Source organism: Pipistrellus kuhlii, unplaced genomic scaffold (assembly GCF_014108245.1).
Source record: "Pipistrellus kuhlii isolate mPipKuh1 unplaced genomic scaffold, mPipKuh1.p scaffold_m20_p_7, whole genome shotgun sequence".
NCBI lineage: Eukaryota > Metazoa > Chordata > Mammalia > Chiroptera > Vespertilionidae > Pipistrellus > Pipistrellus kuhlii.
Genome location: NW_023425573.1, coordinates 17,075,187 through 17,186,016, shown reverse-complemented (window position 1 = coordinate 17,186,016; position 110,830 = coordinate 17,075,187). Strand labels below are relative to the sequence as shown.

General features: G+C 49.9%; 4 protein-coding genes and 1 long non-coding RNA gene across 5 annotated transcripts; 4 read left to right on the top strand and 1 right to left on the bottom strand.

Moving 5' to 3' along the window:
* Nucleotides 1-2,093: 2,093 nt before the first annotated feature.
* On the top strand, nt 2,094-8,906 carry IHH (Indian hedgehog signaling molecule). Its single transcript, XM_036421814.2, has 3 exons — nt 2,094-3,120; nt 5,549-5,810; nt 7,472-8,906. The coding sequence occupies exons 1-3, from the start codon at nt 2,806-2,808 to the stop codon at nt 8,128-8,130; spliced, it is 1,236 nt and encodes a 411-aa protein (XP_036277707.1). The 5' UTR covers nt 2,094-2,805; the 3' UTR covers nt 8,131-8,906.
* Nucleotides 8,907-11,609: 2,703 nt separating this feature from the next.
* On the top strand, nt 11,610-12,744 carry LOC123651632. The gene is made up of 2 exons (XR_006740476.1): nt 11,610-12,211; nt 12,525-12,744. It is a non-coding gene; the product is annotated as an uncharacterized LOC123651632 (long non-coding RNA).
* An 8,545-nt stretch (nt 12,745-21,289) lies between these two features.
* CFAP65 (cilia and flagella associated protein 65) lies at nt 21,290-50,611 on the top strand. Its single transcript, XM_036421162.2, has 32 exons — nt 21,290-21,320; nt 21,646-21,807; nt 24,735-24,915; nt 25,381-25,483; nt 25,945-26,111; nt 26,296-26,495; nt 26,793-26,932; nt 27,439-27,661; nt 28,035-28,300; nt 28,711-28,911; nt 29,120-29,479; nt 30,981-31,118; nt 31,843-32,088; nt 32,591-32,815; nt 33,670-33,828; nt 34,024-34,174; nt 34,639-34,767; nt 36,056-36,269; nt 36,554-36,682; nt 40,846-41,022; nt 41,322-41,388; nt 41,533-41,643; nt 43,877-44,068; nt 44,169-44,327; nt 45,435-45,578; nt 45,801-45,914; nt 46,068-46,175; nt 47,448-47,492; nt 47,706-47,908; nt 48,338-48,466; nt 49,002-49,511; nt 50,177-50,611. Exons 1-32 carry the CDS (start codon nt 21,290-21,292, stop codon nt 50,355-50,357), a joined length of 5,565 nt encoding a protein of 1,854 aa, XP_036277055.1. The 3' UTR covers nt 50,358-50,611.
* A 16,049-nt stretch (nt 50,612-66,660) lies between these two features.
* FEV (FEV transcription factor, ETS family member) lies at nt 66,661-70,385 on the top strand. Its single transcript, XM_036421836.2, has 3 exons — nt 66,661-67,046; nt 67,799-67,873; nt 69,770-70,385. The coding sequence occupies exons 1-3, from the start codon at nt 66,995-66,997 to the stop codon at nt 70,354-70,356; spliced, it is 714 nt and encodes a 237-aa protein (XP_036277729.1). The 5' UTR covers nt 66,661-66,994; the 3' UTR covers nt 70,357-70,385.
* A 13,689-nt stretch (nt 70,386-84,074) lies between these two features.
* CDK5R2 (cyclin dependent kinase 5 regulatory subunit 2) lies at nt 84,075-86,564 on the bottom strand. The gene has a single exon (XM_036422031.2). It carries the CDS (start codon nt 86,351-86,353, stop codon nt 85,238-85,240), a length of 1,116 nt encoding a protein of 371 aa, XP_036277924.1. The 5' UTR covers nt 86,354-86,564; the 3' UTR covers nt 84,075-85,237.
* Nucleotides 86,565-110,830: the final 24,266 nt, after the last annotated feature.

Genomic DNA, 110,830 nt, shown 5'->3' with positions numbered 1-110,830 from the left:
CTCCAGAGTTGTAGATCTGTAAAATGAGAATAATAATTACTGGGTACAGAGAGTTATTGTGAAGATTTACTAAGTGTTTAAAAGCATCTATAATAGAAAAGATTTGGTCAATGTTAGCTCCATTTGCTTCTCCCAGTACACACCCTTATCACTGCTCCAAAGACCGTCAGATCGAAGAAGTTCTAAGTTTAGTGCAGTACAATCTAAGCCAAGGTCACGCAGCTGCAGAAGCACCCTCATCCAAACGACATCAGCACTACATAAGTAATTCTTATTTGACACTGATCCAATCTTTACCAGAGATTTGTATTCAAGAAGACCGCAGTTTAAGAGGAGAAATAAAGAGCAACAAAGGCAAAATTAATAAATCATTATAAAGGAGAACTTCTGAGAGGATCTTAAAGAAATAGTCTTTCACTTGGAGAAAAGAAGATTGAAGGTGAATCTAACAACCCTTCAAGTCCATGGGTAGGAGAGAACAAACAGGATAATAGCCCTAGTTGCTAAGGCCAGAAAAAGAAGAAAAGAGATGAATTTGCATTAGAGAGAGAGGAAGAAGGAAAGATTGAACTTGAGGCAAAAGTTGTATAGAAGATGATTATAAAAGACTGGGGTAGGTGACCTTGCAATTCTGCAGGATTTTCTCCTTTGGAACTCCATCAAAATAGGGAGCTCCTGTCTGTATGGACTGGAAGAGGTACTGAGCTGGCTGCATGGTCTGTCCCAGAAATCGGAGGGGAGGGGGGATATTGTAGGGTTCATTCTTAAACCTTGGAAAACATAAAACACTCTGAAAGCTTTCAAGGAAAAGAAACAACATTAGCGTGATCTGTGAGTCAGAGACTTAGAATCTGCATGCTAATGCGAGAATGAATGAGGCGTGGGGAGGAAGTATGGGCAAAAGGGGAGGAAACAATCCATTTTGTTTCCCAAAGACAATGCCACTCCACTCCTGGTGGAGCCATCCTAAACTCCCTGCTGTAAGCCTCAGTCCTTTTCTGTAATATGAAGTGCTTGGGCTAAACCTTATCTTGAGTGAGTCCCTCCCCTTTCTGAATCTGTGTTCACAAAATTGATCTAGAGAAAATGTGAGTACATCTGCGAAAAGCCATCTTAGCCCCAAACCCGAGCTGTACTGAATGAGTAGGTGCTGCACAGAGAGAGGGCCAATATATCTGCTCTGAGGACCCTCCCCAACCCCCAGTGGAATCCCCCCGGGGCAGGTTGCTTATCCTCTCTGAAGTTCAAAATCTTCACTTATAACATGGGGATATTAGCTCATTTGGGGTTGTGAGTTTAAATTAAATATTGCAAGTAATATAATAATATCTAATAGTTTCCATGTACCTGTTGTATCATATTCTTGGAATGAGAATTTTTAAACCTTTTAATTGCTCAGCCTTTTATTCCTATTGCTATTGACTTTGTAGAATATACACAACTAAATCATATATGTAATTTGGGGGGGTGTATGTGTGTGTGTTTTACATACTTGCCTTTTCTTGTTTTTGCAGAATGAAACCTAATTCATTCAGCTTTCCTGAATGGCATATTAAAATAAACACACAACCCATGTTTACTTCTCCAGCTGCCTCTACATAGTCTCTGTACTTGTTAATTTGCAAAGTAGAAGGAAGAGAGTAATTATTTAGTGTATGCCACTGGCTTTTTTTCATTTCATTCTTAGCAAGCCCCCTGTGTTGCCCCCTCTTTATGGTGGCCAGTGGGGGTTTCTCTGGTATTCTGTAGATGGCACTATGTTGGCTGCACTTCTCTACACCTTGGCGTATGTCTCCCTTTGCAATTTCATCTTGCTTCTTTTAACAGCATTCCCAGCCTCACACAGGGCGGCTGAGAGGACGCGCCTCCTGCGCCAGGGTGGGGCACCAGGTTACCGGCGGCCTCCTGCCTTTTGGGTTTACTTCCCCGCAGGGGACACCGTAGGCGGCTGTGCGGTCCGGCCACTGCCCCCCACCCCTCGCGTCCGGCCGCGCCGTGGGTTGCGGTCGCCGTGGGGGTGGCAACTCCTGTCCGGGAGGTTTGCGCCTGGCGGGGCACCCCGGAGCCGCGGGGAGCCCAGAGGCGAGGCCAAGGCGGGGTGGGGCGCGCCCGGGCGGGGAGGGCAAACTCAGGCAGCTCAGGGGGCGCTGAGGGCAGCGGGCGGGCTGGTGGACTCGCGGTGGCGGAGCGAGCAGGACGAGGGCTGGCTGGTGCCGGGGGCCGCCCGCCGGAGGGGGAGGAGGCTGCGCTGCCCTTGTTGCAGGTTCGCTGTCGAGCACACAGGAGGCAGGGACATGGGCAGGGTGCGGTCTGCGCGGGGCCCGCGCCCGGATCTCTTCCATTTCCCCTCTCACTCGGCCCCGGGCTGCGCCGCAGACAGCAGCAGCTCCCGCTCCGCCCGAGCCGCCTGACCGCCGGGCCCGGGTGCTAACCGCGGGGCCCGCCAACCCGCCGGCCCGGCCAACCCAGCCCAGCCCGGCGGCCCGCAGCCCCGCCGTCCGCCGCCCCCCGCCGCCGCCGCGTTGCCAAAACAAACGGGCCGGCCTATTTATTGGCGGCGGGCGAGCCGGGCAGCTCAGAGTCGAGGCGCCGAGGGGGACAGCGCGCCGCCACCAGCCAGGGCCCCGGGCCCCCGCCCCGCACCTGAGTCCCGCCGGCCCCGCGCCGCGCTGCGCAGCCCATGGCGCCCCCACCCGGAGCCCCCCGAAGCCACCCCGACGCCTGAGCCCCCTAGGGCCCGGGTCGACTAGCCCACCCATCAGCCCACCAAGCGCCCTCGCCCGCCGCTCTCCCGGGCTCCCGGCCATGTCTCCCGCCCGGCTCCGGCCCCGACTGCGGTTCTGCCTGCTGCTGCTGCTACTGCTGGTGGTGCCAGCGGCGCGGGGCTGCGGGCCGGGCCGGGTGGTGGGCAGTCGCAGGCGGCCGCCGCGCAAGCTCGTGCCGCTCGCCTATAAGCAGTTCAGCCCCAACGTGCCCGAAAAGACCCTGGGCGCCAGCGGGCGCTATGAAGGCAAGATCGCGCGCAGCTCGGAGCGCTTCAAGGAGCTCACCCCCAATTACAATCCCGACATCATCTTCAAGGACGAGGAGAACACGGGCGCCGACCGCCTCATGACCCAGGTGAGCGCGACCCGCCCTCCCAGGGCGCCACTGCCCAAGCACCGCCACCTGCCCGGCCCTACCCGCCCTCCCTGGCACTTTTGCTCCAGTGGCTGGCACGCCCCCTGGCACCTGCCCCTCTCACCAAACCCAGCTGCTTCTTGCCCACACGGGACAGCCAGGGGTCCCGGCAGGCGTGTCGGCATTCCCGATCGATCGATCGTGCCGGTGGCTACGAGAAGAGGCCCCTGCTGCCGAGCGCCACAGCCCAGCCGGCTGGCCACGGCCCCTCTGCCCGGCGCGGCGCGCTGGCAGCTCGGGTCATACGCGGCATCCGGCACCCGGAGGCACCTCGATCTGGCTGCCTCCTGCGCCACCGGGATCCACGCGGTACTTCCTGGCCTAACCCTCCGCACGGCTGCGCCTCTTTCATTTTAGAAGCCATTCGGCACCCCGAGGCGAAGCAGCTCCTTTCCTCCCCTCGCAGTCGCTGTGGAGGTGGCAGCTCCTGTCCGGGAGGTTTGCGCCTGGCGGGTTAGATGCGCTGCCCCCGCTGGGGACTGGGGTTAAGGAACAGCGAGGAAGGTGAAGGTGGGAAAGAGAACTTGCCGGGCGAGCCCACGTGTCTGTGCAGAGAGCTGAGAGGCTCCCCTGCGGTTGAAGGGTGGGGGATGGGGCTTTGGGGCGCTGGGGCCCTAACTTGGGGGACTCCTGGGCTTGACGGTGGGGACGGGTTGGGTTAGAAGGGAGGGGTTTGGGTGGCGAGGAGGCAGGGAGTAGAGCTAAAGTCAGTCTCTGCATGCTGGGACCAGCGCTGGGGCAGTGGAGGGCCTGGGGGGGGGGGATTGAGGGGAGTCGCAAGCTTTCTTCATTGCAACTAGGTCCTCAGGGGAAGAGACCTACGTCCCCTTCCTCAGCGCTCCCCCTTCGCCCCCCTCCCACTCCTCCTCAGGAAGGCAGCCCACGTTCTAAGTGCTTTAGGAAAAGCAGCTAGACCACGGCCCTCGGCATGCGCCCTGGGCGCCGGGGCCTGCCGGCCAGTGTCGGGGCGAAGGTTGGCTGGTGGCCGGGCCGGGCTGGGCGCATAGGAATGCAGATAAGGATCCGGGCCACGGGCTGGGCAATCATTGACAGCGCGCGCCCCGGCTCTGGACCCGAAGGGACAGGGGGAGGTGGTGGCGGGAGAGAGAGGCGGAGAGCAGGGGCCGCCAGAGAACATAGGTGGGAGGCTGGAAGCCTGGAGGCAATAAAGAGCACACGGAGCTCCCCCTGAGGCAGTGAGCGCCCCAACTAGCTTTGCCCGCCGCCGAGGAGGACTACGGGCCTTTGGCTGTAAACGTTGTTGGCTCCTGGGAGACGGAGTCCAAGGGTCTGTGGGGCCCTGCTCTGCGGGGTGGGGGGAGGTTGAGACAGGGGCTACCCACGCCTGGCAGCACCTCGAGCTTCAGAGTCAAGGACTATGGAAGGGCCCCCTCTCTTGCCGGCCCCTCCCCCCAGTCCACTGCAGGGTCCCTTGGGCTGCAGGCACGCGAGGAGTCGGCACAGACAGGTGATCTCTCCCGTCCTTCCCGCGGGCGGGCGCGGCTCTACTCCCACCCCGTGTGAGGCGGAGCGTGGAGGCGGCTCCCTGAGATTAGGAGTTCGATTTCTGGAGTCCCTTCCCAGACTGGAGCAGCGCCGGGGCGCGGGGGACTCTGAGTTCGGGGGACGTTAGCTAAGATTATCAATCCTTCGGAGACCCTTGTAGCGGGAGACACTCCGCGTCGCTCTCAACAGGGCCAGGCCGGGCACTAGTCCTACCAACTTCTGGTTACAGGGCTGCGCTACTTGGGCAGGGGTGCGGACAAATTTTGGACGTAAAAGAGCCCCATCAGGAATGTTTTGTGGCGCCCGAGGGTTCCAGGTTATGCCCCGGGATTTCCTTCCAACACACCCCCATGCTGTTGGGTCTCCGCACCTGCCGCGCCTCGGGGCTGGTGTCCCCGGGCCTCAGCCCTGAGGCTACGGTGACACCTACTGGGCATCCCTGGCCTTGCACGCCCAGCAGGCCCGCCGCAGGCCGCTTGCTTCCCCGCCTCCAGGTAGCAGGCCGTCCCTGGTCTCCGGTACTTCCCGTGAAACAGGGGGGACGGAAAGGTGTAGGCTGTGGAAGGAATTGGTACCCAGCGGGGCACAGAAGAGAAGGGCCCCTTATCCGAGAAAGGAGCCCTCAGGGTATAGGGCTTGCCACGCCCTTCAGCTCTGCGGCGTCACTGTGCGGTCCAGGTTCGCGGGGCAACCGATGCTCTCAGGGAAGTAAGCGAGGGCTCTGAGTTCCAAAGAGAGAGGAAGAGAGCCCCCTTCCCGGTTTCCCACCTCCAGCGGGGTCGCGCTGGGAGAGCGAGGCCACAACTCCTCCACCTGCAAGCGGGCCAGCTCCTCCCCCTAACCCCGCGCCTTCCTCTCGCAGCGCTGCAAGGACCGCCTGAACTCCCTGGCCATCTCGGTGATGAACCAGTGGCCCGGCGTGAAGCTGCGGGTGACGGAGGGCTGGGACGAAGACGGGCACCATTCGGAGGAGTCGCTGCACTACGAAGGCCGCGCGGTGGACATCACCACGTCGGACCGCGACCGCAACAAATACGGGCTGCTGGCGCGGTTGGCAGTGGAGGCCGGCTTCGACTGGGTGTATTATGAGTCCAAGGCCCACGTGCATTGCTCCGTCAAGTCCGGTGAGCCGCTGCCGGGGGACTGGGCCCGGGGCCGGGGCCGCAGGGCGTGGGCAGGCGGCGCGGGGCCCGCTGGGGCCCAGAAGAAGAGACCCTCCCGGGGATGGAGGCGGGAACCCCGGGAAAGAGGATCTCGGCGGCGCTCCCCGCTTCCGCTTGTGATCTCTTGCTCCTCCCGTGCCTGGTAGTGTCTATGTTGGGAGCCTAGTGAGACAGGGCCCTGTCCTGGTGCTGCTGGGTGCTGACCTTGAGGTCCACAGTCCAGAGTCTGCAGCAGGAGGTTCAAGACAGCGAGCTGAGCGGATGTGGAACCCAGGCTGTGACAGAGACAGCCTCCCCACCCAGCCTGGTGCAGAATGAGACGGGTGTGGTGAAGGGGCAGGGGCCAGGGCTGCCCAGACATCAGCAAGTCTGACCAGGAACCAGGAACCCAGAGGTTCAGAACCTACAACGGGGCTGCAGGCCAGGCTCCTCCCAGGGGGTGCAGGCATCCCCACCTCTCCCTCAGGGCCCCGAAACTGGGCATTTGGGGGCAAAGCCAACCATGAGGGCCAGAATAAACAGAGTGGACTCAATAAAGTGTATTTTCCCAGATTTGCCGCCTTGTTGATCCGAATTGGCAGGCACTGGGGCCTTGCCCCTCTCTCAAATCTTGTCAGTATCCCCGTCACCACACTGAATCCAGTCATGGATGCTTCAAATGTTTCCTGGCCCCAGGGCTGTAGGCTCAGCCCTCTATGCTGGTACCAGGCATAGTCACATGCACAGACCCTGCACACGGAGACCAGGCCCCTTTTTACTATTCCTGATCCCACCTGGGCCCAGAGGGGTGACAACCCCCCCCCCCCCCCCCCCCACACACACACTGCCCTTCTCCTCAGCACTTTCTTGCCCGTGGTATCTGTTTCAAGTCACAACCACCCTTCACCTGCAAATACTGGCCCGGTGCCAGCTCCCAGAGGGGCCACTTTTATTCCTTATTCCTGACCCCCAAACACTGTTCTCCATCCCACCCACTGATGCCACGGTGTCCTGTTCCTGCATAAGTACCCAGCACATGAATTGAGACAGTGATTTTACCCTTGCCACCGAGCCAGGCTTCCCTGGAATCTATATTCACCCCACTGATGGTCTTCCTTTCACTTCCATATATTAATAGACTCCAAGGGCCAGCTCTGGCACAGAACTTGGCATGTCAGTCTGAGAGGGCACCATTGGGGGAGTGAGAAATAACGGCACATTTAGACCCCAGAGGAGCTAAGTGACTCACCTTCTCCACGAGGCTGCAGCTTTCTGGGTGTCAGTCACAGTTGGCCATTGCCTGGCTCAGCTGACCTCTGACCTCTCTGACGGCTGCACAACATTGTCAGGATTGAAAACAGATGGGGGCTTCATCTGGGCTTCGGGATGGCCTTTTCCTTCTCACTCACTGGAGCTACAATATGCTCCTCTCACTGGCAAAGGATTAGACTCGGGGGAAGAGCAGAGATCACATTGTGGGTTGGAATGGGTTCAAGGCTGCGTGGAAAGTGGGGATAGGAGCCAAGATATGGTGATGGGGACTCTCTGGGAGCAAGAGGAGCACTGGCTGGGCTTGGGAAGGGTGCTATGACTGGGAATTGAGCTCCACAGTAGTAACACCTTCATGTCCCTTCTTCCCACAGAGCACTCAGCTGCAGCCAAGACAGGTGGCTGCTTCCCTGCGGGAGCCCAGGTGCGCCTGGAGAGCGGGGCACGTGTGGCTTTGTCAGCTGTGAGGCCAGGAGACCGGGTGCTGGCCATGGGGGAGGATGGGAACCCCACCTTCAGCGATGTGCTCATTTTCCTGGATCGTGAGCCAGATAAGCTGAGGGCCTTCCAGGTCATCGAGACCCATGACCCCCCGAGACGCCTGGCACTCACACCTGCCCATCTGCTCTTCACTGCCAACAATCACACAGAACCAGCGGCCCACTTCCAGGCCACGTTCGCCAGTCAAGTGCAGCCTGGCCAGTATGTGCTGGTGGCTGGGGTGCCAGGCCTGCAGCCTGCCCGAGTGGCAGCTGTCTCCACACATATTGCCCTTGGGGCCTATGCCCCACTAACGAGGCACGGGACGCTGGTGGTAGAGGATGTGGTGGCCTCCTGCTTCGCGGCCGTGGCTGACCACCGCCTGGCTCACTTGGCCTTCTGGCCATTTCGACTGTTTCACAGCTTGACGTGGGGCAGCTGGACCCCGGGGGAGGGTGTGCACTGGTACCCCCAGCTGCTCTACCGCCTGGGACAGCTCTTGTTGGAAGAGAGCAGCTTTCACTCACTGGGCATGGCCGGGCCAGGGACCTGAAAAGATCCCTCCACTGTCCTCCTGGAACTGCCCAACTGGATCCAAAGGCCTCCCTACCTGGAGGGCACTGGCCCTGTAAGAGACCTGAGTGGAGGTAATGGATCCCACCATTGCCTCCCCTACAGAGATATACCATTGAGACTCTGCTGGGCAATGCCAGAGTCCTCCACCACCATCTTGGTGTAGTGACAGAGCTGCAAGCTGAGCTGGCAAGAGGATGGTCTGTCCTTCTAACTATAGACCTCTAGACTTGCACAGTGGGTCCCAACCCAGCCAGCTCTCACTACGATTGTTCATATCTGCCTCCCTCAATGCGGAGAGCCCATTCCATCTGTCTTAGGCCCCCCTTTGGTGGGCTTGCACCTCAGTTGATGCTGCTAGATTCCCTGGGAGCCAGCAGGGAGCTGGCTAGACTCAATGCTGCCTGGAACTGAGAAGGCTGCAGGGTTGGGCAGCCATCCTGGCCATCCTGAGACATGTTCTTCCTCCCTGGCCACACTCCTTGGGACACATCCAGAGACTATTGCTGTCAGTGGGCAGAGTTCTGTGTTCCAGCCAATGTGACCGTAGTGCCCGGGTCAGGGGAGTGGGCTGGATGTCCTTCCCACCCCTGCCCAGGCTAAGCTCCCTCTTCTGCTGAACCATGACTCCCCCTCCTCTGGTCAGTCTCCCCCACCTTATTTATTGGCGCCAAGGGGGAAGCCATGGGAGAATTTGAGGGATGTTTTGGTCTTTTCTTCCTTTTGTAATAAAAATTATTTAAGTTGTTAGAGCCATAGAGTCCAGAATGCTGACTGGGTTCAATACTTGCATAGTCTGGAGTCAGGGTGGTCCTGTCCAGAGATATGCTCACCTTCCCCTAGGGACAAAACATCCAGTGTTCCACCCCCTCTGCAGGTCCATTCTCATCAAAGCTCTGCAAAGTCTCAAAAGAAAGCTGTGTTCATGCCAGGACATGCCTTAGCATGCTGACTCCAAGGTTGGACCAGAGAGAGAGAGGTGAGGTAACTAGTTCATGGTCACTTTGCTCACCTAGACCACCACCTCTAGTCACAGTGCTCAAGTCTTTCTTGAGGCCTGGGTTTCTGACTCTTCACTGTGATCATGGACCATGGCATGAAATTATTCTGGAGACATCACAACTGCCTTCAGACTTCTTGGATAAATCATGAGTCCCTAACCTGGAAGTTTCCAAAACTTTAGAATCACCTGGGCAGCTTGTTAAAACTTATTCTTGGCCCTCTTTCCAAGATTTTGCTTTATTAGATCCAGAGTGATGGCCCAGGAGCTTACTTTTACAAACACTCCAAACATGGCAGATGGCCCATGGCCCAGTTTATTGCCAAAATAGGATGATACTTTTGCCAGCCCTGCCCAAAAGACCAATCTTGGGGTCAAGACAGGGTCCTATGCTCACTACAGGTTAGCCGATTCCCAGGCTCAGAGGTACAATTGTTAAATTTTCAGGAACTTCATGAGCCAATTGATATAGGCCATGGTGGGACTATTTATACCATGGAAATTGGTGTATGCTACAAATTAGGGTTCCTCACACTGTGGTGAGCTGGTTGTTGGAGCATACCACTGCCAAGGTTCTCACCTCCTACAGAGATGACTGTGCTGGGGTGACTGCTCAGATTCTTATCTTACCAATCCCCATCTCCATAGAGGAAAACTCCAGAGAAAACTTCATTTCCCCGGGAACTGTGTCATCTGGGGAATAGGCCCCCACAAGGCTATGATGAATAAAAGCTGTTATCATTTAATGAAGATTCCCCATTGCCAGGCTTTGTAAAGTGCTTCACATGAAGCGCCCACTTAATTTTCATAACAGCCCACTGTGGTATATACTATAATATTACCATTTTCCGAACGAGAACACAGAAGCACAGGGAGGTTAGTAACTTGCTCAAGATGATACAACAAGTGATAAGTAGGATTTGAATCTATGTGAGTTGGAGTGAAAGTGGAGACCTGCAACTTTCCTGGGAATCCTGGCCTCAGGTGTGAGGAAACTATGTGAGCAGCGAGACCAGGAGAAACAACCTAAAAAGTCACCCTCCACCTCTGTGGTGTGATGGCCCCAATCCCTCCCTCCAGAACCCAACTTGCCCAATCTTTGTACGATGCCAAGGCCCAGTGGAAGGTCAATCATAGAGCCTAGGCCCAGGCAGCTACTGATCCAAAGCATGGCTCATGCTCAGCCTTTAGCCAAGGCTGCTGCATCCACAGTTGTGACCTTCATTCACAGTTGTAGCCTTTAGTCATTGTTTACTGGACACCATGTGTCAGGCGCTGTGCCAGAGTGAGGGAAAGAGGCAGTCCTTGTTCTCAATAAACTGGATGGCAGGGAGCAGCACAGGGCGAGGGATGTCCATGCCATGTGTTGAGTGCTGTGCCTGACATCCTTACAGGGGCTATTGGAGTGCCACAGAGAGGCTGGAGCTAGGAAAAGGTCCTGGAGATGAGGACTATTCATGGAGGGCAAGGAGGGGTTTGCATGGCAGGCAAGTAAAGAAGGGATCTAGGCTGAGGACACAGCAAGTGCAAAGGCTTTCAGGCTTGAGTGAGGCTGGGGGGTTGAAGGAACCACCACCAGGTCAGCATCGCAAAGCTGTTCAGTGCAAGTGGGTTTGGCAAAGCTGAGGTAGATAGGTGGGTGGCAGTTAGGTTACACAGAGTCTTGTGTTCCATGCATTTGGACTTTATCCTGAGGGATTGGTGAACACCTGTAGGGGTTGAAGCTGGGAGAACTTGCAACTAGATTGTTTCAGAAAGCTCACCCAGCTCAGTGTGGAGGACAGACCAGAGAAGGCAGCTATGGAAGCAGGAATCTATATACTGGGTAAAAAAGTTCACTAACTTCTGGACTGAAGAGGTGGTCATGGGGTCAGAAAAAGGCAACGGATTGTAGACATTTTGGCAGGAAAATGGCCAGGACTTGAAGCCCATTTGGATGAGCAGTAAGAGTGAGGAAAGGGCCCAAGTTAATTTCATGTTTTTAAGCCTGAGATTCCACCTTGGCTGTGAGGCCTCTGGAGCAGCCTGGGCAGACTACCTCCACATAGAGGCCGCTGTACCCTGTGCAGAGACATCTCCTCAGATCCCCATCCCCAAGTTGTCCTTGCATGCTCCTCTGTTGTGTTTGGAAAGACTCAATCACCTTGGCCATGGCTCTTCTGAGGCCATGTGGGCCTGCACTCCCCCCTTTCCCCAACACAGCCTGAAGGTGCTGCCTCCCGCACATGGCATCTGACAGTAAGTGGTGCTGTTCTGGGAAAGGATGAGCCCAATGCACCAATCCTTTAGGCAACCAGGCCTGCTGCTAACACAGCAGCTCAGGTGTGGGAACTAGAAATAGGCACCTCTCCATACCCATGTTCCGTGCACAAGGGTCCCTGGGTGCCAGGCCAAATGAGTTGCCTTTTCTAGTTAGATCTCCTCAGGGGACATTTTTAAATGAAGAGGTGCCTATTTCATGGTGGCACCTAACCCTGCTCTGCCCTCTGGGTGGGATGCACCTCCTGGGGCTTGGCCCCACATCCCATACCCCAGCTTGGTTCTCAAAGTCTCTTTGTTCTACTGGGATGAGCTGTGGCCAGCCCAGACCTGATAAGGCTGAGTTAGGCCAATAGTAGCCCCAAACCACACCCAGGCTGCCTTACATCCATAATGAACTCCCCTCAGATTGGCTTAAATGCAGGATGCTTCCTGCTCAGGTTTGGGTCTGAAAGACTTAACCTCTGGGATGACCCTCCCTTTGTTCATTTAAGACCTCTCATCTGGATGGGGAAGCAGGCTAAGGGGATTATCCCCCTTTTAGAGATAAATGAACTAAGTCTCCTAGAGGAAAAATGACTCACCCATAGTTATTTACTCCACAATCAGGAGCATCAATTGTGCTAGGTTTGCTATTTACAGTATCTTTTTAAATCCTAGCAGTCTGCAAAGTGAGAGAGTTCCTAATTCCTACTTTGCAGAAAGGTGAAGTCCAGAAGCCCAGAGAGGTGAAGTCACTTTCCCATGGTGGCACAGTAGTTGAAACCAGAACTCAAGTCCTCTGCAGCAGTAACTGAAGGAGGTAGGAACTGACGAGTCATCATCCCAGAAAGATGGGAGGAAGTCACCCCCAGCATCAGCCTAAAAGATCTGATGAGGCTGGGGGTGGCCAAGAACCTGTGAGGGAAAGTGGTCTTGGAGGATTAAGGTTCTAGACACTATGAGAAAATCTAATTTTGGTGGGAGTGACACTTATTAAAATAGGTTCTCAATTATTTGACTCTCCTCTCCCCTTGAATCTGGGATGAGGCTAGAAAAGGCCATGTAGCTTCTTCCTGGTTCTACCCTGAGATTGTCAAGCTGAAGCAACTATAGATTGGTGTTCCCATTCACAGCCTAGTGAGTGCCCAGCTGATGGCCGGCACAAATTTAGAGCCATGAAGGTCACCATCTTGGATGACCAGCCTCATGGAGCCTTTAGATGGCTGCAGCCTGGCCAACTTCTGAATGCAACTGCATGAGAGACTCCCATTGAGAGCTGCAGGGCTACACCCTTTCTGAATTCCTGACCCACAAATGCATAAGCAAAATAAAACGATTATTTAGAACCTTGAAGTTTGGAATAATTAAAAAAATATATATTTTATTGATTTTTTACAGAGAGGAAGAGAGAGGGATAGAGAGTTAGAAACATTGATGAGAGAGAATCATCAATCAGCTGCCTCTTGCACAACCCTTACTGGGGATGTGCCCGCAACCAAAATACATGCCCTTGACCGGAATTGAACCTGGACCTTCCAGTCCACAGGCTGACACTCTATCCACTGAGCCAAACAAGTTTCGGCTGGAATAATTTCTTATACAGCAATAATAAACAGAACAAAGAGCAAAGAAGGAATGGGAACTGATGAAGGCATCTTCTAATGCTTTCCAGGGCCTTTAAAACACTTTTACACAAAAGCTTTTTAAATGGAACCTGCATGAGGTTGGAGGAGGTATAATGCCTCTTCATCTTCTAAAGGGGCAGCATGAGAAGGCACACTGACTAAGCTTGAGCCAGATAGAAATAGAGACAAAGGGAAGAGTTGATAAACACATCTCTTCACATTCAACTTATTGAAAAAATGTTATTCATGTATCTGTTCTGGTGGCAGGATCTCTCATGACAGCAAACTTTTGAAGGAATAAAGAACTTTCTGGAAGAAAAGAAGCTCATGTATTTGGGCCAGTGGCCAGCAAGAAGTTATACATGGCCAAGTACGAGGAAATGCTATTCAAGGTTTTAAAAAACCCAGTGTAGAAGTTAAAGAAAGTGCTCAGAGATCAAGGACAGACTGGAAAATAGTTTGACATTCCTGTGGACAGTTGTTGGCTACATTTTTCCAGAGTGCCCCTGCAAGCAGAAACTTGCAGGGCCTGGACAAAAATGTCCATGAAAACAAACTAGAAGCATCCTGCTGCCTTACTAAACTTCAAGTGTATTTGCATCTGGCTCTGCACACACCTCCAAATGCCCAACTTAAGTAAATTCAAAGGAAAGTGATCAGACATATAATGGGACATGGGTGTGGCTCTGGGAGTGATTGGGAGTGTAGGGGTGGAATGGTTAGTTAAAGGACAGATTTCTTGGCTTTGAATTCATAATCCTGAAAAATCACAAAATGGAAATGATCAAAATCTAATAAAGATGGGGAAATAGCACATTTACAGTAGAGAATTCTGGCAGACACCACTTTAGCCAAGTGATCAAAGTTAACATAACCAATAAAACATATTGACATCATGTACCCTCTGATACAATGCACTGAGAAGGGCATATCACCTCTCTGATATGTTTCTCCATAATGGACACCTCACTGAATTATAAGAAATAAACCCAAATTGAGGAAAATTTTACAAATAATGGACAGTATTGGTCAAAAAAGTCAAGGTCATGAAAGACTACGAAAACTCAGAAAAGGCATAGGTGGGATCCCAGATTAGATGTTGAAATAGGAAAAGAACATTAGTGTACAAACTTGTGAAATCTAATACATTTTATACTTTCATTAACAGTATTTATTGTAGTAAGGTTAACTTCTTAGTTTTGAGAATTTATCTATGATCATGTAAGATGTTAACCTCAGGGAAAGTTGGGTGAAGGGTTTATAAGACTCCCTATACTATTTTTGTAAGTCTTATTTATATTTAAAATTAACTCACAATTTTTAAAACATCTAAAAGATAGAATCTCATAGACTAGTCAAAGATGGTCTCTTTTAGCATACATGAAGTTCAAGCAAACTTCCATATTCAAAGGAAGCCAGTGGTCATGACTCCTTTACTTGAGAGAAGACCCTGGTCAGAAATGGATTAGAAAAGGGTTTGAGGAATTAGATAGAATTGTAAAGTAACAGAATAATTCATTCAGAGCCTGTAATGAGCCAGGCCCTGTACTAAGTTCTTTGAATATTTGATTCCACTTAAATTTCACAACCTTTGAGCTGTTAAAGTTTACCCTGCTTATGGAAAGAACAAGATCATAGCTGAAAGCCGGTGCAGTTGGGATTCAAATCCAATCTGCTTGTTCGCAATCACTCCATTGCACTGTCTTCTCAGGGGTGTCCCTCATTTAGTTCGTACCTGAAGGTTTCTGCACTGTGGGTGGGGAAAGAAGACATAGAAGGCAGGAGGAAGTGGATGGCTTAGGATGGGCTGGTCATCAGGAGCTGTCCATGGTGCTGGTCAGAAAGACTTGGAACTAGAGGGCCAGCAGGAGACGGTGTAGGGGAAGGCGGCTGGGAGGTCTCACACAGAGAAGGAGCACTGCTCAGAGTAGAAGGAAAGAGCGGCTAGATGTGGTAACAGGTCCTTCACCAATGAGGAGGAATTAGAGGGAGAAAGAAGCCAGTGAGGTAGGATTTGCCACTAATAGTATTCAGGATAGCTATACTGATTATTGAAATCTGGAAATACTTTGGTACTAGCTGGTAAATAGTCACTGACTTAGTCCTCCACTGCTGTGGTGGCTGCTTTTTCAGTCCCTCCCTGCACTCCCAGATTCCTCCATGACCCAGCAACTAAAGGGCTAAGGCCTGGCACAATGTGGGCTCCCAGAACTCTGCTCTGGTTCCAAGGCCCCTTCTCAGAGGTCATGCCCATACCTTATCAATTGTTAAATATTTTACCTCTGTTTATCCCCATTTTACAGATGTGGAAAGTGAGGTTCTAGAATGTTGAACAATTTGCTTGAAATTGCTCAGCTACTAAATGTTAGAATCAGAACTTGAACTCAAGTCTTCTGGATCGAACCTCAGGTTCTTTTTCTTTCATCTCCCTATGATTGGCCTGCATGCCTATCTACTTTTTGTGGGGATGAAGAATAGTAAGAGAAGTTATCTAGGGGGCTTGTGTTGGCACAGGAGACTCAGAAAACCCTTTGGAAGTCCCAGGCAGAATAAAACACTTTTCTTTGAATTCTCTTGCCATATGGCAGCCTACCCCAAACTCCTGCTAGTTTTGTGCCATGGTAACTGTTTCAAGCTGGAGGTGCCATCGGATCTCAGATCTCTTAATGCTCTCCCCATCCCCTGCTGCTCCAGGGGAACATGACACTCTAATGCAGAGAGTGCTCCATGCCTGCTCCTTGATCCAGTCCTGAACCAATCCAATGGCCCTTTTGGCTGCAGTCTTCTCTCACTCTCCACCCCTTGGTCTGGGCTTAGAATATTTATTCCACTAACTTCACCTCTTATCTCCTTCCTGTAAATTAAATATGCCTTGGATGAAGACCTGATTTCTGAACCAGCACTCCAAATGGAGTCAGTTACAGGGAGAGAAAGGTGGGAGAGAGTTTTGTAAGTGTTAGAGCTGGGTGGCCTTGCCATCTGGATTGTAGATTACTCTGGCATCTCCTTTTGTCTTTCTCCACCCTGCAGCAGAAAGGCAGCCTCCTTCTTGGAGAAACAAGAGGAGGATGTGGAGAGGAGAAAAACTTCTCACCTCTCCAGGGTGCAGCAGAGAGGTTGGCAGGTGGTAAGAGAGGAGGGTGCACAGGCCAAGTGGTTTATTTATAGGGACCTTCCATTCAATCAGTGGCTGTGTGTGTGTGTGTGTGTGCACGTGTGCGTGCGCGTGTGTCTAATTTTGTTGTCTAGCATGTGTCAAGTACTTTACACATTCATGATTACTCAGTCCTTACACCAGCTTTTTGATAATTATCACCAGCCTTTTGATAATTAACAGATGAGAAAAGTGATGCTCAGAGAGGTCATGTGACTTATCAAAAGCCACAGCCAGTAAGAGGCAGAGTCAGGATTAATATTAGATCTGCCTGATTTCTCAAACCAGAGTCATCTCTATTCCATAGTCATGGGAATTGGGGGTAGTAAGTGATGGGTGGTGTGGATGTGTGGAAAAAACACTTAGAAAAGACACTTTTGTGTGTGTGCACTGAAGCCCAAATCACTGAGTGTGCTTTACCTTTATTACCCTTATGCCCAGCTTCCTACTGGAAGGATTTGAGACCATCTCCTACTCATCCTTCTTCCTCCCATTCTCCTACATCCTGGCCTTTGTCAATTTCCTGAATTTTTAGTCACCTTTGTTTATAACCTTGAACCAAATAACACCACCCCCATTGTCTTTTTTAGATCCATGAAGGATATAGACACTAGGATCCAGCACCCATTATCTCCTACTAGAGACCTGGTGCACAGATTCATGCACCGATGGGGTACCTCAGCCTGGCCTGCACCCTCTTGCAATTTGGGACCCCTCATGGGATGTTGGACTGCTGGTTTTGGTCTGATTTCCACAGACTAGGCTGAGGAACCCCACTGGTGCATGCACCGGGCCTCTAGTACGCATATAATACCTTTGGTTAATTTCTTCCCTCCCCCCTCCCTCCCCCTTCTTTCTGAGATTCATAAGTCTGTTCCATGTTTCCATGCCTGTGCACCGAGCGTCTGCCCCTTGATGGTCAGTGTGCATCATAGCTACTGGCCAAATGGTCAAACGATTGAATGGTCACTTAGACTTTTCTATATATATAAATAGGTTCTGGAGTTCTGAAAAGAGAGGCTTCTAAAGCAAACCTCAGTTAAAATCATGATTGCGGGGACGTCCTCTCCCATCCTCAGGCTCAACTCCTTGCCATGCTCTTTTCCATGCTGTTCACCTCCTGGGGCAAAGTCCAGGTTGGGTCTCTTTTTGCATCTAAGATATACCTTTGAAATGTCAGAATAATCTCTCCTTTCCCAGACCTCTGAAGGCACAATCCCCATACCAGAGCACGAGGCCACAGACCCCCTCATTGTTATCTTGTTCCCCCAATACCATCTCTATGTGCTGTAATTGTTAATTACTAACTATGTTGCACCCACCAATGCAAAAGAAGTAAGCATCTCTCTGTTTTACTTTTTATTCAGTCCTAGAGATTTCCTTACTTTGCTTTCTCCTGCTCCCTTAATCTACCATCTATGTATTTTATGTAACCCTCCTTATGTCTCCTCCTTTAATTCTAATGTATAAAATAAGCTGCTAAACTGCCATTCTGCAGTTTTTTCTCAGTTCATTGAGATTTTGCTTTCTGCCAGTTTGGCTCAGATAAATTCATAAAAACATTTGAATGTTTCTTATGTCAATGCTACTAAGAATTCCCAAGTCAAGAATCCATCAAGGTTTGGGAAGATCCCAGTGAAGAGACACAAGGATGTGTGGGCTCCTGCATGAGCTTTTCATCTTACTTAAAAAAAAAAAAAATGATTTCAGAGAGAAAAGGGAGTAAGAAAGAGATAGAAACATCAATGAGAGAGAATTCATCAATTGGCTGTCTCTGCATGCCCCTTACTAGGGATCTAGCCCGCAACTCCAGCTTGCAACCTTGGGATTGTGCCCTTGACTGGAATCGAACTGGGGATCCTTTAGTCTGCAGGCTGACGTTCTATCCACTGAGCCAAACTGGCTAGGGCTCTGCTTGTGGTTTTGACTCTGAGATTCTTGAGGCCACCACCAAGCCTTGCCCCAGAGTCACTGATCCCTATTTCTTTTTTACCTAAAAATGAAAAAACAGGTCCCATTGTTCCAGCTGAGTCAGATCATTTCAAAAGAGCATAGGGGAAAACAAAAATGAAGTCATTATAGAAACTATAAACAGCATAAAATTTATCATGCCCAAATATCAGGTCTCAGATTCTGAGAATAACATTAAAACCAGTTCAAAGCTCGGAGTTCTACATTCCTTAATCCCAAGTAAACTCCTAACTGTGCTTTCATAACTTAACAGGCCTTTGGCCTGTTCCTTTCCTCCAGTCCAGTCAGCATCTGGCCATGTGATCTCCCAGGCCAACTCAGTTCACTTTGTCAACAAAGTCTATCTTTTACCTTCCCAACTTTCCCAAAATGAGAATTTATTTTTTGGATTTACCCCTAGACTCATTAAGGTTTCTCCCCTTAACACCAGTCCCCATTACTGTCCTGGGTAGTAAAACATCTTTGATTGTCCAAGAATTAACTTGGAGACTTTTGGCTTCAACTGTCAAAGGCATCTTCACCAAATGAGATCCTCCCCCACAGTTCATCCAGACTAATGAACAAAGGGTCCGGAAATCCATAATATGTATAACAGAGCTTTCTTCATACATTAATCTTCAGATCTCTTCAAAGAGTTAACTTTGTGCTGGTCAGGACATAAGGACACATTTTCATCAACCAGCAAAAGGAAGCCATTTGCAAAGCAATGTGCAAATGAGAAATGCTGTGGGCTACTTTTAAATTAACAATTGCAATTACAGAATGAAGTTCCGCTTGAGATTCTGACTCAGTGTCACCAACTAATGTCAGGAAAGAACAGGAACGACTCCCACAGTCATGTAATAGCTTCCTATGAATTTGGTCGTCAATTAAAGCCGCGATTGCGAGGATGTCGCGATAAATAAGGGACTATACTATACATACCATGTTGCAACTGGTAGAAGCCCAGTACTATTTGCAAGGGAAGTCGTAAAATTAACAATTAATAGTTGGGCAGCGCTTTCGCCTTCTCTGAGTCATGACTCATTTGGGCTGCCGTAGTTGCCCTAGGATACCAGGAATCCGCGCCCTGGCGTCCTGTATCTATGGAGACGACAACAAGGCGGCAGTGTGAGTTTTGAGCGTTGATCTCAGGGATTCAGGAGTTGCGTGAGTGGCCAGGGAAGATTATCTGCCCAGGAGATCGCCTCCTCAGTGAAGTGGCCCGGAGTCCCATCCTTGCCCTTCAGAGTCCCGTGGAACTGAGACTTGGACGAGATCAATCAGACTAGGATCCCGAAGAGAAAGGAGGAACAGCTGCAAGTAAATTTTGTCCCTTCATTTTACCTATTTCTTCCTCCCCCAACTCTACGCAACGACCTGCCACTTTTCCTACTGGTCATTTAGGAATTTTTAGATTGGAAATTAGAAAATAAAACAAACTGACAATATATTTTTTAAAGTCCTTGAAATTAGAAAATTTGATTGAAAAACACCACAGCCTTGCATAAAGACTGCAGATGTGTGTCTTTTGGAAGAGTAGTGCGGGCCAATATGGAGGTTATGGTTGTTAATTATAGTAACATAAGTTTATCTATGTTTACAAATCCTTTATTTCATTTGAGCTTGGCGTTAACTTTGTGAAATAGTTAGCATAACCCTCATTTTACAGGTTAGGAGACTGAGGCTTGGGGATTTGGAGAAACTTTCCCATCTCAAATGAATCTAAGCAGATACCAGAACCCAGTTTTTCTTTTCCAGGACCAGTGCTCACTCTTCTTAGCCCTAAACACTGACCTGGGCCAGCTTTCTACCTCATCCTCTCTCATTTCTTCTATACTCAACTGGCATGTTCCATGTGCTGCTGACTGGAGACTTTTTCAGAGCCCTGAATTCACAGGCATTAATGAATCATTAATGAAACTACAAAACCATCTAGTAGCAAAAAGTAAGGGGACCCTCTTTTCTGTTTCCTCAGCTTGCATATCTTTAATTCCATTTGAATGTACACGCCACAATTGAAGGTAGGGGCCTTACCTTTCTTGTCCAGTGACTAACAGGCATTTAGTAAATGCTTTGTGAAGGAAGGAAGAAGGAAGGAAGGAGGGAAGGAAGGAAGGAAGGGAGGAAAAGAGGAAGGGAGGAAAGGAGGAAGGGAGGAAGGGAGGAAGGGAGGAAGGGAGGAAGGGAGGAAGGGAGGAATAAATCTAAGACAGAATGAATCTAATCAGAGTTTTTGGAGATGTTGCCAATTAGGAAATGAACAGATTTTGAATGAACAGAATCTTTTGCTCTGGGTGAGTGGTGGGGAGGGGATGGGAGAGTGTCTGATGGAAGTATGAAAATTTCTAAAGGGTGACCATAACATGGTCTACTAAAGTATAATATAATAAAGAGCTGACCCCCAAACCTAAAAAGAGATAATTTTAGGCCAAATAAAAGACAAGCCAGATCTACTCATAAACTGTTTTAAGGATTAAAGTACATGCGAAGGCCTTACAACACTGCCTGGCCCATGGTAAGTGCTCAGTAAATGTCAATAGAAGTTTTTATTTTACTATTAATTTTGTTATTGTTATTCAAAGAGTTGGGGGAGAATACTGAGTTGTCTGCAAAATATACATATGTTCAAAAAAGATATTAGATTTATGTTAGCCATACATGGATGTGTGTGCTGAAGGAAGTTTGCTAAAGGAAGAGAGTATTTGAGGAGATGGAGCCACAGCCATTTGGGACCCTTGTCTGTTCCCTTGGAGGAGGGCCAAGCATCATTTTGAGTATTTGGTGAAACCTGTGGACGCTCTCCCTGGAAAAGGTCACATTCCCATACACATGATATTTTGCATATACTTTGCCTATACATTTGCATATAAATTATAGCTCTAGTCCACCCATAGATTCCTTTGCTTTAAAAGTTGGTTCATTTATCCTTGGAAGGAGTCATTATTTCAGTGAGTGCTTACTTTAAAACAGGGCTACAGGTAGCATACTGATAGAGAAAACCCAGAAGACTGAGCACCCTCCAGTCTCATTAGCTTCTTTGCTCCTTATTCTTCTCCTCCCAGGATCAAGACACCTTCGGGGGAAAGACAGAGAGAGTAAAAGCCAGACAAAGGTAATGCATATGCTTCAGTAAGTGTCACTGGGGGCTTTCTAGGATATGCCAAGGATGGCCATGGAGGGCAGCGCTCCTCTTCCAGGTGCCTTGCTGAACGATGATTCTCTGGGCTCCCAGGGAAAGCCCTGGATCTCATTCAGACTCATTCCTCATGCAGCCATCTCACATCTATTGCCAGAGCTGGGAACCAGGCACTCTTCACTCCCCATGATGGCCATGGGGAGTCTACTCCATTGGCCTCCCTTTTTCATGTTCCTCCTGTCTCTCCTCTGGTTTCTTCCCAGCTCCAGACTGGCAGGAACAACTGGCTTAGCCAGGAACTCTCTTTTCCCTCAGAAGTCTTTTCTTGTCGCAACCCCTAGGACTTTGTGCTTCATCAATATGTAGATGTTGATTACATTTTATAGCCCCAAGCCCCATCACAAGGACGAGGAACAACAGGGATTATATCATGGCCTCCACATCATACCTGAGTACCAGCACAATGGCCATTCCTACGGTCACTGGCAGCAGTATTCCCACGAGTGCCTGCAGCAGCAGTAGCAATATCAGTGCCTATGCAAGCCCACATCCAGGGCAGGTGAGGCAGGGTACAACAGGGTGAGGGCTGATGGAAGGGTGGCATGGGAGGGGTGGGTAGGAATCTGAAAGGACCTGACTCTCCTGTCTAAACACAGATCTAGACCCTGTACAGATAAAACACCAAGTTTGCTGGCATGGTGGTAGCAGTGAGTGACTGTAGTGGGAGGGCTCTAGGGTGATGTGAGTTGGAGGCTGATAGAGTAGCCAGGAGCTCTCTTTTCCTTCAAAAGGCTCTTCTTGCCATGACCCCTAGGACTTTGTTTTTGACCAATACATAGATGTTGATTACTTTTGCAGCTTGTAGGGTTCTCTCTATGTGACAGAGCATGAGTGGGGAGTGGTGGTCTAACGGTGGGAGTACAGGGTATGGCTTTGTCTTTGAGGCAGCATGTGCCTGTGTTTGTGACTCCTTAGATATGGTGGTGGTTGCACTTGCCTCTCTGTAGTCAGGGTCATTTCACCCCTCCATCTGTGCCATTCCAGGCCTATTTGCCTGAAGATTCACTTACTACCCTTCCCTGTTCTACTCTGAGCTGGCAGGAGATTGGAAGGTGGGAGAAGGGGAGAAGCCAGAGTATTTCTCTTCTGCCCTCTCCATCCTCTCCATCTCCAATAGCAGTTGCATCTCCCTGTGACTCCAATGTATTCTGGATGGGCCTGTGGTCTCAGAGAATCCCACCACCTCATCTAACCTTGGAGTAGTTGCAGCTTCTTTATATATATACTAGAGGCCCTGTACATGAAAATTCAGGGGCAGGAGGTGACTCAGTGATCAGGGAAAGGTGATGCCCGCATCATACCTCTGCTGCTGCCACTGCCGGCAGTGCAAGCCTCAGCTGGCCCTGGTTAACTGAGCTTCGGCAACCCTGGACAGCTGGGCAGCTGAGACTTGCCTGCACATTGGGCTGGCCCTGGGCAGCTGGGGGGCTGAGGAGACTGGGGGACTCTGGAGGCAGGCGCATGCAGTGGTGGGGCCTGCCAGCCAGGCCTGGCCTTGCTGCATGCCTGACACCCCAGAGGAGCTGAGGGGACTGGGCGTGTCATCATGTGGCTATAGGCACCACCATCTTTGAGGGGGTGACAGTAGATTAGCATATTCTCTCCTTATTGGCTGTGAGTGCTTCCATCTTTGAGGGTGGGGCAGTCAATTAGCATATTCCCTCTTTATTAGACAGGATATACTAGAGGCCCGGCACATAAAATTCATGTGTGGGTACAGTCCCTAGGCCTGGCCTGTGATCAGGGCCATCTTCCCCAGCTACCACAGCTGACCCTGACTCCCACCACTACCCACTGCTGGTTCCCCATTTGCCATCTGGTGATTGGTGCCTGACGGCCAGGGGAAGGGACCAAGAGGTGGTCAGTGTGCCCCAGAGTGACTGGTCCAGTGGTTATTCTGGAGACTCTGCTGTTAGGATAATTTGCATATTACCCTTTTATTATATAGAATTTTTTTTATTGATTTCAGAGAGGAAGAGATAGAGAGAGAGAGATAGAAACATCAATTTCCTGCATGCCCCCCTACTGTGGGATCGAGCCCACAACTCAGGCATGTGCACTTGATTGGAATCAAACCAGGGATCCTTTAGTCCCCAGGCTGATGCTCTATCCACTGAGCCAAACCAGCTAGGTCTGGTTGCAGTTTCTTGATGTTTCTAACTTTGGATTACTTTATTACCTTCTGGTTGTACATCTAATTTTTATTTTAAATATCCAGAGTGGCTTCTGTTTTCCTGGTTGATTGATGCACCAACTGATATTTATAATATATTACCCTCACTCACCCATGTCACCTTTTCTCCATGGAAAAATTAGGAAAGAAAATATTATGTTGGCCAGCTGACACTCTGCAAATATTGACATTGAGAGTATAACCTCCAAGAGAGGAGGATTTTGCCAGTAGTGTTCACTATAATATTATTGTCCTGGCTCCTAGCTTAGTGTCTGGCTCATAATAGGTAGTCAACAAATATTTGTTGAACAGATGAATATTCCATATGCTATATAATAAAAGTGTAGTTTGCAAATTACACCCTTGACCAGGAGTTGAATGGGAGTTTGACCAGGAGGCAGGGCTGGCCAGGGGAAGGGAGGGAATCCCTCGGCCAGTGGCAGCAGTAGTAGAAGGCATCTGGGGGAAGGGAGGGAGTTCCTGGCCAACAGCTGGCAGCTGCTAAGGATCCTACCAGTGCACAAATTTCATACACTTGGCCTCTAGTAACAATATAAAAGTGATCCTTGGTCAAAGGTAAAATGGCAATGAGTTGAACCTTCATAGCAATGACTGTGGCAGGAAGAGGCATCTGGTTCATCCTCCTTCCACTTGCCCCCCCAGGGGCTTGCTCATCCCCCTCACTCCTCAAATATATAAGGATTAGAGACGGGAAGCATTGGCACATGGCACCTCTAGTGTCATCAGGAGTAGTGCTTGGAGTGGCCCCAAAGTCAGGGCGTGGGGTGGTGGTTGGTTGCAGGCAAATTGGCTCCTTCCTCTATTCCACCAGCCAGTTGAGGGAGGAGAGGGAATGGTGGAGTATCACTGTGGTCTGGAAAGTGCCTGGGATATACCACTCCAGCTGGCAGAGGCTTCTGGGAGGAAGGAGAAGGAGGCAGCAACTGAGAGGAGTGGTTTCTAAGGGTGCATTGAGGCACACAAAAGGCTAGCTAAGACCGCTAGGAGTGCTGATGGAAGGGCCAGATAAGAAGGGCCCAGGGAAGGCTTTAGGGGCAGGAATCTAGTTGGAAAACCATTCGGGTGATCTTGGTAGAGATAATATCTGTTTCCAGGGTCTGCCTGCCCCCTCGGGGCTGGGGTGTGATTTATTACTTTCTGGAGGTGGACAGATCTTTGCCTGTTCTCAGGATCTTTGAATCCTGCTCCAATAATTCGTCCTTCTGTCTCTGGCAACTGAACAGTCAACCAGGGACACTGAGGTGTGCTTCCTAAAGAGGCAGGACAAAATGAAGAAGAAGGTCGTCTGGGGCATTGAGGTGGCTGAGGAGCTGCTGTGGAAAGGCTGGGACCTAGGAAAGGAGATCACCAAGAAGCTGGCTCTGAAAAATCTATCATTGAAAATCCAAAAGATGAAGTTCAGGTATGGGTATGAGTGGTCAGGGACCCAGCCCCTGATCTCTCAAGCCCCCAAAGCAGGCACTCTTTAAAAAAAAAAAAAAACACCTCAAAAAAACAAAACAAAACAAAACAAAAACAAACCCCCCCCCCACCCAAACTTTTACCAGTAAAATGTTAGGTGAATTAAGAAGAGTATAAAACATATACTCTTGAAGAATTATTGAAAGTAGAACCCTTGGGGCCAGATTAAATAATGGAAAAACAGTGTCCAAAGCTCCTTCTATTGTGTCCCTCCCCATCAGAACACTAGCCCTACCTATAAAGGTCTGTAAGAATAGTAAAACAAGGGAGCAGGTCCTCCTGTGACAGAGCCCTGGGTTTTCCCCTTTACGGTCTCAAGGATTCAAACTCTCTCAGCTTTCCACGGTCTTTCCTTATCAGGGTCTTGCCCGACCCTGAAGTGCTTGTCTTCTGGTTCTCTCCTCAGGTCTCCCAAGACCAAGTTCTTCTTCACGGCCATCCCTCAGACCATCTTCCTGAGCCCGGGCATAACCTTCACACTCCCCATCATCTTCCGGCCTTTGGAGGAGGTAAGGCTCACCGTGGTGAGCAGAGGGCAATGACGGAAGGAGCCCCTTCTCCCGCACCATGCACACCCCTGCCAACTGCAGCAAAACTCCAGCTGGGAAGCCTTGGACAGGCTTAGACCCTAAACTCATTAGAGCCTAAGCTCATTCCAGTTGGATGCAGGCTGCACTATTATACTGGTCATCAGAAAGCCCCAGGTTCCTTGGCCTCTTCCTGCTCTCAGATGGTCCCCCAAACTACATTGTTCCCCACAAAAGAAGCCCCATATCTCTGAGACTAAGACAGTGGTAGAGCACAGACAACCAAATCTCTCCTCAGAGACTGAGATGGAGAGCCATAGCCTAGCCCACCCCTCAGTGGTTTGGGGGAATGACCATGGGTTGGGAAGGAATGTAAGGTCCCTGAGTATCACCCAGGTACGACTGATCAAGGACTGCCTCTGCCCCCCTCCCCCACACTGCAGAAGGAGTATGTGGACCAGCTGTGGTTTGAGAAAGAAGAGGGGGAATTCTTTGTGAACCTGAGGGCCACCCTGCCTTGCCACAATCTGATCTGCCCACCGTCCCTGCAGTTGCCCATGTGTGCCATGGGGGACACGACTGAGGCCTGGTTCTGCCTGGACAATGTAGGGTGAGGAGAGTGGCTGAGGCTCAGAGGTGGGGAGAGCAAGAGGGTACCTGGGAGAAGAGCGACTGGCCCAATGGTGGGGAAAAGGGTAGGGGGAGTAAAGAGTGCTGCGCAGCACCTCTGCCTTTCTAAAGCAGGGGCAGTGAGCATAAGGAGCCCAGTGGCTCTGACTTGCCCCACCCTCCAGGGACCTGCCTACCATCTTCACCTGGGAGTTCTCAAGCCCATTCCAGATGCTGCCCAGCACAGGCCTCCTGCAGCCAGGTCAGGGCTGCCAGATCAAGGTGACCTTTCAGCCTCTTATGGCTATCATCTATGAAGTCCAGGCCACGTGCTGGTATGGGGAGGGCAGCAAGCAAAAGACCAGCATCCAGCTGCAGGCTGCAGGTGAGGCTCAGCTCTCACCTGTCCCCATAGCCCCCCTGCTGCACTTCCCTGGGTCTTAAAGCCTCCACGTGCCCCCCTTTACCCCACCTTCTGCGCTGGCCTGGCCCCCATGGGACCTCCACCAGCTTCCTGCCCACCCCCAGCCTTTCAGGCTTTGCCTTTTCTTTGCCTTCCTTGATGTCATAGATCAGTGCTTCTCTGGGTTCACCTACCTTCTTCAGGGGGCTGTTCAGCTGGGGCCACAAAGACCCTGGTCAGTTTTTCCCCAAGAGCCCCTCTCCCCCCACTCTGCCTCAGGCAAATGTGCCCAGCTGCTTGTGAGCATAAAGGGACCAGAGGAGAAGGACGTCAAGGGTTTCCAGAAAGTGCTGCACTTCGGCTCTGTGGCTGTGGGCTGCACCACCGAGAGGCAAATCAAGCTGTATAACCCATCAGTGGTATACATCCTGTGCAGGGGGGTGGGAATGGGGGCAGGACTCAGGACCACAGGGCTGGGTGCTCCTGACATCCACCCCTATACAGAATCTCCCCCTTTCCACACCTTTGGTTCCAAGCCTCATGTCACCCATGTCTATTGATACACATACAGTATGTGTCAACCTATGTCCTCCTCTCCTCTCAGCTGGGGGACTGGGCTTCGGTATTCCCTGAGCCTCCAGATCAATCCCCAGATCAACCCCAGAACCACAGCTAGCCTTTATGGTACCTTTGGCCGGAGGAGGCACCCCTCTGGTCAGTCCTAGTACAGAGCAACAGGGAGCCTCCCCCACCTTACTGAAGGGCCCCTTTCTTACTCCTGGTGGAGGTAGGGTCATCATCCCAAAGTTGACAGTGAGGCACAGGCTGGGTGCCAGCTGCCCTGATCCCCTTGGCTAGGCACCTTGGTAATGACAGACTGCCCCACCCCGTGACCTGACTACTCTTGCTCAAACCTGACCCACAGGTGTGTGCCCCCTTCAGAATTGAATTGGCCCAAGACATACTGCCCAAAGACCAGGCCTTCTCATGTCCCACGTCCTATGGCATCGTGCACCCAGGAAAGAAGAAATACGTGTCATTGTTTTACCACCCCAAGACCTTGGACGTCAGAACTATAGACTACGTGACTGTTATGCCCTCTGGTTGTGCCTCCCAAACCCTGCTCAAAGTCGTTGGTTCCTGTAGAGGTACTGGCAATCCCTGTATGCTGCAATTCTCTGGGGACAGGAGCAGCCCATGCTTAGGATTGGGAAATGCTCCTTGCCTGCTAAGAGCCAGCTACCTCCTTGCCCATCAGCCTCTGTGTCTGCTGCCCCCTGGTGGACTCAATGAGGAATCAATTGAGGACACCTGAAGATCATGTGCCTGCCCTCACTCCTGGGGATCTGGAGGTCTGCTCAGGCTTCTGGGCTCCCAGCCTTACCAGCCTGGCCTTCTGTCTCCAGGCACCACCACCTCCCATCAGTGGGACCCTTTCTGAGACACCCTTGGGGAGGCTGATAGTCCAGCTCCACCCAGGCGGCAGGGCCCACTCACAGGGACCCCATCTCCTATGCTCAGGTCCCGATGTGTCCCTGCAGCACTACTGCATCGATTTCAGCTGGCTCCACCTCGGAGAGCGCTCAGAGCAGCCCCTGTGGATTGAGAACAAATCGGACTGCACGGCCCACTTCCAGTTTGCCATTGACTGCCAGGAGAGTGTCTTCAGCATCAGGCCCACCTTCGGGACCCTGGTGGGCAAGACACGCATGCCCCTGCTCTGTGTCTTCCAGCCCACTCACCCCATCATCTACTTTCGGCGAGTGGCCTGTCTCATCCACCACCAGGTGAGTGAGGAGGGAGGGGACAAGGAGGGGCTTCCCGGGGAGCTGGAGGGACCAATCTGAGGTCCCATCATAAAGACAACGCTTGGTGCTCACCTCTGCTGTCTTGAACTTCTGAGGCTGTCTGCCTGGATCATCTCCTCCAGAGCCACAGCATGGCCAGAGGCACCCGAAGTTTACTAAGTCATGTGGGTGTGCCCACTTTGCTCTGACTGCTCCAGGCCAGGGACTTTTCTGATGCTGTTGCTAGGGAGAGGGGGGTTGGACCTTACCCCACATTGCACGTGCAGGGCCAATAACCTTGAAGTAAACATCCCAACCCACACCTCTGGGCAAGCTCATTCAAACTGTGCCCTGACCAGCGGGTGGTAAGTGGGGGCTGAAATCCAGCTTCACATGGACAAATGCCACAGGACCCCCTGTTCCTGGACCTGATCGGGACCTGCCACTCAGACAGCACCAAGCCGGCCATCCTGAAGCCTCAACACCTCATTTGGTACCGCACACACCTGGCTCGAGGCCTGACATGCTACCCCCCTGACATCCTGGGCCAGATGCTGAGCGAGAAGAAGCTGGAACAGGATAAGAATGGGGCCCTCATGATTCCCATGGAGGTTCGATGCACTTCACTGGGCCCTGGGGGCAGGCTACTGCCCAGATTCATGCCTCCTTCTCTAGCAATTCTTGGGCAGCTCTGTGCCCCATAGTGTGGTGGAGGTGACCTGTGCAGAGTTCTGGCAGCTTTTTCCAGAAAGAACCATACAGTTGAGGGGCATGCAAGAGGAATGTACTGGGCCTTCACCTGCTTGTCTCTCCCACCAGGACCTGGAGGACGTGCCACCGCTGCAGTATCCCGTCATCCCTCCCATGACTGAGTACTTCTTCGATGGCACCAAGGACTTGACCATCTTCCCTCCACCCGTGACCCTGGAGCCGGTCGAGGTGGATTTTGGTGCCTGCACCGGACCTGAGGATCCCAACCCCGTCCCACTGTGCCTGGTGAACCACACCAGGGGCAAGGTCACTGTGGTCTGGACACACAGGCCTAACTGCCCCTTCTGGGTGACCCCAGAAACCTGCGATGTGCCCCCGCTCAAGTCCACAGCCATGCGCCTACACTTCCACCCGCCTCACCCAAACTCTCTCTGTGTCGCGGAGCTCGAAGCCTTCGCCATCTATAAGGTGTGTGCAGGCACACAGGATGGGGAAGGTGGGTTCTCTGGCCCAGAGTGAGTGGCAGGGAAGGGTCTGAGGGGGTAACAGGGAGTCCTATGGGATTTATACTCTTGTCTCCTTGCCAGGATCTTCTCCTTGGCTTCTTGGCTGGAAAGTAGCCTTACTGGGTTGTTTTCTCCCAGGCTCAGGGCCTGCCTTGGCTGAGGGCCTTCTTGTCTCATGTGATTATGTCTCAGTCATGTGTGGCCTCCCACCCCCTCCAGAGGGAGAGCTCAACTGGGTCCAGCCCAGGGGACATTCTGGTGTAGGAGGAGTTGCTCCTGGCTTCTCTTCTAGTCCTTGAAGTAGAAAGAAGTCCCTCTAACAGAGCTGGGGACAGGAACCAGGGTCTGGGGACAGGGTGCCAGGTAATTAGGTGTGTGTGGGGGGAGGGGCTGCTAGTACAGCACAGCTTCCCTTGGCCAGGAAACTCCGTGCATAAGCTGACCTCAGCCCAGCCTCAGTCCCAGGCACCCATGACTCCCTCCTCATCTCCAGTCAGTCCTGCCCTTTCTCTCCCTTACCCTCTCAGCTCTGCCCACCGCACTGTCTTTCCCAGTGGCCTGGGTGGTGGGGCCCAGAGAAGACTTGAGCAGTGCAGTCAACATTAGAGTCCTTTCCCAGCCATGTGACCCTGGGCAAGTCCCTTGATGTCTCTGAGCCCTGGTCTTTCCATCTATAAACGAAGTCATATCCAAACTTCCGAGAAGTCCTTCTAAAATTGAGTCTTTAATTATCTCCATTCTAATAACTTGGCAGTGGAATGTGGAAGTCTATAGGAATGAGGCTGTAGAACGTGGACACCTGCCTTGGCCAAGGCTGAGCCTGTCAGATTTTTTTTTTTCCTTTATTGATTTTTAGAGAGAGAGGAAGGGAGAGAGATAGAAACAGCAATGATGAGAGGAAATCATTGATTGGTTGCCTTCTGCATCCCCTCTACTGGGGATTGAACCTGCAAGCCAGGCATGTGCCCTGACTGAGAATCAAACCAGTAACCTCTTGGTTCCTGGGTTGATGCTCAACTGCTGAGCCACACCAGCCGGACAGCACATCAGATTTTAAGTTGCATGCCTAGCCCTGTGCTGCCCGACACGGCAGCCAGAAGCCACAGGGGGCCACCAAGCACTTGAAATGTTGCCAGCCCAAGTTGAGATGTGCTTTAAGGGTAGAAGACACTCTGGATGTCAAAGACTTAGCATGATAAGAATGTAAAATACTTCACAAATCACATATACCGAGTATATGTTGATTGGGTTAAATAAAACATCCCAGAAATTAATTTCATGTGTTTTACTTTATTAATGTGGGTGAGGACAGAAGAGTGGCTGCTGAGTACTCTGGGTAGGGAGCCAGGTGTGCAGCAGGAGGGGCCCGATGAGGCTCCTGCAGTGCAGGGGGGCAAGCTGAGGTGCCACACAGGGTTGGACACAGGACTCTGAGCTTGTCTGTGGATCTGGCCCCCCTGCAGGTGCTGCAGAGCTTCAATAATATTGAGGAGGACTGCACTGTGTGCCCCTCCTGGTGCCTGACACTCCGGGCGCAAGGCCACAGCTACTCTGCTTTCTTGGAGCACCACATCCCCCAGTATTCCTTGGACGCCCCCATGGTGAGCATGGCCCAGCAGCAGTGGGCGGTGGACAGGGAGTCTGGCTTCTGCCATGGCCTTCAGATCTCTCCCCGCTCTCTGATGGTCTGAGAAACGCATCCCAACACCCTCCCTAGCTGTCCCAACCTCCTCACCACCAGCCCCTGGGGACTTTCTTCCGGGCCATGGGTCATGGCCCTGGAACTGAGGAGAGCCTGGGGTTTAGATAGCTGGTCCCTGCCTGCTCCATCTGAAACACACCCTTGTCCTCTCACTCAGGTTTAAAATGCTCCAGCTCCTTCATTTGTCTGTGCCCCGTTTACTGAACACCTGTCAGGGGTAGGACACCACAGAATGGGCCCCTGCTGGGATTGCTGGGGCTTTCACTTTCTTAAAGTGGGGTTCCCCTCAGCCGCCTGCAGGAGAATCTTCTAGAAGGAGCTGTTCATCCCAGAGCTCCTGAACCAGGACCTCTGAAAACAGGTTCTTCGAAAAGATGGTTTGAGGGTGCCCTAAAATGAAAGAACGCCTCCTTAACCTTGAGGAGGGGTCTTGGAGGCCTGTTTCCTGGGGCCAGTTCCTATGGTCACTCCATCTCCCTGTAGGACCGAGGCATTTTTATTTATTTATTTATTTATTTATTTTTGGTGCCAAGCTGTGGCCTCCCTCCATTCCCTGAGTGTGTGTGTCAGGGGTGGGAAGGCCTGTAGATCTGAGCATGGGTCCCTCTTCTCTCGCACCCCAGCTGTTTCCTGCAGTGTCTTCCGGTGAGGCCTCCTACCGCAGCCTGCTCCTCACCAACAAAGGCTTCCTGCTGCTGACCTTCAACCTGGCCCTCAAGAGCAGCCCAGACATCTCCATGCGGCCTAGCTCGGGCCTCCTGGCCCCTGGGGCACACCAGATCTTCCTCGTCTGTACCTACCCCAAGGGCAATACCTGGAAGCAGCATGTTTTTTACTTCCAGTTCAATTTTTGCCCTCAATATCTCAAGGTAGGAGGCAGGGGTAGGGGCCTGGGTCCTTGGGAGTGAGCCATAGTCTGGGGTTGCTCCTTTTTCAAAGCCACGTGCTGGAGTTGGCCTCTAAAGTTCACTTACAGTAGCCAAGGGACTGCTGCTCCTTCAGGAAGTACATGGCAGGGAGGTGAGAAGCTCCCTCACCACTCCAGGCCCCTGATGGGGTCTGGATCAAGAAAAGGTGTTCAGAGGTACAACAGGAAGCAGCAAGGCAACATAAGACTTATATCTGAGGTGGTACAAAGGGTCAGGCCAGAGAAAGGGTCTGAGTTGGTGGAACCATCAGTCCCTGAGCTCTTTCCAAGAATCATCTGGGTCAATCCCGATCCACTCTGCCTTCAACAGAAGCTACCCAGGCCCTGATTGGCAGAGGGCCTTTGCAGCCCCTTGGAGCTACCAACCCATGGCTTCCTGGACATTCACAGGATCCAGGGCTGTGGGTTGAAGTCAGGGTACTGACCTCCTCCCTTGGCCCCAGGAGGTGAGCATGCAGAGCCGGGAGGAGCCATTGCAGCTGAAGCTGGACACCTCCAAAAGCATCTTCTTTAAGCCCACGCAGGTGGGCTGCTCCTCCACCAGCCTCTTCACCTTCCGCAACCCCTCGCGTCTGCCCGTGGAGTTTGAGTGGAGGATCTCCCAGCAGTACCGAAAGCTGCTGACCGCCCAGCCCACCAGGGGGCTTATCCAACCAAATGAGACCCTCGTGAGTTCCCTGCCCCACTGCCCAAGGCCAGAGGAAAGGGTACCCGCCACCCTCACCTCAACCATCATCTCTTACTCATGCCTATCAGGGGCCAGGCTTACGATGTGCACTCCCCACTTGATCCATAGTCACCTCCTATTGAATCCATAGTCACCTCCCTCAGCCTTACAAGTAGCTGTGGTTGTTACCATTATCATTACTTCCCATTTTATAAAGAAGAATTAGGACTCAAAGAAGAAAATCCATTTTAAATTAGGAGGTTCAGAGCAGAGACTTAAGCCAGAGTTTCTGATGCCACTGCCCAGGTATGAGTCCACCCTCCACCCATGTTCACCCTAAACTGTGAGATCACTGGGAAGTGGTTTGGAGCAGCTGGATTTGGGCCAGGAGCGAGGAAAGGGACTGTCTGGAGGGGAGCCCAGACTGGGACCCAAGCTAGAATCCTAATCTAGGGCCTTGTAAACTAGTTGGGAGGCCAAAACAGGCAATAAACCACTAACAAATGGTAGGGGTAGTAATCGGCAAGGCAAGAGACAGACTCCGGAGTCAGCCTTGAGCATTCACACCCAGATCCCATCAAGTGGCCTCACCACTGTGTGACCTTGGACAAGGTACCCCAATTCTCTGAATCTCCAGCTTCTCATCAGAAAACAAGGCACTAAAATAATACCACTCCCCTGATGGGGACAGAGAATTGAGGGGCTTTGGGAAATAACAGATAGTGTGTGTGTAAGGTAAACACTCAGGAAGGGTTATCATCGCTTGATGTCCTGCAAAGGGACTTCAGACAGCCTGGGCAGAGGGGGAGGGGGGGTCCCCAAAGGTCCCACACAGGCAGAATCTCTGTGACATAGGAGCTGACATGGACCTTCAGCCCTCTGGAGGAGACCAAGTACCTGTTCCGAGTGGGAGTGTGGATCTGGGAAGCCGGCCTGCCCTCAAACACTAAGCCCCACACCACCACCCACTACATTATCCGGCTGGTGGGCATGGGCATCACCAGTACCATTTCTGTGAGTGGGAGAATCCCAGTGGGTTGGGGGGAGTGCTGGGGTCAGTGTATCCCAGGGGACCCAACTCTGAGAGGGCAGATGATGGGAGCCCTCTGGCCCCTGGCCCGTACCCCTGGAACTGCCCTTCCTTGGGGACTCAGGGGTGGGAAAGCCAGGGCTGGGGGCCTGGGGGTGCTGGCTAACTCTGGCCCTCAGGCAAAGGAGAAGGAGCTGGACTTTGGGAACGTGCTGGTGAACAACCAGCAGTCCAGGTTGCTGGTGCTCCATAACGAAGGCAACTGCGCCCTCGATTATCGCCTGTTTCTGGAGCAGCACAGCCCTGAGAGTATTGGCGACGACCCCCTTGGTACTGGCCTGGGCTGGGGCTGGGGCTGGGGCTGGGGCTGGGGCCAGGGAGGTTAAGATTGGGTAATCAGACCATGGTTGTGGGCAGGCAAAGTAGAGCTTAAAACTTGGTGCTTCTGCTTTCTAGATGTATGGCACTGGGCTGGCCCTCTCTGAGCCTCAGCTTCCTCATCTGTAAAGCGGGGCTAATGGCAGCACCTACCCCACAGGCTGTTAGGTGGACCAAAGTGCTTAGCAGGGTGCCAATGACACAAAGACAGACGCCCTCTGTCTTGCTCTGGGAGGAGGGACTCTGCTCCCCATTTTCTGGCTCAGAGCCTATTCTACAGCCAGTGCTCTGCCAGCCCCGGGAGGATATCTGGAAAGGAGCAGGCGAGTCAGGGCATCTCTGACCTGCACTGAAGGCCTTCTGCCCTTGACTCCCCGTTCCCCCCTCCCCCTCTCCCCCCGGTCATCCCTGAGCAGCTCTTCAGCTGGACCGCACAGAGGGGAGCATGCCACCCTGGTCCGAGGACACCATCTGCCTGACCGCCTGTCCCAAACACCGATCCCAGTTCCTCTGGACCATCAGTTACTCTCTCCTCTCGAATGGAGGTACCTGGGCCACCTGACACGGATTCAGGGCTTGGAGGAAAGGGGGAGGACTCTGTGAGCAGGACTTGGGTGGGGAGATGCGGAGGGTCCAGGCAGAGCTAGCTGACTAAGTATGAGTGTCCTAGGGCAGTAGTCGGCAAACTGTGGCCCGCGAGCTGCTTGCCGCTCTGTTGACTACTGAGTTTGCCAACCACTGGTAGGGGCTTAATCACAAGGAACAACAACAGCCTGTAATTATTGGAATCGAAAGTCTAGAACTGTGGTCGGCAAACTCATTAGTCAACAGAGTGGCAAACTGTGGCTCACGAGCCACAGTTTGCTGACCACTGTCCTAGGGCACACTTTTGGGTGTCTGATGTGTGTATCTGATACCAACTACCTCTGTCTGAGTATGCCACACCTGTGTAGGCTCAGTGAAGAGTTTAGAGCTGTGCTGATTTACTGAGGGATCTCAGGCAAACCCTCAGCTGCCCTGAGCCTCAGCTTCCTCCTCAGTAAAAGGGAGCTGTTCCCAGCCTGTCTGGGGGCACGGGACAGCATCCAGGGCAGCAAGAAGAGTGGCTCAGAGTGTGGACTTGTGCCAGACTGCCTGGGACTGGATCTGGCCCCTGCACTTATTAGCTATGTAATCTTAGCAGGTTGTTTAACCTGCCTGTGCCTCATTTTCCACAACTGTAAAATGGGGATGATAACAGTGCCCAGGCAAGAAACAGGAAAGCAGAACTGATACAGGTTACCACACGGAAAGACCTTGAAAACATGTCGAGTGAAAGAATCCACTCACAAAAAGCCACATAGCATATGGTTCCATGTATGTGAAACATCCGGAATGGGCAAATCTATAGAAACAGAGTAGATAGGGTCATCAGAGGTGGAAGGAGGGGAGAATGGGAATGACAGTTACTGGGTTTCTTTTTGGGGTGATGGAAATGTTCTAAAATTAGGCAGTGGGGATGGTTGCACGGGTCTGAATGTACGAGAGAACACTGAATTGTATGCGGTAAAGGGTTAACTTTATGGCATACAAATTATGTCCAATAAAACTGATAGTAAGAATTAGTTCGAACACAAGTACGGTGCACATTAAACACCGTGGTGTGTGTGGGAAGCACTTAGGACCCTGCCTGGTTCGTGCACGCATCAGACAAGGGTTGGCTGTTGCTGGAAACGTCCCACAGCCTAGGAGACATCTGCTGCTCCTAACCAAGGTACCAGGGGTCCCGCAGGCCCCACCCCAGGGAAGCTGGGAGGTGAGCCCACTCATCTCGTCCACATTCCTCTTCCCCAGAGAACAACGTTGTGGAGAAGCGGGAGCTGTGCCGCGTCTTCCTGACAGCTGTGTACCCCGTACTCTCCGTCCTGGACATCTGCTCCTTGGGCAGCGCTGAGGGCATCACCCGCAGGCACCTGTGGTATCTCTTCTCCCTGGACTTGCTCAACAGTTACCTGGAGCGTGACCCCACCCCTGGGGAACTCACGTACAAGGTGCCCACCCGGCACAGGTGAGCCGAGCCTGAGAGGGGGTCAGCGCCTATTGGGGATATTCTTGGAGCTCTCTGTCCACACCCTCAGCACCAGGCCTGTCCAAGAAGTGGCTCCCTAATTCCCCCCAAATCCTTGCCCATCCTTAGAGGGGCCTTGACAAGGCAGGGATCGGCTTGGCATCCTATGTGCTGCCTAAGTCCCAGAGTCCCTGATTCCATCTGTAGGGCGATGAGTGCCAAGCCCCCGGGAGGCCCCCCTCTTCTTGTTCCTGTCTCTGAGCCCATTTCTCTGCTCCACACAGCACAAGTCCGACCCCCCCCATCTACACCCCTCTGAAGCTCGACTTCAATTTTGGGGTAGCGCCCATAGAGGCCCCACCCTCTGTGGTGCTCCTGTCCCTGAAGAACAGCGGATTGGTGCCCCTGGACTGGTAGGGCTGGCATGGGGAGGTGGCTAGGGGCCTGGGGGGAGGGGGCAGGTGCTGGAGGCCCTCCCTTGCTGCTGGTAGACCTGGCTGCCTGGCATCTGTGAAACTGGGCACCCCATCGATGGGCTGTGGCAGCCAGGGTGGGACTGTGGCTGCCCAGCAGGATGCAGGGCCTGTCACTGGTTGAGACATGACCACAGGCTGGGAAGAGGTGGCATCACCTGCTGGAGATGGCACTGTCATCTCGGTATTTAATGAATGAGAGGCATCCACTGAGCATCTGTTTCATGCCGGCTCTGCTTCACAAGCCTTTTTCCTCCAAGCATCACACCAACCATGTGGAAAGTCTTCCTTTGCTGGCTGGTTCACAGACAGGAGGCTAAGCACTCAGCACAGCCAGGTTTAACCCCAGATTTGTCCAACTCCAGGGCCCCTGCCCACATCACTTAGCCAGCAAGGCTTAGAACTGCTCTTGTGTGCCAGGCACTGTGCTGGGCGCTGGGGCACCCATGACAGGGCCCAGTCCATTGAGGACAGGGCCTGCATGGGGGTGAGTTGAGGGTCTCAGGAGGGGTGGGGGATGGGGGAGAAAGACAGGGATCTGCTGCTACCATAGGGTCAGGAGGAAGGCCTGATGGAGCGAAGCCCCGTGGGGCTGTGGGAGGTGGAGGCTGGCCCGGAGCAGGCTGCACTTCTCCAGTCACCTGGGGCCCAGGCCGGAGACCCAAGCCGCACGCTTGGCCCTTCCTGTGCTTGGCTTTCCTCCCACGGGGCCCGAGCTTGTGCCCAGTAAACATCCCGTTTCCACGCCAGGGCTTTTTCTTGCTCTTCCTCCCTGTCTCTGCCACGCGCCTTGATTTCCTAGTAAACTTCCTTTTGATGACTTCCAACTTTCCTTGGCTAAATGGAGGCGAGAGAGAAGCGTCCCACATGGGTCAGGCTGGGGAAAGAGCCAGGAGTCCAGCCTGGGAGTGACAGTGGGTGGATGAAGTGGAAAATACTGAGGCAGAGGCATCTGGGACCTCAGGAACCTTCCTGCCTGAGCAGAGTCTTGGGGGTGTAATGCCCCTTACTCTGGGTTACCCTGGCCCTCCCTGTGGAGGTTGCTGGGGACACTGGCTCCCCAGGCGGCTCCTGCTGAGGAGGGCTGGGCTCTGAGTAACTGAGGGATCTGGCCCTGAATGACTAAGGAAGCTTGGCAGGCAGGGCTGCCGGCCAATGGGGAAGGCCTAGGGCCCAGTTGGAGCTCTGGATCCACCATTCACTGGCTCTTTAGTGGCCAGGAGCCAGAGGGGGGTGTGCAGGAAAAGCGGCGCTGGCCTGTGTCCTGGCATGGAGCAGGGTATTTTGGTGGATTGTGTGTGCATGTGTGTTTGTGAAAGAGCAAGCCAGCGCCCACTCTCTGTGGAGAGGATCCAGGTGGCTGGAAACCGAGGCGAGAGGAAGCCCAGGCAGAGTGCCCATGCACGGGGCCCGTCCGTCGGGAGATCACTGGAGGTTCAGGAAGCAGTCTGTGCTTCTTCCAGGAGCCCAGGCACAGGGAACCTTCCTTGGATGACTGGACTCTTCTAGGCTTCTTGTGTGTTGTGTTTCCCTTCCCTTCCTTAGAAGGCTATTTTTGAAAATTCTAGCTGGTCTCGGCTGAGTTTATAAAGAACAAACTGAAGGTTTTATCCTTGCCAAGACCAGCAAGAAACGGGGAGTGTGGACTTGGCCTGGAGGTAGGAGCCGGCAGGGCAGATGGCGTAAGAATCCCAAGGATGAGGAGAGCGTGAGGGGAACAGGGAGCCACACCGCTGCCCACTCCCCTCGACGCCTCCCCTGACGCCTCTCCCGACACCTCTGCAATGGGTGCAGAGAATACCAGGGGCCTAGTATTTAAGAGGAGATTCCATACAGGGGCTGGCTAACCTCATTTGTTTCTTGGTGCACTCAGAGGGCCATTGGCTAAATTTTCCCTGGGGCTTCCTAGGCACAGGGTCCAGGCTGGCTTTCAGATAGAAATGCAGGCGAACCAAGGCCCTGCAGCAAGGCTCTCTGGGCAGACTGGCCTGTGGGGCAGGGTGATGTGTGCTGTGAAAGGGGTGTGCAGCACATGAGGCCGCTTCACTCTGTGTTGGACATGAGAAAGGCTTCCTGGAGGAAGCTACAACTAAGCTGGGCCTGCAGCATCCGCAGAAGTGTAGGGAGAGGCACAGAACCTTCCAACAGAGCCCCTGGCTTGTACATGAGTAAGAGGAAAGGGCCCAGCATAACTGGAGCATTGATGGGGAGGCAGGGTAGGACCTCAGATGTGGCCCGGGGGATCGAGGAGTGGCCAAGTTTGGACTTCTTCCCAAGAGCATCAATGGGATGAAAACTGGGATGAAGAGCAAAGACATCATCTACTTACCAGGCCTGTCACTCTGGTCTGGGCTGAGGAGAGAGAAGCGGATTAGCAGTTTGAGGTAGGGGGGCAGATGGCGAGGCTGCTGCAGTCCCCAGATGGGGAAGCCCACCCCAAAAGATCAGCAGGGAAAAGGGGTTCAGGGTTTTTGGAGGGAGACTGGGTGAAGGCAGTGAGGGAAATGAAAGTGTTGAAACTATTTAGACGACCTCCAAAATAACAAGATCTCCACTGGTCAATATCCCCCAGATAAAAATGACAAAAGCCGTTTATTCACCTGTAACAAGTCAACCAATACAAGGGGATGGGAGAAAAGTAAAAACTTCCCCTGTCCCCTTCAAAGTCCACCCTACTGCCGAAACCGGTTTGGCTCAGTGGTAGAGCGTCGGTCTGCGGACTGAACGGTCCTGGTTCGATTCCGGTCAAGGGCATGTACCTTGGTTGCGGGCACATCCCCAGTAGGGGGCGTGCAGGAGGCAACTGGTCGATGTTTCTCTCTCATGGATGTTTCTGGCTCTCTATCTCTCTCTCTTCCTCTCTGTAAAAAATCGATAAAACAAAATAAAAAAAGTCCATCCTACTGAAGTGAGAGCTTCCTCCACAGCATACAGGCCCAGTGAAAGCGCGCTCTCTCTCTCTCTCTCTCTCTCTCTCTCTCTCTCACTCTCTCTCTCAATAATAGCACATTTTACATATTACTTTCTGCTTAGCATTATGTCAATAATGTTCCCTTTAGATAAATACAGATCAATATATAGATCTAGCTCATTCTTTTTAGTAGTTGCATAATATCCCATTACATGGCCATAAATTATTAAACCACTCCTTTATTGGATGACATTAGTTGTCCCCCGTGCTTTTTATTTTGCACTACAAAGGAGGTTGTAATAAACATTTTTGTGTGTGTGCATTTATTTCTGCAGATTACTTTCCCAAAATATAATTTCTGTTCAGAGGGCATATACATTCTTTACTCTGAATTCCTACCAAAAAATGTGGCAGCAGATTCTTCTCTCCTTACCTACTTTTGAGGGTGTCTCTTCTTCCTAGACATAACAGCACTGGATACAACTCTTCACATTTCTGATGTGAAAATATTTCAGATCAACTGGAGGGAGTTTTGATTTGCTTTTTCCAATTCCCATTAAGCCTTTTCAGATTTGTTGACCATTTTCTCTTTCCCTCTGACTTCTCCCTGTTCACAGCCTCTGCCAGTTTGGGGCCATCTCTGTGCCAGATCTCAGGTTGTGATCTTGGGCCCCCTTTGTCACTTGTTTTGTCAGCAGGTGCAGTGTCTACTTTACTACAGCACCAGGCATTTCTGGGGCATTAATCCAGGCCCACCTTTCTTCAGATTCCAGAACAGAAGTCCTGCTGGGACCTCTGTTCTATGCCCTGTGCCCAAGCTGGACATGGTCCCTCTTGGGGGCCCAGATTGGTACTGCTGGCATTCTTAGGAGCCTCAAATGGACCTTCCTAGGAGTTTTGTCACGGAAAACCTTCCAGGATTAATGGGCTGTTCTAAGTGACCCACATATATATGTGACCCCCTTGTGCCCCTGAACCCACAATAGGAGCCTGCCTGGCCTTCAATTCCTATTTAGTCATTGTGCAATGACATTCTACAGCAGCCATGTTTGCCCAGCCATGCATGGGACAGCTTGCCAGATGGGGTGAAGCAGGGAGGCATGGAGGAGGCTGCCCCTCCTGGGGTTCAGAACCCCCTCCTCTCTATTCTGACTAAGAGGCTTCACCCCTCCTGCTTTGTACCCCCTCCCAGGGCCTTTCTCTTTCCAAGTGACCAGCAGATCGACCTGGAGCTGTGGGCAGAGGAAACAGAGTTTGACAGCACTGAGCTGCACCACATGCGCGTGGAGGACAATTGCATATTCTCTATCAGCCCCAAGACTGGGAGCCTGAATCCTGGGCAGGAGCAGGTGGTGGAACTCAAATACAGGTGCTCCCCCAACTCTCCCACCCCCCTGCACTTCCAGTCCTGGAGATCCCTCCTTTCCCCTGGCTTCTAGAGAATCCTGGCCTTGTACTGTGTGATTCCAGGGTACCCTGAGCAGCTACTACCATGCCTTCCCACCTACAGGGGAGGTTTAATTCCCTTCTTGTCCCTTCCCAACTCAGGGGTTTCCACATGCTCCCAGGAGCAAGCCAAGTCAAAGCCACTGGTGTGCTGTGATCATGTGTTTCTCCACAAGTATCAGGGCTCCCTAACTCATCTTGGACTTGTGTCCTCCCTTCCAGCCACCTGTTCATCAGCACTGATCGCCTGCCAGTGCTCTTCAAGGTGTCCCATGGCCGAGAGATCCTGGTGAGGCCCAAGCCCTGACTGCCATTGGACATTCAAGAGAGGAGCAGGGACTTATACCCCCGAGGAGCTGGGCTCTTGATCTCTCTGCTGGGAGATTCACTTCCTCCCTGGGAGGGATGCTACACATGAGCTGTCTTTCTCCAGATAAATTTCGTAGGTGTGACAGTGAACCTGGAGCAGAAGTACGTGCACTTCACCTCCACCACCCACCAGTTCATCCCTGTCCGGCTCGGTGACACACTGCCCCCTCGCCAGGTCAGTAGTCTACATTGTCCTGCTTACCAAGAGGCCTACTTGTTGATCTATGTGTATCTGCAAAAGTTCTTGACAGGGTGACCAAGACACTGCCTTCCAGAAGCCCTCACTCTAAGAGGTGGGCCTGCAGGTTGGACCCCGAGAGACCCAAGGCAAGAGGCTTCAGCTCCCTGGTGCCTGGTGCCCAGCCCTCTGCCAGGCCCTGTTCCTATGCAGAAGAAAGGTTATTATATTTGCTCCTTTAGCGCAGGGTTCTTCAAACCACACTGATAACCCAGTACTTATGTAACACATCCCAGATCACAAATCAGTACATACATGCAAAGTACCCTGATGGTTTGTTTTATTATATTCTGTTCCTTTTTTAAAAAAGTGCTGGAAATACCTACTAAATTGGTTTCATAACCTGTTCATTAATAGATCTCAGCCACAATTTAAAAGTCACTGCTTTGAAAGGGACATTTTTTTTTTGCATTGTGAATTCTCCCAAAGCTATAAGATTTTCTTTATTAGTTAGAGGGAATTGGGTTCCTTTGCTGTGAAATCATACATCAGAAATCTTCAAGAGGGGGGCATAGTATTTTCCTAAATATTTTATAGCTCTGAAATTTCCAACTGTTTAGAAGCCCTTGTGTTTCTGGGCAGGGGCCTCTGGCCATTTAGCCCAAAGGTAGAGAAATGACAACCTGAGATGGAGTCAACAGCCCCACGCTCTGTTCACTTCCCTATATCACCCTCTACCCAACTGGCTTCTCAGAAGCCCCACCCTAGGTTTCTTGGTGTGCCCAAGCTGGCAGAGGTCCAGACTCTCAAAAAGGAAGTCAAAGGCTCATGTGCCCCAGAAGAGCTTTCCAGAGTGACCAGACCACTCTCCTGTGGCCCTGAATGCAGACAATGGAAAATGCCCTCAGACATGGAGCCAACAGACCCAGCTGTGCCTCCAACCAAGCTCCACAACTGTGGCCAAGCTTTCTCTTTTGTTCATGATGACAGATGATGGCCTGGACCTGCAAGGGGACAGTGGAAAGAGAGAGAAATGAACAGATTTGAACAGATTTAAGTCACATTTTGGAGGTAGAATCATTGGGACTTGCTGGGGATTGGATCTGGGAAGTAAGAAAGGGAGGGAGCCTGGCTGGTGTGGCTCAGTGGTTGAGTGTCAGACCTATGAAATAGGAGGTCACAGTTCAATTCCCAGTTAGGGCCCATGCTCAGGTTGTGGACTCAATCCCCAGTGTGTGGTGGACAGGAGGAACCGATTAATAATTCTCTCTCATCATTGATGTTTCTATCTCTCCCCCCCTCCCTCTCTGAAGTCAGTTTAAAAAAATTTTTTAAAGAGAGAGAAAGGGAGAGATGGAGGGTGTATTGCTCTCCCAGTTTGAGTTACTGGGAGTATGTAGTGCCATACTTACTGAAAGGACATACACTGCAGGGAGGAACGGGTTTTCGAGTAAAGAGGCCAGTTTTGGCCAAATTTGAGATGCCTGTGAAACAACAAAGAGGGGTTGTCCGGTAGAAGATGGTACAGGTCTGATGCTCAGAGGATGGTCCAGGCTAGAGAAATAAAGTCAGCATATTCAGTAGTGGGTGCTAAATAAGATGAGAGGACTGGGCCTTAGTCCAGATGAACACTTTATTCTTTCTGGCTTCCATTTGCTCATCTCTAAAATGAATGATTGAACCAAAAGATCTCTGGTTTCTTCCAGGACATTCTGTGATTCCCAAACTTTGAAGTTATTCCTGGGGTGGCGGGGAGGGGGGGGGGGCCGCACGCGCACACACACATGCCTTCCTTCTACTCTCCTTTGTCTGCCTTTAAGCAGGAATGCCTCTGATGGCTGATATGGAAAGTGGCAGTCATATAGGTGACTAGAACCAGAGCCTAGAAAATGATGAAGAATCAGGATGGTGCTTTCTTGGACAATTTCCCTAAATTCCAATACTAAGGACACAAGCTAAGTGTCCCCTTATACCTTGACAAAGGTAAGATGAGAACAAATAAACTGAAGATTACAGATTATCTTAAAATGTCACAGGTTGAAAATACAGTTATAGACTTCTTGGAATGATGAAGCCAGAAGGGAAATTAGAGGTACTTAGGGGAGCTCTGAGACTGTAAGTGTGACTTATGGAGATCCACCTGCCCTCCCGCAGTGGACACAGAATCCCAGGCTCTCTGCATTGCAGCCCCGAGCCCGTATAGAGGCTTCCTCATCTCCACCCCATGCAGATATATGAGCTGTATAATGGTGGCTCGGTGCCTGTGACATATGAGATCCAGACCGACGTCCTGTCGCAGGTTCAGGAAAAAAATTTTGACCACCCCATCTTCTGCTGCCTCAACCCTGAAGGGGAGATCCAGCCAGGCACCACTGCTCAGATCTTGTGGATTTTCTCACCTATTGAGGCTAAGACCTACACAGTGAGTAGCAGCCTGGGCTAACATGGGACGGGCTTGGAATTGGCCTCCTCAGTAGGACTTGCTCTGACCAGTCCCTTCCCCTACCCTCCTAACTTTCCAGATGGAGGTGTCCATCCACATTTTGGGTTGGCATTCGGCCAAAATCCAATTCCAGGGAGTGGGCTATGACCCCCATGCCTTGGGGGATACAGCCCCTTTCCACAAAATCTCCTCCTGGGACAACAGCTTCACACATTCAAGGCTGATGGTTCCTGGACAGGTAGGAGTAAGGGAGTTGGGAAGGTCTGAGACCTAGAAGGAACTTGAGGGGCCAGGATGGCCAGTATATAGGGATGGGGAGGCTGAAAGGAAATTGTATGATGTTGAGAATGGAGAGATACAGAGGTGAAGCCTGGAACCAGACTTCCTCCAGATTTAGGAGACAGCGCCAGCTCCATGAGAGGCTTACCCTGCCACCTAGTGACCACAGGTATTCCTGCTCAAGCCACTCCACCCTCTTCTCAGCATTAGGGTGAAGTTACTAGAAGGCGTAGAAAGAAGGGCTCTAAGGTATTATTTTCAAACAGAACAGCCCATCTCTGGACCTAGATGGATTTGCTGAAAGATATTTAGAGTCACTAACACTACCTTTAGTTCACATACTCCTCACTGTTGGGAGGTCTGACCCATCTATCCATCTCCTCCCTGACCTGTATGCCAGTTTCCACCTGTATCCACCCATCCATGCAGTTCTCCATCCATCCTTCCATGCACCATCTAGTTACTACCCGCTCCTACACCTGCCTGTCCGCCCTTCCACCACTGCCCTTTTGGACTTTTACTGCAGGATGTGAAGGCCCTGGGGACACAGAGAAGAGTTCGACAAAGTTCCAGCCCTGGAGGCACTCAGTTTGGACAGAGAGAAAGTGCTCTTTTCATGTGGCCTCAGTCTTCCCAGACACCCCTACAACACAGCTCCTGTTCTGTGCCCAGTGACAATAACAACAGCTGGTCACCCATTAATTAATAACCATCCTTCAAGGCCTCAAACTATATTGGCTTTAGTTCTGTCTTCTCTAAGCGAATTCTAACTTCTCAGCCTTTCCAAGCCCATTTTAATGGTCAAAACCATAGGATTCAGAGTAAAACTGGGTTTACCCAAGCTTCACCTGTGAGACACCTTTGGAGAAAATATTCATGCTGTCTGAACCCTAGCAGCATATCTGTAAAATGGGAATAACAGTAGAACCTGTATCCTTAGGGCTATTAGAAGGATCAGATGCATGTAAATTGCCTACTGTTGAAAGCACTCAGTAATTGGCAGTAGTCGCTCTGATGATTATTTTTCCACCTCCCAAAGTTGCTGTTGTGTTGTCTCCACCAACAGAATGTCTTCCTGTCCCAGCCTCACATCTCCCTGGGAAACATTCCTGTGCAGGGCAAGTGCAGCCGCCTGCTGTTCCTCAACAACAGCTCCAAAAATGAGACAATTGTCTTTGCCTGGCAGCTGAAGCCTCTAGACTTCGGGGAGGTGAGAGTCTTTTGTTTCTACAGATTCTGAACCTCCAGAAGAGCTCCAGACCTACCCTCCTCTCACCTCGTCCCATCTCATCTCACCCTATCCTATTCCCTCCATTCATATATCCCATCCCACTTCATCCCATACCATATCATACCACCCCATCCCATCCCACCTTATCTTGTCCCATTCCATCTCTATGAAGCTCCAGAGACTTCTTCCCCAAATCAACAGGTGTCCGTGAGCCCCATGAAAGGGAAGGTGGCTCCAGAAGAGACGATCCCAATTGTGGTGACTTTGAAGGCCTCAGTGCATGCCAGTTTCTATAGCATGGACCTGGTATGCAAGGTAGGATCAGCCCTAGAAAGAATCTGAATTAGAGCACAATTCCCAGCCCTATTAGATCCCCAGATCCCCAAGGCGAACCAGCTCCTGGAAAGACAGGGGGTCTACAGCAAGCTGCCAGACCTTGGTCTTCTCTTTCCTTGTCCTGGGCCACAGGTGTACCGGCAGGAACTCCTGAAGGAGTTCCATAAGGAACTGCAGGAGTGGAAGGACGAGAAGGCACGGCAGGAAGTGGAGTTCACTATCACAGATAGGAAAGTGAAGGTAAGGAGGGCAGAGTGGACCTTAAACACCAGAGATGACAGATGTAGTGATCTAAGGGGGTCTTACATACAAATCTGGCCAGCCTGCCTTAAAAGGGTAGATTTCTTTCATTAAACTAATCATAACATCTCCCCAAGAGACTCTTTGGATACATAAGGCTGGCTGACCATCCTGTTTTATGTAGCTAGAACTTAACACATACCATTGAAGTGCTGGGTACTAGGGACCAGAGGATTGGCTTCAAAATAATTCAGAAGTGGAGCGGAGATGAGATAAGATTGGCTGTGAGTTGCTATTTGTTGAAGGTGGGTGGTGGGTAATGGAAGATTCTTTGTATATAATTTTATATGTGTTTGAAATTTCCCAAGATTAAAATGAAAAATTTTAAAAATATTTTAAGGTGAGTAAAATATTATCTGCTTTTAGCACTCTTGGGGGGGATCAAAGGCGTTAATACATGTAAAGTGCCTGTCCCCCAGTAAGCATTTGTTAAACATGCTATGAGCATTTGTAGGGGGAGACCAATGATAACTATAAGACAAAACATATCTTGGGCTGAAACCTGTTTGGCTCAGTGGATAGAGCTTCCGTCTGCGGAGTGAAGGGTCCCAGGTTCGATTCTGGTCAAGGGCATGTACATTGGTTGTGAGCACATCCCCAGCTGGGGTGGGGAGGCTTGTGCAGGAGGCAGCTGGTCGATGTTTCTCTCTCATCAATGTTTCTAGCTCTCTATCTCTCTTCCTTCCTCTCTGGAAAAATCAATAAAATATATCTTTAAAAACAAAACAAAACAAAACATATCTTGGTTCCTCCTCCAATCTCATAGATTTCCCATGGTAGTATTCATGTTCCTTGATCACCTTTGTGTCCACCACACAACTTCAAAGAAGGGACTGCTCCCCTCTAAAGATCTGGCCCAACTGTGGATGCAAATAATATCTTAAGGCCACAGAAGAAGGGATTTCTGAATTAAACCTTTTTTTTTCCTGCATTAAATCTTAATAAGAGAGGCTGTTTCCTTATCAAACCAAACCACAAAGCTCCAGGGCACAAGGACAAGCTATTTTGGGACAGTCTACACACATTTGGCAGCACCTCCTCTTTCCTTCAGTTGGATAGCTAGATTTTCCTTGTCTTTAGGTTGCACTTCCCTAGGGAAGGTTCTGGAAGATGGTGTTTCTTGGGCAATTCCAAGAGGGCAGCAGGTCCAGGCATTGGCTTCAGGCCTCTAGGCCTCCTGTATTCTAAACAGGGGTCTCTTTGTTTCTACAGGAAAGGACATATTACACAACCTATGGACCTGTGAGGAGGTACAAGGTAATGCAATAAGCCCAAGGGCCATCCCCTTGGATAACTTGAGAGAGAGTCCTTGCTTGCTCTCAAAGATACCGCCAACCCCTGGTCCAGCCTCCTAGAAGGGTAGAGTCAAACCCCTGCATGGCCTAAAAGACCTGGTTGGTGGGCTGGGGACCCACTGGTGATGGAAGTACAGTCCTGAAACCCTGCCATCATGCCTCCCCCTTCCCAAAGACGTTGCCACCCATCAAGAAACAGCAGTCTTTCGACCCACCCACCAGCTGGAATATTAAGAACTCTAAGGAGGAGACATCCTGGCCATGTCCCCAGCCGCCCTCGCCAAGCCTGCTCTACTTGGGCCTCACTGCCCGCGCCCATGCCATCGATTACTACCTGGTCAACTTCTTCTCTGACTTTCCCCGACACTTCTTGTACCGGTGAACTATCAGGGAGTGAGGGGTCTCCTTCCTCTACTCTCTACCCCCTCTCCCTCTCCAGAATAGGGGCTGCCCAGACCCAACCCTTACTGAGGGCTTGGAACAGGTGCAGTGGCAGGGGTGGGGGAGATTGAGGCATTACTGCTAAAGCCCATATGAGGAGGAGGCAAAGAGCCAGAGACCCCATAGGGAACCCACCGAGGCCTCCCCATCCTTCCTTCCTTTCCAACTTGGAGCCTCTCCAGGTTCTGCATCAATTCTGAGGGTCAGGTTTAGTTACCTAAATGCAGTAGCACCATATTTGGGTTAAGGATGGGCCCGCCCCAACTCATCCATGTCCTCTTGATTGGGAGGCCACCACCACTGCTTATGCCCCTTGTCCCAGCATGGTGGCTTGTGCAGACTGCTCAGTGTCATGGCTCACCCCAGGATGCTGCCAAAGAGGAAGCACACCACAGAGGAGTCAGAGACGTCTGAGAAAGAATCCCTTGACACATGGGCCCCTGTTTCCAAGCAGAAGAAGCAGCTTTTGGTTGACTGTCTCACCACCATCATCAGGTTACTGTCCACCCTGTGGATCCTAGCCCCCATTTTCCAACACATTCAGTCAATTCTGGGTCCACTCACAGCTGCTGAAGTCCTAGCCTTTCCTTTCCTGAAAAATAAAACTTTCTTACATGATCATTCCATATGTGGTCCCAGGCTCTCCAGGGTGGTATAGCTCCAATAGAGCTGGCTGGATGGATTATCAGGGCTGGGTCTTGAGTTCTGCCCTGTCTACAGCTAGTAGATGATGTCTAGAGCCAGTTCACATTCTCCTCAGGGTTCCTGTTCCTCATCTGTGTAACTCAGATTTCCTGGCTCTGTCTCTACCATATAATCTTCACCTCTAAGACTCCATGGGTCCAGAGATGTCATCCTCTAAAGAAGGATGGGGGTGGGGGCAATGGACCAAGGGCTTCCCTCCCCCACTTAGCTCCTGTTTGTGGGCACAGTAAGCAAGAACCACTACTTGGGGAACGCTGAAACGAAAACCTCACAGGGAGCCTCAAGGCCTGTCATTGAGAACCTTCTCTTCCTTCCTGCCACTCAGGGGCCTGCTGGAAGATAAGACCTTCCATGAAGCCATGGATAAAAACCTAGTGGAGCAAATTCCTTACTTTTCCCAGTTCTGGAGTGAGCAGTCAGCCAGGTTCATGGCCCACTCCAGCAGCCTGCATGTAGAATCAGCCCTGTTTCTGTCCAATAGCTGGGATGACAGGGAAGGAAAGGAGCAGGAGGAGGACAAATGGGGGCTGGGAGAGGAAGATGGGGATGAGGAGGAGAAGGAAGAAGAGGAAGAGGAAGAGGAGGAGGAAGAAGAGGAGGAAGAGGAGGAAGAGGAGAAGAAAAAGGAGGAGGACACAGGCAAGGAGGAGCTGAAGGAGGATGAAGAGATGATGAAGGAGGCTGAAGAGATGACGAAAGAGAAGTTGACCTGGACAGGGACTGAATCCTCACAGCAGCTTTCATCCCAGGAGTCCCTGAAATGGTGGTGGCAGCAGCAGCTGAAGATCATGATGAAGGAGGAGCAAGAGCAGGATGAGAAGGAGGCCATCAGCAGGTGAGCAGACAGACCCAGGTGTGGGTTTGGAGGAGGTCTGTGTGCAGCAGGATCCTTCCTGCAGGGCTGTGGTATACGGGGGTGGCCTCCTATATGTATCTCTCCCAACTCAGTGTTTAACCGTTGGAAAGGTAAGGCCTGGATGGGAGTATTTACAGAATGGCAATCCGAGCTTTAATTTTCTCTCCAAGTCCTGCCCATTAACATTCGCCATCACCCCACTTCAAGGAGAGTAGTTATAGTCTTCAAGATCTCTTAAATGGGTTTCTAGAACCAGGAGAGAAGTACCACCTCTTCTTGTACCACTTTCCCTGAGACTGCTCTGTGGTTGCTTTCTTTTGTGGTTGGGATTTCCTAGGCCCTATATAGTCCCTCCTGTACACTCTCATTATCGGATGCCTTTCCCCAAAACGTGGCTGAGAGATGGGGACTACAATTGCCAATGTTTGAATTCCACTACTGTGCCAGCAACATGACATTTGGGAACCTGGGCTCTTGAAGTGTGGGCAAACTTGGACCGAGGATGCCGCCTAGTGTTGGGAGGGAGGGGAAGTAAATGAGAATCCAGGCAGAGCGCGAGGCACACCGTACAGCACAGAGGAGGTCGGCAGAGAATGTGACTGAGGTGGGTGACAGCGCTGACACGACTCTCTGGTCCCCTGCAGGCTCCCGGCTTTCGCCAACCTGCAGGAGGCGCTGCTAGAGAACATGATCCAGAACATCCTAGTGGAGGCGAGCCGAGGGGAGGTGGTGCTCACCTCGCGGCCGCGCGTCATCGCCCTGCCGCGGATCCGCAGGTGGGGGCACCCCGGCCAGCGCCCCGTGGACGGCAACGGAGGGGTGTGAGGGGTGGTAGGGACGGGCAGGCTTGGTCCCAAACCTCGCCCTCACCCAGACCTGGGGCTTTCTATCTTCCAGGATTCCGACTACGGACATGCTGCAGAAGACGTCCCAAACAGCGGGGACTCGGCTGGTGGCGCCGCTCCCTATGGACTCTCTGCGGACGCCAGCGTCCAGCCCCTTCGATTTGCTTCGCTAGGTTTTAACCCGTCCCCTCCCCACTACCCCCCCCCAGTAAAGCATCTAGCTTTTTTTCTTTTTTCTTTCTTTCTTTCTACATCTGTCTTTATTTCTCCAACGCGGAAGCACCTACGAAACAGATGGTGGGAGCGGCGACTCGGGGGCTGGCTGGGAGGTTGCCCTCTCCGCTCCACACCGAGCGAGGCTAGGCGAGGGTGCCCGCGGCTGACTGCCGGGCGCTGGACCTGGTCAGGCCCGGGGAGGGCGCTTTGGTTGGGGCCCGATGGGCCTTCAATCCAGAGTAGCCTGGGGGACAGAAACTGAGCACCAGGCCTGGTGAGTGCAGCAGGTGGCCTCGGGTCGAGGTGACCTCTCCGAGGCCTGTCCACTCCGCTGTTAGCGGTTCCCGCCCCCCCTCCCCCCCCCAGCAGCTGCGGGGCTCCTGGGCTCTGCTAATAGACTGGAAAGGAAGGGAAACCGAAGCGTGTCGAGGAGGGCCAAGAACTAGACGCTGGGGCGCCCGTGTAGGTCACTACTAGACAGAGGGCCACGGTCTCTACCAGCGACTCCCTACGTGACTCTGAGTCTGAGTCCCCTCAGGGATGTCCCGCCTTCCCTGAGATACCCACCTCCGCTCCCCCTAACCTCCGCCAGGCAGCTCTTTAGCTCTTGGGCTCCTCCCATCCTCTCTCCCCACCCCCTCTCTAGAGGCAAGTGGGTGGAAAAGTGACATCTGGTGTTGTTCCAGAGGCGCCCAGGTCCTAGACCCCTCCTCCCCCCAACACACCCCGCCGCCAAGGCCTGGAGGAGCTCTGGCCCTGCAGCCCCAGCCGGGACGGGAGGGGGTTGGGGCGCTCCGCCTCCTCTGAGTCAATATTTGCCCCGAGCAAACGAGCGCCCGGACAGGTGTGAGTGTGCGTGTGTGTCTGTGTGTCCGGGGGCGGGGACTGCAGAGGCCGTATAAGAGCGCGCTGAGCCCGGGCTTTGGCACAAGCTCCGAGGCGTGCGCTGGGGACTTAGCCAAACGGGCCGGAGAGGGCGGAGAGTGGCCGGGAAGGGAGGGGCAGGCCAGGTGCGCACCTGCGGTGGCCTCCCCGGCCGCCGACGTGTCCGCCGCGGGTGCGCGCAGGTGAGGCGGCGGCGGGCGGAGTGAGTGCGGCGCTGCGCTCGCTCGCGGAAGACCAGGACCGGATCACCAAGGGCCACGTCCAGGCCCCGGGCCCTCCGCTCCCGCCCCGCGACGAGCCCCTCGCACAAACCGGACCTGAGCGTTTTGTTCGTTCGGCTCGCGTGAGGCAGGGGCGGCCTGTCAGCATCCGCCCGGAGGCCCAGCCCCATCGCCACGCAGGCACCTGCCGCCGCCGCCGCTGCCGCCAGACGGGTCCAGGCGAGATCCGGCTCCCATCGGCCTCACCCGCTTTGCCTGTCCTGCCCTGGCCCGAAACACCTAGGCTGCCGGGCTCGATTGGGGTAATCTGGCCACAGGGCAGGCTCCACCGGGTAGCTTTGGGGGGCTGTGACCCAGAACAGGAGCCTTTCAGAGGTAGAAACCAGGTTCTGGTCCGACTCTGTCCCCAGCGACTTCTGTGGCCTTGGGCAAGTCATTCTTGGCCTCTCTTGGGGCTTTCACATTTGCCATATGAGGATAATGGTCTGGCCTCCTATGAGTCTCCATATTCTGGTTCCTGGGGAAGGTGGAGGCCCTCAAAGGGATTGAAGCAGTAGTGGTGAGATGGGAAGCTGGATGGGGTGGACTAGAACCGAGATGGAGATAAGTCTCTCCTCTAGATCCCTATGGTACTGCCAGCCTGAGAGTTCCCTCCCTGGCCCCTCTTTCAGTCTTCTCATGTCTGAGACAGACAGACAGACAGACAGACAGACAGACTGACTGGAAATGACAAACACAGGGTTCAGTAGCCCTTGCCCAATGGGGTCCCAAGGCACAGCAGCTCACTACCTTCCCCAAACATCATAGTTCCAAAGCCTCTTGTTTCGGGATGGGGGTGGGGTTTGTGTGGAACCTCAGCACAGCTGGGAGTCCATGAGTCATTAGCTACAACCCAAACCTGGGACAGACCATCTCCCTTTTCAGGGACTCAAAGTGTTAAGATCAGACATAGAGGAGGGGGACAGAGATTGCTCAAGACCCTGGCCTCCTGCTAAGAGGCTGTAGAACTGGGGGCTCCACACAAGGCCTTTGGTCAGTCTGAGTCCCTAGCTGAGTCTGTCCTTGACTCCAGGTGTCCTCCATTCTGCTTTCCAAAATGGATGGTGATGCTGAGCCAGCCCTGGATGGAGGGCTTAGTTGTAGATGGAGGTGGAAGTAAGGCTCCTTGGACAGCAATATGCAGCCCTAGTTCCCTCTTAAGGTGAGGAAGCCACATGGGGAGGGAATGTATCCCCACACATCCAGGCCCAGGCAGTCCACAGGGATATGAGGACAAGGGTCAGAAGTCACTGGTCCCTTCCAGCTTGACTCTGGCTGTTGCTGGAGGTGCTTGCTGCTTTGTCCCCCTCTCTCACTACCTCCCCCCCCCCCTTCTGCCTTTCACCCAATCACCCTCAGGCCCTATGGGGATCTCTGTGTCCTTGTTGCAGAGAAAGAAAGGGAATGGAGATGAGATGGTTCTGACAGATCCCTGGCAGGTCTGGGGAGAGGGGGGCATTACAGATGGGATCTGTGGGCACAGCAGCTGCGGATGGGGAGGGGGATGCATGGATCCCAGGCTGGGGTGTGTGCAGTCCCCATTCTGGCCTCACTGACCAGGCTTAGGTCCTGGGCCTAGCCCTCTGCTCCTTGCCTGGCACTGAATGATGTGCCTCTTAGAGACTAGGCCACCAGCTGGCAAGTCCTCCCGAGGTCTTGGAGGGCTTCCTCTCCCTTCCCCCAATCACAGAGAGGGCTAGATCTCTTCTCCTCTGGCTGGGATTCCAGATCCTGGGGCTGCACAACAAAGGTTTCCCCTAGAATGATCCATAAGGAACATATAGAGCAGTCCTTTGTATGTGTGTGGAGGTGGGGGTGGTGTTGAGAAAATGAGGCCACCAGTGGTCTGGGACATGCCCTTGTTCTTTTTCTCCCCCCCATCCCAGAGCCTGATTTCCCTGGGCCTCCCTCCCCCACCCATCATGAAGGCCTGAATTTCCTGGCCCTGGCCAGGGATCCGTCCCCTTATCCAGGTCCCTCCTCCCTTGCCTGGCCAGGGGCGGAGTCTCCAGGCGCCAGGCAGGCTTGCAGGTGCCAGGCTGCCTGGGCTGCCTCCTGTAAGGGGGGGGTGGGGGTGTGCACAGCAGCTGGTGTTTGAGGGGGCCCATCCCCCCTCGCCTGTCCAGCTCCCAGCCAGAGCCTGCTTCCTGTCTTCCCTGTCAGCACCCTGGGCAGGGGAGGGAGCAGAAAAAGGGTCTGAGCTTGGAGTTCAGGCAGTGGTGGGACTAGGAAACTGCTGCCTGAAAATGAATGGCATTGGGAAGAAGGATCAGAGCAGGCCAAGAATACAACCAGAAGACAGATGGACAGATAGAGGGTGCTGCCCAAAGGTGTGTGAGAACCACAGGGCAAATTTCAAGGCCAAAGAGACTGCAGACACTCCCCCCCCCACACACACACACACATACATCCACAATGAAACCAAGAGCTAGAGAGAGACCTGAGAGAGAGGCAGAAACCACCTGAGAAAAACCAAAAAGGAACAGATGTGAGATAACAGAGATGTACACTTAAGAGAGATGGAGGGATTTAGAGACAGAGAGTCAGAGGTCAGGTAACCAGAGGTGGAAGGCACAGTATATGTAGAAGGGAGAGGTGATGTGGAAACAACTTCCATCCCATCCCACATTGGCAAGAGGAAATTGCCTTTAAAAGAGGAGAAAGAGCGGCTTCTATGTGGGCTGCAAATGGGACAGCCAGGGCTGGAGGTGGGAGTGACACCCTCTTTTGGGGGACTAATCTCTCCTCATTAAGAAACAGAAGCCAAAGAGGGGCAAGACTCAGGCCATGAGTGGGGCATGATCTGACTCCATCTCTCCCTGTTTCTCTCTTGGCCTCGGCTGGACAGAAAGACAACTACAGCAGCTGCCCTACCTCCACTGTCCACCTGCTGATCCTGACCCAGCCTTGGAACTTCTGGGTGTGGAGGCTGCCCAGGGTCTAAAAGAGAGTGGGGGGACCTGGACATGGAAGCAAGGGGGGGGTGGTTTTCATACCCAGGTACTAATCCCCATCAGGCCAAGGCAGAGCGGAGGCTCAATGACCTTCTTAGAGATTAGTCCCCATGGTGACAGCAGGCAACTCACCCCCTCACTCTGCCTAGGACTGGTGGGGGTAGGGGTGGGGGTAGAAAAGGAGGGGGAGGCTGTGTAGGAAGAGTGGGGAAGCTTCCAGAGGCGTCACAGGATCACAGAAGTCATGGCTGGAGGCCCTGCCAGGATCAGCAGTTAGCTTAATTTACAGGTACAAAACTGAGGCCCCAAGCGGGGAGGTAACCTGCTCAAGACCACACATAGAGCCAGAAAAGGTGTGGGGACCAGAAGTCAGATCTCCAGTTTCACTAGCAAGCATTCTTTCCAAAATAGCAGAGGCCTGAACAAGAACAAAGGATTGGGATACTCCCCTCTGACCTTCCCAGTCCTCCCAAACTGAGTTAATCAGCAGAGCGACTGGAATGGGGTGAGGCAGAAGGGCTCCTCATCCTGAGTGCTAAGCTGGCTCCCACAGGCAAGTGTAAGAAAGGGATGGAGATCCCAGACTTACACTTGCTGCCCAGGCTCCTCTCCTCTCCTCCACCCAGCCCCATGGGGTGGGCAGAACCATGCAGCAAAGCCAGTTACAAACACAACAGGAACAGCTAACATTTATTGGGTGCATACAGCAGGCTGTGTTTTACATGGATGTAAATTTTCATAACAGTTTTTAACATGATTATTCCCATTTTACAGAGGGAAAAGCTGAGAAATAGTGTACACGTTCATCTAACTTATAAGCAGCGGAGCTTGGATTAGAACCGAGGCAGCAGAGTGACTCCAGGGACCATCTTCAGTGTCTGCATGATGACGGGTGGGTGACTGAGATGATCTTCTCTATGTGACCGTGAGCGGGATATGTACATGTGAAAGTGTATACTCACATGTCACTCCAACACTCAGCACAGTGCCTGGCACATTATACATCTTATTAAATATTTAAGAAATGGATCAGCAGTGTCTGCCCATCAATGAGTATGACTCTGAGGTGTTTATTAAATGCTAGGATGTTTACCTGTGGTGCATGTGGGACCCATACATGTGCCTGTACTGTGTGGATGTGTGTATGCGTGCACTCTCTCCGTCGCCCTGTGCCAGCCTGTGCCTTTGTGTCTGGGTGAGTGGGTAGTGGTAAGAGCTGCCTTCCATTTCCCTGGATGGTGGCCAGCTCTCTCCCCACTACTGAGGGGCTCTGTCTATAACAGGATAAGACAATGGGTCTGTGTGGGTGGGGCTCCCACCCTCTCAAAGACCCACCTTTTTGGGGCCCAGCTGTTGGACCCTGCTGGGGCTGAGCTGGTCTCTCACTGTTATCTCTGTCTCCCAGGAGACCAGACCTCACAGCCCCAGGGAAAGTGCTCATCTGCCTGTTCCTGGCTCCAGACCTGGGGTGGGGGCAGGGAGCGGAGGAGCAGAGCTGCAAAGGAGGGGCTGGTGATGGTACAAGGGTGCAAGAGGGCACCGTTCACAGAATTTGCATCTTCAGTCACCAAAGCCCTGGCTGATTTCCCAGTGAAATGAGAGGTAAGGGTGGGAGCAGGTTGACTTGATAGGATAGGACATGGGCTACCAGGCACTTCTCAGCTGCCCATAGTACTGAGAAGTTGGGCCTTTTATGGGATGGGGCTCTCTATGAAGGAGACATCACTTCTCTAGGGATTCTCAGGGCCTTTAACTGGAATGGGGACCTGGGTAAGAGGCAAGGATTAGGTCTGAGGGTTTATTTGTTGGATCTACATGCCCCCATATAGGATGGGGTATAAGTGGGATCTACAGGAAACAGAACTCGGTCCAAGGCTTTCTCTGTAAGTTCTTAGGGTGCCTTAATGAGATGGGTGTTTGGGTAGAATCATTGGGGGGGCAGGGAGGGGGAAATGGTCCTGAGGATTTCTCTGTGGAACTTTGGTCCCTATAAGAGAGGAAGAACTGGATGGGTTCCCTGAGGTGATGAGACCTCTGCGAGATCTTGAGGTCTCTTGGAGGTGTGGATGTGGGGACACTGCTTTTTGTTTGTTTTGTCTTCCTAACTCTCCCTCTCCACACCTAAAGGCCAAGGCTGTGGCTGTGGAGGAGGTAGCAGTGAGGGTGCTGAGCTGGCAAACAAAGCCACCTGTGCATCCACCCTCAGGAAGCTCTGGGCAAAACTGATCTGGGAAAACAAACAGGACCAGCTGCCGGGAGGTTGGGAGGGGGATAGGAGAGGGTTGGGTGAAGGGAGACTGGGGGACTGGAGCTGAACCAACCTAATGGACAAAGAAAGAAAGCTGAGAGGGGGTCCATAGTACAGGGAAGGGACAGAAACCCAGAGTCCCATTCTGGCACACCAGGCAGGGCTCCCTGACAGCCCCTTTCTTGCTCCTTCCCCTCAGTGGTTAGTTCCTTTCTCCCTCAACTTTGAGGTCCAGAGTCAGGGAGGGGCCTGGGGAGACCTTGAGAGACGTCTAGAGGTCTTCTGGGCAACTAGCTATTGGCAGTGTTTGGTGGATGTGCAGACAGCTAGAATGAAAAGCTGTGGACTGTAGGGTGGGGGCAGTGGTACCTATACACCATTTTCCTGATGAGGAAGCTGAGGTACAGGGGAGGGGAGAGGCTGGCTAATGCCACACAGCTTCATAGTGCAAGCCAAGATAGGAATTTAGGATTAGAAGAGGAGCAGTGGCCCTGCTCACACACAGGGTCCCCACCCCAAATCTCAGCCGTACTCCTAATTCTAGTTGGAGCTCAGCTGTACTACTACCAGCACTTCCCCCAAGCCTTTGAACACACACACACACACACACACACACACACACACACACGCACACGCACACGCACACACACACACACTCCTGCGGAATACAGTCTTCTGAGCTGACCAACACTTGGACTGGAAACAGCCCTACCAGACGGAGCCCCAACCTCAGGGGCATGCCCAGACCCTGGGCCCCAGCTCCTGTAAACACGGCGTCCCCCGGGCTCGGACCTAATACCGGGTCCGCGTCACGGATCAGGGAAGACGCACAGCCTGACGCACTCACCACGGGTGCCCGCCGCCCCTCCCAACCAGCTGCCTCTTCCACCAGCCTGGTGGCCTCGCTTCCCTCCCAGAGCGGCTCGCACGCGCCTCCTGGTGGATGAATCTAGAATTCTCCAATATAGATAGGGAAGAAAGGCAGAAGGGTGGGAAAGAAAAATTGTGTTCCTCACCTCGCACTGCTGCCATAGTGCCAACTTGGGAAGCCAAGGCGAAAGGCCAGGACACAGAGTCCAGGATTGGTTCTTGTCTCCCTTGATAGTTTGTCTCTCCCCCTTAAGGTTTTGGAGAAATTATGGTCTATTTGTGTCTCTCCAAACCTCCTCTAGGGCAGGGAGTCAGGGGATTGGGCCTGGTTCTGACCCATCCCCAACCAAACCTGGCTATGATGTCCCTGCTCTGACTTACACCCTCCTAACTTGGACTTTATTCCCCCTGTTGTAGGACATTTCACCTTCACATACACTATGATCCTCAAGAGCAATTCCTCACCAGTAAAAGAGAGACACAGGCGTGGGGAGACATTGGCTGCCCACAATACCCATTCTTGGAACCCCAGAACTTCAGGGTGGGGAACTTGGTAGGATGGGCAAACCATTACTCTTGCACTCTCATTGCACGGTAGAATTTCCTTGACAACCCATCCCCATTGGACATTTGACCCAACCTAACCACCTTATTCACTCACTCAAGTTTTACTCAGCATCTATTTTGTGTCCAACATGGTGCTAAGGTTTGAAAATAACAAAACTGACACAGCCTGCTTAAATGGAGATTACATTTGTCTAAAAGAAGACACTTAGCATACCCATAAACACTCATAAACCAAAACAGAAAAAGACAAATTTACAGTGTGACAAATGCTACAAAGAAACAGGGGTATGTGATGGACAGTAAATGTCAGGAGCAGGGTCACCCAGGCCAAGAAAGTCAGCCATGCCAAGACTGTGTGACTAAGACACTCGAGGTAAATGGGGAACAGCAAATGCAAAGGCACAGATGTGGGAATGAATTCAGCTGTGTGGGTAGAAATCCTGCTGCAAGTTGGGAGGAAATGTCTTACTTGGGGCCCCAAGCCTTTCATCTCCTTTCCTCTCCCACTCTCCCCTCTCTTCTCTCACCCCAACTGGCAAGGGGTTGGCGGTGAGGGCCTAGGACCTTCAGTCAAAACAGAAACCCAGGTTCATCACACTTCAGCTGGGACACCTCCTCCACCTTCCTAAGCTGCTGCTTCTGTGAAGTGTGGGGCAAGAACAGCTCCTACCTCTGGGATATGGTGTGAGAATCAGCTGAGATCACGCATGCAAAGCTCTGAGGAGAGTGCCTGGCCTGAACTAGGCCATCAGTGATCAGCTGCTGGCTCTCAGAGAGACGAGGGGACCCCAGCCCAGTCCCAGGCAGCTGGTAACCACTCTCGCCACTTCCTTAGTTACTATTATTCTAGGTGCTTTGGGAATCCCAGCCCTCCCTTGGGCCGGTCAAATTTCCTGCGCTCAGCACTGCCTTGCGCCCCTCTCTGCCTCTCAGCTCAAGGAAATCCAGGAACACAGCGCGGATCTGGGAGCTCAATCTGGGAGGAAAGAGGCTGCGATGGGGCGATCTTACAGGGAAAAGAAGACTGAAGGATGTGAAGTCGTTTCGAGGAGCCTGTCTACCTCTACCCTAGCGTCGCCCAAAAGAGAGGCCTATATCTAGGGCCAAAGACCTTGGAAAGAACTTTCCTGCCTCCAGTCAGAAATGCGGTTTCAGCAGGCCCCTGGATAGCCTGCTCTCTAGTCCCGAGGGTCTGGGCCAGGGAGGGCGCGTTCTGCTCAAGGTCCCGTGCATCTTGCCTAGCTCTGGCCCCCCAGAAAGAAAAAGCGGAGTCACCCTTGGTTGCAGGGTGTGCGGGACGTGTGCCCGCGCACTTCCTCGTGTGATCTCCGAGGACGGGGGCCAGATCCGCGGCTGCAGCAAAGGCCTCGGCTCCCCAGGGGACAGCAGAGCTGCCCGCAGGCTGCCCGCTGACTCAGCTCTCCCCAGCCCAGCGGGAGGGCGTGCGGAGGGAGCCGAGGCCCAGTATAAAGCCCCGCAGGCCGGGCCCTGGCGTAGCCTCTCCATTTCTGTCAGCACCGCGCCACCGGCCTGGTGAATATTCCATTTGGGGCAGGGTCTTCTCAAGGCGGGGGAGGGCGACATGACACACAAAGCCAATAGCAGCCCGGGTCCAGACCCCGGGGCCTTCATCCTTAACCCGGTTTGGATGGGCCTGGGCCTGACTCCAGAGGAGGTTCGCGAGATGCTGGGCGCCTGGTCCTGTCCTTCTTACCACAGCGGCACGAGCTGCACCCCTGCGCCAGGCTGGCCGGAGTCCATCAGTCTCACACTCCGAAAGGAGGGAGAGAAGGAGGACTCCAGGGTCGCCGCGGTCTGCTGCTGAGTGACTTGGAACACCTGCGAGTGCGGAGGCCTGTGAAGGGTGCGCTCATCAAAGTGAAATGCACATGTGAGTGATCACACAGACGTGGCTGGGCTGGGGTGGGGGGCTCTGGGCTCCCCTAATCCACGCATTGAGCCTGAGACACCATCTCTCAGCTCTCCGTTCCCCAGTCTATAAGGCATGCCTGATAAAGACCCACCCACACAGGAAACCCTCTGGCCTCCCCCAAATCCCCAGCTGCCTCAAGACCAGTCATAAGACAGAGTGCCAGCTAAAAGGATAAAGGTGAAAAGGTAGCCCAAACCAGTTTGGCTCAATGGCTAGAGCGTCAGCCTGCGGATTGAAAGGGCCTGGGTTCGATTCTGGTCAAGGGCATGCACCCTGGTTGTGGGCACATCCCCAGTAGGGGATGTGCAAGAGGCAGCTGATTGAGGTTTCTAACTCTCTATCCTTCTCTCTCTTCCCCTCTGTAAAAAATCAATTATATATATATATATATATATATATATATATATATATATATGAAAAAAATATATATATATATTTTAAGTGAAAAGTTAACCTTTGCTCCAGAGGTGGGGGAGCTGTGGGGCCAGTTTGAACAATGAAGAGGTTCCCAGTTTAATCTCCCCTCCAAAGTTTTTTTCTACAAAGTTAGATGGCTCTGCACTTCCTTTAACAAAATAAGCCAAATCTCTTCCACTGGCTCCACATTGATCTCCTAGAGCCCAGGGCCCTCAGGCGAGCTGGCTTGTTATCATAGGTTGCTATGCAGGTTGGGGTGCAGTAGGGTTCCTACACCTACTTTTGCAGACATCTAAATTCTTGATGTAGAAGCACTTGGTTGGGTGATCTTTGTAAACTGGAAAATTCTGTTCACCCTAAGGACACTGAGCTGGAAGTCCGGACCCCTCAAACCCTGTTCAGGGTTTTTAGCCCGAGGAGCTGGTTTGGATACCTCAGGAAAAGGGCCCGAGATTAGAGGAAAAGATCTGTTTCCCAACCTTTTCAATCACAGCAACAAGGGGAGGCAGAGGAAATAGTGCTGCTGGGCATATGATTCCCAGCTCCCCTTATCTTTCCCCAGGATGGCTTATGAATACCTCAATTTCCAGGGACACCAATTCATTCTAGAGAAGGGTGATCATTCTCACTGGAGCGGCTGGAACAACAGTGGCGGCCACCACAGCCACTAGCTGCTCTCTTTCCGGTCTGTATTCTGAGGAGTGAGCACAGCCCTCCCCCTCTTCTTCTGTCTCCTAGATCCTGGATCCAGTCCCTGGTCCCACCATGCTGCCTCCAAAAGGATAACCACTCACTGAAGGATGTGTAAACACATCTCTCTTAGATGGGTGTAGTGGCATTACTTCCCAGAACTAGAGGGCTGTCCTTAAGTTTGTATTCTGGGCCTAAACCAGATGCTGAAAATCAGCACCACAGACAGCGCCGAGTCCATGCCATCTTGAGAAGCATGGGGTTTCTCACACCCAGTTGTGGGCAACAGTGAGAGAGGGCCTCTGTCATCACGCAGCTCTGTGAGGTCTGGGTGGCTGCTATTAGTGTGGAAATGGGGATCAGATGAGACTTAGAACTCAACCCAGGAATGAGGGCATAGAAAGGTCAGTGTGTGTGTGTGTTGTGGTGAAAAGGGTTGGTATAAATTAAATATACTAAAGGGGAGGATCTCACTTCCTATTTGTTCTGACTTAGGTATCCTACTGATGAGGCCAGGGACTGGGAGGTGGAGGGCAGAGAAAAGGTGCTGACTTTGCCAAGCTTTTCTATTCCAGGAGACCAAGGAGCATTTCAGGGGGCAGAACATGGGACTATGGAAGCCCAGACCAAACCAGCACTGATGTCCTGGCCTATCTGTTCTGACTCTGCCATCCAACCCATTAGTTGGGCTGTTGTACTCTTTGAATGGACTGCAGCTGCCCAGTATGGATGTGTGGACCTTCACACGCCTCCTGAGGATCTTCAATAAAGCCCCCTGAACCTGCCTGCCCTCTTGCCTCTTTTTTTTTGGTGTCTTGCTTTGTGATTTCTATCCTCATCTTTCTGAGGGTCCTTCCCTGCCAACCTGACTCTCCCTTAGGGCTTTAGGACCCTTGATTATGGAGCATAACTGAATTAATATGTGTGTGGCTAGTCTAGCCGCTACTCATGGGGCTGAAAGGGAACTGCTGGTAAGAGCCTTGGGTGTCCTGTTAACTACAACTAGTGCCACACCACTCCTTGGTAAAGACCCATCAGCTTGGGATGGGCACTGTGGACAAATGGCACTGTTGCCATCCCCTGGTTGGAGTGCACACAGCTCCACAGCGGGGTTTAATGCTGCATTTCAGTCCTGGGCCAGGCACCACCATGCAGGGCAGGACCCCGGTAGAGGAGCTCTGTTGGGTTCTTCTTTAACCCCTAAGGCATTTCCAGTCTTTATCGTCACCTCCCTCCCTTTTTGTCTAGAGAAGCCTGCATCCTTTTCCCAGCCTTATAAAATCTCTGCCTTACAGAAGAGCAAGAGTGTGAGAGGAGGAATTAGTGGGAGGGTTCACTGGCTACCAGGACCTTCTAAGGGGGAGACTTCCTCTCTCTGAGCAGAGCCTCCAGACCCTTTGTCTAAATAATAACGATCCCTCACATTGTTTGAACTCCAGCATTTATAAAGCATTTTCATATCCCTCCTTTCTACTGTTCCAAACAACTCACTCTTCATTCCCACTCTTAGGGGAACTGGTGAGCTGGAGAGGCAACCTCTCAGTCTTTGACTACAGTGAGCCATGGAGCAGGCAGCAGAAGGTCCACACACATGGCAGGACTGAGTGTGGCAGTAGCCACCAGAGCCCCTGCCACCAATGTAGTTTCTTCCTAGTTTCCTCTATTGTCCAGGTAACAACACCCTCAGACCCACATCAGCAGGATCTCCAAGGCTCTGGGGACTCCTCTCATGATGTCCCTCCCTCAGGAATGCTGTTTTCCAGCCCCTAGTGGGTTAATCAATGCAGAGCGGTGGCTCAGATCATTGCCCCAGCCGAGGGGAGGCAGGCGATGTTGAAAAACAGTCAGACTTGGACCTGGGAGCCCCCACGAGTCCAGCTGTGCAAAGCCAGGCATCTGCTCCCTGGAGGAAGAGCCCTGAACTAGAAGTCAGAACACCAGAAGTCAGACTCAATCACATACCACCCCTGAGCTTCCATTCCCTCTTTTATAAACTGGGGCTAGTGATCCCTGCCTTATCTGTGTCACAGGGATGTTTGGAGGATTCAATGAGAACCCCCTGAAAATGCTTGTGGTGTTATGGAAAAGCCTCCTTTCCTTCCCCCGTCCCCCCATGGATCCCAGAGTTAGGTCCAGAAACCAAGGAACAGAGTTCTAGGTGGGGTCTATTGCAGGTGATTCTCCTAACACACTCCGTGCTTCATCCCTTTCACCAATGAAGAAACTGGAGCTCCTCTGAGGGGAGAAGCCTCAGTGAGGCTACCAACTTAATTGGTGACTTGAACAAGGGCTCTTGACCCCAATCCATGCTAAGTGGAGGCTGACCTGAGCTGAGGCTTAAAGCCTCAGGCCTCAGAAAAGCTCCAGCCTCTCTGGGCCCCAAAGGAGCCTGGGGTTCCTGCCTAGACACACAGGCTTCTGTCTCTTTGGGGGATAGTAGCAGTAACAAGAGCTAAATGATTAGAGAGCCTTGTCTGAGCAGTCAGCATGTGTTGAATAAGCCTTATAATCCTGTGTAACAGGTACTATAATCCCCATTTTAGAGATGAAGAGACGGAGGTGGAGAGGTTATGTAACTTTTCCCAAAGTCACACTAGGAAATGAGACCCAGAGTTGAACCCAGACAAACTGGCCTCAGAGCCCAGCAGTCCATCGCCCCACTCCCTGTTTTGGGAAGCAGACGATGGGCAAAGCGAGATCTGGTCTCTACCATCAACTGAACTGTTCTCTCTCTGGGAATGTCTGTGGCTGCTGGAAAGAGCAAGATGGCTTCAGAAATTGGCAGTGTGTCCCTGAACAGGGCACTATCTGTCTCTTAAGTATCAGTGTCCTCACCTGTACAACAGGGAGTTGGGGAAGCTAATATTTGTAGCAACTTTTGTTCTCCCAGACCTGGGGTTGGACTCTGCTCCCCACACTGACAACAAAGGTGTGGGGGCTGCAGAGGCCCATTCCAGGCAGACTGATGGTTTGCAGAACCCTGTGGGACCTGCACCCTGCGTGGAACTTGCTCATTGGCTGCACTCAGCCAAAGGCCAAAGGGGGTGGAGGAGGACAATTCCTTACTGGTGCAGCCAAGATCCAGATGGGGTTAAAGGACAACTCTCATCTGTCACCCCACACACACTTGCCCACCCTCTACCCTCCCACTTACCCCTCATCCCACACCCGCACAACTCCTTCCTGCATCCCATCTACCCTTGTAACACCTGAGTTTTCAGTAAGGCAGGGGCTTAGAACCTGAGATGTTGACCCATCACCAGTTTAGAGTTGGGATGTCTGGATAGATTGCTCACTCTGGGAAGCCTCTCAGATGAGAGCATTGAGTGACTGAACCTTGGTGTCTCCCAGCTCTGACCACTTGCTCCTTATTTTCTATCCGGGGAAGTGATAAGAAAACAGGCAGAAGAGGGATTGTGCCCCACTGATTTGGCTCATGGGATGAAGCATCAACCCTCAGACTGAAGGGGGAAGGTGTTTGATTTCAATCAAAAGCACATACTCAGCTGCAGACTCTATCCCCAGCCTGGTGGCCCTGGCCACGGTGCATGTGAGAGGCAACCATTTGATGTGTCTCTCTCACATTGATACTTCTCTCTCTCTCTGTCCCTGCCCACCCCTTCCACTCTCTCTAAAAAAGCAATGGAAAAAATATCCTCCAGTGAGGATTATCAAAAGAAGGAGGAAGAGGAGGAGAAGGAGGAAGAGGAAAAGAGGGAGGAGAGGGAGGGGGACGATTGGGCCTTAGGCTGTACCCTTAAGCCCCTTCGTACCTGCGAAGCCCTGAGTTTGGTTCCCAAAGAGCATCCCAACCTCTCATCTTTGCTCCCACCGGATTCCACATCCCTATACTGAAGCCCCCATCCTTGTTCCTCTGGAATCCTCTGGGGTCCTGGGACCCCCCATTCCTCCCTAGTCTTTGACTCCCACACTCCTCCATGGCTCCTTTGGATCTTTACACCCTCCACCAGTAAAGACAAACACTCTGGCAGTAACACAAGAACCCACCACGTTAGGCTTTCCAGCCATTCTCAGCCAGGCACCCCAGAACCAGGATCCTGCAGAAAACTTGCCCATTCTAATCCATGTGCCCTGGAGTCCCAGGCCTCATCACCTCCTGCTCTCAAGTAGTGGGAGAAAAAGGCCTCGAGAGTACCAATTCCAACAGTAGCCACGAGGCGATTCATGGCTGCAGGTGGCTCCTGGCCCAGAACCTTTAGCCAGCAGCCCTCCTTGGGGCCTATCTAGTAAGAAGACCCACATGTGCCCAGAGCCTCCAAGCCACCTGGGAACCACATCAGCTTGGCTAATACACAATGAGCATCTTTGCCGCTTTTCCAGAGTGGATTTCAGCCTCCACTCCCCCTGAGTTGGGGGCCTTGTACAGTTCACAACCCTGTGTTAGCCCCTCTACTCTTGTAAGAGCAAGGTGCCAATTCCCAACTGATTCAGGGATAGCCAGGATGGCAGCAGTTGTGAGGGTGGATGTAAGCTGGGATAGTACGGAATGGGAAGACTGGGAGAGCAGTCATTATGGTGGAAGTGGAAGGGTGCTCTGAGCTTACTGTATGCCACAAATAATGGGGAGCACATTAGTGAGAAAATGAGGAGAGAGACAGGAGGGAGAGAAAGAGTGGAGGCAGGAGGAGAGCTGGGTGTAGGGGAGACTAACCGGAAGAGGAGACCCAGAAAGCGGGGAGGGGCAGCCCAGTAGCAGTTGTGGGGAAGATGCCCAGCGATGGCCCAGAGGCCTGGGAGCCCTGGAAAGGCAGACAGGGGAGGGGATCGGGTCTCCAGGGAAGAGCAGAGAGTGGGAGAGGAGGAGGAGGGAGAAGGCTTGGGGAGGAGGGATTCGGAGATAAAAGGAGCTACGGCTGCCCGGCCCGGGAGCGCAGCGACAGGAGAGAGGGAGGGAAGCGGAAATTTAAAAGTGAAGATGCAGATAACGCAGCCTGGAGACGGGAACCCGGGTGGGGGTGGGAGGAGGAAGGGGGAGGAGAGTGAAGCGGTGAGTGGGGCGGGAATGGTCCAGTAGCAGGAACTGTGGCCCTGGAGGTCCGAGGTGGGGCCGAGTACTCCACCCCACCGATGTTTGCTGAGAGTCAGGGAGGCGGAAAAGAAACGCTCTCCTGACCCCTGCCAGAGTGCGAGGCCCAGGCCCATCCCCCGCGCATCTCCGGGCTGCGGGGCGCGGGGGGCTGCCGGGTGCGCTTGGCTGCAGCACGGCGCTTTGGAGACTTTATTGCGATGGGGCGATAAGAGGGGCGGGGGCGGGGTCCCGGGGGCCGAGGCGACAGCGCTTTAATTAAAACGGAAATTGCGGCCCCTGCCCGCGCCTGAGGCCGAGGGTTCCAAGCTGCCTGGTAGCTGGGAGCGTGGCTCCAGGACCCCCTCCATCCCCGCCTCACCCGGCCAGCCCCCTCCCGCCAGGCCCTGCCGGACCTGGCGCTGCCTTCATCTCCCAAGTACCCGTGGTCGCGTCGGGCGGGGATCAGTACCCCAGAGCGCAAAGCCTGACGCGTCCCCCCTTTTTCATCCCCCTCCCCCCAACCTCCCACCACCCAGCCTCGGGCGGCGATGAGACAGAGCGGCGCCTCCCAGCCCCTGCTGATCAACATGTACCTGCCAGGTACCAGGGACCAGCTGGGGGCTGGAGGCACAGGGACCCGGAGACACAGGGACCCGGGGCTGGAAGTCTACTCTGGGGCGTGGGAAATGGATTGTTGGGGTCCAAGGGAAGGGGCGCAGTCCAGAGATTCGGATCGTTGGAAGGACTGAGCAATCTAGGGCATCGGAGGACGACGGTAAAGACAGATGGGGAGCTTTGGAGCTTTCATGGGAGGTCTAGAAGACTCGAAGTGAACAGATGGGGAGACTGGGAGGCCGAGGGCGCCCGCTCGGGGGACTGAAAGGGCCCGGAGGGGGAACGGCGGTCTTCGATGTGGTGGGGACTGGGCGCGGGCGGCTCTGGGAGGCGGTAGTCCGCCGGGCGCCGCCCCTGCACCCTCGTGGCTCCTCACCTCCGTACTCCCAGGGTTCCCACCGGCCCAGCCTTCCGCCCTGCTCTTCTCTCCGAGGGGCTCCCGGCGCTCCGGCTCGACAGGCGCAGTCCCGGCCCCGCTTTATAAGGCTCCCGCCGGCCCGTTCGGAAAGCGGATTTCCTTTTTCCTGGACGCGTTTCCTGACTTGGGCGTTATGGAGGGGCTCCGCGCGGCGCGCGCCCCGGCCAGGCTCCGGGAGGAGGAGCCGGGCAGCTTGGGCCCCCAACCTCACGCCCCGGGAACCAAGGCTCCCTTTCTGGAGCCTTGGCCCCAGGGCCCTTTGGGACAAGCCCACAGCCTCCGCCTGGGTCCCTCTGACCGTTTTCTTCTCCTGCCACAGATCCGGTCGGAGAAGGTCTCTTCAAGGAGGGGAAGAGCCCGGGGTGGGGGCCGCTGAGCCCTGCGGTACAAAAAGGTGAGCTGACTGGTGCACTGGGGAGGCGGGGGGCGAGGTCAGAGGACAGGAGCCAGGGCATCCACCGCTACCAGAACAGAGGGTGGGAGGGATGTGCACTGCAGGGCTCTAGGAATCGGAGGGTCCGGGCATTATTGTGGGAAGGATGGGGCGGGGGCGGCATTCGCTTGGCCTGAGCTCCTGCATCTTCTAAGTCTCAGCGCTGGACTTGCAGGCCAGGGCGGAGGGAGAGGGTCCTGTTCCCCACTCACTCCTTGGGGAACAGGGCTGAGGTGCTTGGCATCTTTTCCTTACTGGCAACAGGAGCACAAAGCCCCAGCACTGCTGGGCAAAGAGATGGAAGATTTACGTACTCCCTGACCACTAGCACCACTAGCACCTGGGCCAGCGCCTACCTGACTCCCTGAGCCCCAGCGGCCAGGCTTTTCCCACCAAGTCCCCTGGGTCATTGCTGTGGATTCCTTAAGTTCAAGGCCAGTGCTCTGCAGGTGGCTGCATTACCTTCTGCTTTGCCTTGCTGGTGGGACCTGACTGGCCTTCCAGGCAAAGCCTCCCGACAGCTCCCCATCCAGCCGGTACCCTAAATTTCATAGTTACCCTGATCATACAAACAAGGCTTGCAACAGCTTTATTCGAAAGGGAACAGGACTTCCATCAGGAATGTGTTTCTAGGCCTCTGACGGCACTCTGCATCTGTACGAGCCGCACATTTTAACCCAAAACCCTCCTTTGTTTCTGACCTAAAACCCAATGCTCCCCACCTGGAGCCAGGCAGCTCCTCTCTGGACTCCTGTGGAGGGATTGGGGTTGAAATTACTCCTGTGGAGGGATTGGAGCAGTGTCTGGGTTCCGAGCAAGTCACTGAAAAAGAAAAGGAGATTTCATTGACAGGATGAAATCGGACTTTGAGGAAAATCCATTTTATTCTAAAAGGGAGTGGGGGTGAGTGTATATCAAGATTTGTCTCCGCTTGTCTAATTGAGGCTCCAAGACAGGGGAGAGGGAGTACTGGGGCATTGGACTGTCCTCACACTAATGTCTGGGGGAAAACCTCCTTGTCGATTCCAACAAGCCCAGAATAGGGAGAGGGCAGAAGAGCCTGGAGGCGAACCAAAGATGAGAGAAGGCGGGGAGCTAAGTGCGGCAGTTTCGGGTCTCAGCCCCTCTCCTCAGAGCTGGGCACGTCCCCGGGGAAGTATGGCAACTTTGCAGGCTAGGAATCCCGCCTGTTCCGAAAAAGAGGCCCATCCTGTTCAGCGCCAGCGCCGTGCTCTGCGCACCAGACTGGCGGAGGAGGTGGGGAGGAGCAAGGAGAGCCTTCAGAGGCTGCCCCTTCTCTCATGCCCAGGGCGCCGCTGTCCTCATTCGTGTCTGAGTGGTCCGGCAAAGAAACCAGCTACCACCTCTTTCCTACCCCAGGCGGCTAGCGGAGCGACTGTATGCCTTTAGGGCTGGGCGTTGTCCAGTGGCCCCGTGGTCCCCTTGCACGGTGGTCTCTCTCTGGCTCTCGGAATGTAGTCCCGCCGGGATGGGGCCGTTTGAACGCCGGTGGTTGTGCAGGCTCTGCTCCAATTAGGACTCTGGCCCATGTGGCCACAGGGGCTGATGTCCTGTCCTCGCTCACCTCACGGAGCCCACTGTCTTGCTGCACCGCTGCCTCCATGCACGGGAGGCGATGCTTTGCCCTCGCTCCCAGTTCTCACAAAGCCAGGCTTCGTCCCCCTAAGCGGGGGCTGTGTTTCCATTGTGGAAAAGCGTGGTCACCACTAGGACAGCTTTGCTGATCAGCCCCTCCCTGGCCAGCCGCCCCAGCTGGGTCGGTCTCCCATCTCCTCTCACCCCTTTCCCACCTTCAGCCCCCGATCCCGCCTGTGGCTGACGACCCCCTCCCCGCAGGCAGTGGGCAGATCCAGCTGTGGCAGTTCCTGCTGGAGCTGCTGGCCGACCGTGCCAACGCAGGCTGCATCGCGTGGGAGGGTGGCCACGGCGAGTTCAAGCTCACGGACCCAGACGAGGTAGCGCGACGCTGGGGCGAGCGCAAGAGCAAGCCCAACATGAACTACGACAAGCTGAGCCGCGCGCTGCGCTACTACTACGACAAGAACATCATGAGCAAGGTGCACGGCAAGCGCTACGCCTACCGCTTCGATTTCCAGGGCCTGGCGCAGGCCTGCCAGCCGCCCCCGACGCACGCCCAGGCCGCTGCCGCCGCCGCCGCCGCGGCCGCCGCAGCCCAGGACGGCGCGCTCTACAAGCTGCCGGCCGGCCTGGCGCCGCTGCCCTTCCCCGGCCTCTCCAAACTCAACCTCATGGCCGCCTCTGCCGGCGTCGCGCCCACCGGCTTCTCCTACTGGCCGGGCCCGGGCCCCGCCGCCACCGCCGCCGCCACCGCCGCGCTCTACCCCAGCCCCGGCTTGCAACCCCAACCCGGGCCCTTCGGGGCCGTAGCCGCCGCCTCGCACTTGGGGGGCCATTACCACTAGGCAGGCGGAGACCCAGTCCCGCGCTCAATCCCATCCGCGTCCTGGGGAGGAATCCACGGTTCCTTCGACTTCAGATCGGACTCCGTGGGCCGTACCCTGCCCCCGGGGAAGGGATCTGAAACCGTCTCAATCTTCCTTTCACAGCTGATTCCCCTCACCCCACCTCCCACCTCCTAGGGGAGGGTGACTGTGTCCCCTCACTTGCTCTAACTCCCATCTTCTTCTAGACCTCAGATCCCTGAAGGGAGGTTTGGTTTTCAGGCTTTCCCTGTCGTTTCCTTCCCTCCACCTGCGCTTAGGCCCGGCTCCTGGAAGCCCCCTCCATGATGAACCCTCTCTTTGGAATTTCAAATCTTTTCTCATTTTTTTCCCTCTTCCCCATGGAGCTGTTCGGACCCCATTATGGTGGAGGCCTCTCATAGTCCACCTTCTCCTCCTGGCCTCTTCAGCAGGCTTGGTCAGGGCCACTGCCCCCATGACTTACCTAGGCGCTTTGGGGCCCTCCCTCCCACCTCTGTTCTCTCCGCTGGACAGGCCCTGTGTGTTTCTATTCCCTTCCAGACCATTAAAGCTCCTAAGCTCCCTGCTGCCTCCTCTCTCAATTCCTTGCTTCACCAGAAACTTGTTTCAGGGAGAAACGAAGTGGGATGCCCAGCGAAGGCCTGAGCAGAGGCCTGCCACAGAAGAGCTGGAGAGAGTGAGGGCAGAGAGGCTGGGGTGCTTGCTACTGGAGGGGAGGGAGGAGCCCATGTGATGGGCCCAGCCAAGAGGGAGGTGCCATGTTCCAGACACCGCCCCCCAACACACACACCCTCACCTTGCAGTCGACCTCAGTCTGCCTTCCACCCACACCTTCACCCTACTTTATCCCAATTTCATCCCAACACACATGGTCATCTCACCGTTTCCTATCTCACCCATCCTTCACCTGCCCCTCATCTCATCCCGACCTCCATCTAACTTCGTCTCATCTCCACACAACACAAACTGAACCTTTCCTCAGTCTCTTTCATTTCATCCACTTCTAACCCTTACTCAGACTCTCTCTCTCATTTACAAGCCCAGCCCTGCCCACACATCTCTGTCCGTTCTCTCTGGATTTGCCACCTCATTTTCAGGAGAGACTCCTCCGCCGCCGGCCACTTCCAGCCAGGGCTTGTGTACCCGCCTTCTTGCAAGTGGCGCGCGCCCTCTGCTGGTTGGAGGAGGTTAAGTCCGGGCCATGTTTTGCAGCTAAACCTTGGAAGGCTTTGCTCTGGGTGAGGTGTGTTGGATCTCAGGTGTGTGTCCCCCCTGACCCCAGCGCATTGCCCCCCACCCAACCAAGAGCTGGAGGACGCCAACACTTCAGAAAGAAGGGAGAAAAAGAGGGAACCCCAGCCCTGCATTCCAGATTCGACCTCAGGAAGTCCGAGAAGTGAGTCAAGTGGGTCCTTCTTGCTGGGTCCTTTCCCTCACCATCTAGAGACCTTTCTGAATGCTGCTCCCAAGGGGACCATAGCTCTTACGTTCTCTCTGTGCCTTTTACAAAACGTATTGGCAGGAAAACTGCCTTAAACATGTCCCCATAGATGGAAACAATACCGGGGAAGGTACCTGAAGTGATAGCCAGGACTTCAAGCTGCACAGCAAGGCAACCTCCTTGCTCCTCCTTCGTCTTGGTTCTGGTGTTTCTTTCCCAAGGGCATATCTCTTCCTGGACCAAAGGCTCCTCACTGGTTAGTGGGAGAATGCCTTGGCTCCCACAAGGCAGCTAAGGAGATTTCCCTAAGCCTGTGGGAAGGAAAGAGGAATGCAGGTGGAAGGCTGGACAGTTAGTACAGCCAGAGCCTGAATGCCCCTTCCCAGAGGCCTGATAAAACCAGCCAGGTCCATGGGGAGTCTTGCTTTCTTTTCATTTTATTTTTCTGGCTTTCCAAATCACACACACACGGCATAGAAACGTTGGAAAACACACACATAAGGCCCCATTAAACATTGATGAGAGTGTAATGAAGAACGGGAAAAAGTCACCTACAGTCCCATTATACAGAGGCTACTATACATATCTCTCTGTTATAATTTCCTGCCTTTTAAAATGTAATGGTAGTCTGCTCTAGTTGCCTAGCATTTGGGGTGGTATGTTCCACATCATGTAGACATCATGGGTGGGAGGGTGGGCTCATGTATTCCAGGGAGCAGATGGTCCAGGGAAGGAGTCCTTAGTGACTTGTTCTGATTGGTTTCTCCATAGTCCTCAGTGGCCTTTGGTAGCCTTGCTTGTAATGTCAAACCCTCTCCCAACCCCTAGAATTTCATAAACCCATGTCTCCTCCAGTAATGCATGCTCCATTCAGCCAAGCTTCACTTGTGCAGATGGAATCAAAAGCCCAACTAGCCTTAGCCGGTTTTGCTCAGTGGATAAAGTGTCAGCCTGTGGACTGAAGGGTCCCCTGTTTGTTTCTGGTCAAGGGCATATGCCCGGGTTAACAGCTGGATCCCCAGTAAAAGGCATGCAGGAGTCAGCCAATCAATGATTCTCTCTCATCATTGATGTTTCTATCTCTCTCACTCTCTTCCTCTCTGAAATCAATAATAATAATAATAATAATAATAATAATAAAACATGTTTATACCCAATAATAATAATAATAATAATAAACATGATTATACCCACTTTGTTTGATTGGTTTGCTGCTAGGAAACAGCATGTGTCTAAAGAATCCATCACGAAAGCCTGCCCCATAATTGTTATTCCCCTCAGCATTGACCAGCCCAGAACAGATACCTGCCCTGTGAGTGCAAACCATCTCTCACCAGTGTAACCTTCCAACTCTGTACCCCAGTTCTCCTTCCATGAGTCAGAGAAATTCCTTCAGTTTCTGTGAGGTTGGGAAAGAAGAAAGTAGGTAAAAGCTAAAAAGTCAGACCCTGAACATTGGATTCCTTTTTCTGGAAGAGGAGGCCAAGTTGCTTAGCAATACAGCAGGAATTTGTCAGGAAGGCTCTAGGCAGTCCTGTCCTTTTGCATCCTGCTGCAGGGAGAGATCTGGGGTGACACTAAGTGAAGAAATAAATGCAAAAAGTGGGGAAGGGTCACAGGCTCAGATGGTAATCTTTGGGCCTCATCCTCCATTCCTGTGATCACCTTCCCAATCCCCTAACTCTTTCACTTTGGTTTTCTACCCTTAACACACAGAGGCAGAGAGGCAAGTTCTAGGGTCTGTCTTGCACACACATCTGTGCAATGGTCACACTTGTGACCAAGTACCTAAGGGCCATACTCAGGACCACCTTATAAGGTGTACTGTGCTTTACAGCTGACAAAGCACATCCATATGATTTCACCGGATACTACAACAGCCCCTTTAATTCTATGTGACAGGTGAGGGGGAAAGTCTCAAGGTTCCAAGGATCCAGATTTTCTACAAATCTCAGCATATTTCCATTACGTGTTGTAGCATGGATCTTAGTCTAGGCATTAGAACACACTATTCCATGTGCTCTCAATTTGAAGTTTTTTTCATGCCTAGTGTCTCCAGATACTCCAAGGTACTTCTTCCCTCCCACCAGTCACAAAGCAGGTAAGTTGTGATGGCAGAGGTCAGCTGTTCTTCCCTGCTGGCCACAACCAGCCTGGGGCAGGGGTATCCCTGGAATGGAGAGTACAAAGGGGGCCTGGCCTTCTAGCCCAAAGGCCTACAGTCTGTGATAGGCCAGGCTGACACAAATATCTACACACTAGCAGCTGAAGCAAGCCTCCTGGCTGGCATTCCAGAGAGAGGCATGTGGGTCCTACTGGGACCAAGTCCTGGCAGCAAGGAGTAAGCATAAGTCACCCAGTCACAGATAGCTCATGTGAGGCCCAAGCCTCCTTAGCTCCGTGCTGCCTCAGGGGCCAGCAGAGCTGGTCAGAGCAGCCCTAGGCTCCATTCTGGACTCTGAAGTGGTCCCTTAGCCCCTTTGTCTATATTTATTAGAAGTGCTGACTACCATAGCAATGGTTGTTACCCTAGCAACAGTTACATTGTCATTCCTATCATAGTCATTAGATAGACACAACAAATCCGAGATCCTTGTTTCCATCTCATAGATGAGAAAATGAAATTCAGAGAGGTTGGATAACTGTTCTAGGTCAACAGTTAGTAAATGATAGATTAAGGGCTCAAACCTCTGACTCATAATCTTTTGTTCATCACATCACAATATCTTTACATGTCAGAGGGGAGAAAGGTGTCCCAGGGAGACATTCAGCCACTCTGTCCTCTATTCCCAAATTACACACACCAGGCGCATGTAGTTCAGTTGGTGTTCTGAGTATTCTTTTTAAAATATATTTTATTGATTTTTTTTTTTTTTTTTTTTTACAGAGAGGATGGAAGAGTGAGTTAGAAACATCGAAGGGAGAAAAACATCAACCAGCTGCCTCCTGCACACACCCCAGGAGAGAAACATCAACCAGCTGCCTCCTGCACACACCCCACTGGGGATGTGCCCGCAACCAAGGTACACGTCCTTGACCGGAATCGAATCAGTCCCCAGGCCAACGCTCTATCCACTGAGATACCAGTTACGGCCTTTCTTGCACTTTGGCCACCACGACCCCCGAACCCCGCTGGGGATCCCATGGCGATGGCGGGACCTCCAGGGTAGACAGTGCAGTGAGCTGTTCCCGCCAAAAGGGTGCCCCAGGGACCCTCCAACAACGATGGCCGGTGGCTGCGGCCGGGGAGAAGCCAGGAGGCCTGCACCTGCCCTGGGCGCCCTCAGGCCTGCAGCCCCGTCTCTCTCTCCCCGTGTCCGCATGCCTCCCGGTGCTCCCCGCAGATGGGGGTGTTCTGAGTATTTTGATCTAAGTTTTATTGACATCCAAAAAATGGTTATGTGTATGTATATATAGCAAGATACACAAAACAGAGTATTCCGTTTTAAAAGAAATAAAAAAGCAGCTGGCAAATATGAGAAGAACTTCCATAAGTTGTGAACAAGGCAAGGATGTCCTTTCCCCCTTCTGACCAGTCTTTATTGCTTCCACTAAACACTCCACTAGAGTACTAAGATAAGAGAAGATATATGCTGTATGCACATATTGGAAAGAAAGATTAAAATAGACTTCTTTCAGACAATGTGACAGCCTAGCTAGACAATACAAGAAATTCAACTGGAAAACAATTAAGATCAAATGAGATGAGTATATCCAGTAAGATATAAGATTAACATAATTTAAACTTAAGGTTCTCCTATAACTCTGTAAAAATAATGGAAAAAGTGGTTTTATAACAACAATTAAAAATATACTCTCAGATAAACATAATGGAAAACATTTATTTTTTATTATTTTTAAAATTTTATATATTTTATTGATTTTTTACAGAGAGGAAGGGAGAGGGATAGAGACTTAGAAACATTGATGAGAGAGAAACATTGGTCAGCTGCCTCCTGCACACCTCCTACTGGGGATGTGCCCACAACCAAGGTACATTCCCTTGACTGGAATTGAACCTGGGACCTTTTAGTCTGCAGATCGATGCTCTATCCACTGAGCCAAACCAGTTAGGGCTAAATAAAAAGCTATAAATCTTAACAATGGAATGTAAAAGAAGACCTGAATAAATGAAATAATTAGCATGTTCCTGGGTGGAATGATTCAGTATTGCAAAATGTCAAATCTGTTCAAATTGATTTATAAAAGTGATATATCCCAAAGAAATTTTATGGAAATTAACAGGCTTTGTTCTAAAGTTCTTCTGGGCTATGTTTAAGAATAGCCAATTCAATTTTAGCAAAAAAAATAATGACTACACTGCAAAACTACAGTTATTAAAGGTGTGGTTTGGCCCTGACCAGTTTGGCTCAGTAGATAGAGCGTAGGCCTGTGGACTGAAGGATCCCAAGTTCGATTCTGGTCAAGGGCAAGTACCTTGGTTTCGGGCACATCCCCAATAGGGGATGTGCAGCAGGCAGCTGATCAATATTTCTAACTCTCTATCCCCCTCCTTTTCTCTCTGTAAAAAAATCAATAAAATATATACATTTTTAAAAAGGTGTGGTTTGGCAGAAATAGTCAAGTAGACCAATGATGTCAAGGAACAGATCCATGTATATGTGGGAATTTCATAAAAAATGAAGATGGCATTCTCTAAGGGAACAGGAAAACTATTCAAAGTTATTATCCATTTCTTGCTGCATACAAAAATAAATTTCAAAATAGATTAAAGAATAAAATAAAAATATTATAAAAGTACCAGAATAAAAAAAAAAACACCTAACCTCCAAATCCAGCAAAAAAACAAAAACAAACGAACAACAACAAAAAAAAAATCCCAAGTCATTCAAAAAGAGAAGATAAATATCAAACATCTAGGAGGAGTTAGTTATCATAGTTGTGTCCAAAAGATATATACACACATACTTAGTTGTATATTTATTGGCAACCAAAGATAAGCATAGAAACTGTCATCACTTACCCATTTCATATTTCTTTTTTGTTTTTAAATATATTTTTGTTGATTTTTTACAGAGAGGAAGGGAGAGAGATAGAGAGCTAGAAACATTGATGAGAGAGAAACATTGACCAGCTGCCTCTTGCACACCCCCCACTGGGGATGTGCCCACAACCAATGTACATGCCATTGACCAGAATCAAACCTGGGACCCTTCAGTCCACAGACCGACGCTCTACCACTGAGCCAAACTGGTTTCAGCCCATTTCATATTTCTGAGACCCTACTACATTGTCAGGCAATGTGCTCATTGTTTAAATAAAAAATAAGTGAATAAGTTAATGTGAAGAGAAAAATTTATTATTTGAATAAGGAAAAATGGGTCTTCTATGGCAGTTACATGTTCTTTGAATTGTCTTGTATGGATCCTTGTAAGGGTGTATACATATGTGTGTCCATATTCTGTGTATGTGCATGTCCACACCTGTTCTGTGTGAGTACATACACATGCTTGCTGGGCTAAATAAATGTCGAACTGCTCTTGTCCAGCAAGGGACGTTCTTAAATCTGAGGAATTTGGTAACAGCTTGGGGTGGTGGTGGAAGTGAGTGAAGAGACTTTGAAGATGTGTGAGAGAGGAGTAGGGCAGGGCTCCTTTTATTTTTAATCCTCACCCAAGGGTATTTTTCCATTGATATTCAGAGAGTGGAAGAGAGAGGGAAAGACAGAGAGAAACACTGATGTGAGAGAGATACATTGATTGGTTGCCTCCTGCATGAGCCCCAACCAAGGTATGTGCCCTTGACTGGAATTGAACCCAGGACCTTTTGGTCCCCAGGCCGATGTTCTATTCATTGAGACAGAACTGCTAGGGCTGTATTTTTTTTTTTCCCAGACACTGCTCAGCCTCACATTTTTCTTCCTTCCTTCCTTCCTTCCTTCCTTCCTTCCTTCCTTCCTTCCTTCCTTCCTTCCTTCTTTCCTTCCTTCCTTCCTTTCCTTCCTTCCTTCTTTCATGTCTTTTTCTTTCTTTCATTCTTTAAAATAAATTTTTTTTTATTGATTTCAGAGAGGAAGGGAGATGGAAAAAGAGATAGAAACATCAATGATAAGAGAGAATTATTGATCAGCTGCCTCATGCACACCCCCTACTGGGGATCAAGCCGACACCCCAGGCATTGCCCTTGACTGGAATGGAACCTGGGACCCTTCAGCCCGCAGGCCCACACTTTATTCACTAAGCTAAACCATCTGGGTCTCTTTTTCTTTCTTTATGATTTTTCTTTCCTTTTCTTTCTTTCTTTTTTTTTTTTTTTTTTAGGTCATCATCATCGTCACTTCTTTTTCATCATTGACTTTATTATCATTACCAACTAGAAAACTCAGGAAAGTACTAAAGGAGTAAAACTGATCATTTACAATTCCACCAAATAGAAAGTTGGGGGAGGTAAAAGAGGTAAAGTGGGTTAAATATATGGCGACAGAAGCAGACTTAATTTTGGGTGGTGAACACAAATGCAATATACAGATTAAGTATTATAGAATTATACACTCGAAACTTATATAAACTTATTAACCAATGTCCCCCCAATAAAATTAATCTTAAAATTTTTACATTAAAATAAAACTCCACCACTTAGAACTACCAGTATTTTAACAAACATCCTAAAAGTTCCTACTGCTGCACATGTGCGCCCACTTGTGCACACATGCACACACACAATCAGTAATATACCTATTGACTGCCTACTGTGTGTCCAGTACTATGCTAGGTACAAGGCTCTAGCAGTGAACAAGACAGAACTTTATCAGGTGGTGACAAATGCTATGAAGAAAAATCAGGAGTATGTGATGGAGGGTGACTGTGGGGCAGGCTGAGATGAATTCATCAGGAACAGGGACTATTAAGTACAGATTTGAATGACAAGAAGAGGACAGCTATTTAAAGGTGTCTCTCTCATATTATTTTTAACCTGCTATTTTCACGGTAACTTTTCATGCAAATAAATATAGACTGATGCATAATTTTCAATGATCCATAATATCCCAATGAATATTGATTCATCACAATTTACTTAATCTCCTACTGATATATCCATTTTTTTTTATCATTATAAATAATGTTATGGCCCCGGCTGGTTTGGCTCGGTGGATAGAGCATTGGCCCACAGACAGAAGGATCCCAGGTTCCATTCTGACCAAGGGCACATACCTCAGTTGCAGGCTTGATCCCCTGCCCTGGTTGAGGTGTAAGTAGGAGGCAACCAGTCGATGTCTCTCTCCAACATTGATGCTTCTCTTTCTGTCTTTCCCTCTCCCTTTCACTTCCTCTGTAATCAAAGGAAAAATATCCTTGGGTGAGGATTAAAAATAAATAAATAAAGTTATGATAAGCATCCTTATATCAGGTTTTTTCCCTACTTACCTTCTTAGGGTAAATTTCTGAAAATGTGTTAGCTGGTCAAATAGCCAAGTTGCTCTCCAAAAAGACTAAACAAACATGTATGCCTATAAAGCAGGGTGAGGAAGTGTACATTTCCCTCAGTTTTTTCGTGGTTTCAAATGTTCCATTTTTATAACATTTGTCAGTATAAAAGATTCAATTCCCCATACTGTTTTGATTTGAATTTCTTAGGTCAGTAATGAAGTTAAGTATATTTTTATGTATTTATTGATTGTTTACAGTTTTTGTATGACTTACCTCTTTACAGTTTTAAGTAAACATTGAAAATATATATATTGTGTTGTAAATACGTACTCTTGGCTTGTCATTTGTCTTTCAATCTTGCTTTGGCTGTTATTTTTCTTTCTCTATTTCTCTTACATTCAAAAGCTCAAGTGGAGTCAGATGAATCAATCTTCTCCTTTAAGGTCTCTCTATCTCTAAAAATATATTCTCCATCCAACCCAAGATGCAATAATAACAATACAATAAATAACTCATATTTTATCCAAGCATTTTTATTTAATATTTGACTATATAGTCATATATTAATTACTATTTTCTAATTATGAAAACAACATACTCATGCATTTTTATTTTTAAAAATTAAACTCCTCATAGTGCCCATGTCAGAGCAAACTATGGTCTTGAACCATTGTCTGGCCAATCTTCAGGCATTGAAGTGAGTTACACAATGGGAACAAATATAAACTCCGCAGATAAGGTAGAAGTCCTTTAGACATTAATCCCAGTTCATTCCCAGAAGTCATTTTTTAAGAGTGATGTACCAGCATATCTTTCTCAAGCTTTTATTGTGCACACACACACACACACACACACACACAGAAATTACAGTTTAGTTTGATTTGTTTGCTTTTGCATAAAGAGTATTATACTGTATTTATTGTCATGCAACTATTAATAATACAATATATTTTGGATATCTTTCACATCAGTACATACAACTCAATCCACTCTTTTTAACTGAATATTACTAACCGTAGTATTCAGTAATTTGGATATCTCAAATTTTATTTAACCCCTAACCTATGGGCAGATATTTAGGTTGATTCCAAGCTGTCTCTCTTCAAATAATAATGCAATGTTAAAAATATTTGTTATGTCTCCTTGTGCACATGTATAAGTATTTCTCTAGGCTCAATACTAGACATTGGAATTCCTGAGTGAAAATGTATGTGCATTTGAATTTTAATAGATACTTTGAAATTTCTCCTCTTCTAAGGCTTTTATGGCTTTTATTTAATTTATAAAATTAATTTGAAATTTATTTTGGGGTAAAAATGAGGAAGAATTAACCTTTTCCTTCATAAAAGTGACTATCCAGTTGTAGCAAAACCATTTACTAACTAATCCATCTTTCCCCAATGGATTTGAAATGGCGCCTTTATCATATATTAAATTCCCACAATTGTTGAAGTTTAGCTTTGGGTTATGCCTTCGGTTCTATGGATTTGTCTATTCCTGTATCAGTGCCATATATTTTAGCTACTTAGCTCTATAATACATTTTAATAGCTGGTATGACAAACTCTCCATCATTATACTTCCTTTTTGGGCTTTTCTCCATAGTCTGTGTTTTTCTAGGATAACAAATTATTTTTTTTAAGGAGTAAAATGTAGAAAGATTGTAAAAAACAAAACAAAAAAAACCCTCTTTTCATATTTATATTGTTTACTAGAGGCCAGATACATGAAATTCATGCAAGGGGCTTGGCCCTGGCAGCCCTGGCTTTGTCTGAAAGGTCATTTGGCTATTCTATCTATAATAATTAGCATATTAGCTCTTTATTATATAGGATTATTACCCCTCCTTCCTTCTAGGTTGCCACATATAAGAATGTACTCAGAGAGACTAATTGTATGGTTTAATGGGCTTAAAGCTAAACATTAATCACAAGAGACCCTAACCAAGGGGTGGGCAATATCTCCAAGTAGAAAGAGAATTTGGGAGCAGCTAGTTGTTGAAGAAATAGTGGGGGGAAACCTGGGATGGGGGATCCTGAAAGCCCAAACTGAATTGGGAGCATTTAAGCCAGAAACTAAGAAATTAAACCGGTGGTGGGGGCCACTGGAATGAAAAGTCAGCTAGCTAGTCTGCAAGTGCATGAGAGAAATTGACTCTGAAAACCTCATCTATGTATTAATCTGCTCAAAGGAACTTATATCCTAAGACTATGCCCTGGGGTCTATTTTGTACCTAATCTTTTACCACACTGAACTAAAACCATTTTTTTCCATATACCATTTACATATCTAGCCTGTGTAGGTATAGATGATCCTCTTGTAGGGTATCTGGCAAGTTGCTGAGAGGCAAAGTAATGGTCTTAATAAAGGTATTTAAATTTTGAGCCCTGTGCTGTCTTGAAGCCATTCTCAGCAAATGTCATTTATGTACCACTTAAAGTAGGGCACATGATGAAGGTCAAGCCCCACACCTAGCTGCCAAACCTGCCCTTATTGTAAAAATCCTTTGGAAATGCCTATTTGAAAGCCTGAGGCAGAGTCCTCAGGTGGATAGAGGCCACAGGATGTCCCCTTGGATACTGCCAGATGCTCTGGTTGCTGGGCATCCTGCCTAGCAAGCAAAGCAGTTACCATGACAACCCTCCCCCCCAACTCTGCAATTTTTTGTTTCTCCTTTCCCATTAAGTACTAAGGTATTCCAAGGGCAGGCAAGCACAACTCTCAGGACTGGATGTCCTCTGCACCAGGAAGTGGGGCAGGGAAGGTGGGAGTGGAGATGTGTATGTCACAGTTGAATAAATTTTCATCAGTATGAATGCATATGTACCTATTTCTGGGTTAGAATGTGTGCCCTTTGTTGTATATCAATGCATGTATTATGCAAATGGTCACTGTTTATATGCCCACTTGCTATCTTGCTCCCCTCCCCTCTCTGCTGCCCCTGTACTGGGAGAGTCACCCCCTCCCCCTCAACCAGAAGTGTTGAGTCATGGCTCCAGCTGGGTTTCTGTCTCCTATTCTTTATCTCCATTTTTTCCTCAGTCACTCCTCACCCCTGCTGGGCTCTCTCTTGAGCTCTGGGCCCTCTTCACAACCCCCTTCCTGAGCCTGGACTCATTTTCCCAAGTCATTTGCCACTTCACTTCTTGGCAGTAAAAAGGAGGCACTTCGCTCTGTTTCTAAGCTTATTTGCTTCTCACCTTGCCTTCTCAGAAGACAATTCTGAGCTCTTCACCTTAAAATTGCCTTCTCTCCCAGAAAACAGGACTCTGATCAAGTTGACCCAGAAGGCTAATTCTTCCATGTATTCACGCTGATCCTCCTCAAGTCCTTCACCCCTAATCAGATTATGGCAAAGCCTCATGCCTTGGGGCACAGTAAGGAAAGTGAGATTTAATTTGACTCCACACACTGAGACTTTTTCTCATTTCAGGTCTCCAAGTGCCAAACCACAGGTTCCTGGAGGAACACGTGTGTGTGTGTGTGTGTGTGTGTGTGTGTGTGTGTGTGTGTAGTACAGGGAAGATGCTCCGTTAATAGGTTCACGGGCAATATCTAACGCAGTAACTCCAATCAAGCAGTCTTGCTAACTAGTTCCAAATAAGGAAGATTAGGATTGTTTCCCCCCCATAGAAGATGAGAGAAAGGAGAGGTGGCCCCGCCCATCCTCTCAGTCTGGTTACTATGGCGACAGCCGCGAGGTGACCCAAGTGCTCCTCCCTCCCTCCCTCCCTCCTTCCAAACTAAGAGAGATGACGGCACCGCGCTGACTGCGCCAAATTCCAGCCAATGGGCGGCAGCTCCCGCCTTCCCTTCCGCCAGTTCTCTCCCCCTTCCCCGGGGAAACTCGATTCACAAATCTGGACTGGGGATTTCCGGCTCCAGGCCAGGTCCAAGGGTGCTTGGCAGAGGCTGGGGGAGAGTCGAAGTCTGTCCTCTTAGGAGGGCAAGTGGAAGCCGTCATTCCTGGGTTTGGGGGCAGACTCCTGTGACTCACCGTAGAATAGATCGCACCCCACTTCCAAATTATCCGGAAGACCTAGTTGAGACCCAATCTGCCACTCCTCTTGCCGCTACAGGCCCCTACCCGGCTCTTCCTCCCCCTACGTGCAGTCAGCACCACGGACAGCGAGCCTTGTTCTTGAGGTGTCCTGGTGACTTAGGGTCAGCGCTTTTACTGGAGACAGGCTTTCTTGGGCCAATGAAACAGTGAATGGAGAGCTTAGCCATGTGGCTAAGAAGGCAAGGGAGACCAAACAGGGATCTCAGGATAAATCGGTTATTTCTCTTTCAACCCCAATCAATGGCTCCTGTCTCCCAGGTTGCCTGTGTCCTAACCTCTCTAGGGATAAAGAGCCAGGTCTGAATCTCAAGCAGGAATGGTACTCCCACGTCTGCTCTGGGAAGGCGTGTGACCGAAGCAGCATTGAAGCAGTCCAGTGGGTGAGGGGAAGCGTGTGGGGCTGCGTGTGGCAGTCAGGCCCCACCTACGAGTGGTGAACACAGACTTAAGTCAGGTCTGCCTGGCCTCCTGACAGGATATATGGCGGGGAGAGATGGAGGAAGAGAAAAGTAGCCACAATAATTAGCTAGTTCTGCCTCAATGGACCACTCTGTAAAAGGGGGACAACTTCTGCTGTCCTCATCACTGAATCCAGAAATGGATCGGCCACTAATGAGGAGCTAGGTCAGACAAAATGGAGGTGGGGATGAGGATGGCAGTAAATGAGACCGAAAGAGTAGCAGTTCTCAGGGACCAGACCTTTCTTACTAGGCCCTTGGGGACCTCCTGCCCTGCTTGTGGCAGCTCCACCCCTGCTCCTGCCCCCTCCCTCCCGGGGCCCAAAGAAAGGCCGGCGCAAAACCATCTGCAGGCGCTACAAGCGCTTTATAGTTATCTTCCGGACAGACGGACAGACAGTGCGGCCCGCGCCATCGGCCCGCATCATTGGCACCTTGGATTCCGCACCAGGCCCAACCCAGTCCCCGGTACCCTCCGGAGAGGATTCCAGTCCGGCCTCAGATCAGCACCTCAGACAGCTCCCTGCCCAACCCTCCCTCCCCCCACCCTCCAGAAACAACCGAATAAATTAAAAGAGGGGGAAACAGAAAACACCGAAGGATAAGGAAGAGGGTGCCCCTCCCCCTAAGTAAGAAGAGTTTCTGTCTCTTCCCATCCTTCCGCTGAGGCACCACTGCCGCCGGGGTGGCCTCCTAGGTTGAGTTTGCTCCCAACGGTCAGCCTCTTGCAGTCCGGCATCCCTCTCCCCGCAACTCCCGGCATGCAACACGTTGGAAAGGTAGAGAGAGGCGTTGGGGGTGGGGTGAAGGACCATCCTGGTGGTTGTCTGAGCCTCTGGGAATACAGTTTCTCGCCGCACCTCAGTCCATCCAAATTAAGAACTAATGTTCCTTTTGGTCTGGGGAGGGAGGAATGGGGGCTCATTGGGAGGGGGGGATGAATGCAGGCTGACACAGGCGGGGTGGGGGAGGCAGACAGGAAGGAAGGTGGTGACACATGCCAAGAGCGAGGAAAAAGAGAACAAGATGGGCGATGTGGACACAGGTGCAGAAAGGGAAACAGGGGCAAAGAGAAATAGGTATGGGGTGAGATGGAGACGTACATTCACACCCAAGGAAAGTAAAATGGGAAGGCAGATAAGAGGAAAGAGGAAGATACAGGAAGAAAGTGAGGAAACGGACCAAACCCGAGGAAGCTGGGCTTATAGACACACACGGAAGGGAAAGGGGAGACCTGGGCAGAGTTGGAAGGGTGAGGACGCACACAGAAAGGTTGCGGTAGGGGGATCCCTTTCCCGCGTCCATCCCTCAGCCCCACCCTATGCCCAGCAAATCCAGACGCCTCGGCCCCTGGCTTCCTGGCCTCCACCTTCCCTGGCGGGGCAGGGGCGGCTCCTACTCCGGCGGGGTTGGGAGCGGCGGTAACAGAGGCGGCAGCTGGATGGTTCCAGGGCTCCGAGTGTGTGTGTGTCAGGGGCTGGGGCGGGGGCAGGGGCGGCCGTCGGGTATGCCTAGCGGTCCAGGTTCATAGTCCAGTGCTTGGCTCCGGTCGCGCAGCTGTCCCTGGCGGCCGAGGAGGAGACGGGGGTTGCGGGCGCTCCCCCACTGGGTGGACCCCCGGCGCCGGCGGCGGCGGCCTCGCCCTCATTCTTGAGGTCTTGAAAGACTTGCGTGAAGAAGTGGGGGTCGGCGTTGAGCCGCAGCATCTGCGGGCTGAGCCGCTGGATGAGGCGCAGGCAGCGTTGCCAGAAGCGCTCCTTGTCGGGCTCCACGAGGAAGGGCTTGAGCGGGTAGGAGATCTCGTTGCCCATGTAGGAGTAGGCGAGGTAGAGGCAAGTGAGGAAGGCGGCCTGCAGCTCGGCGGCCGACGCCAGCTCATCCCCGCGCAGCGACTCTCGGCACAGCAGGTACACGAACACCAGGTTGGCAGGCGTAATGAAGGCCTGGTCTTGCCAGCCCTGCAGCAGCAGCGAGCGGTCCACCCCGCGGAACCAGCCCACCAGCTCGCCGGGGCTCAGCTCCTTGAGGCGGTAGCAGCGTCGGCACACGAAGTCGCCCAGGCAGCGCAGCAGCTCGCCCGTGGACGCCTGCACGATGACCCGCCGCGGCGAGCCGCCGGGCACCGGTGGCGCCGCCTGAGGGGCCGGGGGCGGCGGCGGCGGCTTCCCCCCGCCCGAGCCTGGCGGCGGCGCGGCCCCGCTGCCCCCCGACGGCGGCTCGCAGGTGGCGGCGGCGGCCGCGGGCACTGTGGGCACCGGCACGGCCAGGGGCTTGGTGGCGCCGCCGCCGTCTGGGGGATCCCGGCCCTTGCGGAGTAGGTTCTCGCGGTTGCGTTGCTGGACCAAGGGGTCCGCGCCAGCGGACGATGGCTTGGGCGTCACCTTCTTGCTGCCTTTCTTCTTCTTGGCAGACGCGGCCACCAGGCGCTTCCAGGTGAGCGCCGAGATGAGCACGGATGGCCGTTTGAGCCGGCTCTCGCCTTTGCCGCCTTTGCCTGCTGGCGGCGCTCCGTAGCCCCCCAGAGCCTCGTCCCCCGCGGGCGGTGCCTTCTTCTTCTCCTCGGGCAGCCCGCCGGGCCTCCGGCCCTTGGCCGAGGAGGCTGGGGAAAGAGACAGCACCGTGCCCATCCTGCAGAGAGGGGCCGGCGCCCGGGCCCCAGCGGGAACCACGGGCGGCGCCGCTGCTGCCGCCGCCGCCGCCGCTACTGCAGCCCCCGGGGACCCGGCGGGGGGAGGGGGGGGCCGAGCCCCGACCGGGGCGCGGGAACGGGAGGGGAAAGCTGGCTGCTTTGCTGCTCGGCGACTGCTGCTCCGAGTCTGAGCTGCGCCAGCTGCAGCGTCAGCCCCACCCCTGGGGCCTCTTCTTTCGCTGCGCCGCGCCCCGCTTCACGCAGCCAATCCTCGCCCGAGCTGCCCTCCTAATCGGCAGCTCTTCTGACCAATAGAACCTCACATGCCCATCACATGTTCCGCCCACTTCCACCCTCTGTTGCAGATCCTTTCCCTACACCAGCAAGGGGTATGGTGGAGGATGTGGTGGTCGTTCTAGGACCCCGTAGGGTCTGAGCTGGGGAGGAGTGGCTGCTCCCACCTCCCTATACAGGCCTTAGAGACCTGGGTCAGCTTGTTTGGATGCACTGAATAGAGGCAGAAGAGAAGCCATGGAAACAGCCTCCCTTTTGATTATGTGTTGGTGGCAGCACAGGTAGCAGTGCTGCCATCTGGGTGCTCTGGCTTCGGCGGGGTCTTACTGCACTGGCCCCTTCAATTGGGCTGTCTGAGCTGTTTCCTCTTAGATCTTCTCCCCTATCTTACCTCCTCACGAGGCCACCACAGAGAGCTGTAGTAGGCACATTTTTGCTCTGCCTGTGATGGGGTGCTGGCAGGGCCTGGGTTTTCCTGAAGGTCACAATAATCCTTGCGGGCCCTTGCTATAGGGACCACAAGACTCCCCATATATGTCCCTGAGGCCGAGTTCTCTGGTCTGATTCTCTGTAACTGAGTTCTGTGGGGACCTTTCCTGGGGTTCTGGTCCCTGGATGGCTCTTCTTATGCTCTTCATCTTCACCAACACACCCTGACCCCACACTTGGGTGGATGATGGTCCATGGGGCAATGCTGGAGGTTGAATAGGTTGGTCTCCACAGGCTCAGGCAGCAGACAGGGCCTTCTGAGTGGAGGGAGGCCCAACGGGTTGGCACAACCTCCAGCCCAGTCCCAGGTTCAGGTTGAGGTGGGATTTCATTGTTAAATGATTGCTGCCATTCTATCCCCACTCCCAATTGCAAGCTATTACCTTTGTTTCCCCGAAAATAAGACATCCTCCAAAAATAAGACCTAGCGCATGGAAAGATAAGACATCCCCTGAAAATAAGACCTAGCGCAACTTTGGGAGAAAAAAATTAATATAAGACACTGTCTTATTTTCGGGGAAACAGGGTAGGCTGAGTCACACACATTTCCCTCCCTCCCTCCCTCCCTTCCTCTCTTCCTCCCTCCCTCCCCCCCTTTCTTCCTCCCTCCTTCCCTCCTTTCTCCTTTCCTTCCTTCCTTCCTTCCTTCCTTCCTTCCTTCCTTCCTTCCTTCCTTCCTTCCTCCCTCCCTCCCTCCCTCCCTCCCTCCCTCCCTCCCTCCCTCCCTCCTTTCTTTTTCTCTCCTCAGTGCCCACAAAGTCTTTGTATTGATATTTCTGACTCTCCAGGGCTTTCTGCAGGTTTGGAGCCCAGCTGGTTCTGGGCTGTATGTGCCTTGTAGGATAGTGTCCACCCTTCTCCAGGCCTGCTCACCGGCTCCCCAACACAGGAGTCTTCTTTTTCTTTTTTAAAAAAACTAATCTTTATTGTTGAAAATATTACAGATGTCTCCCTGAGCCCCCCATTTTTCTCCTCCACCCCTCAACCCTCACCCCCTCCAAGCCTTCACCACACTATTGGCTGTGTCCATGGATTATGCATACTGGTATTATATATACACATAAGTTCTCTGGTTAATCTCTTCCCACTCCCCATCCCCCAAGTCTTCAGCTTCTTTTGTTTGTTTGTTTTTATTTTTTGTTAATCCTCACCCCAGGATATTTTTCCATTGATTTTTTCAGGGAGAGTGGAAGAGAGGGAAAGACAGAGAGAAACATCGATGTGAAAGAAACACATTGATTGGTTGCCTCCTGCATGAGCCCTGACCAGGGCCTGGGCTGGGGAGAAGCCTGCAACCAAGGTATGTGCACTTGACCACAATCAAACCCAGGTCCCTTTGGTCTGTAGGCCGATGCTCTACCAACTGAACCAAACTGGCTAGGGCCCAAGTCTTTAGCTTCTTAAGTGGGTATGTTGCCAAGAGAAGCCCCTACCTATGGATTCAGCAAAATCTTCCAAACCATCTCTGGAGTCACCTCCATGCTCCTCACAGACCACCAACACAGCTCCAAGCATCCACTGGTGTCAGGGTTGGTGTGTATGCACATGAGCTTGTGGTTCATTCCAGATAGGCTGTTCCAGAATCCCTTAGGCTGCAGCTCCTGCCACCAGCTTTTCTCAGCTGTCTCGCAATCCTTGCTTACTAGTACTCACTCCTGGAGGCCTGCGATCTACCTATCTTGATTCCCTATCTGATCCCACTGTACACATGCAGACTTGTACCCCTCCCTGACTCAGCGCCCATGAACATGGTCTCATCAGGGTCTCTTTTGCTCCCTTAGATCTGATCTTTAGTCTCTCACAGTCTAAGCTGACCTGCTCAATTTCCCCATTCTCCCTTTTTTTCAGCTCCTAGAACTGGTCCCACTTCTTCCTACAAAGCCTTCTGCGTCAGCCTTTATCAGGCCCCATAGAGACTGAGTTGCACTGGCAGAAACACCAGACATATGGATCTGAATGGCCTGTGGGTCCTCCCAGCTCTGCTCCCCAGAGTCCTTCATTGACGAAAACCTGATATTGTTTAGGAGATCTTCTATGCAGTACCCACAGATGTCACCACCACGGTACCCTCACTACAGGCCCAGCAGTGACCCCCTGTTGTCCTCTGAGTCAGAATCAAGTCTCTTCCTCTGTGTCAGGGTCCACAGATCAGGTATCTTAAAAGATCACACTTTCCTTTCTAATTCTTCACCTTACCCTGCCTCATCCTCACTCTCTGGCTCACCCACTCTCCACCTAGTGTGGTTACCTCCATTGAATCTCGAATTCCTACTACTGGGCCAGACACCCTCAAAAATAAACATTACTTTGCCTCTCCTGTCAAGCCCTTGAAATTCTACCTCCTCCAAGAAGGTTGTTTGGAAGGGACCTAATGCTCTTTCCGACATCAGTCTTTCTAACCTCTTCTCCTGAGCAACAGCTACTACCTCAGAACTTGGTTAAGGGCTGGGCTTTGAGTCCCCAGTCCAAGATGTGCAGGATGGATATGGGTGGGATTTTTTTTAAAAAAAGCAGACAAAATAGTCAAAACTAATCCTTAAAGAGGGATAGCATTTCTGTTATTAAAAAGCTAGAGATGCCGGGATCAGTTTGGCTCAGTGGATAGAGCGTCGGCCTGCGGACTGAAAGGTCCCGGTTCGATTCCGGTAAAGGGCATGTACCTTGGTTGCGGGCACATCCCAGTGGGGGGTGTGTAAGAGGCAGCTGGTCGATGTTTCTCTCTCATCGACGTTTCTAACTCTCTGTCCCTCTCAATTCCTCTCTGTGTAAAATCAATAAAATATATTAAAAAAAAAAAAAGCGAGAGATATTAAGGGAGGAGAGAGGGAGATTATGCCTCCAAAGGGTGGAGACCTCAAGGGCTAAGCGTAGTGAAACCAGAAAGACTTGATGAGAAGGCAGGCTTTATAGAAGGTCAATGATGTCCCAGCCACATCTACAAGTGTACTTTTCTGGTTTGGTTATATTTCAGGTCTATATTCTGTAACTGATGCATTTATATGTATGTTGGTTCTGGTCTGTCCATTTCCCATGCACATATACCAAATATGACAAACTTGCAGCCCACAACGAATATTTTTGCGGCCCAGCCAATATAACAATATGTAAGAAATGATTTTTTTTTAATATGTTTTATTGCCGAAGCCGGTTTGGCTCAGTAGGTAGAGCGTTGATCTGCGGACTGAAAGGTCCCAGGTTCGATTCCGGTGAAGAGCATGTACATTGGTTGCGGGCAGATCCCCGGTGGGGGGTGTGCAGGAGGCAGCTGGTCGATGTTTCTCTCTCATTGACGTTTCTAGCTCTTTATCTCTCTCCCTTCCTCTCTGTAAAAAATCAATAAAATATACTTATTAAAATATATTTTATTGATTTTTTTACAGAGAGGAAGAGAGAGGGATAGAGAGTTAGAAACATTGATGAGAGAGTATCATCTACCAGCTGCCTCTTGCATACCTCCTACCGGGGATGTGCCCGCAACCAAGGTACATGCCCTTGACCGGAATTGAACCCGGGACCTTTCAGTCCGAAGGCCAACGCTCTATACACTGAGACAAACCAGTTTCAGCTGTAAGAAATGTTTTAATACAAATTTTTTAACTTAATTTTTAATATCCTGTTATACATAATCATTAATGAGCTACAACATTCGCTAATGGCTGATTACTATAATCATGTTGCATTCATTTCCTTTACACTCATTATGCACAGGCTCACCATTTCTTTCCACTAATACTAGCAGCAAATATTTTAGCAGCCAACTGCCATATCATTAGTATTGTTTGGTGTGCACAACAGGAAATATTTCGCTTTTGGAGAACAAGAAAAATAGGTTTATTTGCATTATGCTTATTAATTTGTGCAGTTATTCAGTGTCTGACAAGTTAATGTTAAAGAAAAAATCTTTTTATTAAAATGTTCTATTATTTTATGCTAATGATGACTCATTTATTTCAGCCCTTCATATTCAGCATGTCTCTATCGAAATATACCTACGTTTCTAAGAAACTTGAATTTTTTTTTATTTTTTTTTTGCAGCCCACATAAACTTAAACCTTGTTTATTTGGCCTGTGTTTGCCTTTGAGTTTTGACATGTTTGACATACACACTCCTCTGGGACAGTGCTGGCTGAATTAGACTCCTTTAGATGAGAAACCCCTTGTCTGTCTCCATCACTCTGGAGAACAATGCTTAGTCCAGATAAGCAGTTATTCCTGAAGGCTCTTTAAGACCAGAATTGTAAGCCTAGACCAAGAAATGGAGGACCTAGATCAAGATTTTAGCCTGTGTAGGAACATGGCCTTATTGATGAGGGTTGTACTTGCACTGTAGAGATGAGCCTTTCACTGACCCCTCCCACCCTCACCTCTGGGAAGATGAACCCCACCTTTAAGGGAATATCTCCACGCAATGCAGCTCAAACTTTTACGCCTTTTGGCTGTTTTCATCTCCCTCTCTGAGACTCCATAGTCTAGGAGGCAGGAGTTCTAGTTTATGGCTTATAAACAGTATGACTTAGGGAAGTCATTTCAGCTCTCTGGCTTTCCTTTCTTCATGTTAAAATGTAAAAACTATGTATTTTACTTTTATTATCAGATAAAAATGAATACAAAAGGAATAAGATAACATCTTGGGGACTGAACTTAAAATGATACCTAAAGTCTCTTCTAATCCATGAATCTGATTCTGTGAATCTGTTTCCCTGTCTAGCTCCAGTTCTGTCTGTGCTGTGAATCTGTTTCACTGTCTAGCTCCAGTTCTGTCTGGTTCTCCCTGATATGTTTCTGCCTGATGGACTCAGTGTCTGTGTGCACAGCATCTATGTGAGGCCTGCACTTCTGCAGTTCAGCACAGGAGACAAAAAGAGGGGTATTCAGGCTCTCAGCAATGCTTCAGAGGGGCCCCTGAAAGAAGGTGAGATGAAAGACAGGATGTCAAGATGGCTGAGGTCCAGGGTTCCCCAGTAAACATGAAGACCAGAGATCCCAGAACCCAGTCATTGCACCTCCATTTCTCCAATGGTTCCCTCCAAAAAGGCTGATGACAATGCAGATTTAAAATATATATATATATAGCCAAAACCGGTTTGGCTCAGTGGTAGAGCATTGGTCTGTGGACTGAAAGGTCCCGGGTTCGATTCCGGTCAGGGGCATGTACATTGGTTGCGGGTACATCCCCGGTAGGGGGTGTGCAAGAGGCAGCTGGTCGATGTTTCTCTCTCATCGACGTTTCTAATTCTCTATCTCTTTCCCTTCCTTTCTGTAAAAATTCAATAAAATATATATTTAAAAAAATTATATATATATTAAAATAAAATATATATATATATAAAATTAAAAAAATATATATATATTGATTTTCTACAGAGAGGAAAGAGTTAGAAACATTGATGAGAGAGAATCATCTATCAGCTGCCTCTTCCACACCCCCTACTGGGGATATGCCCGCAACCAAGGTACATACCCTTGACTGGAATCGAACCTGGGACCTTTCAGTCCTCAAGCAGACGCTCTATCCACTGAGCCAAACCGGTTTCGGCAATGCAGATTCTTAAAACACCAAGGGTGGGACTCAGCCTCGGCATCTGAATGCCTGGATCTTGCTACCCTTCCCCCCATATACACACATTCAGAACCCCGTCCAGTGTCTCAGCTCCTTAGGTGTGGAAAGGAAGAGCATATGCACCAGCCTACCCCTCCCCTTTCTTCTGAGGACTCTAGCCTAGGAGAGCAGGGTGGGGAGGAGAAAGGCCCTGGGAAGGCAATAAAGGGAGCAGGACCCTGCCCCTGGCAACAGAGGGGAGTAGGGGAGAGGGTGGGCAGAGAGAAGAGATGAACCTGACCAAGGAGATGCTGCTGGCTGCCAGGAGGAAGACCCCCCCTTCTCAACACCTTTCCCATTCCAGCAGACCCCTTGCTAGAAGGACTTAACTGAGGAGCCTAAATGTGGGTGTTTAAGAGCAGAGAATAGAGTTGACAAGCACAGATGAGGAAGAGGGGGCAGGAAGAGAAGGAACCATTGCTGAGATGCTGCAGGGCCAGGATGAAGGCTCAGCGGAGGGCATGGGTGAGCTGAGGCTCCTTTTCCTTGCCATAAGCTCTCCTTCCTTCCTTAATAAAGCCTTGGTCTCTCCATCAGGTCAGCCTTCCCTCATCCTCATTCCTGGATCTTCTATTTCCAAACCCTGGCTCCTGCTTTCACCTCCCTTTGTTGCCCCCTGAGAACATTTTTTTTCTGCCCAATCTTCCAGCACTCTCCAATAGCTTTATTTCTCAGTTTGAGAGTGCTGGAAGAATTGGGCAGAAAAGCTTCCACCATGCCTATTTTTTGCCTCCTCCCTTACACGCCCCATCCCAAGCATCACACACACACACACACACACACACACACACACACACACACACCCCACACCTTCTCTTCCCTGCCCTTGCTGGCGCCCAGCATAGCACTCCAGATGTAGGAGCAGATCAAAAGGGCGGGGGTGGTGGCTGTTGCTTTTCTGAGATATTCTTAGCCTGTCTGGAGGCTGGAGCTGGAATCAGCGTTTCCATCTCAACCCGGCAGTTGGCTGCAGGGAGGCTGCTGCCGTGACTGGGTCTTCCTCTAGCTCTCTGTCCCTCTCCCTGTACCCATGTCTTCCTCTGTTTCAATTCCACTCTGTGAGCACAGACCCTCCATGACCCTGCTTTCCCACCCCTGTGCCCAGGCACAGGGGGTACCCTATGCTGTGGCCTCGCCCCAATGAATTCTGAAAACCCTGCTCTGGGACTCCTGGGACCTTCGAGAACTCTAGCTTGTAAGTTCCCTGACTCCACACACAGCCTTCATCTCTGTGGCCCCAGGCTCACTTTCATCTGTCCCCCAAGAAACCCTCCATGCTACCTGGTCTCTAGACTCTAGCCATGACCATAAGAACCTTTCTTATCTTGACTTTAAGGAATGACTGAGTCCCTGGAGTTCCAGGAGCCTACTCTTGGGAGAGGCTGAGCCCTGGTGTCCAGTCCTCATTTGAGATTGAACAAGGAACTCATGGCCCAGATTTGTTAATAGAGGAAGGGGTCAGAGAGAGAGCTGACTCATTCATAAATAGCATAGAGAACATTTGTCTTTTTAAAAGAGAAAGACAGTATGGGAGTTCCTATGTGGATTCTGGAGCTTCAGGTCTAGGTTCAAATCCTGCTCCTCCACTCATGAGCTGGGAGGCTTGAGGCAATTTTGTTAATTCTTCTGAGGTCTATCAAAGTGGACCATTGCAGGGCTATTGTAAGATTTTATTTAATCTCTCAATGCTTATATATTATATGTATATGGTGCTTATATTTAAAAAATGTGAGCTATTACAAATTATATTGTTATCATTATTTTTACAGAGCAAGAAAGGTTTGCTTGATCTGTACCATTAACATGCTTTATTATTATTTTTTTTCTTACTAGAATATTCTTAATATTCTTCATTAATGAACCAGGGTACTATTAAAATTTCTTTTGTTTGGTTTTTGAGTCTGGAATTTATAGCTGTCCTTTCTTCTATTGTGCCGATGGCAATTGTTACTCAGACTGTTCCTAGGGGAGTGTTGGATTTGATTCCTGAGGTCACAAAGACCTAACAGCACGTCAGGCACTGTTCTCTTCTCTGGTCCACCACATGCCTCATTAATTTGATGGACCTCTGTACTTGCTACGTGCCAGGCACCATGCTGGCCACACCACCCTCACCCCTTCTGACTGTGCTTTTCAGGGGGTGTGCTCTGGCTACTCAACACACACCTGCTATCTCTCCAATGTTCCAGAGACTTCATGCAGGGTTAGCTCTACTTTTCAAGGGCTTTGAGAAATTGTTCTGCAAAATTTAAAAATCAATTTTAGCAAATACTATTCAAGAAACTGTGGCCTACAAGGTACTGGGCTAGACTCCAGAAACATGAAATGCTGTGAAGTAGGGCTCCCTGTACCAGGAAGGTATAGCAAAGATGACAGAGATATGAGAAATAACAATAAATAGCAGCAAATTGATCAGTGTACTCCCATTAGTTGTAGAGAATGCGGTAGGATTTGGCTAATCCTGCCCATCCCCCTCCACCTTCCACCTTTGCAGCTAATCCATCTGGTTTGTCCTGAGTTCTCACTGACCAGCAAACACTGACAGGGAATTAAAATCAATTTTTGACTGAAGACTAGTTCCTCTAGCTGTTATTATGTCCTCTCCAGTCCATAGCCTTCCCTGCCTGACTCCAAGCTGTGATGATAACCACCTTTCCCAAGGCAGAGCCAGCAATTCCCTGCTCACAGTGATAGATTCCTGCCCTGTGAGCATGAGGGTTAATGAGTAACTGCTTGTATGAAGAATCCCAGTGGGCCTGCTTCTTAGTAGGATAGGAGCCTCTTCTGTTTTTTTGCTGTTTGTCCAGGATTAGGGGCAGGTGGGGGATAGGCTTTGAAACAGGTTCGTTAATTTATACTTTCCTCTCCCTAATCTCAAAATATACAGACAATTCTTTCTTTTTACCTCATTTGAGTTAAAAGGGGAAATGCTACTTTTATAAGCTAGAGACACATATACTCACTTTTGAGTAGGGAGAAGAATAAGAAGGTTGTCTACTACATTAATTAGTAGTTCCTATACTATTCTGCCCAGAAGAACCATCTGGGAAAACTTAGTAAAAATGCCATTTTTGGGCTCTATCTCAGACCTATGAAGTTACATTTTCTTCAGGTGGGGTAACTATCAGAAAATGTTAAAGGGGAGACCTCGCAGATTTAGCTCAGTGGATAGAGCATTGACCTGCAGACTGAAGGGTCCTGGGTTCAATTCCGATCAAGGGTACATAACTAGGTTGCAGACTCGATCCTTGGCCCTAGTCAGGGCATGTTTGGGGGGCAACCAATTGATATGTGTCTCTGTCTCTTCCCTCTCACTTCCACTCTCTCTAAAAATCAATGGGAAAATATCCTCGGGTGAGGATTAACCAAAAAACAAAACAAAACAAAAAAGGAAAAGAAAATGTTAAGAGGAAGAAGAAAAATCTGGGAGGTGGCTAGATCCCACTTGTTCTTTCTGTTGCACACCACTGTCGTTGCTATAGCTGAGCATCCAGCCTCCCTGTGGTAAGAATCAAATTTGACATTGGGAAATCACTTCTCGCACACTCCAAATCCATGTGATATGCATGGGGCCAATCCCTCTGTAGATCCAAGGATTGGGTATAAGAACATGGACCTGACCAGCTACCATCCTAGTCACAATGGATCGAGGCTTGGCTGGTGACCCAAATCAATCCAATTAACAATCCATTCTTGGAGTTTTACTAAAACTAGAGAGAGAGAGATGCTTTCCTTTCTCTAAGGTTTGTTAAGCTGGTACGATGAAAGTCTTAAGATCCTGGTGGATCTCTTGCCCCCATGTGGACAGAGGTCATTTGAACCAATACATGGGAAAACAGAATCAACAGTTGGAAGGAGAGATTCCTGATTTAATTTTGGCTCCTGGATCCAGCTGGGCCTGATGACGGTCCATGAGCCAATAAACATCCCTCCTCCCCACTTTTTTCCTAATCATAAGGTAACTTGAGTTACAAATCTAATATTTGCAAGCAAAAATCTCTAAAAAAGTTCATGCCTAAATTTTTTTCTTCTGAAAATTTGTCCATAACTTTATTTTATTTTAAAAAAATATATTTTATTGATTTTTTTACAGAGAGGAAGAGAGAGGGATAGAGTTAGAAACATCGATGAGAGGGAATCATCGATCAGCTGCCTCCTGCACACCCCTCCACTGGGGATATGCCTGCAACCAAGGTACATGCCCTGACCGGAATCAAACCTGGGATCCCTCAGTCCGCAGGCCGTACCAGCTTAGCAACCGGTTTCGGCAAATGTCCATAACTTTAAAGAAGTACATGTTTGGTCTAAGTGATTAAGAAGGATGGTCTCTCACATTCAATAGTCAGTTAAGGACTGATTCTGAAAGAGACACTATTGACCAACAACCTGGGTTTTGAATCCAAGGCCAATTTCCTGTTGGATTCCTCAAACCAGTGTGTCCAAACCAGAGCTGGTGATAGTTTGTTGTTGTTGTTGTTGTTTTCAGGTTCCATGACCCTTCCTCAAAGTAAAAACCTTTGGATAAGAAAGCATTTCCCTACAGCCTGCACAATTCTCAAATCTTTCTGGGTTGCTGCCAGTTTGTATTCCTTAGGTATCAGCTTCCTGCTCAAAAAAGAAATTTGATGCTTCACCCTCCATTATGCTTCTGAATCAAGTTTGCCCCCAACCAGTGTAAGAGGCAGCTGTGGCCGCACAGAACCATTTGTTATTATCAAGGCCATTAGCACAGTGTCTCTGGGGGCAGGGATGGAGGTGGGCTTGAGTTTCACTATAAACTGCTCCAGAGTTCTTGTCCAGGACTCCACACTCCTAATCTGGCCTTCCTTTGGGGAGCTCTTTCAGGGGAGTGGCTGGAACTCCAAACAACCCAAACTTTACAACATGACTCACATCTTTTTTTTTTTTTTATAAACTCCAAGAATGTTTACTTTCAAATAGTTTGTGGGTTATTCTACAATGGAACAATATTTTCCTTTCCCACTCTGTTGTCCAGATATACAATCTTGATGATGATTCTATGGGCATCCATTCGTAATTCATCTTTCTATTCATTCAATCATTCATTTATTCACTCCACAAATTTGAGTTTAAAAGAAATTTTATTTATTTATTTCTTCCTTTCTTTTTGTTTGTTTGTTAAAATAAATCTGATTTCTAGCCCAACCCTATTGGAGTGGAAGGAAATTCAATCTCAGTTTTTATGGGGACTTTTATCTTCCTTCCAGAGGTTATGTGATATTTCCAGAAAGTGAAAAGTCTCTGGCACAGTCCTTTGGGGAGAAACTTATAGTCCCCTCAAAATCTGGCATTTATACTTTTTCTAGTCTGTGGCTGAAGATCAAGAATTTTTTAAATTGTTATGCAACATGTGAGATATAGAAAAGGGTATAGAAAAAGATAAAATGATATATCCACCACCTAGTTTAAATAATACTGCCTTACATATTTTAATCCTCTTATCATCTCCTCAGTAATAGTCTCCTCTTCCTATCAGCCACCCGCCCCCAACAGAATGACCAATATTCTAAATTTGGTATTTATCTTTTCTATATATTTGTTCATTCTTACTACACATATAGATGCTGATTAAGCAACTATGTGTGTGTGTGTTATTGCTATCATAACAATTACCACAAACTTACGTTATGGCAGAAATCAGGTCTTTGGGAAGCAACAAACCAAACGAACTTGGAGGTTCAGAAAAGGACTGTTTATTCGCACCGGCGTTGGCCAGCAGAGTCCCCTCCAGAGGCTGAGCACCAAACGTGGTGGGGTTTTGCCTTATATACATCCCTAAGTTCTTTGTCTCCCACATATGGCATACATACACATTCTAGATTTCCTTCTAGGTTACATGCTAAACTTCCGATATTTCAATGGGCTTTCCATACTGGTTGCAGTTCATGCTGAAGGCCTGTTGCCTAGGCTACAGAAGGAGGACCGGGTTCTTTCTGTGCCTAGGGGGAAGTCCCCAGACTGCGGGCAGAGAGTATTGCATGGATGCAAGCAGACCTCCCTATTCTCACTGTCAGCGAGATTACAGAAGCCAGGGGTATGGCTATGGTGGGGCAGACAAATGCAGGGGGGAGGGGAGGGGGAGAGAGGGGTGGTGTCCACTTCTATGACTAACTGGAGAAAACTTCCTGCTTTTAAAGAGTTCATGTTAGTAGATTAGTTAGGCTCACCCAGATAACCTCCCCATTATTTTAAAGTCAACTGATCAGTAACTTCAATTACATTTGCAAAAATCCCCTTTGCTACGTAACATTACATAATCATGGGAGTAACATGGGGAAGAGGGACCAAGAAAGCTATCTCAGAATTCTATCTCTCTGTCTTTCTATAGAAAGAAACTGTCCCTCTATTGAGAGACATTCATTCATATTCTAACTTTATGTAAGTAAAACTATACTATATTAATCTGAAACTTACTTACTGATGTTCTGGGGCCAGGCAAGAATGATAAAAAAAATAAAAATTATAAAAACCAATAAAAAAAAAGATAGACAACTCAATTTTTACAACAGGTAAAATAGGCAAGTTTTTAAAATAAATGGACATTAAACTTTTGAAAAGATTTTAAAATATGTGCAACAAGTGAGATATAGAAAAGGATATAGAAAAAGATAAAATGATATATCCACCACCTAGTTTAAATAATACTGCCTTACATATTTTAATCCACAACAGCATAAATAAAAATTACAGTGAGATTTCACTATAAACCATCAAAATAGCTAAAATTGATTAGATACCACAACAGCATAAATTAAAATTACAGTGAGATTTCACTATAAACCATCAAAATAGCTAAAATTAAAAAGACAGAAATATCATATGTTAGTAAGATTATAAGTAACAAGAACTCTTACACACTGCTGGATGAGAGTGTAAATTGATATAAGCACTATGGAAAACACAAAAAAACTTTGTAATACTTACTAATGCTGGCCGAAACCGGTTTGGCTCAGTGGATAGAGCATCGGCCTGCAGACTGAAAGGTACCAGGTTCGATTCCCGTCAAGGGCATGTACCTTGGCTGCCGGCACACCCCCAGTAGGGGGTGTGCAAGAGGCAGCTGATCAATGATTCTCTCTCATCGATGTTTCTAACTCTCTATCCCTCTCTCTTTCTCTCTGTAAAAAATCAATAAAATATATTAAAAAAAATACTTACTAATGCTGGACATAGGTGTATACTATGGCCCAGCCTTTTCACTTCTGGGTTCATAACCCACAGAAATGCACATATATTCACCATAAGACACACATTCGGATGTACACAACAGGGATATCTGAAATAGTCCCATACTCAAAGCTACTTTAATGCCCACTACATTACCTATTGCTGCATTAAAAAAAAATGACTCTAAAACTTAGTGGCTTAAAATGATAAATACTTATTGTCTCACAGCCTCTGAGATCAGGAGTTTGGGAATAGCTTGGCTGGATAGTTCTGGTTCAGGGTCTCCCATGAAGTCACAATGAAGGTAACAAAGAGAGGACTTCAGTCATTTGGAGATTTTATTTTTTATATTTTATTGATTTTGTTTTATATATTTATTGATTGCAGCTTAGGAGAAACGTCTATGTAGGAAACAGACTTGAAAGTCATTAGCTTTCCAATGGTAATTAAAGGCTTGGGAGTGAAGGCAAAGAGTGTGGAGGGTGAAAAGAGAGGAGGGAATGGTAAAGGAAGAGGAATCAGCAGAGCAGCCTGAGGAATTAGAATGAGTGTGGGTGTTATCAAGACTACATGAACAGTGTTTCATGTAGGAAATGATCCATGGAGTCAAGACTGCATTTATTCATGCGACAACTCTGAGCACCTCTACATAGCAGGTACTATGCAGGAGGCTGGGGATACAAAGGAAAAAGAAAAAGCAAATTCCTCTCTATTCTCCTGGGTTTTATATTATAGTCTACAGGGAAAGACAATCAAATAAATTTGTAATTATGAAGATGGTTTAGGTGCGAGTATATATCACAGGAAAGCTATCTTCCCTGAGGAAGTAACATTTGAGTTAGATCAAGACAAAGGGCACCAGATAAAACACCAAAAGTATAAGCAAAAGAAAAAAAAAGATAAATTGGACTTCATCGAAATTAAAAACTTTTGTGCTTCAAAGGACACAATCAAGAAAGTGAAAAAAAACAACCTGAGCACAGAAAATATTTGCAAAGCATATATCTGATAAGGGACCTCTACTTAGAATATATTAAGAACTCCTAAAACTCAATAGTAAAAATACAACTAACCAAACTAAAAAATAAACAGAGAATTTGAATAGACTCTTATCCAAATAAAATACATAAATAGCTAATAAGTATGTGAAAGTAGGTTCAAAATCATTCACATTAAGAAAATGCAAATTAAAAAAACCAAAATGATGTACCACTCGACACCCAAAACGATAGTTATAATATTTTTCAAATGAAAAATAACAAGTGTTTATGAGTGTATTAGTTTGCTAAAGCTGCCATTGCAATTGTCTCAGTTTTGGATGTGTTAAAAGATAAAGTGAGGCATGTTAAAAAAAATTTTAAATATATTTTTATTGATTTCAGAAAGGAAGGGAGAGGGAGATAGGGATAGAAACATCAATGATGAGAGAGAATCATTGATCAGATGCTTCCTGCAAATCCCACAGTGGGGATCAAGCCCACAACCTGGGCATGTGACCTGACTGGGAATCGAACCTGTGATCTTCTGGTTCATAGGTTGATGCTCAACCACTCAGCCACGCCAGCAGGGCATATACTAAAAATTTTTAAAGAGTTTTTTTGAGCAAACATTGATTTGAATTAGGCAGTATTCAATCTAGCAGATAGAGGCGCTCTGAGGAGCTGTATAAAATGAAATACCTTGCCTGGCTGGCTTTGCCTAGTGGTTGTGCTTTGACCTATAAACTAGGAGGTCATGGTTTGATATCCAGTCAGGGCACATGCCCCGGATGTGGGCTTGATCCCCAGGGTGGGGCATGGAGGAGGCAGCTGATAAATGATCTCTATCATCATTGATGTTTCTCCCTCTCCCTCTTCCTTCCTCTCTGAAATCAATAAAACATTTAAGATAATTAAAATGAAAGACCTTTAGAGTCATAAGGAAGCAGGAATGAGAGTGTTATTCTAAGCAAAAAGTGGGTTGGTTACTTTTCTTTAGGGATATATGGCAGGGGTCTATCAGGCAGTATAACTAACTAGTGCTGATCAGTGATTCCTGATTGACTGGTTTAAGATTCCATTTCTGGGAGAGCTAAAACTAATTAAGTCTGTTTGGTGACATGGGTCTTAGCATAAGTGACTCCATTTTGAGTCTACTGTCTTGTTTTTAAAAGAGGCCAGAAGTCTGAGATCAAAGTATCATTAGGGCCACGCTCCCTCCATCGGTGCTGGGATATGAATCTGTACTAGGCCTCTCTCCCAGCTTCTGGTAGTTCCTCGGCTTGTGGCAGCATAACTCCAATCTTCACATGGTATCCTCCTGAGTGTGGGTCTCTGTGTCTAGATTTCCCCTTTTTATAAAGAACACCAGTCATATTAAATTAGGGGCCAACCTATTCCAATATGACCTCATTTTAACTAATACCATCTGCAATGACTTAATGCCAAATAAGTTTACATTATGAGGCACTTTGGATTAGGACTTCAACATGAATTTTGGAGGGACACAACTCAACCCATAACAGCAAGGATGTGAAGAAATTGGGACCTTCATACAGTGCTGGTGGGAATGTAAAGTGGTGCAGGCACTTTGAAAACACAGTTGGGCAGTTTCTCAAAATGTTAAACATGGATCTACCATATTATCTAGCAATTCTACTCCTAGCTATATAACCAAGAAAAGAAAAACATTTGTTCATACAAAAAATTATACACAAATATTCATAACAGCATTATTTACAGAAGTCAAAAGTTGGAAATAATCCAAATGTCCTGCAATTTACATATAAACAAAATGTGACATAGAACAACATGGAATATTATTATTTCACAATAAAAAGAAATAAAGTAGTTTATACAATGTTATATGCCAACTAGTGACTCAGTGCACAAAATTCATGCACATTAAAAGGGGATTAATTAGAGGAAATAATTTAATATTGCTATTTGTCCTTTCTCTATAATAGAAGTGTCAGAGATGAAAGAAAATTAGTAAAATGTATATGAAAACTTTCCTCCTGTCACAGTCTGGGGCATACCACGGGACCCAGAGTCAAGTCCCTGACCACCCATGTGCTCCTCAAAATCGCGTGAGACCCAGACCCAGCCAGTCCCCCCCCCCCCCCCCATTGGGCTAGATCCAGACCCGGCCAGTCCTACCCTTCCTACCCTTGTCAAGCCCTGCTGGGCAGGGGCATAGCCTCAGGTCCCATGGCCCCGCACCGGGATAGGGGACATGGCCTGAGATCCCCTGTCAAGCCCTGCTGGGTGGAAGGCATGGCCTGAGGTCCCCCATCAAGCCCTGATAGACGGGAGGCCATAGCCTCAGGTCCCCAGGCCCAGCATAGACTCAGGTTCCCTGGCCTAATGCTGGGGTGGGGGGCGCAGCCTGAGGTCCCATCAAGCCCCACCTGGTGGGAGGTGTAGCCTGAGGTCCCCGTCAAGCCCTGCAGAGCAGGGGTGGGGGTGGCCTCAGGTCTCCTGGCCTGGCACTGGGGCAGGGAGTACAGCCTGAGTTCTCTCAGCCTGACGCCAGAGCAGGAGGGAGAGGGGAGGGGGACGCTTACTGTTCCTTAAGGCTCCTTATGGGAACTTGGCCTCAGCTATGGGTGCAGCCATCTTTGTGATGGAGTGATGGTCAATTAGCATATCCCCTCTTTATTAGTAGGATTATATCTCAATTTTTAAAAAATATATTTTATTGATTTTGTACAGAGAGGAAGGGAGAGGGATAGAGAGTTAGAAACATCGATGAGAAAGAGTCATCGATCAGCTGCCTCTTGCACACCCCCTACTGGGGATATGCCCGCAACCAAGATACATGCCCTTGACCGGAATCGAACCCGGGACCTTTCAGTCCCCAAGCTGACACTCTATCCATTGAGCCAAACCGGTTTTGGCTATATCTCAATTTTTAAAAAAGAAGAAGGAAGTAAAGTACTGATATATGCCTCAGCATGATAGCATGGACGAACCTTGAAAATGTTAAGCTAAGTGAGAGAAGCCAGTCACAAAAGATCACATAATGTATGGTTCCATTTATAAGAAATGTCAAGAATTTTCCTATTTATAGAGATGGAAAGTAGACTGGTTACCCAGGGCTGGGGAGATTTACAGGAGGAAGGAGAGTGACTACCAATGAATATAACATTTCTTTTTGTAGTGACGAAGATGTTCTAAAATTATTTCTTTCTGGGGTGATGAAAATGTTCTAAAATTGTTGCAATGGTTGCACAACTCTGAATATACTAAATTGAATTGTACACTTTAAATTGATAAATTTTATGGTACATGAATTGTATCCAATAAAGCTGTTAATATATATGAGTATATATAGATAGATAGATAGATAGATATAGATATAGATATATAATATACACTGACTGGCCAGATTATTATGATCTCTGAACGCATAATAATCTGGCCACTCTGTGTGTGTGTGTGTGTGTGTGTGTGTGTGTGTGTGTGTGTATATATATGAATTTGTGCATGGGTGAGGTCCGGCCAGCCTGGCCAGGGGGAGGGGACATGGGCAGTTGGCCGGCCTGCCTGCTGGTAGAACTCCTGGTTGAGGGGACAACTTGCATATTAGCCTTTTATTATGCAGGATATACACTAAGTGGCCAGATTATTATGCATTCAGAGATCATAATAATCTGGTCACTCAGTGTATGTATGTGTGTGTGTATATATATATATATATATATATATATATATATGAATAAATAAACTCCTTAACATGAAAATAATAAAAAGAGGGAAGGGGAAGAGCATTCCAGCAAAAAACAATCACCAGAAGGTGAATCCCAGAATGGCAGCAATTTTTGCCTGCTTTGTTTGCTGTTGTATCCCAGCACCAAAATGATGCCTGGAAAATAATAGGTATAAGAAAAATATTATACATATTTGTAGGTACAAATAAAATAGTATATATGTATATATACATACATACATACACACATACTGGTGCCAAAATATAAGCATATATATTAGTATAAATAAAATAGTATCCACACACACACACACACATTTCATATATATTTATATGCATGGATGAAGGAAGAGAATATGGCTCATTAGAGAAATGAAAGATCAGTGTATGTGACTGAGATGACTTGGAGAGGACTGGATCTGATCAGGCAGCTCAGATTTGGATATTAATTCTAAAAGCAATGTGGAGCTACTGAGGGATTCAAAATGACGATGGATCAGATTTACTCCAGGGAAGAGTCAGTTAAGATAAGGACTGAAAAGTTAGATCTAACAACAAAGTTTAGTGACCTTTGACAAAATCTGTCTAGATAGAGAGATGGAATGACTAATTTGGGGAACTGGAAAGGAAGCAGAGCTGGCAAAATTAAACTACACTTGGTAAGGCCTCTCCATATTCTCAAGTCTCCAGGGAAACCGACCAAAAATATACTTGGTTTGAAAAATAACAAAAGACATGTTTGCATGCATATTCACATATAGCCAGTTCACCAGATGATTCTGTTTCTATTCAAGGATTCCACACTTACCCTGACACAGAGGGAGGACCCATGGCTGCAGTTCTGCCATTCTCTCCCATCAGATGCTGTGCTTCTTTCATCACTAGCAGGGAGGACACAGAGAAGGCTGCCATCATCTGAGATTTAGGAGCAGTTCAGAAACATAATTTGTTTCTTTTTAGTTTTACCGGACCTCTGATCTGGACTATTTACAATCCAGATCCTGGAGGCAGATCAAACAGATACACACTCAAGGCCTACTCACTAAAAGGTGAAAGGTTTTAGAATAGGGCACCTGCCTCTGGACTGACCAGAAGTGAGAATCAAAAGGGCTAGGTTCTAATTCTAGTTCTACCAGCCAAAACCCGTTTGGCTCAGTGGTGGAGCGTCGGTCTGCGGAATGACGGGTCCCAGGTTCGATTCCGGTCAGGGGCATGTACTTGGTTGCGAGCACATCTCCGGTAGGGGGTGTGCAGGAGGCGGTTGGTCGATGTTTCTCTCTCATTGACGTTTTTAGCTCTCCCTTCCTCTCTATAAAAAAATCAATAAAAATATATTAATTCTAGTTCTACCAGTCACAGTAGCAAAACCTTGGGAAAGTAACTTAACACCTCTGGGCTTCCATCACCTCATCTCAAAAATTAAGAGAATAAATACATGTCCTGCCCTGATCCGAGTGGTTAGGAGGAATGGACAGCCATGTAAAAAGATCTAGATTTTGTAGGGCCTGAAGTTTATATCATTTCATGGGATCCTTTTAAGAAAAATATACAATTATAAATACAAAATTAGTTACAGATGTGAACATGTATTTATAATGAGAAATTACATCAAGCTACAACTTTTTTAAGTTAACAAATACCCCCCAAAATCATATAAAAATTAATATATTTGTTAACTTCTTAATTTATACACTCTTTCCCTCACTACTTTTGGCTGCATATTCCTTAATGGCCTCAAAGGCAACAATTTTGTAATGCTTTCTGTGGAGAGACCAGAAAGATAAATCAGTCTGTTCTCTCTTGTGGTTGATCAAGATTTGTTCTTTATTATCGCTAGTTTAGAAAAGCTTCTTACAGCTTCCTAATTCATTATTTTAGGCTGATTGTCAATTTGGTCAAAAATCAAGATTTAGACACATCACGCTTCTTTTCTTTGTGAGCTATAAGATTTCTAGGAATTTCACATTTCTTGTACAGTGATGTTTTATATCTCCTCATTCTTCTGCTGCTTTACTTCTGGCACTTTCAGGTCACCATGCTTGTAATTCAGCCCTGGAGTATTCCTACCTTGTTTCCCCGAAAATAAGACAGTGTCTTATATTAATTTTTGCTCCCAAAGATGTGCTAGGTCTTATTTTCAGGGGATGTCTTATTTTTCCATGAAGAAGAATAGGGTACAAATTTATTGTTAAATGAAAATAAAGGAAATTTATTACCTGTATACAGTATGGTGGTACGGTAGTACGGTAGTTGTCAACACAAACCAGACAAACTGTGAATCCTATAGTATCAAGAATTTACTCATTTATTCAATGACAATCATGTCATCATTTTCTGGAACATCATCATAACAATCCAATTCCTGAATTTCCTGGTGAATTTCTTGTGACTCCATTTCTTTCAGAATCAGTGGACCAAATCTCTCATGTTTAGCCTAGGCAGACCTTATTTTCAGGGGATGCCTTATATTTCACTCAGAAGGAAACCTGTAAGTAGGTCTTATTTTCGGAGGATGCCTTATTTTCGGGGAAACACGGTAGAAGCCACTCCTTCACCGGAAAGGCTGGCAATAACTTAGGTATGCATGAGCCTTATTAGATTGATAGGTTGGTAGATAGATAGATAGTTCTACCAGTCACAGTAGCAAAACCTTGGGAAAGTAACACCTCTGGGCTTCCATCACCTCATCACTCAAATAAGAATATCCCCTACTCCAAAATGCCTGAAAGCAGCCACTTCAATGCCCCCAGATAGGGAAGTCTCAGGGGAAAAGACAAAAGCTAAAATAATTTAGTTCTGTTAATTTTATGCAAAGATGATCGTAAGGCCTCTTTCATGCCATAGAGGGGGCCAGGCTAGAGAGGACCCTGAAGGTGAAGTTTCATCAGCATCGGGCAAACCACCTCTACGACCCCAAGACTCATTCAAAGGCTCAACCCACGTGAGGAATGTTACTTGTGTTTGGAGGAAGGCGCAGCGGACCTGGCTGTGCGCTGGGGAAGCAAAGATGACCTCTCCCATCTGGTTCACAGAAGGTGGCCAGCCCACGGTAGCTGCTAGCGCAACCTCACGTCTCCGCTGGGCCAACTTCTCCCTCCTGCGGCCTCCCCTCTATTCCCTGAAGGTGCAAAAAAACTCCAACCTACCCTCCTCCTCTGCAGACCCACGTCTCTGATTTCAAAAGGGGCGCGCTCCCTCACTCCCACCCTTCACTTCCGGCCTGGAAGCTCATTGGTCCCTCCAGGTCTCGCGACATCACGTCTTCTCGCCTTCCCCGGCCGAGCTAGACAGCCGCACCCGCAGAGGTGATGGGTCTGATTGCTTCGGCTGGCGATGGGGACGGAGCTCTTAGCCCAACCTGTTTCCTAGCACCGTGGACCTGGCTATGCGGCCCATCGGGTCCTAAAGGTTCAGATCAGAAACCGAAGGGCACGGAACCGCCTTCCACCCCGTGTTCCGTTCCGCCTGACGCCGGCCAGGGTGGAGTTCTGCCGTGTCTGGGTGATAAGGACCCAGATACGAATGACTGCCTGTTCTAGGAGCTCAGAGGGTGCCAGACACCCGGCTCTACACCCGTCCATCGAATCTAATCCCCACAGTAACCCTGAGAGAAAGGTGTATTTTTAGATTCTTATTATACAGAAGGGGGAACTGAGGCTCAAAAGTGAAGGAGCCTGAGGAGGGCCACAGAAAGGATGCAACCAACATTCAAACCTAGACAGCCTTGACTCCAGCTCTGGGGCCTCATTGCTGTGGTAGAGCAGTTTGTTAGCATATCCCGCCACATGCTATCGATAGATTCTTAGTGAAACCTGTCCCAGCTTTGGATTTACACAGAATAAGGTAGGAATGAAAATCCAGACACTTTCTAGGTTGTGTGACCTTGAGCAATTTCCTCAACTTTTCTGAGACCCTTCAACTGACAGATGGGAATAATAATACTTCATGGGGTCACGGTGAATGTTGGGTGTTTGTTTAGTGCCTACTCCAAAATAAAACCCAAATAAATGGAAGCTACTGCTAATCTTTTTATCCCCTTACATGTTGTACAGTGTTCAATGTGTAGGAGCTGCTGTTATAAACCATAAATGAATGAGTGAGAGAATGAATGGAGGGAGAAATGAAATCCGACCTTCCTGATAGAGTAGGGTATCGTTGATGCTGAGCTTCAGGATGGTCATACTCACCCTCACATTCCAGATAACACTCCTCCCTCTGCTCTGTTTTGTGTAACCCCTCCTCTTTCATGAAAAACACTTTCTTACCCAGGGTGATGAACTCTTAGGGCCTCCACTGTTCCTCCCTGCAGTTTGGTATCGACCACCATCCTCTGGCCCACTAGACTTGTCTGTTCATGTCCAAACCCTCAATTGTGAGCATGGTTTTCATCCTCTTCCAGAGGATTCCTGATGCCATGCAGCTTTAAGGATTCTGGGCATTCTGCCTGGTGGGGGCACTGTTGCCTACAATCATGAGACAGACCAGTCCATAACCCAGTTAAGAAGCTCCAGTACACAGATATATCATCAAACTCATGCTACATATGAGGAGGGTAAGGCTCAGATGATAAAGGGCTTTGTCCTAAAACAGATAATTCATAAGTGTTAAGAATTAGACTTTAGAGTGCTCTTTACTGCCGGTCTAGAAGGCTGGGTATATCTTAAATAGACTAAAATGGACCAGGTGTATATATATTTTACATATCTACTCCTCAAAACCATGTTTTATTTCCATATGGAAAATGCAGAAACTGAATTCCAGAGAAGTTATGTTACCCAATGTCACAAAGATAGTGAGAGACTAAAGTAGGATTCAACCTTTTCCATCCCACAGCCTCACCCCAAAGCTTTCTCTTTCCTCTGCCCTGTGCCACACTAAGCAGAGGGATCTTGACAAGTGCAGACATGAATGGGTACGTGGGTAGAATAGGATGTGGGGAGGGGAGAGGACATTTCAGAGAGAGCAAAACATGTACCACAAAGGGGCTGTATCTGTTTTCTGTGTAACAAGCCACTCCAAAATGTAGTCACTTAAAATAATAATTTATTATTATCTCTCACACTCCTATGGGTTGAGTGTACTCAGCTTGGCAGTTCTCACTTGGGATAATATGAAGCTGGAGTCATCTGAAAGCCAACCGGGCTGAATGTCCATGATGACTTTTAAAATCACATGTTTGGCACCTCATCTGAATGGGCTGGAACAGATGGGGACTGGCCAGGCATTTATCTCTCCACACAATCTTTCCATGTGACTTGCTTAGGTTTCCTGATAGCATGAGACCACCTCATACCTAGGTGGTCTCGGAGTAGACAGATCTCATTCATGGTGTCTGCCTTCCCCTAAAGAAAACATTCTAAGAGGCTGAGGCAGAAGCTGCAAGACGACTTCTTCTCTCCCTCCTCTCCCCCATTGATCTTTTAGAACAAGTGGAAGAGAGAGAGAAATCCAGAGAGAAATATCAATGTGAGAGAAACACATCGATTGGTTGACTCCTGCACACAGCCGAACCAGAGCCTGGACTAGGGAGGAGTCTGCACTTTGGCAGTTGCCCTTGACTGGAACCAAACCCAGGACCCTTTGGTCCACATGCCAACACTCTATCCACTGAGCCAACCCTGCTAAGGCTGCAAGACTTCTTATGAGCTCTCTTTGGAAGTCATTCTGCATCACTTCCACTGCAAAAGTGAAAATGAATCACAGGCCCAGACAGATCCAAGGAGAATGAATGATACATGGGTATGAATACCAGGAAGTTTGGTTCAATTATTTTATTATTATTATTTTGTTTTTGTTTTTGTTTTTTGTTTTTTGGCTAGTCAAATATATGAGAAGGGAGACATATAGGAGAAGGACTTCAATCTGTAACTGACTGTGTACAACCATTTGTGATAACTCACTACCTCCGGACCAGCTCTGGTTCAATGATTTTTGGAGATAAGTTGATACAACAGGCTGAGGCAGGAAGGATCAACTGAGGGAACTGCATATAGTCCTGTTTTAGTGCAGCATGGTGTACAAGAGAAAAATCTGAAGTGATAATTTGTGGCAGATGGTGAAGGGCTTCAATGGCATGCCCAGAAACCTGTATGTGGGTACATACTGGGGTCATCAGCTGCCCAGCATTTGAGTCTCCTTGTGTTGGAGGATCCTCCTTAATGGAAATCTTTAATGGGAAGTCACATACTTGCTCCCTTGACTCCTGACAGGAAGGTC

Excerpts from the sequence above, each read along its gene's own strand:
- FEV (XM_036421836.2), top strand. The coding sequence starts at position 66,995 with ATGAGACAGAGCGGCGCCTCCCAGCCCCTGCTGATCAACATGTACCTG. Across the intron at positions 67,047-67,798 it reads GATCAACATGTACCTGCCAG|ATCCGGTCGGAGAAGGTCTC; the intron begins GTACCAGGGACC and ends CTCCTGCCACAG. Across the intron at positions 67,874-69,769 it reads GAGCCCTGCGGTACAAAAAG|GCAGTGGGCAGATCCAGCTG; the intron begins GTGAGCTGACTG and ends CCCTCCCCGCAG.
- IHH (XM_036421814.2), top strand. The coding sequence starts at position 2,806 with ATGTCTCCCGCCCGGCTCCGGCCCCGACTGCGGTTCTGCCTGCTGCTG. Across the intron at positions 3,121-5,548 it reads CCGACCGCCTCATGACCCAG|CGCTGCAAGGACCGCCTGAA; the intron begins GTGAGCGCGACC and ends TTCCTCTCGCAG. Across the intron at positions 5,811-7,471 it reads GCATTGCTCCGTCAAGTCCG|AGCACTCAGCTGCAGCCAAG; the intron begins GTGAGCCGCTGC and ends TTCTTCCCACAG.
- CFAP65 (XM_036421162.2), top strand. The coding sequence starts at position 21,290 with ATGGCCATGGAGGGCAGCGCTCCTCTTCCAG. Across the intron at positions 34,175-34,638 it reads TATTGGCGACGACCCCCTTG|CTCTTCAGCTGGACCGCACA; the intron begins GTACTGGCCTGG and ends ATCCCTGAGCAG. Across the intron at positions 36,683-40,845 it reads GGATTGGTGCCCCTGGACTG|GGCCTTTCTCTTTCCAAGTG; the intron begins GTAGGGCTGGCA and ends ACCCCCTCCCAG.
- CDK5R2 (XM_036422031.2), bottom strand. The coding sequence starts at position 86,353 with ATGGGCACGGTGCTGTCTCTTTCCCCAGCCTCCTCGGCCAAGGGCCGG.